Below are 140,799 nucleotides of genomic sequence, written 5' to 3'. Positions count from 1 at the left end.
ACAAGGTGCATGAAGTCATAATTTCAATGACATTTCCCATGTGAGCTTACTACAGTAGTAAGCAACCACCCACAAATTCCCCAAAGGTCAAAACAAATGGCCGCCCAAACGCCAGCACACAATACAGAGAAGAGAAGGAATACGGGATACATTCTCACCTGCGAAGGAGGAAGAGGACGTGAAGGCCAGCGACGCCGAGACCGCCGCCGCGAGCGAGGCGGGGGAGGCGGAGGCGGACGACGTGGAGGAGGACGAGACGAAGGAGCTCCGGAGGAACGGGGAGGCGGAGACGCCCACCGGGGCCGCCCTGCGAGTGCGTACAACGCCTCCGATAGCCGCCGCCGAGATCCTCCCGGAGTGGACGGGGAGAGACGCCATTGGAGAGGCTAGGGCGAGCGCCATGGTTGGAGGACTCGCAAGTGTTGCGGGCTAGCCACTCCCTGCTGCTTTTTTTGTTTTATCTTATCCACGCTTGATGAGGTAGGCCATACGGGCAGCCAGTCTGCGGAGCGCCGGCGCCCGGACGGCCGATCCATGGGACGGCTGACGCATTCCTCAGCACGTGCTCCTACCCAATTCCGCGCCCCCCTTCCCAGTCTGCACGTCCTCAACACATCAAAGACTTCTTTGTACGGCGGTAAATGTTTGAGCATCAAAAAAGTAGAATTTCATCTAACATCTATGTCCAAACCAAACTTCCTAGGTTTAAGACCCTAAGCCTTGCAGTAGTTTTTAAACAATGCAATTCTTTGATTAGAGGAATTTAAAAAACTTATTGCAGTTCTGAAATCTTCAGTATAAGGTTTCAACCTCTTCATGCCAGATTTAACAATAAGATTGATGATATGGCATGCACAACGCTGATGCACAAGCAAATACTGCACCTTGTTAGGATCAGTGGGAGTAGGTGCAGGATAAGAACCCAAATAATCAAAGAACATAGGCTGCAAAATCTCATATGCCCTAGAATTAGCAGAAGCATTGTCTAGAGACACAGAAAATACCTTGTCTATCAAACCAAACTCCTCAACCACACTAGCAATCCTATCAGCAATGTTATCACCAGAATGTGAAACATCAATCAGCCTTAAACCAATTACTTTTTTCTATAACTCCCAATCAGCACTAACATAATGAGCAACCACAGATATATAATCCTCTTTAGCATTACCAGACCAAATATCAGATGTCAAAGAAACAGAAGATGCAGCAGGCAACACAGATTTCATAAGCATATCACGTTGTTCATCAAATAGTTTAGACATATCTCTAGTGGTAGTCTGCCTAGAAACCTTTTGGAACAGATGATTATGAGCACGCTTAATGTAATCCTCCCAAGCATCAGTCTCACCTATCCCTAAAGGAAGGTCTAGCCTAGCAATCAAATGGCACAACTCAGTGTGAGCAATCAAAGGATCATACACCCAATTGTTCAAACCATCAGGATTCAGAGCAAGCTTAGACTGGACAAGACTAGCCTGATCACGTTTTTTCATACAAGAATTCATGTGCCGTCTCAAATGGCTAGTGCCAGCGGCCGATCTAGCAGTGTATCGCGCATGACAATGTTTACAGATGGCACGTACTCGAATTCCCTTCTCCTTAATCTCATGGAAGTAATCCCAAATAGCAGAAACTTTCTTACCAGAGGAGGTACCATGAGTGTCAGTGGATACCTCAACTCCACCATCGTCGTCGTCGCCATCGACATCGATGGGCTGGTTGCCGTCACCGAGGTCGACGCCGAACAGACCGGCTGCATCATCACGTATGTCGTCGTCGTCCTCGACTTCCAGCAGGTCATCCGCGTACAGCGCCTGGTCCTCGCCGTCGCCGAGGGGATGCTGATTCTCCCCCCGCGTTGCGAGGCTGGAACCACCTGTGGACGAGCCGGACAGCCATGCCCGACCTCAACCTCCAGCAGCACGAGCACCGCCCCTCAACGGGCGCTTGGGCGGCCTGGCCATGTCTACTCCAGAGGAGGAAGACGCGGCGTCAGGCACCAACCTACACGCAAGAAGAAGAAGTTAGAAGAAGAAGAAGTGAAGAACTGAAGAAGAAGAAGTGAGAAGAAGACGAAGAAGAAGTGAGAAGAAGAAGAACAGATGACAGATCTAGGGTTAGGGTTAGGGAAGAAGTCCAACCTGTGTACCCGGAGCCCGGTGCCGGTGATGAAGAGGCCAGCCAAGCAGCGGATGAGACAGACACAAATTAGAATCAACGGCGAGAAGAAGAAGAAGTGAAGAACTGAAGAAGAAGAAGTGAGAAGAAGACGAAGAAGAAGTGAGAAGAAGAAGAACAGATGACAGATCTAGGGTTAGGGTTAGGGAAGAAGTCCAACCTGTGTACCCAGAGCCCGATGCCGATGATGAAGAGGCCAGCCAAGCAGCGGATGAGACAGACAGACACGGATTAGAATCAACGGCGAGGTGGTGGAGGAGGGACTGCCATGAACACTCATATGGTTCACCGAGAGAGGAGTGAGGGAGTAAGAGTAGAGGAAAAGGAGGGAGGAGGAGACGGCGGGGAAGTAGGGACCAGGGAGGAGCGCCGACGCGGTCACCGCTCACCGGTGACGGGGAGGACGGACGAACGTCGGCGTCGACGACGGTGGATCTGGATCGAGAATGGGAGAGCAGAGCGAGAGACTGAGAGAGCCGCGGCGGGGGAGAGGAAGAGCCGAAGAGGATTAGGTTAGGGTTTGGGAGGGGGATGCGCCGTGGCCGAACGGGCGGACGGCTTATATACGACGAGGGTGCGTGGGGTGGGCCAGCGGCCTGCCTTCGTGGGCCGTTTCTCTGACCGGGCCGCCTCATGCACCGTGCCGTGCCCGTGCCATGCCACGGGCCAGGCCGGTGGCCTAGGCACGGCCTGGTGTCTCGGGCCAGGCCGGCACAGGCACGACGGTCACCAGGCCGGGCCAAAACAACGGGCCACGGGCCGGGCCGGGGGGCCGCGGGCTGCATGGCCAAATATACGCATGGCCCTAGATCGTCCCGTAGTCTGTCGCGTCCGCCCCACACCTGCGACAAGCATGCTGTATGTCTAGCGTGCCCCATGGCCAAAGCACCCCCTGTCCGCCGGCCCCAGCACCTTCGCCCGCTAGGCCCCCGGTGAACCACGCGTCGCCGCCCTCCTCGGCTCGTCCCTCCCCGGCCAAACAACATAGAAAGCTGAAATAAAACACGTGCAATAACACGGAACAACTACTGCAACATTAGGCAGAAAACAGCTGAAACACCATGAACATATTATTACAACAACACGGAACGACTGCTGCAACATTAGGCTGAAGCAGCTGAAACACCATGAGCATATTATTGCAACAACACGGAACAAACTGTTGCAACAATATGTTAAAGGAGCTGAAACATTTGGAACATATTATTGCAACACTGGTGTCAAGCATGTGAAACAACGCTCGAATAAAAAACACTTGCAACAGCATGGAACAACTACTGCAACATGAGATTGAAGCAACTAAAACATTTCAAAAGTATTATTGCAACATTTGTGCCAAGCATATGAAAACATTCAGATCAGAATGATTGCAACATAGTCTAGAAACAAGTGAAACATTTTTGAAACAGTGCTTTCAACAAACCTTTGAAACAAATGCAACCTGGGCAAAACATCCCCAGATCTACTTGTGCAACATCCTTATGATTCAACTCCAACATACCTTTGAAGCGTCTGAAAGAACTGAAAGATACAATTGCAACATATAGGGGGGAGAGAGGGCCTACACGGGGAACGCCATGGCCGCCAGATCTGAGGGCGTCAGGAGCTCCATGTGGAGGAGGACGCCGGTGTCGGGGAGGGGTGCCACCGGGGTGGGGAGGAGGGAGCTGAGGTGGGGGAGAAGGACGCCAGGGTCGGGGAAGGAGACGTCAGTGTGGGGGAAGGAGCCACCGTGGTGGGAGAGGACGCCGGTGTTGAGGAGAGAGCCAGGGTGGGGAAGGAGGACGCCGACGTTGGGGAAGGAGACGTCGGTGTGGGGGAAGGAACCGCTGTGGTGGGGGAGGAGGACACCGGAGTAGGAGTGGACGCCGCCGCCGCCGGATAGGGAGGGACAAAGCGGAAGGTGGGGAGGAGCGCCACCGCCGGCTCGCGGCACTGTGGAGCGTAGTGGGGGGGGGCAATGCTCCTGGAACCATGGGGGAGGAGAGGGAGAGGAGAGGAGCAGCTGCAGCGAATGTGTGGAGGAGCGGTACCTGGTGAATGAACTGTTGTGCGAGTGGATAAGGCCGTGAGGGACAAATGGAGAAGGACGCACGGCGCTGTATCTAATCCTTATGTTACACGCATCCAGAAACCATTGGACGTCGGAGTCGTAGCATTACCGTGCCAGTTTGGGCTAGTGCACATTGGGCCCAGTTGAGCAACTTGTTTTTCCTACGCGCTTGGCACATCACCGCGCTGTGGCGCGCTCCCGCCGCCGTTGTCACCGGGAAACCAGACCTCGATGAGACAAGCGACTCTGGCCTCCTCAACTCCTCTCCACCTATATCAGCACAGGCTGCCTAGGCATACAAATGAGAGACCTATCTCTGATACTGATTGAAAGGGTCGAGATGGCGACTAGAGGGGGGTGAATAGTCCTTTTTAAAACTTAATCGCGTCGGCTAGCCGAAACAAGTGCGGAATTAAAACTATCGGTCTAGCCAAGACTACACCCCTCTATCTATGTTTTTAGCACCTTTCAAATATACTAATTAAGCAATTAAGGTGCCGAGCTAGCTAGAGCTTACCTAAATAATTCTAGGAGCAAGGTCACACAAACCTATGCCACTAGTACTTTAAGCGACAAGGGAGCTCCTACACATGCTAGTAAGCAAAAGCACAAAGTCACCTAAGCTCACTAGCAATGCTCAATAACAAGGCAACCAATGCCTAATTAGAGAGCGCAATTACTTAGCTACACAAACTAAGCAATGTGACTAACAAGGTTACGCAAACCAAATTAGCCACACAAGGGAGATACTTCTATGCTACACAAGCAAGAAGGTAATTAGCAAGCTACACAAGCTAACTAATTACAAGAGCAACTACACAAGCACAATATATATAAAAGTAATTGCAAGCTTGTATAATGAGGATGCAAACCAACGGGAAGAACAAGGTTGACACGATGATTTTTCTCCTGAGGTTTACATGTTTGCCAACACGCTAGTCCCCGTTGTGTCGACCGCTCACTTGGAGGTTCGGCGGCTAATTAGCATCACCCGCTAAGCCTGCACGTCGGGCGCCGCAAGAACCTACCCCTTGAGTGAGGGTAGCTCAATGACACGCTTTACTAAAGTTGCTCTTCGCGGCTCCCGCGGGGCAAGCACAATGCCCCTCCCAAGCACTTCTTCGGAGCACCGCACAAGCTTCTTGCGGGCTTTGACGGAGACCACCACCAAGCCGTCTAGGAGGTGGCAACCTCCAAGAGTAACAAGCACCACTGGCTTACAACTCGATCACCTAGTGCCACTCGATGCAACCTCATGATACAATCGCACTAGAATCGCTCTCTCACACAATCGAATGATCACTATCAAGTATGTGTGAGATGGAGGACTCCCAAGCACTCACAAGCATGGACACTAAGTCCCCTGAGGTGCTCTTCTCCTGCCATGGCCGAGAGCCACTTCTATTTATAGCCCGAAGGGCTAAGCTAGCCGTTACCCCTTCATGGCATATGTTGCTCACACATATATACCTGTGGACTAATCACCTGTGTATCTCACATAAACACAATTAGTCCACTTAAGTTGTCACTCAATTACCAAAACCAAACAAGGACCTTTCAATCTCCCCCTTTTTGGTAATTGATGACAACTCTACAAAGATATATAAATTAAGCTCTTTTGGATTCATGTTGCTTGCCCAAGCAATTTTACCATGTGTAAATGATTTTGGACAAGTATCACAAACCTGAAATGGTAGTATTAGCTCCCCCTACATATGTGCTAGAGTATTTGATTCTAAGCTTGCACATATGCATAGATTGAAAATGTGGGAGAGTAATTACTACTGAATGATGCTAAGGTGTATAGAATAAACCTTTGAAGCGTGACACCAATCGTAGTTGCACCTTTAAGTTCATCCTTAGCACCATGATTAGCTAGATGTCACTTGGAAATAAAAACACTAGATACCTCATGAGATCAATATTAAAGGCAAGGTACTAGCATTACTTGAAGAACATACCAAGTGTCTAGCTGTCATCCTATACATGCTAGTTATCAAATCATCATTCAAGTTTTACAACTAGTATACACCACACAAGCATGCACATTGAATTTTAAAAGCTTATGCAATGCAAGCAAGCACATGAATATGCACATATCAAATGCAATCAATCAAAGTTCATGAGCTTGCTCCCCCTTCTTGTGTGCTTCTCTTATCTAAGAAATTTTGATCCATCTCTTTTCTTCAATGTTGCTCCCTCTTTGTCCATGTCCATGTCCAACCTCTTTAGCTTTCATATCTTATCTCTCCCCTTACACAATTTATCTCCCCCCCTATAAAAGTTTTCATATCTTTGTACAATCTCTCCCCCTTTGTCATCAATTCCTATAAAAGGTGAGTTTCTCATTGATGCAAAGGTATACGTTTGGGGTAGATGGTTGAGGCTTGAATCTTGCATTTTTTATGGACATTATTTGATTGTTGGAATGACACCACTTGTAGATACCAATTTGGTACCAATTGAAGGTTGTACCACTTAAATCTTGTGTAGGGCTTCTTGAGATACCACACATAGGATCTTTGATCTTGGTATCAATTAGTGTGACACCTCCCCCTATGTGATAGCATGGGTCATCCATTTGATACACTTGAGCTCTTGTAGTTGAGGGATGCATTCTTCATTTGATGATCACTTAAAGTTGAGGATCACTTGTGGAACCATTTGTTGGATTTTTTTAATAAGAACCATTTCTTGAACATTTTCTATCTTTATGAGTACCATTTATAGGATATCACTTATGAGTTGATCTAGACATCATTTGTAGTTTCTTGATGAAATACTTGAGTCTAGATACCATTTGAAATAAACAAACTAGATATCCATTTGCATTGTTGTCTTGTGCTTGTACTCTTATCACTATCATGAGCTTCTTATGTGACTTGAACTAAATTGATTTGCTTAAGCTTTCAAGTCCGGTTTGAACCAATGATAAGCTTCTTCACACCTCTTGTAAGGGTTATCTTGCCAATGTTGTACTTGTTACTTGTTTAGCAATCCAATTTTAAATCAAGTACTTAGGTTCACTAGCTCATGAACAAATTCACATACTAACCACTAGATCAAATAATCATTCAAGCGATAGTGGTAGGTTATGAATTTAAACATTTCATTTGTAATGCATGATCCTATGAAGCATGTACTATATGCACTAACCGCATACTAGTAAGGGATGTAATGATCATGCATATTACAATGATACATTTGCTATGTTGGAGTAGAGGATAGTCACATAGATTCCATTTCATTACTCCAATAGCAATGTGAAGTCTGATTAAAAGCTTGGTGAAGACCAATAGATACCAATTTGAATCTCATTCTTCACCCATATGAAATGAATACCACTTATGATCAAGTGCACTTTCTTATTGTGGTTGGCTTGCTTTATCTTTTGAGTTTTGCTTGCATGAGAGCATCAATGTGAGGATGCCACTTGAAATACCATGACTAGCTCTCTTTTGGGTGTTGCTTGCTTTTCTTGATCAATCCTTTTGATTGCTTCAACTAAGCATCTTAAATATTCTCGGATCACCACTTCCATGTTAGCCTTCCAAGTACCACACTTGGTTTACCTACTCATAGGCGGCAAGCCCCTACACTAGGGAGAAGTGACCTCTTTCCAAAGAACCATTCTTGATACTCACTTGAAATAGTTTGATTGATTGTGTTGACACCGTTTTTTGCACGTGTCAAAATGATCAGAGTGGGCTAATCGACAAGAGGAAAGTTACTGTATATGCTGACAGCCGATGAAAATCAGCTTGTAAAGATGGTTGCCGATAAATGGTGGTGATCGATGGAAAGGTTGATTTAGACTCGGGCGTTGCCGATAAGGTTGGAGATGTTATTGTCGATGCCGATGAAGGAAGGCTTGAAAACTACTGCCGATGAAACAGGAAGTATGCCGATGGAAAGGAGGTCGGTGAGAATTCCATCATAATTGAGGCGGACAGGGAAATAGATAGGAGTTGATTTCCTTTTCTATATTTGTTAGAGTATGATTCATGTAAGAGTCACGTGTTTCCTTAGATATGGACTTGGTGTCCTAGTCGTATTTGGTTATGTCTCTTTAGATCAGGGTATAAATATAGATTGAGGGGCAATGTAATATATATCAATCAATATCAAAACCAATTTTTACTCCTATTTGCATCTACTTACTTTTCGGCGACTTCGTCAATTTGCATATTTTTCCTTTTTACGAGTTCTCATTGATTCGGCGAGTTGCATCGCTTCAGTGCGATCTTCGGCGATTCTCGAGTTCCGCGTGAGTACCTCTTGGCCGTGACTTCCGGGGTATCGCTGTTGTCAGGACCAAAGTGCTCGTATCTTCATCCTTGTCGATTAACAGGTCAAATCGACTGGCATGCTTTGGATATCGATTCGGGTATTAGCCCTTTGTGTTTGCAGATCCACTTTTGCATCAACACATCTTTTGGCACGCTCGGTGGGACAAATCAATCTGATCAATATGTTCAATCCCGAGATCGATTCAGGGAACATTATCGCGGTATCAGAAGATCTTAAGGAAGAGCAGAGGTAGGCTATGGAAAAGGCTATAGAAGAATACAAGTAGCTTTGTCTGAGATCGTTTAGCCTGAACAAGAGTGGACAAGTCATCCAGAAGCAAGATTTGCCGTTGCCTCGGCAGGTTACCTTTGACTCCAATCCTGGTAAACTTCAAGAGATGGTTAATTCTACAGTAAATCATGCTTTGATTAATCATTCCAATGTGCTGTCCAATACTGTTCATAATGATGTGGTTCGAACTCTCAAAGAAGGACAAGCGTCACCGCATTACGTTGGGCCTGCCTATCACCAACCAGAGCCGGCATCTGTCAATACTCCATCGGCTCCCTCGGCCGTTGTGGGTACAGAAGTTACTTCTCCTCCAGTATCGGCAGGCTTACCTAATATTTAATCTACACCGATACGATCAGATCCGGTACTACCAGGAGGACGAGTTCAGCTTAATACAGATCTATCGGCATCAGCTATGTCAGGCCCTGTGTCTCAGAATAGCCAGATTCCTGCTAATTGGTGGAGATATGGTATGCCTCCGGAGTCATCTGCTTTCAATCCTGGGTTACCTCAAGTGTTTGATGCAGTAGGAAAAGCTCCTATACCATCGGCTGTTTCGCCGATGGCTCAAGTGCCTCAATATGCCACAGCAACTACTGTGCAACCAACTCCAGGAGGTTTCCAGATGCCTTTGGTTCAAACACCCAATTCAAGTCCATCGGCAAGCTTACTGCCGATGCAGCAGAAAGCCCCTGCTATGAGTCAAACTGGGGTTCAGTTCATGCCTCAAGCTTGTTATAATTATCCAACAATGTCAGCAAATTACCAGCCATCGATAAGTTTTGTACCGATGAGTTCTAATAATGGTTGGTCAGGACAGTTACCTGTTCAACATACAGTTCAACAAAATTAGCAGGTTGCAGGGATTCAACAAGGTCATATGCAAGCTGGTTTCCAGAATCAAGCATCGGCAGCTCAGCCGATGAATCCTTTCCAGCAGGTTAATGGACCACAAGTAACGGCAAATATGCCGATTGCTGGAGATCGTGGGCCACAAAGATATGTGGAGGGATATCAGCAGGTATCTCCTGTAGAAATTCAGCCAGTTCGTCAGCAGGAGGCTGATGCTTTTTGGGCCGATAAGATAGCAGAAATTATGAAGGATCAGTTTGGGATAAAGCCCAAGGTCAATACTTATTCTTATCGGACTCCATACCCTCTTGCATATGATTTAATTCCTCTCCCAAATCGGTATAAGGTACCAGATTTCACTAAATTCTCTAGGCAAGATGATACATCAACAATGGAACACGTCAATCGCTTCACTATTCAATGTGGAGAGGCAGCTAGCAGAGATGAATTAAGAGTTCGATTATTTTCATCATCTTTGTCTGGATCGGCATTTACATGGTTTATTTCATTACCACCAAATTCTATTATTACTTGGGCTGATCTAGAAAAACAATTTCATAAGTATTTCTTTGCTGGAATCCATGAAAAGAAGCTTACCGATTTAGTAAAATTGAGACAGCGTAATGATGAATCGGTAGAAAGCTTTGTGCAAAGGCTACGAGATGTAAAAAATAAGTGCTACAGCCTGGTGCTGGATGATCGGCAGCTTGCCGATCTGGCTTTTCAAGGGTTATTGCCACATCTTAAAGACAGATATGCTTCTCAGGAGTTTGAAAGCCTCAGTCATCTTGTGCAAAGGATCTCTGATCAAGATACTAGGGTTTTTGAACCTAAAAAGAATTGGAGTAAAAAAGTATCATTTGTTGAAGAAGTAGGAGATTCTGATTCTGATGAAGAACCAGTTATCGGCTTAGCTGAGTGGGTTAAGAATAAAAAGCCGATATCTTGTCCCTTTGGTCAGAAAGAGCCAGAAAAGTTTACCTTTGATATCACCAAGGCCAACAAGATATTTGATCTTCTGCTTCAAGAGGGCCAAATTAAGCTGTCACCTAATCATGTGATCCCATCGGCAGAAGAGTTGAAGAAGATCTTGTACTACAAATGGCACAATGCAACTTCACACAGTACAAATGAGTGCAAGGTGTTCAGGCAATAGTTACAATCGGCTATTGAATTTGGGAGAATTAAGTTTGGTACTTCCAAGGCCCAGAAGCCGATGAAAATTGATCAACACCCTTTTCCAGCAAATATGTTGGAGGCCAAAGGGAAGACCAAGGTATTGACGTCAGAGGCTGTTGAGAAAAACGCATCAGTGGATCCCCAACATCGGATAACTACCGATGATGCAAAAAGTAAGGGTTTGCTGGGAGAAAGCAGTAGTTCCAAAAACCCTCCTCGACCTGGCATTGTGATTACCCATCGAAGGCAGCAGGAGGGTTGGCGTCAACGTAAGGACCGATATCGACAACAGCAAGAAGAGAGACGTCGGGAAGAATGGTATCGGCATAAAGATCATTGGAGGTGCCTGTTTTTCATCCATTGCTGGGAAGAAGGTATTAAATTGCCAACTATTGAAAATTGCCCTGAGTGCAATGGTTATTATGGGGTCAATCGGTCAGAAAGGAGGTTTCAACCTGGCAATCAAGGTTTATTTATCAATGAGTCGATCAGAGGCAGAGCATCAGTGCATGATCGGCTGGGGGGCAGACTTAGTGTACATGAGAGGCTTGGTAAACACGCTGGATATTTTCCAAGGAATCAAGAGGAGCTTGAGGAGATGGCAAACACAAGAGTTCCCGATGAAGAAATATTCTACAGGGACCCTAATATACGCTGTGTAGAATCAACTGGGACCTGTTATCAGCCGGTTTGGAAAACCAAGTTTCCTCGATGGTGCCCGGAGGGTCTGACAAAGACACAGAAAAGGAGGATGCAACGTGAGCATCAGGAGGATTTATACCGAGAGGAAAATTCCTCCAATGAGAGGTCTGGTCATCAGCAGTGGCAGGTAAAACACAAAAATAAGGGTCCATCGGCAGATGTTAATATGGTATTCATGTTGCCGATGGAGTTTTTGGCACTATCTGATAATGAGGAAGAAGTTGTTCTCTCTGATCAAGTAGCTCAGTTGACACTAGATCCAATGATGGCTGTTTTTGAGAAACCTACCGATGACGAGAGACAGCATCTTAAGGCTTTGTTTGTGAAAGGCAGAGTTGATGGGCAGCCTATATCTAAGATACTTATCGACGGAGGGGCTACGATTAATATTATGCCTTATGTGATGTATCGGAAACTTGGTAAGGGAGATCAAGACTTGACCAAAACCGATATGATGCTGAAGGATTTTGAAGGCAATGTGTCACCGGCTAAAGGGGCAGTATGCGTTGAATTGACCATCGGCAGCAAAACCTTGCCGACGATGTTCTTTGTTATTAATGGCAAGGGTGCATATAATCTGCTTCTAGGGAGGGATTGGATTCATGCTAATTGTTGTGTTCCTTCTACAATACATCAATGCCTCGTACAGTGGATTGGGGATAAGATTGAGTTTGTCCCTGGTGATTCTTCTTATATCATTGCATCGGCAAAATCAGATACTTATGAGCGAACTAAATACATATCAGGAGAAGTTTGGGAAAAAGAGTTCCTTAGAGTTGCTGATTATGAAATTCCACCGATCCAAGCAGTCGGTTCTGAAGAAGAGTTTTAATGGATAGGTTTGCCGATGATGGAAAATTAGGTCAAGGGTTCACATCGACAGATGATTTAGTAGAAGTAGATATTGGTGATGGCGATAGGCCAAGACCTACTTTTATTAGTGCTAAGTTAGATTTCAAGTGTAAGCAGCAAATAACTGATTTGTTAAAAGAGTATAAAGATTGTTTTGCTTGGGATTATACTGAAATGCCTGGATTAGACCGATCGATAGTTGAACATCGGTTACCTATCAAATCTGGATTTCGGCCACATTAGCAGCCAGCGCGCCGATGCAACCCTAATATACTTCCTGACATTAAGGCCGAAATAACTAAATTAATTGAGGCAAAGTTTATTCGACAGTGTCGATATGCAGAGTGGATCTCTAATGTGGTTCATGTTTATAAGAAAAATAGAAAACTTCGTGTTTGTATTGATTTCAGGAATCTTAACAAAGCCACACCGATGGATGGCTATCCAATGCCGATTGCTGATTTGTTGATTGATGCTGCAGCCGGACATCAAATTATCAGCTTCATGGATGGTAATGCAGGTTACAATCAAATATTCATGGCTGAAGAAGATATTCCCAAGACTGCTTTCAGATGTCCAGGTCATGTAGGGTTGTTTGAGTGGATAGTCATGACGTTTGGTTTGAAAAATGCCGGTGCTACTTATCAAAGAGCTATGAACTTTATTTTTCATGAATACATCGACACATTAGTGGAGATCTACATTGATGATGTAGTGATTAAGTCTGGAGATATCACAAAACATCTAGCCGATCTATGAAAGATACTGGAGTGCACAAGGAAGCATGGATTGAAGATGAATCCTAATAAATGTGCATTTGGTGTATCGGCAGGTCAATTCTTGGGTTTTATGGTGCATCAGCGGGGCATCGAAATTAGTAGGAAGTCTATTGATGCAATTAACAAGGTGGTTGCTCCTGCCAATAAAACTGAATTGCAATCTTTGATCGGTAAGATTAATTTCATTAGAAGATTCATATCTAATCTGTCGGGTAAGATCAAGGCTTTCAGTCCATTACTTAAATTGAAAGCCGATCAGGAATTTGTATGGGGAGCTGAGCAGCAGTTAGCCCTAGATGAAATTAAGAAATATTTAACAAATCCTCTAGTGCTAGTTCCACCTCAACACGGGAAACCTTTCAGGTTGTATTTGTCAACTGATGATACCGTTATCGGTTCAGCTCTTATTCAAGAATTTGAAGGGAAAGAACGTGTTATTTATTATTTGAGCAGAAGATTAGTGGATGCTGAGACAAAGTATTCGGCCATCGAAAAATTATGTCTGTGTTTATACTTTTCTTGTGTCAAATTAAGACATTATTTATTATCTGCCGAATGTACGGTCATATGCAAAGACGACGTAGTCAAGTATATGCTGTCGATGCCGATATTAAGTGGTAGAATCGGCAAGTGGATTTTAGCATTATCAGAATTTGAACTACGTTACGAATCGACTAAGGCAGTTAAGGGGCAAGTTATGGCTGATTTTGTCACTCAGCATTGTAATACAGTGGACTCTCTGGAGGTTGCTCCTTGGACACTTTTCTTCGATGGGTCCACATGTGGTGAAGGAGCAGGTATCGGCATTGTGTTGATTTCACCTCAAGGAAGGAAGTATGAGTTTTCATTGTCGATTGTTGCTACATCGACAAACAATCAGGCTGAATACCAAGCCTTGATAAAAGGGTTAGAATTGCTGAAGGAGATACGTGCCGATGCTGTTGAAATCTTTGGTGATTCTATGCTAGTTATAAATCAATTGGCTGGGATTTATGAATGCCAAAGTGAAGTTTTAATTTCGTATTATGAAAGATGTTTGCAATTGTTGAAAGGGTTTAGAGATTTTTGTCTTGAACATATTTCTTGACTGCATAATGAGGAGGCTAATCGACTAGCTCAGCATGCTTCAGGGTATCAGCCTATTCAGGAAGTATTAACATCGGCAGTCGATACCGATGACTGGTGAAAGGAGATTGTCGATTATTTAAAGGATCCATATAAAAAGGTTGAAAGACGTATAAGGTTCCAAGCTACCAAGTATGTGCTCCTCGATGATGAATTATATTATCGAACTATAGATGGAGTTTTACTCAGATGTGTTAGCAGTGATGAATCGAAAAGTTTGATGGGTGAAATTCATGAAGGAGTGTGTGGAGCGCATCAATCGGCTATCAAGATGAAGTGGATGATCAGAAGGAATGGATACTATTGGCCGACTATTCTTAAAGATTGTTTTAAATATTTTAAAGGATGTCAGGGGTGTCAAAAGTTTGGTAATATTCAAAGAGCGCATGCATCGGCTATGAACCCTATAATTAAACCTTGGCCATTTCGGGGATGGGCTATCGATCTCATCGGTCAGATTTATCCGCCATCGAGCAAAGGACATAAATTTATTCTGGTTGCTACTGATTATTTCACAAAATGGGCATCGAAGAAAATAAGAAAAGAGTAGCCAGATGGTATGACAAGAAGGTGAAGGTAAAGGAGTTTGCCGATGGAGATCTGGTCTGGAAATTGATTTTACCGATTGGGACTAAAAGTTCAAAGTTTGGAAAGTGGTCTCCTAATTGGGAAGGTCCATATCGGATAAATCAGTCTGTTCCTAGTAACGCATATATTCTAGAAACCCTCGAAGGGGTTGTGTTTCCCAGAGCATTAAATGGAAAATATTTAAAGAAATATTACCCTAGTATCTGGATGGATGCATAAAAGTATAAGTGCCGATAACAGTCCTATCGGCTAAAATTATACAATGATGTCAATGTCTCATAAAGTGCCGATGCAATAGACAAGATTTACAAGTTTAACAAGGATTGGATAGCCAATATCGCACGCAGGCGAATCTGGTCGGCTTCCTTCATTTCTTTGATGTCTTCATCGGCAGCACCCTCCACAGGCTTGAGTTTTTTCTTCATGGCCAAGGCTTTGCGAGCCTGGATGTCTCTTTCTTGCTGAAGGGCCTTGATGGCATCGGGTAGCTGGCTTTCTTCTTGTTGGGCATGAGTTAAGGCTGCCTCGATCTCTTTCAATTTAGCCAATAGAGCCATCCTCTTTGCTGATAAATCTAAGATTTTCTGCTTAAGTTCAGCGCCCGAAGTCTGCAAGTTGCCGATGCCCTTGTGCTTCTCATCGGCAATCTGTTTCAGTTGTAGCATCTCTTCTTTGAGTTGAGCCTGAGCTGCTCTATCGGCAATGCGTTGAGCAGCCCGTTGATATTGCAGTTGGTGGCTTTCTAAATGGGCTACTGGGAAGAGTGCTTCTTCAACATCGGCAGGGACCTGGCCACGGATTGTTTTGAAAATTGCCTTTGCGGGGTCCGAGTCATCTACCAGTTGGGCGGTATCCTGCTGTAACAAGTCCAGGAGAGCTTCCAACTTGGACTTAATTTCTGCCGATATTGTTCCCAGTGCAAGGGAAGAACTTGTTTCCTCTCCATCATCGTCAAAAACATCAATGGCAAAGGAAAATAGGCTGTTTGGGGAGTCTTGTTCCTGAGAAAAAGAAAAAGAGGTCAGTTAAGGATAAGTATGAATATTATAAATCAACTAGGTCAATCGGCTTACCTGTTTTAAGGCAATTTCCTGTACTTGGCTGGAGGAAGCAGCCTAGAGTATGCTGTGTGGAGGATTGGCTGAGCTTGCCGATGGGATATCCTCTGTGGCCTCATTGGTGGTTGGCCCTTGGGGTATGATGACCGATGACGTTGGGGCAGATGTGGGGATCGGCATGGACTTCTGTCGTTTTGGCTGTGCCTCGGCATCTGTTAAGGCTTTGCGCTTTGCTTGGGCCTCAGCAACGGTTGGCTGGGGGGCATCGGCACTTGTTGGTTATGGAGCTTGAACATCTGGTACGCTTGCCGATGTACCCATTTGTTGCTGTAAAACAAGTGTAAGGTATGATATTTAACAGATAAAATGTAAAATCAAAGGAATACCTCTGAAGGTTTGTTAGAGGTAGTGGTGCTTGATGTCGGAGGAATTGCCGATGACGATCCAGCAGCGGCTCTTACACCCTGATGATTAATGTTAATACAGTTTGTGATCGGCATGAGTAGAAATAAACAGGGTTGTTACCTTGAATGCCTTGATCAGGGTTGTAGCAGCAGCCAATGGAGTGGCCCTAGCTTTAGCCAATTTGGACTTGGAGGTGATGGTCTTGGCACGGGTCTTCTGGTGAGTCAAAGCAGCTAAGGTGGAGGCGTTGTAGCTGATAGGTGATATCGGGGAAACAGGCCGAAGATCGAAGGGTTTCCCACTTTTGCTCATAGATGGTGCTGGGTTGTTAACCTGTCACGAGAAAGTTAGTTACCGATATATGAAAGGAAAAAGCAGAAGGGAGTTAAAAGAAACTTACTGCGTCATCGGGAATGGCGTATTCAGGGTCGATCATGTGCCGATATGTGTGAGCAGATGTTGCAAACAGTTGTTCCCTCCACTCTCGCCACCATTGCTTATATGATTCGGTGATGAAAGATGCTGGCGTCTAGATGGATATATCGACATCTGTAGTATCGGCATCGGGGTAGAGTCGCACTACCCTGCTCCAATCTATTCCGCAAGCGATTGTTTCTCTGGGTTTGATCACATCGGCAAAACAAAGTTTGATTGGCAGTTGCCCAAAAGCCAATTGACGGGATACTACCGATGGATTGTAAAATTCATACGTGATATTGGTGTTTTTCCCACTACCGAATGTGTTTACTGGGATTGCCCTGGGAGTAATGATGGCCATCATGAGTTCATTATCCTGATTCAGAGTGTCATCGGCAAAGTTGAAAAGAAGGGGGAATCTGTTTTCTTCGTCAACATAAGGTACCCAGGCCCTATGATCACGAGAAAGACCATTGTAGAAGCTTTGGAAGAATCTGCCGATCTGGTCTTCATTGGCCTCTGTTCCAGGGAGGACAATTATGGCTTCACCAAAATTGAGGGATGAGCGTGTTGCCGATTCCTCATCCCCAAGCACGTGGTCTTCAGCAATTTCTCGTGGGAATTGTTGGGCAAAGAAGTCCCATTGCAAACGTTTGTGCATATGGGCATTCAGCCACATGTTGATAAACCACCACGGGCCTCCTAAGTTGCCGATGGGTTCGCCAAGCAAAAGTTTCTGAGACACTTGATGAAGAAGATGATAAGTGGAGCTCAGAAGGTATCGGCCAAGAGGGAACCTTACACCATTGGCCAAGAGTTCAGCCGCGGGGAGGAAGGCGTTGGTTGGTCCTACTGATCAACCACAGAAGATAAATTTTTCTAACCACATATTCAAGAATGTGACATGTTCCGTCTGGTTAACTGTCCTGGTCCTCTGGCATTCTTAAATGTATCCCGTCCAACCGCCGATGTTGCGGGTATTCACCCTATATTCAGATTTTCTGCCATAGATGGAGCCTTCATCGGCAGTTGAAATGTCCAAGCCAGTGAGCATGTAGACATCGGCAAGTGTGGGAGTAGCTGGGCCATGTCCAAACATAAAAGTGTTTGTTGTGTCTGACCAGAAGTAAGCAGCTGCAATCATCGTTGACTCGTTTTTTTGCATATCGGCAATGGATAGCCTAATGTATTGGTCTAGCTTCCGTTCTGCCCAGTGTACTTGCATCGACCTGTTGACCCTCAAGTACCAATCTTTCCACCCTTTGGTGGTTTTGGGCCAAGATTGGAATGTATCTTTCCATAAATTCAGAGAGAAATTTTGGGCTCTAAAAGGGATTCTGTTAACTTCTGCATTAATCAGATCAGTTGGATCTGGGTTGCCCATTGGTCCTAGGCATTGGAAATGCGGCTGATCGGTTGGAATAACTAATTTGTTGCGAAGTTCCTAAGTTTAGAGGATCCGAAGAACAAAGAAAAAGAGAAAAAATTACCAACTGCATGAACTCGCAAAGACCAGAGGAATCGAGGTAAAAAGTAACGGAAGTGGAACGAACCGCAGGGACGTCGAAGTTGATTGCCATTATCTTAAGGTAGATGGGGGCACAAGCTGGAGACTCGAGGTTGACGCTGGAGAAAAGTTCTTGTTGGTTGAGGTCGCACAGTTGTTCGTCGGAGTCGCTGCCGGAAAGAGAGAATGTCAAATATTGGAGTCGGAGAGTAGAAGACGAGCATTCCGGAGAAATCTATTTATAAGCCGCTTGGAGTAGGGGTATTCTGGACTTATCTCTATGCCGCGCGCATGTGGGTCGAGGTGGTTCAGATGGATATGGTAACTGTTCACACGATAATCAAGGGATTGTACAGATGATTTGATGGCAAGTAATCATGACTTGGAAGAGATCTCGGTACAGGATATTTTAATTCTGAAAATGGCGGCATTATTATGTTAGGATCTTGCCGATGGATTATTGTTTCGGTATCTTAACCATAATCAGGGCAAGAGTGGTTGGAAATTGTGCGATATTTACTGAGATGCGTGAATCAAGACTAGATTTGATTAGATTTGATAACAGATCAAGTTTTGGCTTGGAGGATGAGTTATGGTAATTGGGCGAAGGCAAATGTTATCTGGAGTAAATTTTGGAGCATTAATGGTTTTATACTCCGAAATTGGGGGGCATGTGTTGACACCGTTTTTTGCACGTGTCAAAATGATCAGAGTGGGCTAATCAGCAGGAGAAAAGTTACTGTATACGCTGACAGCCGATGAAAATCAGCTTGTAAAGATGGTTGCCGATGAATGGTGGTGATCGATGGAAAGGTTGATTTAGACTCGGGCGTTGCCGATAAGGTTGGAGATGTTATTGTCGATGCCGATGAAGGAAGGCTTGAAAACTACTGCCAATGAAACAGGAAGTATGCCGATGGAAAGGAGGTCGGTGAGAATTCCATCGTAATTGAGGCGGACAGGGAAATAGATAGGAGTTGATTTCCTTTTCTATATTTGTTAGAGTATGATTCATGTAAGAGTCACGTGTTTCCTTAGATATGGACTTGGTGTCCTAGTCGTATTTGGTTATGTCTCTTTAGATTAGGGTATAAATGTAGATTGAGGGGCAATGTAATATATATCAATCAATATCAAAACCAATTTTTACTCCTATTTGCATCTACTTACTTTTCGGCAACTTCGTCAATTTGCATATTTTTCCTTTTTACGAGTTCTCATTGATTTGGCGAGTTGCATCGCTTCAGTGCGACCTTCGGCGATTCTCGAGTTCCGCGTGAGTACCTCTTGGCCGTGACTTCTGGGTGTATCGCTGTTGTTAGGACCAAAGTGCTCGTATCTTCATCCTTGTCGATTAACAGGTCAAATCGACTGGCACGCTTTGGATATCGATTCGGGTATTAGCCCTTTGTGTTTGTAGATCCACTTTTGCATCAACACATTGATCCAAGTGATGGACTTAACTTGATGAGTAACCTTGATTCCTTCTTTAAGTTCTTTTCTTTCTACTTGTTTAAGTCCTTTTCTTTCTACTTGTTTAAGTCCTTTTCTTTCTACCAAATGATCTCTAATCATATCTAGAACTTAAACTTCATCTTCAACTTGAGTTTGATCTTGATCTTCATCTTGAGTACCAAAAATGTGCAAAGTACACTCCTCAATCAAATGGCCCTGTACTCTTTTCTTATTATGCTTCTAGATTATCTCAAAACCAAACTTAGCAACCTCAATCACTTATAAACATGTTTCCAACTTGAGGATCTTTCAATCAAAGTGACTCTAGATCAATCCAATATTTGTCACTTTTCTGACAGATTTTATACTCTTCAAAGAAATAAGCATATCTCTCAAAGTACAAATCCAAATACCACTAAATTTGGTGGAGGTGTGCAATACTAAGTTATCTAGCAGATGTAAAAATTTGAGCTTCATTTGACTTCTAGATTGCTGCCATATATCAATTCTTCCACCACTGCTACATGCTGAAAACTGCTGCACTATAGCTGACAAGATCTACTCTAAAACCAAAGTATTTCTTATCCAATTCTCATAAAAATTGTACAGAATCTTATACCATAAGTCTAGAGCATGTACACCAATTTTCATGCCAATCCAATAAGTTTTGACCACTCAAACATGGCAAAGATCACAGCTAGCTCAGATTTTACAATATAGGACAGATTTCAACAATTGAGCTATACTTCATCAAATATGAATCAAACTTGAAACTAACTTGTTTGAATACTTCCATAAGACATATATCCATTCAAATCACTCACTAAATGTCATCTCATGAATTTATCCAACACAAATCAATCCAAACTTGATTTCTAATCAATTTACCCATTCAAACATCTCATAGCAAGTAACATTGCATATTTATCCAATTCAATCAACTCATATGCACCTAAATAAAATGATCAACAAGAGATATACCTTGGTTAGCTCATAATCATCCAATTAGCAAGCTTTCAACTCAAATATTTGCAAGCCATCAAATAATCCAATAAATCACCACAACTTGAATATGATACTTGTATGTTGTAGCACTTGGACTTCACTTAATTTGTCATGGCATTGGGATTGGATGTGCACTAGGCTTCATATCTTGATTCAATATATGATGATCAATATGAAATCAATTGAATTAAGCCTCCAATGCCAATGGTACCTACACACATTCATCCACTTTTTGACGGTACCCAAACAATTTTGGGTCATCTCAAGTTAGGAGCAACATACTTAGGCAATGCCTTAGAATGAATAGCGGGATGTTTTGCAATAGCAACCATAGAGGTACCATTATCATCCTTTCTAAGCACATCATGATTATCAATTGAAATGGGCTTAGGAATTTTACCTAGAGGACATGAATGTGCCATGTGTCCCCTTTACCGGCATGAGTAGCACTTTCTCTTTGCTTGAGCATTTTCTTCCTTGCTCATGTAGTGCTTCTCATTACCTTGCATCTCATGGATTACTTGAGCCTTCTTCTCAAGCTTGTTAGGACACTTAGAGGCAAAGTGTCCCATACTTCCATACTTGAAGCACTTGATGTGAGCATAGCTTTTCTTCTCTTCTTCACTCTTGCTCATCATCTTGGCATCTTGGATTTGCATTCGATGCCTTGCCTTTCCACCCCTTCTTGTTTTCTTCTTCTTGACCATCAAATCATCACCATCATCTTAGTTGATCTTGATTTGCTCTTGGGGTGTCTTCTCTTACTCAACTTGTGGCTTTGGTTGAGGCTTCACTTGTTGCTTCACCAATTGCTTGGTTGGGCACATTGAGGTTAGATGACCTTAAGTGTGGCACTTGAAGCACTTGACATGCTTTAGCCTCTCTTCTTCTTTTTTCAACTTGAGCTTCTCAATGTTAGGGCAACCATTTGCAAGGTGTCCCGCTTCATGACACCGGAAGCACATGGTATGAGAGAGCTTTCTTTGTTGTAGCTTCTTCATATTTCTTTCTCTCTTCATTTCGCCCTTTGTTATCTTCTTCTTGAAGTCAAGGCCACACTTGTCACCATAGTTTCTTTGAGTCTTCAACATATGCTCAAAGGTGACTTGAGAGTTGTAGCATCTCTCTAACTTATTGCTCAATTTCTTCACTTTATTTTTGAGCTCATTGTTCTCCTTCAAAATGTTAGTCTCACAAGACATAGAAGTAGAACAAGCATCTATATATGAAGAGCATGGCATATCTAATAAATCATCGCAAGAGGTGGATACATGCTTCTTGTCTACATCACAAGGGTTAGCAACAATTTGTGATTTATCATTTTACCCATATGATGAGCTCTCATTATTTTTAAGTTTCTTTGTAAACCCTTTAATGAGAGAGGCATGCTTTTCTAATAAATCATCATGAGATGCAAGTAGTGTCTCATGATTCACATTTAGCTCATCAAGTGAAGATTTATAAGCATTAAGTAATTTCTTATGTTCTTCACAAGAATCTTTTAGAAGTGAGTTTTCATTTTCTAATTTCATTGTTTTAGCTTTCTCATTTTCTAAAGACATGGTCATGCTAGCAAGTCTACTAACAAGCTCATCATATGAATCAACATTATCAACCACATTACCATTTGATACCTTGGTGTCACCTTGTGACATGAGACAATGTGGTGATGGAGAAGAGCTTGTAGTAGCATCATCATCATGGCTTGAGCATGAACCATCATCACCATCAAATGTGCATGGGGTAGCATCATCACTTGCAACACTTGTGGTATCATCATCAACCTTGTCAAGTGAACTTGTGGTAGATCGATCATCATCATCATCACTTGACCATGAGGTGGAGCAATCTTCCACAATCACCGAATTGTGGTCATGCTCAACACACTCATGCGCCTCCTTCTTGGGCTCATCTTCATCATTGAAGACCGTCCCATACTTCTCATTTAGATAACACCAAATCTCATGAGCGGTCTTCATGTTAATGATCTCTCCAAATATACAATCATGCAAAGATCTATACATGATGTTAGTAGCTTGGATGTCGAGATCTAGGCATTTCTCTTGTGCTTGAGTTAGATTATCTTCATCCAACACATGAGAAAAGCCTACATCTACCATCCACCACATTTGAGGGCTAATAAACTTAAAATTGCATATCATCCAATTTTTCCACCGTGTAAAGTGTGTGCCATCAAAAATGTGTGGGCAATCAACATCTAGCCCATAAGCCACCATCCTCTCGGGTCGGTGAAGACCACAAATGAGAGACCTATCTCTGATACTGATTGAAAGGGTCAAGATGGCGACTAGAGGGGGGGTGAATAGTCCTTTTTAAAACTTAATCGCGTCGGCTAGCCGAAACAAGTGCAAAATTAAAATTATCGGTCTAGCCAAGACTACACCCCTCTATCTATGTTTTTAGCACCTTTCAAATATACTAATTAAGCAATTAAGGTGCCAGGCTAGCTAGAGCTTACCTAAACAATTCTAGGAGCAAGGTCACACAAACCTATGCCACTAGTACTTTAAGCGATAAGGGAGCTCCTACACATGCTAGTAAGCAAAAGCACAAAGTCACCTAAGCTCACTAGCAATGCTCAATAACAAGACAACCAATGCCTAATTAGAGAGCGCAATTACTTAGCTACACAAACTAAGCAATGTGACTAACAAGGTTACGCAAACCAAATTAGCCACGCAAGGGAGATACTTCTATGCTACACAAGCAAGAAGGTAATTAGCAAGCTACACAAGCTAACTAATTACAAGAGCAACTACACAAGCACAATATATATAAAAGTAATTGCAAGCTTGTATAATGAGGATGCAAACCAACGGGAAGAACAAGGTTGACATGATGATTTTTCTCCCGAGGTTCACATGTTCGCCAACACGCTAGTCCCCGTTGTGTCGACCGCTCACTTGGAGGTTCGGCGGCTAATTAGCATCACCCACTAAACCCGCACGTCGGGCGCCGCAAGAACCTACCCCTTGAGTGAGGGTAGCTCAATGACACGCTTTACTAAAGTTGCTCTTCGCGGCTCCCGCGGGGCAAGCACAATGCCCCTCCCAAGCACTTCTTCGGAGCACCGCACAAGCTTCTTGCGGGCTTCGACGGAGACCACCACCAAGCCATCTAGGAGGTGGCAACCTCCAAGAGTAACAAGCACCACTGGCTTGCAACTCGATCACCTAGTGCCACTCGATGCAACCTCATGATGCAATCGCACTAGAATCGCTCTCTCACACAATCGAATGATCACTATCAAGTATGTGTGAGATGGAGGGCTCCCAAGCACTCACAAGCATGGACACTAAGTCCCCTGAGGTGCTCTTCTCCTGCCATGGCCGAGAGCCACTTCTATTTATAGCCCGAAGGGCTAAGCTAGCCGTTACCCCTTCACTGGGCAAAAGTTGGGCTGACCGGACGCTCCGGTCGTGTTGACCGGACGCTGGACCTCAGCGTCCGGTCGCCCGCAGACGGCCACGTGTCCTGATTCCAATGGTCACTTGACCTAACTGGATGCACCAGCTTCAATTGACCGGACGCAGAAACCCCAGCGTCCGGTCGTTTCCAGTAAGGTACCGGTCATGACCGGATGCGTCCGGTTGGACGTGATCGGACGCAGCACCAGCGTCCGGTCACTCTCTAGCTTCTTCGCTCTGCCTGCATGACCATACATCACTCTGACCGGACGCAGGACCCCAGCGTCCGGTCACTACGTGACCAGCGTCCGGTCCACTCTGTGAGACCCGTCTTTTCTGTCTAGGGCGCCGGTGGCACCGTTGGACTGTCCGCACTCTACGGGCGGACACTCCGCCGGTGGAGTTCCTTCACCAAGTTGATCCACATCAACTCCAACTTCATCTCCTTTGTAAATGTGCCAACACCACCAAGTGTACACCACCATGTGTATGTGTGTTAGCTTTTCACAATCATTTTCCAAAGGGTTAGCCACTCAACTTGCCACGCCACTCAATCCTAGTGATGATGCAAAGTTAGATCACTCGAGTGGCACTAGATGATCGATATGCAAACAAGTTTGCTCCTCTTGATAGTACGGCCATCTATCCTAAATCCAATCATAAACTTCTCTACACACCTATGACCGGTAAAATGAAATGCCCTAGGTTATACCTTTGCCTTGCGCATTCCATTCCATCTCCTCCAATGTCGATGCAACACATGCACCAACATGATCATCAATGATATGATTTCACTTCATATCACCATGTGATCTTGTTGGTTCATCGATCTTGACCTCACTTGCTTTTCACCGTTGCCTTCGTCCATCGGCGCCAAGTCTTGCTCAAGCTTCACCACCACGCGGTCCATCGCTCCAAAGCCTTCGACTTGCCCTTCACGCTTGCAACCGGTCCATCAAGCAAAGTCTTGTCTTGATCTTCTCCACCTTGATCACATGACTCAATGTCATGTCTCATGTGCATTTAAGCGCCTTCATCATCATATGTGTGAGCTTTGCAACATCTCCAAGCCATTTTCACCTTTATGGCATATGTTGCTCACACATATGTACCTGTGGACTAATCACATGTGTATCTCACATAAACACAATTAGTCCACCTAAGTTGTCACTCAATTACCAAAACTAAACAAGGACCTTTCATTGACTTAGGGCGAGGAAGGGAGGGCGGGATGGGGGATTTCAGCGCGGCTCCCCTCCGGCGGCGGCCCCCTACGGTGTGGCTCCCCTCCGGTGACGACGCCCCCTCCATCTCCCCTCTACCGGGTGCGTAGCTCATGCCTACAGTTTCCTCCGCCCAGATCTACTCCGTCGCGGGGCAGCTGGCCGCCGTGTCCCTACCCGCTGAGGCGGCCGCCGCTGGATCTCGGCTTCCCCCCTGTAGATCCACTGCTTGCCATGGAGCCTGGGTCCTCTTCACGGTGCTCTTGGGCAGATGAGGTGGAAGAAGAGGGGCCCGCCACCGCGGCCGGCCTCAACCCCAACGCGACGCCCTTCTTTGGCAGCACTGTGCGGTCCGGACCCAACTTCCCCGGTATCAACCCCAACGCTGAGCCCTTCTCCCCTGCCTCTAGGAGCTACGATGCGAGGCTCTCCTTCACCGACTCTGAGGCCTCTTACGGATCTGAGCCGGACTCGCCGCCGTCGGTGGGCAAGGGAAAGGAGCCCACGCCGGCCAGGGGGCGCCGTCGTCGCCCACGCCGCCGACATTGGCATCGAATCGCTGGCGAGTTCATGGCCACCGCCCGCCGCGCCCACCCCCCGATGGAAGGTCCCCCGCTAACCTCTCAGGGCCAACGTGGTGTGGATGATGCCCGTCACCGAACTCGCTCAACGGCCGCCCACCCGCCACGCACCTCCGGGGCTCCGGGCGCTGATGGCTACTTCCAGGTCTAGAGCCGCCGACGATGGTGCCGATGCACACCACCACGCCAACCGAGACCGGTGCCAACCAACCTCAATGGCAAATGCTTCAACTATGGAAGCAGGCATCACCTCAGAGCAGCCTGCTCTTTGCCCACCAGGTGCCTCAATTGCGACAGCGAATGCCACCAGCAGCGTGACTGCCCCTTCCCTCCAATGACGGGCACCAAATCATCCGGAAGACGCTCCACAGAAGAGGCTGCAACTCCCAAATGCCGCAACTGTGGCAACGCGTGCCATGGGTTGTGGGACTGTTCGTTCCCCCCTTGGGTGCCCGGAAGCGACGCTGGTCCTCCGACGGTGCTCCCCGCCGTGGCACGGCGAGGCGCCGGCCGACTAGGCAAGAACGGCCGACGGGCTCCGACGACACGATCTCCGCTCGGTCGGTTTCCACCGGTAGGTCGACATCGGTCCCCCACTGCTGCGCTCCGCCAACTCCGGACACTTTAGTGCCAGAGCCGCCCCCTGCCTAGGAACCCATCACTGATGACAGTATTCCAGGACAATCAGCAAGCGATGGAAGACGCCACTCCGGCCTCGTCGTCGTGCCTCGCTCCACGGAGCTAGAGGCCACAGAGCGTGACCTTGGCCTAGCTCTGGTCGCCGTCATTGCCGACACCAGGCCGCAAGTGTCCCTTGCAATGATGCGCGACTATCTTGCAACTTACCTTGGAATTGTTGACGCCACGGTGCGGATTCATGAACCGAAGGACTTCATCATCAGATTCTCACGTCTCTAGGATTTGGAGGCGGTGTTGTACACCAGGGTGCCCAACCCCCCCCCCCCCCCTTCGCCTCATCTGGCACCGGTGGAGGTGGACCTCGCTCGCGTCTGCCAGCTCCTTTCGCTACAGAGTTCTGGTGGGCATGACGCACGTTCCCCTTCACGCTCGCTCTGCTGCGGTGGCACAGACAATTCTAGCCCGGGGGTGCGCCCAGATTGTGCCCGCACCACCGAAGGTGGCCCCAGTGGACGACGACCACGAGTTCTTTGTTGCTGCCTGGTGCCTACACTCGCGGCTCATCTCAGACGAGGAGTCCATCTTCATCCCGGAGCCTGGGGCTCACGTCCCTGGTGATGTGCTCGACCTCCGCGCGGACGAGTCCGTCCTCCATGGCTTTCTGGGGCTACGCTATCGGGTACGCCTTCGCATCATCAAATGCCAAGATTAGAACACGCTGCCAGCCTCTTCGGAGGGGGGCTCGCTGGCGACGACCCGGACGACGACGACTCGGATGACAACAACTTCAACCGACGGCACCTTGGCATGGACTGAGGCGGTGACTATACGCGCGGACCTCGTTTACGTAGGTTCGCTGACGCCAATGATGATGCTCCACGTCTTGGTGGGCGACACGAGACCACCTTCATGCCGCGACAGTGCATCACCGTCGGCTCCGTCAGATGTCCGCTTGTCTCCTTCGAATGGGTTATGGTCGGACCCCGCTCACTGGTCTAGCCCCCCTCACCACAGACGCAACCGTCCCTATCCGCAGCACACACTGCCGGATACTCGGCCGACCAGGAGCCCGTGCCACTCCTGCTAAACCACGCAGAGCACTCTCGGACACCGGCGGCCAATATCTCCTCCAACCCGTTGCTTCAGGACTTCTGTGATGACGCCCATCTCCTCGGCAGTGGCCCTACGGTTGAGCCACAACACGGCTTCTTGGGCTCCCTTTTGGGCTTAGACCTGTCTCTTCTCGAGGCCCCACGGTCGGTGCAGCTGGTGACGCTAGCTGAGATGACCCCTTCCTCACTGCCAGCGGACCTCTGCTTGCTCCCGAACAGGAGCCCCTCTGTATTTCGACCACCTACTTCACCCTCAGTCGTTGATGAAATCTTCGAATTGCAGCTTCAGCAGAACTGGGTTTGCACAGGTGCTGCTTACTCTCCTACGAGAGCACTGGCTGTGGACATGCTCAACGATGCCCTGCATGCCTAGACTCCCCAGCTAGCGGTATGTGCCTCACCTGGGAACCACCAGGGCGATGACACCACCACCCCGTCGACGCCTATGGCCGATGTGCCTGTTGTGCAGCCTGCCACGGTATGCGCCTCACCTGGGAACCACCAGGGTGGTGACACCTCCGCCCCGCTGCTGCCTCTGGCAGATGTGCCTGTTGTGCAGCCTGCCGCACGCACTGCAGCCTCGGTTGCCTCCTTCATCGACTCGTTGAAGCTGCCACTGGAGGAGCCCCTGGTCTGCACCCCACCACGCACCCGGACAGCCAAGAACGTCGACGATGACTGGATTCCACGTCGCAGTGACCGATTGGCTACCAAGTCGGCCTTCCGTGACCCGCAGCCAGAGAAGCAGGCGCGCCGCGTCCTGCTCAACAAATGGGCCGGGCGTCCAAACAATATGGCGACGGGAACGCCGGATGACTCGATTGCATCCCAATTCCACGAAGCTTTCGGTGGGTCCGTCTCTACCTCAAAAAGGGCGGCCTTGCGCGAGATCTTCCCCATGCGCGGCACACGCTGGGCGAGGACCGTGGCGAGGCTGGAGCAATAGCGTGGTTGGCCGAGCACCGCGGTATACGTCGCAACAGCGTTCTACCATGAGTACGAACCACCTGTTAGTCTGGAATGCATGCGGCCTGAACAACCGCGCGCGCCGCAACGTAGTGCATGACGTCGCCGAGCAACAGCGAGCTTCCATCGTTTGTCTTCAGGAAACCAAAGTCGCCAACTTGTCTGCCTCCATGAACGCTGATCTTACTGGAGCCAGTTTTGATTTTGCTTGTTTGCCTGCGATCGGCGTGGCCGGAGGGGCAGTAACCTCCTAGCGTCGAGACCTCTGGAGTGTCTCCAGCTCATGCGTTCGCCGCTTCTCTGTCACTGTGAAGCTGTCACCTGCTGATGGCCACGCTGAACCTTGGTGGGCGTCCTGCGTTTTCACCCGAGAGATCTGGCACCGCCTACTCGCACGTGTCGGGTTCCAGCATCTTTGCCCGAGCGACGAGTCCGTTCTACTCGACTGGTGGCAGCAGGAACGGATGCGGGTTCCCGAGTCCTTCCGGCGGGGATTCGACTTCTTGGTGCTGCTTGTTTCTTGGGTGGTTTGGAAGGAACGCAATAGAAGTACCTTCAACTCCTCCTGTAAGACGCCGACCGAGCTCGTATCTCTTATCCGTCACGAAGCCAACGACTGGATAGCGGCCGGCTTCCGGAGCTTCGCGCCGCTCTTCACGCCTGCCGCCTAGCGGGCTTCCCTTAGCTCTCTGTCGTACAATTAGTCTAGCCAGCACTACGACCTTGCTGCTCCACCGTTCGAGCCGGTGATCTTTGTATGTGTTCTACCCGTCGCGCCTATGGCAACTCGCCAACCGGGCCTTCGGGTTGTGTACCTTGATTCCCACTTCAAGCACGTGCTAAGCACGCTTTCGAAAAAAAAAACATGGGTACGTTCATCCATTAGTCGACCACATTGTCATTAGGACGCACACCATGTGCTAGATGGTTTGTCTCCATCAGATAATATGCTGATTAAACAAATTAACCAAACAACCATGCTCTCGACTCTTTAGAAAAATGTATCCTAGGCACTTATCATGATGTATGCCTATATTTCCAGCTGACGAGGAGTCTTACTTGCTGAATGAGAGCTATTGTGCTTGCCTAAGGTAACCATGATATCTGAAGACCTAAACATGAATGTTATTTTCTAAAGCAATAAAATTTTTAGGCAAAAATACGGTGCACAAGATACTATGTGTCACCTTTTAATTTTGGGGTGTAGTAGATAACTATAGTGTTAGTGTTCTATTCTTTTCCTAGATATGTTGCATGTTCTATGATAACAGATGCATATATGTTCATAAAAGTGACAGACTCCTCATCTTACCAATGCTGAGAAAAAGAAAATATTATTTCTTTCTTTTTTGAAAGGAAGAAAATATCCTTTGTGATGCATTTAACCACTCAAGAAATCAGTGTATATATCGTTCTTGCACAATGGCAACTCTGGAAAAGGTATTTGTTATTGGGGCTACTGTATTTAAGAGTCTCAAATATATGGTGAAAAAAAATACTTTTGAGCGCCTGTTTGATACAAGTGCTAATCACTAGCTAGCTAAAAATTAGTCCAAATTAGCTCTAGTGTATCCAAACAGAAGGACTAATAGGTGAGCTAATTTTTTAGACAAGTCTTCAACTAGTTGTTAGCCAACTAGCTAGCTAATCTTGACTAATTTGAGCTAATTTTTAGCCCAGTAGTAACTAGCCCTAGCTCATCTAATCAGGCCCTGACCTGATCACAACGCAAGCAAACGAACCAATGGAAGAGCAAACAGACGATGCTGAAGAGTGAAGACCTCCCAAATGGTAGCATTGCGGTAGACATTAACAACAATGATATCTGAGTCTGACACAACGGATATTGGTGCCATGCTGTTGTCTCAACGACAGAAAGTGAATGTTTCATGTATCATGCATGTTTGACAGCACTACTGCACTAGTGGCCTAGCGGGGCGTATTGTACAGAATACAGATCTTAAAAGATCGATGGAGCTAGCTACTGAAGCTACGCTATAAACATGTCGAAGAACGATGTCCATTTGGCAGATAGAATAGAAGGATCATCATTTCTTCTTGAAGGTAATAGCGTTCGGCTCTTCCGGGACCGGCGGCATGCGCTGCTTCTCCTCCTCCACTTGCTCGAGCAAAGCCTGCAGCTCAGCCTCCGACAAGCTCTCCAGCCGTTTCTGCAAGGACACAAAATGCAACAGGCCCATGGCGATCAATCTCTCTCTCTCTCTCTCCAGCCGATAAATTCAGAAGCCGCGACGCGCACCTCCATGACTTGCTTCTCGTAGTCCCTGAGCTGATGCGCGTAGGTCATGTCCTTGTTGGCCACCCGGAACATGTAGGTGGAGATCCAGCCCACCGTCATCCCGAGCACCACCAGCAGCTGCACCACGTTCCCGGCCTGCAAGGGGTCGACGCCCAGGAGCTGCACGCGCGTAGCGTTTCCCGGCGAGTAAGCCAACTGCAGATGGAAAACGAGCGAGATTTCTGCAGTAAAAATGGACGCGGCGGCGGCGGCGGCGGCGGCGGCGGCGGCGCCTCACCTCGAGCCCGTACTTGAGGCCGACGCCGAAGGCGGTGACGCCGAGGCCGATCAGCAGCACGTCTTTCCTCGTGTACCCGAACGGCGCCTGCAACGGAACGCGACCGAACCCCGCTCGGTCAATTCTCGGCGTGTTTTGTGTTGTGCGGCGTGCGCGCGGGTGTTTTCATCAGTTTCAGGAGTGTTTCGGGGATATCAGGGGGGGCGTGGATTACCTTCTCTTGTTTCGGGGATTGGGAGTCATCCGTGCTGCTCTCCGAGATGCTGCTCCGTGCCGCAAAGCGCCGCCTCTGCCTCACCGATCTGAGCAGGCCGTTCGGGGGTGGCAGCAGCACGATTTTGGCTTAGGGGACAGAGCAGAAAGAGCAGGACTGGATTCGAATCAAATCAGCTTAATAAGATGATGAGAAAACTAAAGTGCAGCAGTGGCACGTACTGGAAGAATGGCCAGGATGCAGGGAGGCTATCCTGGCTGAGCGGACGGCGCCGCCAGGGGCGAGCGCAGCTGCCGCAGGGGAGACTGAAGCCACGGGAGCGGCCACCGCTGCCGGAGCCATGCTTGACGCGCGCTACTCCCTCCCGCTCGGCCGCACGCCACTCCCCGTGCCGAGGAGCTTTATCTTATCCTGGACGCGCTGACGAGAGGACGCTGCCGAGCCGCGCGGGCGCACGTCCTCCTGGGCTAGAGTCCAGTGAGCTCCAAAATATCGCGGGCGCTCGCGTCGTGTGGTGTGGATAAGGCGTTCGTGCCGCGGGAACACCAGTTGCTCGGCTCGCCTTTTTGCCCCCAAAATGGCCTCGTCCGTCTTCTCCCCGCTCTTCACCTCGCTCCGGCTGCCCGTACCCACCGTCATATCGCGCTGTACTTCTCCGCTGCAGGGCGCGCCGTCGACGGTCCACGACGCCGTCCCTCGCCCGCCGCCTCTTGTGACGGTCGCTAGCCACAGGAGGGAGTTGGTGCTAGGCTCGGCGCTGAGCGCGGTGCTGTCGAGGGCGCCGCTGCCGCCGGCCCAGGCGCGTGAGGTCGAGGTCGGCACGTACCTGCCGCCGGCGCCGGCCAACCCGGGCTTCGTCTTCTTCCGCGCCACCCCCAAGGACACCCCCGCGCTCCGCGCCGGTGAGGTCTCGGTCCTTGCCATAATTTCTCTATAAGCATGTTGTTGTGGCATCAGTCAGTGCATCATTTCATTCGTGCCAATCTCAGGCAATGTGGAGCCGTACGAGTTCATCCTGCCGCCGACCTGGAAGCAGACGCGCGTGGCCAACATCCTGTCCGGGAACTACTGCCAGCCCAAGTGCGCCGAGCCGTGGGTGGAGGTGAAGTTCGAGGACGAGAAGCAGGGCAAGGTGCAGGTGGTGGCGTCGCCGCTCATCCGCCTCACCAACAAGCCCAACGCCACGATCGAGGACATCGGCAGCCCCGAGAGGCTGATCGCCTCGCTGGGGCCTTTCGTCACCGGCAACACCTTCGACTCCGACGAGCTCGTCGACACCAACGTCGAGAACGTCGACGGCCAGACTGTAATAATTGACCTCGATCGCTCCTCCCCTTGCTTGTTGTAGTGAAATCTTCCTCGGGCTATTTACAAAGCGGCGAGCTGCTCATGCGGATCACGGTTCCTCCTGTCATGCAGTACTACAGCTACGTGCTGGAGACTCCATTGGCGCTGACGGGTTCGCACAACCTGGCCAAGGCCACCGCCAAGGGGAACACGGTGGTGCTGTTCGTCGCGAGCGCCAACGACAAGCAGTGGCCGGCGTCGCAGAAGGTTCTGAAAGCCATAGTGGACTCGTTTCAAGTATGAGTGGTTTGGGTGATGAGTTACGTTGTTGGCAACATCCCTTTTTTGAGTTGAGTTGCTTTATGAAGCTCTAAAGTACGAGGGAGTATATATAAATCTGATAAAGGCAAAACACTGCTTTTTTGAGGCTTGAGTGACGGTTTCTGTTCATAGTTTGTCGAAGACGAGACGTCAGATGTACACAGAGAGGAACTGATCATTTTCAGTAAGAAATGCAGGTTACTATCTTGTAAGTCAGTAAATGCGATTCTTTATCTACACTGCACTTCACTTGTACAAGAAGAAAATGGCTAAATATGTAATCAATTATATCAAACACCACAAAAATTATATCCGGGCGCCTCATTAGAAATGTCCTACCAAGACCATGATTGAAATGTGCAAAGCAACGGCAAGTGTGCAACGCAGGTTTTCTTCCAGAAAAGTTGCTTGCGTTTCAAATTTGGCGACCCTCTCTACCAAGAAAAAATATAGACTCTCAGGCATACTCTTTGACTTGTTCGCGACAAAGCGATCCAATGAAAACTAAAGTCACAGAAGTTGAATTTCTTCTTTAAATTAGAATCTTAAGGTCCCGTTTAGTACAACTTCACTTTACTTCACCGAAGAAGCTGTTTTTTTAGCCTCACGAACAGAAGGCAGAGCTGGAGCTTGCGATGTTAAGGCCCGTTTGGCATAACTTAACTCTAAAGTAAAGCTATGTAAGGACCGTGACGCCTAAGAGAGGGGGTGAATTAGATAACTTAAAATCTATTTCTAAATTATGGCCTCTAATTTTAATCTCAGCAAAACCTATGCAATTAAATAAACTATCTAAATGTGCAACTACGGCTTTACTAATGTGTTGCTATCTCTATGGCAAAATGAGTTATACAACCTAAGTTCCAATACTATCAACTAGCCTATGAACAAAGCTAGAAAAGGTAAAGCACACAACCGAGATTGCAATAAAAATGCGGAAGTTAAAGATGAGAGATGCAAACTCCCGTCGATAACTCCGGTATTTTTACCGAGGTATCGAGAAGCACGTAAGCTTCCCCTAGTCCTTGTTGGAGCCCCTCGCAAGAAAGCCCACACAAGGCCACACCACAAGCGTGGTTAGTGTGGTCTCGCAAGACTTACAAGTCCCGCCGAGTACAACAATAACGCGCAAGCACCGAGTGTCAAGCACATATGAGTGTGGTCTAACTAGCCCAATCACTTCGCAAAGCATCGACACTAATCATCAAGTGATTCATAAGCACTATGCTTGTAGAAAGCACTGGAGTGGAGCCTCAACTCTCTTGCTATGTTTCTCAACTCCCACACACCAAAGAAGCTGTTTTTTCAGCTTCACGAACAGCTCCAAGGTAGAGCTGGAGCTTGCAATGTTAAGGCCCGTTTGGCATAACTTCACTCCACCAGCTTCACTGACAACTCTAAAGTAAAGCTATGGAAGGACCGTGACACCTAAGAGAGGGGGTGAATTAGACAACTTAAAATCTACTTCTAAACTATGGCCTCTAATTTCAATCTCAGCAAAACATATGCAATTAAATAAACTATCTAAATGTGCAACTACGGCTTTACTAATGTGTTGCTATCTCTATGGCAAAATGAGTTATACAACCTAAGTTCCAATACTATCAACTAGCCTCTAAACTAAGCTAGAAAAGGTAAAGCACACAACTGAGATTGCAATTAAAATGCGGAAGTTAAAGATGAGAGATCCAAACTCCCATCAATAACTTCGATATTTTTACCGAGGTATCAAGAAGCACGCAAGCTTTCCCTGGTCCTTGTTGGAGGCCCTTGCAAGGCAGCCCACGCAAGGCCACACCACAAGCGCGGTTAGTGTGGTCTCGCAAGACTTACAAGTCCCGCCGAGTACAACAATGGCGCGCAAGCACGAGTGTCAAGCATATATGAGCGTGGTCTAACTAGCCCAATCACTTTGCCTACACTAATCACCAAGTGATTCATAAGCACTATGCTTGTAGAAGCACTAGAGTGGAGCCTTAACTCTCTTGCTATGTTTCTCAACTCCCACATACCTCATTTGGTTGGTTTGAGGTCCTATTTATAGCCCCAAATGGAGAAGTAGTCGTTGGAGCCTCAAAAGGGTCGCGTCTGATCGTTCCGAAGACGAAGAAGAAGATGGCAGGTTTTGGCGACTGTGGCAGCGCCCTCTCTCTCCGACTCTCCCTCTCTTCTTTTCCAACTCTGCCGGGCTTAGAAGAAAAGGACTTAGGAGAGGAAGGTCGGCCAGGTAGTGGGCACGACGGTGCTAGGGGTTCGCTGTAGCTCTATGGCCATTAAGCTCCGGCAAAACCCTAGCATGTCGTGGCGGGCGGTGGATAGCAAAGGGGGCAAGGACGAGGACGAGAACAAGGATGAGGGCGCGGCTCCCCACACGGGGGTGGGGCATGAGAAAGGTGCGGATGGGATGGGACGTGACAAGGCAGGCGTGGGTGGGGCGGGAAGGTTGATCCTTGGACTAAAGTTTAACCCTTGTCACATCGAATATTCGGATGCTAATTAGAAGGACTAAACATAAACTAATTATAAAACTAATTACAGAAGCCCTGGGATAATTCACGAGACGAATCTATTAAGCCTAATTAATTCATCATTAGCAAATGTTTACTGTAGCATCATGTTGTTAAATCATAAACTAATTAGGCTTAATAAATTCATCTCGTAAATTAGCCTCTATCTGTGCAATTAGTTTTGTAATTAGTCTATGTTAATTTCTAATTAGCATCAAACATACGATGCAACATGGCTAAGCTTGAGCCTAGCAGTATCAAACGGGCTCAGTCACCTACCGCGATAGTACCCTTATTTTATAATTATGCGTTATCGTGATGCACTGCACTACCGGTCAAAACCGCTCGATTTTAATAGAAATGGAGCCGTCGAAGGCGTTTTCTCGAGCTCCTCCCGTCCTCCGCCTCCGCCCTCCGCTAGAAGCGCCGGAGCCGGAAGGACGCCTAGACTCTAGAGGAAAGTCTGAGTGATGAAAATGGCTACTACTCCACGTTCGCTGTTGTACTAGTACTCCACCGATCTCGCTCTGCAGTCTGCGCGTAGAAATATAATGGCCACAGCTGCGGCAGCTCGGCACGTGGTCGCAGTGCCATACCCCGGCCGTGGTCACATCAACCCCATGCTCGTCGTGTGCCACCTGCTCGCCGCCGCGGACGCCGCCATCAGCGTCACCGTCGTCGTCACGGAGGAGTGGCACGCGCTGCTGGCCGCCGCGGGGGTGCCCGACGCGCTCCCCGACCGCGTCCGCCTCGCCACCATCCCCAACGTCATCCCCTTCGAGCGGAACCGCGGCGCCGACTTCGCAGGCTTCGTCGAGGCCGTGCTGGTCAAGATGGGGGAGCCCGTCGAGCGGCTGCTGGACCGCCTGATGCTGGAGCGGAAGCCGGACGCCATCGTGGCCGACACCTTCCTGACTTGGGGCGTGGCGGCCGGAGCGGCGCGGGGCATACCGGTGTGCTCGCTGTGGACGCAGCCGGCCACGTTCTTCTTGGCGCTCTGGCACCTGGACCGATGGCCGGCGGCGGATGGTGATCAAGGGGAAGAAGGTATTGGCTACTTCTCCTTCTTTTTGCATACGACTGAATGGTGGATTAAGATCTGAGCATGGGGAGTTTGATTGTCCAAACGCAGGAAAAATAAGATCTAGTTATAGGGCAGGGTCAGAGGGGACTAGCAGAGAGCCATTTCTGTTTTTATTTGCTTATTTGAGTCATCCAAGGCAATCACTTAAAAGTTCTCTGTAGTCTGATACTGTATGTCTAGTCTGCGTTCATGATCCGAAGATTTTTTTCCCCCTTTATGAAAAAAAAAAACTTGTTCTTTGACCATTAGTCCGAGTCAGAAACTTGAGAAAGATACCTAAAGATTCATGAGTTGCCATGCAATCATGATCTTGAAGGTCCATATATATGAATGTCTATGAGAAAACATCACCCGCTTCCAAGAACTTTGACGCAAAAAATTGTTGAATACTGCTGTGTCTAGGAAAATGTCTAGTTGAATCATTTTCTGTTGAAAGGTTCATAAAACCAAAATTAACCAAAGTTAGAGATCAGTGAAGACAACTACCGCCTTCATGAATGATTGCTGAAAATGGCACGTCTTATTTGATCTGAAAGCCTCAGAATGCTATTAGCAAGCATATCCAAATGTCAGTGTCTGGGCATAATATGCGTACATGCTCAAAAATTCAGTTAGTCATAGAGCTCCTCATTTCAGGGAGGCGTGCAACGATTACTCAATTAGATTGTTTTCCACTGTCATTCAATAAACCATATCCGTTTCGTCACTAACACATTCGATGCATAGGGAAACCAAAGCATTTTCAGTTAACTCTGAAACTTTATTTAGTTTTCCATTTTTATCTCTACAATCTAAGATTCCAAACCCATGAACCATGATTCTAGGACAAAACCATGTCCTTCATTTTCCATCTCCTGAATAAGGTAGTCACGGATGCTGAATTCAGAGTGGCAGAATCACTTGCCAATCAATGAAAAGTATGAACGAGTTAGCCCAGAAAATTCTACTTGTCCCACTAAGCACTAATGAATATCTTTACTCTTTGCTGATAACATAATTTCCAATTTGCATGCATTCAGAGCGCCCAACTTGTTCTGAAGTCTTTTGGTTTAAGTATTCTAGCCACTTCCAGTGGTAATATGTTTGCATATGTACTTTTAGTTACTTGGATCAGTAGTTATAGATACGAGCATCTGACCTCCTATGAACTGCAGGCCTAAGCTGCAAGTCCTTGGATCAATATTTCCCATTCCCAGCCCTCTCGTCAGTAAAATGTTCTGATATCAAGATCTTCCGCTCCATGGTGCTGCCAATGAAACGATGCGCACAAGTGTTCTCCAACGTGCGCAAGGCACAGTGTGTCCTCTTCACCTCCTTCTATGAGCTTGAAACCGGTGCCATCAATGGAACAAGGCAAGTTGTTCCTTGCCCCATATATACAGTTGGTCCTTCAATTCCATATATGCCACTGAAGGGTGATTCAGACAAGCTTCACCATGAGAGCTACTTTGATTGGCTGGATGCCCAACCAAGAAACTCGGTATTGTACGTATCATTTGGCAGCTATGTTTCGATGCCTTCGTCTCAGTTGGAAGAGGTTGCCTTGGGGCTGCATGAAAGCACAGTTAGGTTCTTCTGGGTGGCCCGGGACAGTGCTACCACCACCACCCTCCAGCAGATCTCTGGTGACAAGGGTTTGGTGGTGCCATGGTGTGACCAGCTGAAGGTCCTGTGCCACCCCTCCATCGGTGGCTTCCTGAGCCATTGTGGATGGAACTCAACCCTGGAGGCAGTGTTCGCTGGAGTGCCTATGCTTGCTTTTCCCGTTTTTTGGGATCAGTTGGTGATTGGTCATCTCGTTGCCGATGAATGGAAGATTGGCATCAACTTGAGGGAACAGAGAAGGGAGGATGGTGTTGTCAGAAGGGCCGCAATCTCTGATGCTGTAACAAAGCTTATGGATTTGAGTGATGGTGATAGCCTAGAGATGAGAAGAAGAGCCGCAGAATTGAGAGAGGCTTCACAAGGCGCAATTCAGGAAGGTGGATCTTCACGTTGTTCTTTGAACAATTTCATTAGAGATATCATCGAAGGAAGACTGAATGTTGCAGAAACTTCGTGAAGGTTTTTGCTTAAATTTGTGGAGTCAGGGGACAGAAATGATCTCGTAGGCAAAAACATTGTGCTCCTGCAAGTCAGGTATGGGGCTCCTCTCATGTTCACGCATATTCACCCCACCCGCAACAATTATACAAGGTGCGGTTTGAAATCATGATTGCCACACGCCTATATTCTGGAGCTGAAAACAGAAGACTTGATGATGTCTGTAGCAAAGATGGGGGGCAGCAGTAGTCATGTCACGAGCATTCTGTGCCTGGGAAAACTTGTGCAGTTAGCTCGTGTTTAGTTCCCACCCTAAAATTTTAAAAAAGTGCTACAGTAGCCATCACATCGAATCTTGCGATACATGCATGGAGCATTAGATGTAGACGAAAATAAACTAATTACACAGTTTGGTTGGAAATTACGAGACGAACGTTTTGAGCCTAATTAGTTTATGATTGAACACTATTTACCAAATAAAAACGAAAGTGCTACCGTAGCCAAATTCCCAACTTTCACCCAACTAAACACGCGCTTATGCTTCATAATACTACTACTATTGTGGAATAATGAAGACTTGAGGAGCTTTGTATCGTACCGGCCCCTTTTTTTATATTTATGTAATTGAATCTGTCCCTACTTTAGGTTCAGTCGAATCAGATTCTCAACGTCTTTTTTTTGTTATTATTCCTAATATATAGGAAAGGTCCTCCTAGAAGAAACATTTTATCTTCTCATCAATTTAATTGGGATCCAGCGGTCAAGATGCCTTTTACCTCCAAGATTTTTTTTTTGAAACATCATGATAAAATCCAGAAGAAAAATACGAGCATTAGTTAAGAACTTAGATATATAGTCTAACCGAATGTCTACCCCTAGAGAGATGTTGCACTTGCACAATACACTCAGCGTATCATCTTCGATCAGCCATTAGCATAAACAAGCACGTATAAAAATATGAACTTAATTAGAAATGACATAAACTTTCTTAACTCTTGCGTTAATCGTCTATCACATGAATGAGATCAAAACATTTCTTAACATGCCTCTTGTGGATGCTTTAAGGTTTAACAGAAGGATTTCGTGAGGCTGGACGCCTGGACCTAGGTCACATGTGATTGGTGCTCTCTCTTTCTTTTTTTTAAAAAAAAAAGATTGTTGATCAATGCTCTCTAGATCCATCCCGAGGGCGCGTGTGGCCGGTGCGACTGCAATGCACAATTGTTAAACTTTACTTGGATTTGAAATATTTACAAATTTTATAAAAGCAAAATATTGTCCAAATATTTGGTGTCAAAACATGGGTTAAAATCACATGGTATAAAGAAAATTAGTGACAAATTCATACGAGAAAACTAGTCTTTTTTTAAGCTGAATTGAACCTTTTAACTTATCTAAATGGAACAAGAGTAGACTCTGGCTCCCTTTTGAAAAGGGCATTATGAGCGCTTGGACGTCCAGAGCCGCTCCAAAATATTGGACGCCTCCGGTTCACTGCACACAAAAGAAGCCCACGCCGTCTGTTTTCTCACGCTCCACCGTGTGGACCCCACGCTGCGTACCCGCCTACCATCACGCCCGCACGGCGACCCACAGTGGCGCCCCAGCAAGTGCAGCAGGCGGCCGCGACAGGTGTATTCCATTGCAACATGTGCAACACCCGATCTACTTTTACAACATCCAGATAAAACACTTGCAAAATACGTTCAAAACAACTGAAACATTTGCAACATACGTCTAAAACACTTGCAAAAACATAAAAAAAACCTAAAACACGTGTGTAGCCATTGCAAATATATATAAACATCCATATAAAATATTTGCAACATACATATGAAAACACCTGAAATACTTGCATATGTATGCAACATCCAGATGTACTTTTGCAACATCCAAATAAAACAACATCCGTCTGAAACAGATGAAACATTTTAAACATACACTTTAAATACCGTATATAGCTAGGGGCGGATCCAACGGTGGGGGGGGGGGCTCCAGCCTCCCTACCCATACCGGAGCAGTGGAACCCACCCATGAATTTTTAAGCAAAGTTCTATAGTGTAGGGGGCTGGGACTTAAAATCGGGTATCAGTGTTGTTCAGCCCCCTAAAATATATTCTGGATCCGCCGCTGTATATAGCCATTGCAGAATGTGCAACATCCTAATCTACTTTTACAACATCTATATAAAATACTTGTAACATGCCTATAAAACCACTAAAACACTTAAAATATAAGTTTACAATATGCGTTTTCAGCACAATATCACCTAGCTGCTCGAAGAAACGGAGGCAAAGCTCGATGCCAGCGCGGAGTGGAGGTGCAGCGAGTGGGCGGGTGCAGTACCCGCGACGAGCGACCCTGTACCGGAGAAGGCCGAGCAGGAGGGTGCTATGCCCGCGACGTCGCGCCCCAGCACTGGAGAAAGACCGCAGGGAGAGGAAGGGATTGGGCATCGCCGGGCGCGCGATAAGCGGGAGCCAGCGGTGCGGACTGGAAACGCGGCGTCCGGTTATCGTTTTAAAAAGGGAAAATGGTGTTCTTACCCTTATGCAGGAGTCCAATTGTGATTTTGCCCTTGTTTTTTCAACTTTGTGATTTTGCCCTTGCTATTTTGAATTGAATCGTCCGTTTGCCCCTGGTTTGGATGCCGTCAGATGGTCATAGAATAAATGAATTAAAAAAATTCAAAATCTGAAAAAAAAAAACAAAGGCAAAAAGACCAAATTGCCCCTTATCCATGTATTCAGCCTCCTTAAGGAAACTGTGCTTTCTCACGGGACCGGGGCGTCGGGGCATCCGGCGGCGGCGTTGGCAGCGCACGGCGCACGGTGCGGCAACGGCTCTCGGCGGCGGGTCCCGCGCCGCCGCGGCGGTGCTGCTGAACAAGCTGGTCCTCACGTCGTCCGACTCCGCCTCCGCGCTCGTCACCGCCGCCACGGCCGCTGGGCTCCCGCAACGAGGCCGCGGCGTCCGACTGCCCTGTCGCCGACTGCTGCGCCGCGCCGCTGGCCCGTGTCGCCGACGCCGTCGCCGCGCTGTCGTGCGAGGCCACGCGCGGGGACGCCGCCGCGGCCTTCGACGTGCCGGCCTCCGGCGACGGGCTCTCCTCCAAGGATGAGGCCGACGTCGCCGCCGACATCAAGGTCCTCGTCTTCGGCTCCAAGCTTGTCGGCGCTGCCGCCGGGGGCGCCCCCGCCGCCGCCACGTTCGCCAAGGTGCCCGCCCTGAACGGGATCTTCTGCCAGGCGGTGCGGGCGCTGCACGCCTTAGTACGCATCGAGCTCAACGCGCCCGTGAAATTGGGGAAGAGGGACGCCGGTGAAACCGGTGAGGGAAAGGAGGAGGCACTGGTGATGCTGGCCACGCAGCTCTCTAGAGCTGTGCAGGCACTGTGCAAGCTGAGCGTCGCCCGGGCAAGGCTCTGTGCGGAGAGCATTGCTGATGCCGAGCTTCGAGTGAAGCTTACTGGTGGCGTTAGCGTGGATGATTTGAAGGGGATGCTTGACAAGGTTTTGATTGATTCAGATGTTGTGTCGGTCTTGAAGGGGGTGTACAACCACTTGCTCAAGTTCAGGGACTTTCTTGCCTGGGAAGCAGCTGTGGCCATGGCAGTAATTGGAGCAGACAGTTCAATTGAGAAGCCACAAGCTGCTGCTGAGAATGAAGCAGCCAGTTCAACTGAGAAGCCACAGGCTGGTGGGGACAAAGCAAAGGGTGACAAGAAGAGCAAGAAGAAGAAAACTTTGGGGAAGGAGATTGTTGAGAGCAATGAAGTCAGGAGATTGCCTAAAATTCCAAAGGTGAGAATCATACTATTCGCGGGAAAGAGCAAATGGCGATAAGGGAGCGAGCATTTTCAATTATAACTAGTGTATTCAAGATGCATGGTGCTACTGCACTTGATACACCAGTATTTGAGCTGAGAGAAACCCTTATGGGCAAGTATGGTGAAGACTCAAAGTTGATATATGACCTGGCTGATCTGGTATTGTTTCAGTGTCCTCTCACATTTTAGCTTGGTGAACAGGTGTTACTTGGCAGAAAATTCATATTCGTGCTTTGATTTGTCATGTACTTGTTTTTTATTCTATAGATTATGCAGAAGGCTAATGATATCATTGCCAGTATATGGGGCACTTAGCCTATTCATTTGTTGCAGTGTTTTCCTTAGATGGTGCCCGTTGGAAGTTTTGACGGAGTTGAGAAAGGAGGGCAGCAAGTTTATGAATAATGAAGGGTCTGTTGCTGCACTGAATGAGCTAGAGATATTATTCAAGGCTCTGGATAAAGCAAATGCAATAGACAAGATAGTTTTTGATTTAAGTTTGGCCAGGGGCCTTGATTACTACACCGGTGTCATATATGAAGCCGTTTTCAAGGGTGCGGTTCAGGTTAGAAATAATTACTTATCACTGCACATTGATGTTCAAGTTAATTCTTTAGTACTCTGGATTTTCTTAAAGCATAGTGTTATTATTCATCAACTCAATACATAGTTTAAAAAAAACTATCTATTGGCAATTGATGTATTCAACATTTGATATGTCTTTTTACTATTTGTGATCGCATACGCAGTTACGCACACCCTTTATCTAACTTTCACAGAGCTGAAGACCATTTTAGTTGATTCCTGTACTAATCATATTTGGCAACAGGTTGGCTCCATCGCTGCTGGTGGTCGGTATGACAACCTCGTGGGTATGTTTAGCGGAAAGCAAATCCCTGCTGTTGGTGTGAGCCTTGGAATTGAAAGAGTCTTTGCAATCATGGAGCAACAGGAGAAAGAAAGAAAGCGCTCTATTATTTTAGAGGGAGGCAAGCTAGTTTGTTTGGTCTCTAGGTGGTCCTTGAATAAGATGGATGTAGATCTGTAGCTTTTGTGGACATGTGATATGGTGTAGACCCGTAACTTTTGTGGATATATTTTTTTTCATAACTTTTGTGGACATGCTGTAGGGTAGACTTTAAAATGCTGTGGTTCTTCATGATTTTTCTTATGTGTTTTATATGTGCTTCATATTGTTGTCATGATGCTAGCAAAATATAGCAAAGGTGCTGCTAAAATTTTGAATATTTATCAATATTAAATCAGAGTTCAAATAATTGCAATAAGGCATACAATAAAAAAGTCTAATTCCAAATCAGGGTAAAATCACAATTATGCATAACAAACAGGGGCAAAATCACATGGGCATTTATGTCCTTTTGTACAAAGTTTAACACCGTTAGGGGTGGATGACGGAGCAGGGGCAAACTGGTGTTTCGTGAATGACACAGTAGGGGTAAATTCACAAAGTCAAAAAAATAGGGGCAAAATCACAATTTCTATACAAAACAAGGGTACAAACGCAAGAGCCCCTTTTAAAAAAGCAGGGCAACATAACGAAGCTAAATAAATAAAGATAATATTGCAAATAGACTTTCAATTTGAGATAAGAACACAAGAGTCCTTAAATTAAAAGGACAACTCATAACATTATAATTTCACCATTTTTTTGTATATAAATAATGATATAACTAAATAATAAAAAAATCAGACATGACGTCTAATTTGGAGAAGCCTAAAAATGATTTTTTTTTTTTTTTTGACAACGAAGCCTGAACAATGATTGTTCATCTATCCCGTTGACGACCGGAAAGTAACAGAATATTTCATGAACCGATGGTTGAAAAGTCCGTCTATCCAGAAAAAATTACAATTCTAGGATACCATACTATCAAATCTATATCTATATCTAATAATAAAAAGATAAAATTCTTATCATAACTTTTTTTTTCTGCCTTAACTTACCTTTTTCGGTCTCTTTTTCCACTCCGATTGCTTGTCGGGTTCTATTCCAGTCCGGTTCTATTCGTATTATTTTTTTCTACTAAAGAGAGAAAATTTCAACTTTTTTTTGTCTGGAAAATTTTTCGTGTGTCCATTCTAATCCAATTCGTCTCGCACTCACAATCACAACCTACGGAAAAGACCTCCTTTGATGGACTCATGTGCCGTTCCTTTTCCAAACACATATGAGAGAATTCCTTATTTGACATCAGACAAATGATCTGTTCCCTTCTTAGCCTGTTCGTTTGGCTGTTACTTGTCGTAAACGATCGTAAATTTTCAGCTAGAACAGTATTTTTCTCTCACACAAACCAGCCAGCAGTACTTCTTTACGAACCAGCAATGATATGAACCAGCCAACCGAACAGGCCGTAGTGAGCTCCAGCAACACCCTAGTAGTACTAGTAGCAGTAGCAGCAAGGCCAAGGCGACGATTCCAACAGCCAGGTCGGGAGGCACGCTTGAGAGCCACACACCGAGACGTCACGCGTGGATGGCCGCCGCCTCGGGCGAGACCCGCGGCTGCGGCTGCCACATTGTGGCGGTGTCGTTCCCGGGCCGCGGCCACGTCAACGCCATGATGAACCTGAGCCGCCGCCTCGCCGCCCGTGGCGCGGCGGTCACCTTCGTCGTCACCGAGGAGTGGCTCAACCTCATCCGCTCCTCCTCCGCCACCGCCGCCAAGCCGGCGGGCATCCGCATTCGCACCATCCCCAACGTCATACCTTCCGAGCACGGCAGCGCCGCCAACCACTCGGGCTTCCTCGACGCCGTCGCCACAGAGATGGAGGCGCCCTTCGAGCGCCTTCTTGACGGGCTCGAGGGCCCGCCGCTCGCGGCGCTCGTGGCGGACGCCTACGTTCCCTGGGTCATCGTCGGCGGCAACCGGAGGTGCGTCCCCGTCTGGTCGCTCTTCCCCATGTCCACCGCCTTTTTCTATGCCTACTACCACTTCGACCGCCTCCCGGCCTAACTTACCAACTATGAGCACGCGCCTGACTCCGGTGAGACTATAGGTGAGGGACTTACAGCCTTGGTGTCGTGCTAGGGTTTTAGCTTGTACATAATTTCCTGGATAATTAGTTATCCACAGTTTCGACTTCTACAGAGAATTTGTGTTCCTACGAAAATGAATTGTTGAACTTAGAGATTCTTGTTAGATTGATCTCTAACCTAACTGGACCCAACGGCCCAGTTGGGCCTTTGATTTGCGCCCTGATCGGGGGCGCCCAGCCCACCATGGCTAGAGGGACCCTGTCACCCTGCGCTATATAAAGAGGTAGGGGCCGGCGGCTCTAATCACGAGGTTGACCTGAGCCGACCTCCCCACCGACACTAACCCTAATCCGATCAAGAGGGGCGCAGCCAGTGTCGGGAAGCCACCAGCCGCGCCGCCCTGCTCCGACGACGGCAACTACACCGACATCTTCTCCGACCATCACTGCCCGTGCGCAGACTGCATCGACGAACCTGATGGAGGCCACTGGATCTTCCACCCCTGCGGTCACAGGTTTGAACCCCTATCTCTCTATCTCTCTGTCTCCATCTCTCTGTCTAGATGTACTAGGGCTTGTTTGGATCAACTGGTTACCTAGAAGGTCCTCGGTTCTACCCTAGATCGATCCTATGGTTATTACAATGGTATCAAAGCAGGTTGTTACCCTTGGTGTGGATCTAGATCTTGGGGTAGAAAGAGAAAGAGGTAGAACGATTCGAATTTTGATTTGGATAAAAGAAACTCTAACCCTAACCCTAGATCGGGTTCGGGAAAAGTGAAGAAAAGGAACATCCAAACCCAAGATCGGGTTTTGGGATAGAGATGAAAACATGGTTTCAACTGGAAACCGAACCTCAAACCCATGAAGACATCATGGGAAAAAGAAAACAATGAAACCCCATCCCCAAACCCTAACCCTAATCCCCAAATCGGATGAAATCCGAGCACAAGAACCAAAGAAACGAAAGCGAAAGAGGGAGAAGGGGGTGGCTTACCTCACCGTTGTGCAGTGTTGCTGTCACGCCGACACGCGGGGAAAAGAAAGGGCCGGCCGGGGGCACTGCTCGCCAGGATCCGGCCATAGGGGCGCCGTGGCCAGGCAGCTCGATGGCGGCGCGCTCACCCGCTGGGGAACACGCACGCCGACGAGGGGGGCGGCGACGGCGTCGGGGCTTGCTTCTCCACTGATTCGCCCGCTCGCTCGCTCGATGCATTGCTACGCTGAGGAAAGTGAGAAGAGAGAGCAGAGTGAGGCTAAGAGAGAGAGAGGGCCAGGCCGAATGGCGCTAGGGTTTGCTCGAGGGCACGCCGCGTCTGTGTTTTATCCGAGCGAGATGCGCGCTCGGCCGTCGGATCAGGACGGATGGCCGAGATCGAATGGGCCAACTCGTGGCCCAGGCGGGCGCGCGCGGTTGAATCACTTTGTCGGCCCAGGCCCAGGTTGCGGCCTGGGTGTGGCTGGGCGCCGCTCAGCTGTGTGGGCCGAGCCGGTTTTGCCAGTCTTGGGCCGAAATAGTAAAGAAGGAGCCCGTTTTCGCATTTTTTTTTCTTTTTCCAGAAAATTGAAAAATGGAAATTAGCTCAAAGGAAAATAGAAAAGGTATTTTTCCCTGTGGGTAAAATTCATCAAATTGAATAATTTTCCGCTGCGTATGTAAAGATGTTATTTTCATTATTAAATTCAAACCAACGAGAGACTTTAATTTTGAAAAATAGATATGTTTTAATTGATTATAATATTGTTATTATTCTGACCAACGTTGATTAATGGCAATATTATGATGTTTTGTCTTGCATCAATTCTATTTTCTGTCCAACGGTGATATAGAATTAATGTAGAGAACAATTGTATGTTTTAATTTTAACCAACGTTGAACTAAGGCATGCAATTGTTATTGTTATCATTTATGTTCTCACATTATTTGAATTGTGTTTTCAGGCGGATACAACTTGATGAGTTGTATCAAAGAAATCCCCACTCTAAAAGGTGATAACTATATTGAGTGGAAGAAAAAGATCGACCTAGCTTTCATCCTCGCTGAGGTGGACAGGGTAGTCACCACACCGTGTCCCATAGAGCCTGTGGCACCGGTGCGGGAGACAAACGAGGCTGATGCCGCTTGGGCAACCAGAGAGAGATTTTGCATCCCAAAGAATGTCCTATGACCTTGAGCATAGGAAGTGGGTCACTGTCAATAAGAAGTGTTTGGCAGTGATAAAGAACACGATTTAGCCTGCTATTGTGGGCTCAATCCCAGAGTGTGACACCGTCACTGAGTATCTCGAAAGAATAAAGAGTCAGTTCACTGGCTCTTTAAAGACATATGCTACCCAGCTAATAAAGTAGCTGATCACAGAGAGATACTCAGGTAATGGTGGCATAAGAGAGCACATACTGAGGATGAGCCATTTGACATCCAAGCTAAAACCAATAGATCTGGCTCTCAAGGATGAGTTCCTTATCCATCTGGTTTTTGCTTCCTTGCCAAAAGAGTTTGACACTTCTGTTGTCAACTATAACATACAGCCTGAGAAATGGGGCATGGAGAGGCTCATGGCTATGTGTGTGCAAAAGGAGGAGAGAATAAAAGCTGTCAATGGTGGCACTATTAATTATCTAAAAGATAATAAGAAAAAGAATAATAATGCTAACTCCTCTTTAAAGTCAAAGAGAAAAGGTCCCATGCTGCATCAGCCTTAGCAAAATAAGTTCACAGTGGATAAAGATCAATGTCTCCACTGCAAGAAGACGAGCATTATAAGAAAGATTATCCCGATTACCTAAAGATAATTATGGCAAAGAAAGGTGAGAACATTATTACGTTCATAAATGAATCCCTGTATATATAGTATTCGAAATCTACTTGGTGGATTGACTCAGGTGCAACTGTTCATGTTGCTAATTCTTTATTGGGACTCCGTTCGACGAGGACTACGCAAAGAAGCGAAAGACACGTTAAAGTCGCAAATGGAGTCCAAGCAGAAGTTGAAGCCGTTGGCGATCTTTCTCTAGAGCTAGCTGATAGTTTCAAACTTATACTTAGAGATGTTCTTTATGTTCCCTCCCTACAGAGGAATTTGATTAGTGTTTCATGTTTGGACAACGATGGTTATGATTGCCATTTTAGAAATAGCAAATGTAAGATAACATATAATGATGCATGTGTTGGTCATGCTATCTTACAAAATGAGCTTTATTTGTTATCACTATGTGATGATGTGAATGTTGTATGTGATAATGGGAACGTTGCGTGCGACAATGTGAATGTATCCTCGTCTGCGGATGTAAACATAAAACAAAAAAGAGCTCACGATGCGTTGTCGAAATTATGGCACTATCGTTTAGGCCATATTTCAAAGGGGGAATAGAAAGATTAGTTAAGAATGATATTCTTCCTCCATTAGAGCTCTCAGATTTAGAACAATGCAGAGATTGCATAAAAGGAAAGTATGTAAAGAAAATTAAGAAAGATGCCAAACAAAGCACGGGAATTCTATAGATTATTCACACAAACATATGTGGTCCTTTCCCCGTAAAAAGTATGGATGGTTATGATTCATTCATAACATTCATAGATGATTACTCCTGTTATGGCTATATTTATCCAATCAAAGAAAGAATAGAAGCATTGGATAAATTTAAGATATTTAAGCCAGAAGTTGAAAACCAACACAATTTAAAGATTAAGATAGTCAGGTCCGACCGTGGAGGGGAGTACTACGGTCGGCATACCTCATATGGCCAAATTCTTGGACCTTTTGCAAGGTTCTTACAGGAGAATGGCATAGTAGCCCATTATTCTACACCGGGCGAACCTCAGCAGAATGGAGTAGCTGAAAGACGCAATCGTACCCTGATGGATATGGTGCGCAGTATGATAAGTTACTCCACCTTACCATTGAGCCTATGGATGGAGGCGTTAAAAACCGCCATTCATATTCTCAATAGAGTACCAAGTAAATCGGTGCCCAAAACACCATATGAGTTGTAGACAGGAAGAGTACCCTCACTTAACCACTTGCGTGTGTGGGAGAGCCCTGTTAAGGCTAAAGTATTTAACCCGAACATTGGGAAGCTAGATCCCAAAATAGTGAGTTGCCATTTCATTGGCTACCCAGAAAAGTCAAAAGGTTTTCGTTTCTACTGTCCAGATAGACATACAAAGTTTGTGGAAACGAGACACGCTGTCTTCCTAGAGGATGAAATGATGAGGGGGGAGCATGGTAGCTCAAGAAATTGACCTTGAAGAGAAGCGGGTGTATGCGCCCACTCCGATGATTCATGAGCCATTTTTCTCACTACCTGTTGTTGCTGCACCGACAATGCAAGACATTGTGGTGCCAGCACCTGTTGTTATCCCGCCCGTGGCAACAATGAATGATGATGATGAACCTGTTCTTCAGGATCCTGTAGAACCTATTGCCACAAATGAGGGGGAGCAACAACAGCCTCAAACAGAAGATGTGCCAAATGTGGAGGCCCCTAGAAGGTCTTAAAGAGTTAGAAAATCAGCTATTCCTGCTGATTATGAAGTGTACAATACTGAGGAATTTCAAATGGAGGATGATCCCACCTCATTTGAATAAGCCATGAGAAGTGATCATTCATCAAAGTGGCTTGAGGCCATGGAAGATGAAATGAAATCAATGAATGCCAATAAAGTTTGGGATTTAGAGATAATTCCTAAAGGAGCCAAAACAGTAGGCTGTAAATGGATCTACAAGACAAAGCTTGACTCTCAAGGGAATATAGAGAGATATAAAGCCTGACTTGTGGCAAAAGGCTTTACGCAAAGAGAATGGATTGATTACAATGAGACCTTTTCTCCAGTCTCATGTAAGGATTCCTTCAGAATCATAATGGCATTAGTGGCACATTATGATCTAGAATTACATCAGATGGATGTAAAGATGGCATTTCTCAACGGAGACTTGGAGGAAAATATTTACATGGCACAACCAAAAGGTTTTGTCATAGAAGGAAAAGAACGAACGGGATGTCGCCTAAAGAAATCCATTTATGTATTAAAACAAGCTTCAAGACAGTGGTACTTGAAGTTTGATCAGACAATAAAGAATTTTGGGTTTAAAGAGAATGTAGAGGACAATTGTGTCTATACAAAGTTTAAGAATGGGAAGTTCATCTTTCTTGTCCTGTATGTGGATGATATCTTACTTACTAGTAGTGATGTCAGTCTACTACTGGAGACAAAGAAGTTTTTGTCCTCAAAGTTTGATATGAAAGATCTTGGTGAAGCTTCGTTCGTTCTAGGGATCGAGATTCACCGAGATAGAAGTAAAGGGGTATTAGGACTGTCACAAAAGGCATATATTAAAAAGATCTTAAAGAAATTCAGTATGCACAAATGTAGTCCCTCACATGCTCCTATAGTCAAGGGCGACAGATATGGGAATTTTCAATGCCCTAGGAACCAATATGAGATCGATCAAATAAAAGTGGTTTCATATGCTTCAGCTGTCGAAAGCTTGCAATATGCTCAAGTATGTACGCGCCCTGACTTGGTATTTGTTACTGGGTTACTTGGCAGATTCCAGAGCAATCCTGGAATAGAACACTAGAAATTGGTAAAGAAAGTCTTGTGTTATTTGCAAGAAACGAAAGGCCTCATGATGACGTATAGAAGATCTGATTCACTCCATATAGTGGGATATTCAGATTCTGATTATGCGGGAGATAATAGAAAATCCACATCTGGATATGTATTCACTCTCGCAGGGGGAGCTATTTCATGGAAAAGCTCAAAGCAAACCGTCACTACATCATCCACAATGTATGTCGAGTTTATAGCGTGTTATGAGGCAACGGGGTAGGTGAACTGGTTAAAGAAGTTCATACCCGGTTTGAAGGTGGTTGACGACATCTATAGACCACTAAAGTTATACTGCGATAATAATCCGGTAGTACAGTATGCTCACAACAATAAGTCAAGTGGTGCTGCCAAACACATTGACATAAAGTATTATGTTGTGAAAGATAAAGTCCGGGATCAAGTCATAAGTCTTAAGCATATAAGTACAGTAAAGATGCTCGCGGATCCGCTTACAAAAGGCTTACCACCCAAAGTCTATAATTCCTGGACAAAAGAAGGCCCAAAGATAAGTATCTATTTCAGAACAGAGTAGTGTGTTGTAGCTGTTAAATATATCGGCAATGGACCGTGACGATGAGACATGCTCTATGCGCTAATTTGTAATGGAATGAACAAAAGTAAAGAATATGAAAGTGAAAGATGGAAAGAGATCAAGGGGAAGATTGTTAGATTGATCTCTAACCTAACTGGACCCAACGGCCCAGTTGGGCCTTTGATTTGCGACCTGATCGGGGGCGCCCAGCCCACCATGGCTGGAGGGCCCCTGTCACCCTGCGCTATATAAAGAGGTGGGGGCCGGCGGCTCTAATCACGAGGTTGACCTGAGCCGACCTCCCCACCGACACTAACTCTAATCCGATCAAGAGGGGCGCAGCCAGTGACGGGCAGCCACCAGCCGTGCCGCCCCGCTCCGACGACGACAACTACACCGACATCTTCTCCGACCATCGCTGCCCGTGCGCAGACTACATCGACGAACCTGATGGAGGCCACTGGATCTTCCACCCCTGCGGTCTCAGGTTCGAACCCCTATCTCTCTATCTCTCTGTCTCCATCTCTCTGTCTAGATGTACTAGGGCTTGTTTGAATCAACTGGTTACCTAGAAGGTCCTCGATTCTACCCTAGATCGATCCTATGGTTATTATAATTCTAGGTTCTGTTTTTTTTGTTTACAATGCATAGAGGGACTTACGGCCTTGGTGCCGTGCCAGGGTTTTAGCTTGTACAGAATTTCCCGGATAATTAGTTATCCACAGTTTCGACTTCTACAGAGAATTTGTGTTCCTACGAAAATGAATTGTTGAACTTAGAGATTCTAGGTTCTGTTTTTTTTGTTTACAATGCATAGAGCATACTTAATACAGTAGTTAATACTGCTGCAAGATAAGCATAAGCTGTCCATATGGAACATTTTTCTTACTAGTGCCTCAAATGGCATTGTTTTTGCGCGTATTCCAAAGCTACCATTTTTTTCCTGGTGGTAGTGAGACGAGAATTTATATGAAGACTGTTTGCTAGGATCTCATGTCACTCTGCACAAACTTGTATTTTAGTTTTAATCTCACGTGATTTCTTTCTTAAGCAATGGTCACACGACTAACACAATCTTCAGTAGTCACCATAGCTGGCATTTGCTATTCTAGTCCTCCAAACGAATATAAGATTGCTTGTACAAATGATGCACATTCAGTTTAGTATCCGAATATAAGAATTATTTTTAGAGAACACCTAACCACTTAGATGTGTTCTTTGGTGGAAGGTTTGGGTTGGGTGTCCATACAACCATTTTCGATGCGCTGCTGTGGTGTGACTTGGCAAGTGACCCCACCCCCCACCCCCCACCCCCACCCCATTTCAGAAAAGAGTACATCAAACGAGGATGAATCAAACCTGAAACACTGTCTCCACTCTATTTGTCTTGGCAGAAATAGCCTACTCTATTTCTGATTCATCTTGATTCGTATCCTTCTCTTATTCCTCCGTCAGATTGCCCCCACAGCTTTTTTTATATATATATATGTTTCATTTTCGTATCTCATACTTTTCGTTTCTGGTGCTTTTTATGTGGACCATCGATAAGAAAGCTTGCAACATCAACATTTCTCAGCTGTCTATTTTATGATATGCAGGTAACTCTGATCAGAGACTTGGGCACTATATCGAGGGACATGCTTCAAGCTCAATAAGGTTGTCAGATCTCGAGCCCTTAATTCACGACAAGAGAAAAGTGAAGCATATCCTAGCAACCATCTCTAGCGTTAGAAATGCTCAGTGTCTCCTTTTCACCACCATGTATGAGCTTGAGGCCAGTGTCATCAACTCGCTAAGGTCAGCACTCTCTTGTTCAGTGTACCCAATTGGCCCCTGCATTCCCTACGTGGCGCTTGAAGACCAGCATACCATGTCCAACGGCGAAGTTGCCAGCCAAGGAGACTATTTCACCTGGTTGGATTCTGAACCTGTGAACTCAGTTTTGTACGTCTCCCTTGGCAGCTTTGTCTCAGTCTCAGCATCTCAGCTTGAAGAGATCGCATTGGGCCTAGTAGCCAGTGAGGTCAAGTTCTTGTGGATTCTTCGTGAACAATCCCCTCGAATGCAAGAACTCTTCGCTGGCATCAATAATGGGATGATACTGCCATGGTGTTAGCAGCTTAAGGTTTTGTGCCATCGTTCAGTTGGGGGCTTCTTGACCCATTGCGGGATGAACTCGACACTTGAAGGCATCTTTGCTGGTGTGCCTATGCTTGCCTTACCACTGTTTTTTTGATCAACCGATTGATGGACGATTAATTGTGGAAGATTGGAAGGTTGGCCTGAACTTTAGGGATTGGGCTAGCAAGGATGGTCTGATCGGGAGAGTGGATATTGCACGGGCTGTGAAGAAGCTGATGTCTTCTGATGAAACTGAGACAAAGGCGCTGAGGAAACGTGCTCTCGAGTTGAAGGAGGCTTCTCGCAGAGCAGTCCACAAGGGTGGATCTTCATACTGCATTCTGAGTTCATTGATGGAGACGGTATGCACTCCAAAGTAATTGGAATCGTATTTTGTATGTGCTGAAACCAACCTTGTCACACTGTGGTGGTGGTGTAACTTGTAACCATCAATGCTTCAAATATCAATTGTACAATCAACCCTTGTTTACTCTTTAGAATTTGCGCAGCTTTCACAAAGGTTGATTATGCATAGACCTATCGCAAAGGTTGATTATGCATAGGCCTTTACTTAATTGATGTACGATTTGTTCAATCCATCAGCTAGTAGTTCTTTTGTCCGAGTTGCGTTTGGACAGTAGTTGTAGCAAAATGCCTAGTGTTTTCTTCTCCTTATCGAAGGTTTTCTAGTTTTCATGGCCTTAAAACTTTGTACGATCTTATGCTAAACTGATAAGCTGTGAATTAGCTTGAAGTTTCAAATTTACAGCTTAAGATTTTGATTCTGAAGACTTGCTTGGGTAGTCTGCACTCGCCATTAACCGGCGGCCGTGCCCATGGCCACATCAACCACATGCTCAACCTGTGCCGTGAACACCAGGATAGTGGCTCCTTGTGGAGATGGTGCTGCTGTCGCAGGGTGTGGAAGGCCGCGGCACCGCCGATGGCGTTGAGGTTTGCGTGTGGCCGCGTGCTCCTTTTGCCTTTGCGTGTGGCCACCTACTCGTCTTCTTCTATTTTCAGAGCCTCGCATCCGCACACCGCGGGACAGATCTGTCGCGCCAGAGTTTCAAATGACGAATATCATTTCTCACAAGACCAATATTTATCTCTTGCCAATCATTTCTGTTAAGATCCTACGAAGTTTAGCTTCTACAAAGTTCAGCAGTCAAAGAATTTGATCCTACAAAGTTTAGCATAAACTGCTGAACATGTCTGTATTTCACCTCGACTATGAGCAAGTCTGTTAAGAATTTGGTGAGCGTGCTGACACAGCAAGTGAGGAGAAGAGGCGCAATCAGGCAATTGATTTTTATAATTTGTTTACTCTGACAATTTTTGTTCGGTATTTGCATCAGAATCAGATACAAGTTTCCCCTGCAATTCAGATCATTCACCAAAATTCCAAAACTGTAGGGGGCCACTTCCAATCCAAACGACAACTGAATTAATCAGCAAAACACCATTCACATTTATGAATAAATGTCGTACTAGATAGAATCCTGATGTACACTTAAGGTCAGATAACACAACATCCAAATCCTAATTGCCATCAGAAGTCAGATAACACGACTCTGAGAACAGCCTAGCAAACAATAGGCTGTCTCAAGTATTCAAACTTTCTTGACTCCCAAAACAAGCAAACATAAACACCCTAGCGAATGTCAGACTCGCCTTCCATTACACTTTATAAAGCAATAGCAAACACGGATACTAGCACGAAGTTAATCTTCGTTTACTTGCAAATCTCCACTGCGGGTGGACGAAGCGCGACCCCTCCGAACTGCTCGCTGGAATACTTCTTGTACACAACCCTCAGCTTGCTCTCAGGGGCAGTCAAGTGGGCGCTCACCAGCATCCTCGTGCATTCACTGAAACCATCGCAAATCACAAAGGTCAAGCCGTGTCCAAAGCTTATGAAGAATACACATGGATAGGCAGAGAAAGATGGTGATTGGCAATGGAATCTTACATTAGTTCTGCCCCTGACTCTCTGAAGCCTGTGTGGTGCTTGAGGGTGTCGGTCCAAAGGGGAGCCCTCTTGAGAGTGAGCCTGGCTGCATAGACAGCAGAAGCTGCAACCAGCGAAGGCAGGCGTGTCACCAAGTCGTATTGCATCAGCGCCAATTCAGCAAAGAAGAAGACCATATTCTCCATCTGCATTTCACAAGACCAGAGAAATTGTAAGCTCACAAAAGCACAAGACTGGTGAATTTCTGATTGGCTACAACAACCATAGAAGACGAAATTTATTTACCTCTTTCTCAACTTTGTTACCCAAGGTTGCCGCCTTCAGAAAACGGACAAGGAACATGTATACTGTAGGGACAGTCAAGTTCCACTCCAGCCTATTCAGAATCCCCTTCTCTATAGAAAGAATCTGCTCCCTACTGTATGCACTGTCTGATATATGGATGAAGTCGTTCACCTGAAAAGCACACATGAATGCATTTAGAAAAAACTTGAAAAATAGCACTGGGAACATAGGACAGACAGAGAGACGAAAGCTTTCTGTGTACCTCTGGGGCCCAAATCTCCTCGTACTTGCAGGCGATCAGCATAGCTGAAACGCCGACAAGCTGCAGCTCCCTTCGCAGGACTGGTTGCAGCGAGAGGTACTGATCGATGATGTACATGGTCAAGTAGAGAGTTTCGGGCATCAGTTCAAACTTGTGGTGTACTTCAATTATCCAATCAACCAGGATAGCCCTCATCTTAGCGTTGATCTCGACTTGGGCTTCAATGTAATCACATGGCCGTCTCTCGTGCTGCAACAAAGCCAGAAAGAAACACTTTCAGAGACAGTTGCTAACAGATCACACAATTCACACAGATCTGTTGCAGTTACCTGAGCAATCTTGTAGAACGTGTAGATGTCCTCAATGTATTCCACGACTGCGAGCTCATCGTTGACGTCCAACTTGTCGATGTCTTCGATCACTAGTCTAGGCTTATCAGCGATTCCACAGGCAGCCTGACACATTCAGATTGAAACAATCAGAACAATTCGCAAGTTGTTTGTAACAGGAAATTGCGGCCTGGAATTACTAGAGCAAGCAGAGTCTTTTGACAGATCCACGCACCTTTGAGCGAGCAGAGAGCACAGAAGAAAGGGTGTTGATGGCCTTCCTCCTCGAGCGGACGGAGCTAGCGCTGCTCTCGGACTGCGTCCTGCTCTGTTCAGAGTCGGAGCTGAGCACTATGATATCCTCAGGCGGCGGCAGCTTGGCAGGAGCCTTCCTGTCCTGCCTCGGCGCATGCCTCGCAGGCAGGATTGCGGCATTCTGATCGCACAGAGATATTTCAGTTAGAGTAAAGACAGAGGAGTCAAATGCTTCAAAGTCCAGATTACTATTTCAGGGAGACTGGAAGAGAAGGGAGCATGGTTGCACCTTGATGGCGGCATTCGCCTGCGCGTTCTTCACGAGTTGAGCACCGAAGCTTCTCGTGATGGGGCGACTGACCTGCTGTTCCTGCGGCTGAGGCTTCCTGTAACCAAGAACGAGTCTTTCAGAACAAGAACAGGCAACGAAACAGTGGTGGCAAAAGAAAAGGAGCTTGGATTCGTTCTTACCCTTCGGCTGGGCGGGCGGTGACGAGGTTGCCGATATCGCCGAGGGGGGGTCGCCGGTTCATGGCGTCAGCTGCTCGGCCGGGCACGGCCTTGCTCTTTCCGAGAGCGGGAACAGCACCTGACCATCGCACAAGAGAGACAGGAGAGATCAGGATGGCACGAGATGTTCACCGTAAGAATTTGTACATAAAACAAATCTACTCGAACACCCTTCCTCTAGACTAACTAGAACCAGAATCCAGCCGTTGCGCAGAAACAAGAACAGACATCAGGAAGGACAACGACGAGGCTCAAGATCCAATCTTTTTCGCTAATTGAGCCAAAGAACTTGCTCTAGAGGGTAAGAATCCGCCGCAAGAGCTCCGCCCCCACCCAAACTCGATCAAGACGAACGAGGGAGCACCCAAGAAGAAGCGCTAGGATCCGTGGGCCTTACCTCGGCTGTGATGGCGGAGCTGCGGAGCGGCAGCGGCGGCGGCGTTGTTGTGGTTGCGGGTGGCCATCTCTTCGTCCTCGCTGTCCTCGGCCTGGCCGAAGAGCCCGGAGAGCACGGAGGCGAAGAAAGACTGGAGGCGCGCCGCCCGCGACCCCTCTTCACCGCCGGCGAGCGCAGCCACCGCGGATCCGGCACGGCAATGCAAGAAGAAGCGTTTTTTGCCCCCTTTCCCCTCTCTCTCGCTGGTCGGTCAATCAATGGCGGCGTTTGATGGTACAGTTGTGAGGGGACGAGGAGGCTATGGCTCGGGGAGGGGAGGCGCAGATATAAACGAGCGTGCGGGCGGGCCGCGGGCGCTGTCAGGAGGCAGGGCGGAGCGGGTCGAGGCGGCGAGAGAGGAGAGGAGAGGAGAGGAGGAGCGGCTCCAACGGTCGGGAAGGGTTCGTATCGCAACGGTCGGGAGGAGCCGGTCGGACGGCTGGGATCGATCCCCCCGGGAAACTAGCCGTTGCGGCCGAGTGGGATTCGCCTCCGAGCTGTACTTTCTTTTACGGCGCGTTGTTGAGTTGGGACTTGGGAAGCTGTGGTTCTGCTCTTCCTTCCTTTCTCGGCCCAGGCGCGTTATTAACAGCTTAACATGTGCAGGCGCAGTAATAAATGATTGGGGGATTCGCGTTATTATTTGGAGATCTCGTGTGTTTTCCTCAACGCAAGAAAGGAAGAGTCTTTTGACGGGTTTATGTTTGTGTTTGTGAGCATGAAGTCTCGCAGTCGACGTTTTTTTTTTATATTTATTTTACCCTGTTCGGACGGGGTTTATGTTTGTGTTTGTGAGCACGAAGTCAACTTTTGCTCCAAACTGTGTGTCAAATTAAAATAGGTTCGATATCAATTGTATGTAGGATTAAGTCCACTTTGGACTCTCAATTATTGGATTCGTCTAATTTTGACCCCAACTACAAATCATCTAATGTGGGTATCCCAATTGTCAAAATCATTCACCTTTAGCACCTGGACGCGAGCATGGTTGTTTTGTCCGACGTGGAGCGGGTTTGACCATGCCACGCTAGCCTCTCTCTTTCCTATGCCGCCTCCCTGCGCCGCAGCCGAGTCGTCGGTTCCTAGAAGGACGGCGTCCGACGAGATGGGAGGGGCAGGCGGACACCGCAGGAGGCGGTCGCGAGCCCGACCTCCCGCACGGGAGCTCCATCCAGGCCTCTCCTCGACGCCAGTAGGCATGGCCCGCGGCCGCTCGAAACAACCACGACAGCACGCTGTTCGACCTGTCCGCCATCAACGCCGAGCACCTCTGTGCTTCGCCTCGTCACGAGGCATCGCGCCTTCAATGCCACACGCAAGTGGGCGCCCAAGCCGTGCCTAGAAGCTTGCCGAAGCCCGCCCAAGCCGTTGTCTGCTCCACGCCGGGTGACTATAAAATGTCGCCGCCGCCATCGTTGTTGACTTTCACCCCGCGACCAAATTCGTCCCAACTGCGCCACCCTTTTCCAATTCCTCACACACATGGCTGCGCCCGGTTGTTAGCTAGCCCCTGGACGTGATCTCATCACAAACCATCAAGGGTAAGCCACGAATTTTGAGTTCTCGCCGACGTTGCTGCCATGGTCGCGGGAGCAGCGCTCCTGCTCGCTAGCCCGGGCGCCTGCTGCAGAAGCTCACGAGCCCAGCCTCCCACACCGATGCCATGCCCGCACGCTGTAGCCGCTCGCAGGTGAGCCGCCGCTGCCGCCACGCGGGCGCACGAGCATGCAGCAGCAGCCCCACCGAGCACCAGCGCGCGTGGGTGCGGAGGCAAAACTGTTCGGCAAGGTGGAGGTTGTGCGCAACGACGTTGTGGACGGTGAGATCGAGGTGGGGCTCATGGTGGCGCTGCTGGCTAGTGGAGAACGGTCTCTGACTTGGCGTGCAGCAGAGGGCCGAGGTCGGTGGAGGCAGGGCGACGCGGTTGCTGCTCCTAGTCGTGGCTTGGTGCGAGGTTGACAAGGAGCTCGGAGCGGCTCAGGGTCGGAGCCTGGATGGAGCTCCCGTGCGGGAGGTCGGGCTCGCGACCGCCTCCTGCGGTGTCCGCCTGCCCCTCCCATCTCGCCAGACGCCGTCCTTCCAGGAACCGACAACTCGGCTGCGGCGCTGGGAGGGGGCGCAGGAAAGAGAGAGACTAGCGTGGCATGGTCAATGGCAGTGTGCCGTGGTCAAACCTGCTCCACGTCAGACAAAACAGCCCTGCTCGTGCCCAGGTGCTAAAGGTGAATGGTTTTGATAGTTGGGATACCCACATTAGATGATTTTGTAGCTGGAGGTCAAAATTAGACGAATCCAATAGTTGAGGATACAAAAGTGGACTTAATCCTGCTATGTATGTACGAGAGCATGTCTAACAGTGAAATTCAGCCCATCCAATGAACAAGCTGGGAGGGAGGCATTGGTCACATGACCAAGCGGTCATCAGTCATCACTAGCATATAGAGATAGCCTCATCACGGACAAGAGCTCCGTACTCGCTTAGGCTTGCATGTGAGCCGCCGAGACTGCAGTACATACATGTTCCGCCGCCTCGGTCGGGTGTCTCCTCAAGAAATTATCTTTCCTGGATGTTTTGCGCTTCGTCTACGGCGTATTTCTTCACGGTGAATTTGAAATGGTAATGTGTGGGTCAGCTCGCTTTCGCCCAATTGGCAGCCTGTTCGGTTGGCTGGTTCGTATCGTTGCTGGTTCGTGAAAAAATACTGCTGGCTGATTTTTGTGAGAGAAAAATATTGTTCTGGCTAAAAATTTATGATCGTTTACGATAAGCCACAGCCCGACGAACAGGCTCAGCTTCGAGCTTGACTTGTATTTTATCCGTTAGTGAGAATACTTCCCGCGGCACCATACACCGCCAAAAGGCATCGCCTTGTAAAAACTCGACCTGCAAATAACGCAGCAAAGCCTGTGATTTCTTCTCTTTCTGTCGTGCCACCAGCCACTTGCTAGTTGCAGAGTTTTCCCTTGAGATTTGGGCTCTATTCGGCTGATTCATAAGCCAGTTAATAAGCTGACTGAAGCTATTTTGTTGTGAGAGAAAAATACTGTAGATTCTAATAAACCAGCTGATAGGTTCAAGTGAACAGAGCCTTGGATTTGTGTTTGTTAAAACTGTCCACTTTTATTCAAAATGAAAAAAAAGAAAGGATGCATAAGATTAGCCGAATGTTGTCACGAGATGAAAAGGGATTGGATATGGATTGAGCAAGAGCGTGCATAATTCATTGGGAAACTGAGAACATTATCAGTCGACTTATCAGTTAGCTACAGTATTTTTTTACCATTAACAAAGCAGCAGTAGCCTCATCACGCACTTCTACGGTTTCTGATCTGAGGCGGTTTGTGAGCGAGGCCAGTAAAAAAAAATCTAACAGAAACTGAAGCTGCTTTTTTATAAAATGTCTTGCAGTAGAAGATTTTTAGTCTCAATTGATGACTGTCTGTATGGCATATGGTTGACTTTTGACAGCGTGCGTTGCTGCTGCCCTTACAGGCTTGACCGTCTGACATCCAGTTTGATTATTCAGAATATTTTATTTATACGGTATTCACTAGTGAGAAAATACCGTCATGTAATGCTCCAGTGGTACATTTGAGTTCAGCGGAGCGTGTGGTCGCCCTCCTCTCATGACAATATTCATGCTTTCCAGCGTTCGTCATGCCACCTCATATGCTCTAGCGATGATTAATAAAAACAGAAATCTGAATCATGTTGACCACCGAAGTTATCCACGCATCACAGATTCACTAAATAAATATCAATAGGTGACTCCACGAGACCAGCTCTGTCTGTAGATTTCTTGATAGCTCAAACAGGAAATGTTCCCGACCCGAGAGAAACTATATAATGACCAATCTTTTTTGGTTCAAATATTACAGATGTAAGGCACGAGAACAGTGATCAATTTGTACATCTTCAAGAACGTCACTAGTGCTGCAGGCAGGCAAACAAAAACAATGCCTCCATAAGATATATGGAAAGGGGATAGCCTCGCGCAGTGTACAACCTCTACCCTCACAAGCACAAATACACAAACTAAGACAAGCACCCAATCAACCAATCCAACACCCTAATTATGTACTGTGTCGCTGTCAAAACACGCATGATCACTTCATCAGGTGCCTTGGTCGCCTGGACCAGCGAGAGCGATCTGCAGAGCCATCAAAAGGTGTAAACCATGCCGTTTTCTAGAACAATAGGAAAAAGAATATTATTTGTACAGTAAAACAAAACTCAAGACAACATGGCATACATTGCAGTTCGAAGCAAATTTGCGAGCAATCATAATTGCAGCGTTCCTGTCCCTGTCTGTTTCGAAAGCTAGAGTGTAGGACAAGCCTTTCCGAGCATGCCAGAAAACTGCCCTAGCTGCAGCATTACCACCACCGCGACTCCCACATAACTGTAAATGGAACAAGACAAACAGATTATCAGAAGATTAATCATAAAATAGCCTATAAAAGGCTTAACTGCTTTTGAAAATCAGAAAATCAGATCCTCAGCGCAGTTAATGAAGTAATGCCTATAAGCATGCAACAACAACCATCCCATGAGGAAAAAAACATAATTAAATCCCACAAACTACTACTTCTGAAGGAAAAGCCCAATATTCATCTAAATAACATCATTATAAATATACTTATAAGTATGCCTACCGCTACAACCACAGAACAGGCAACATGCCAAATAATGAAGTAATTTCATCTAAGTTAAGCCCTAATTTACCTTCATCGTAGTGGAATATGACTCTCTTGCTTTTGTAGACCATCCTTTTCGAAGTTTTATTCTCAGCTTTCCAATGTGAAATACATGGACAGAATTGGATGAGTAATCCTTCCCATTCATTTGGGTTACTACTACCTACAAAGCAGCAGTGTGAACCATGGTTCAACTTAGCATTGTACATTAAATCAAAACCTCAATCACTGCTTCTCTACCATAAATAATCATGGCAAAATACAGAGATAAAGTACCCAGTGCCACTTCAACTGATTAAAAATGAGAGGCCCGGTTGAGAGTGGGCAAATGTGATGTTATAAATTTTAGGGGCTAACATCCCCCCCCCCCCCCCCCCCCCCCCCCCCCCAAAAAAAAAAAACAGCACTTAGAGCATCTCCAGCAGCTCGCCTATACCATCCCTCATCCCTATAAACCTGTCATATTGAGCGAGATGAGGCAATTTCATTGCTCCAGCAGCTCCCCAATAGCTCTCCCTTTTCTTGTGATCACCAATATCTCCCCCATCTCCCCTCGAATAAAGGGGAAGTTGCATCTACCCCAACAAAATGGGGCCCACAATAACTGTCACACTTTGTCTTCTTCCCTGCTTACCGCCCACACCAGATCGCCGTGGCCGCCGCCGTGGATCTGATCCAGCGGAACCAGCTGTGGATCTGAACCAGCCATGGTCGCGACTGGTGATGAGGCTGCCTCCACTGTCGCGGAGAGAGAAAATGAAAGAAAAAAGAAAGAAAGAAAATAAAAAACTGTAATATGACAGGTGGGTCCTACATAATGGGGAAGATTATTGGTGATCTACAAAAGCATCTCCCCCAATAATCCAAAAAGTCGTATTGGATCATCCCCATTACCATCTTATTGGGGGAGTTGGATTGGGGGGCTGCTATAAAGAACTGCATAATGATTTATCATTGATTTCGGTGGATTCGTAGATGGTTTTCCAAAAAGTATCGAAGAGACCATACATCATATAATCAAGATGAGAACATACATTGAACTCAATATCCGTCCTTTTCATAAGTGAGTCCACATATCGTTCAAGTCCTGCAGCTGTTCAAAGCATAATAAGTCAGCTATTTAAGTGAAACTTCAGTCATGTCAAGCTTGTATCAAACTACCAGCAGCTTGCTGCTTTTGCATGATTGTTATAAAATATGACAAGATAAATCACAATGCTTGTAAGTACCCTATCTGATATAGGGTAACTGTCATATCAAGCTCTACTTTAATAGTAGGAAATCAGATAGGACACAAATGCCAAAGGGGATGTACGACGAGGAAAAAGTTAGAACAGTAAATGTCTCAGATAACTTAATTCCAGTTATTTTCTGGAAGAATGACATTTAGGATTGCCATTGAATCTTTTAAAAAAATACAGATGGGGAAAATGACTTAAACCTGTTTAAAAAAACCTTGGAAAAGGACTAACCGTTATCTATAGGGCCATCTGTCTGAACTATAATTTTGTCTGCATTCAGAACTATCTCTGCTTGCAATAATCGGCCAACATCAAACGGTTCTGGGGCATACGTAAATTTTGTTGCTCCTGCAGGAAGAGTTCACAACATCTTACCAACAGAATGATTGCATGAGATGCCAAAAGAATAAGATCAATTTAATAATCTTTAGGAATGATTGCAGCAAAAAGAACCAGAAGAAATGATTTACAGATGAGCCTATTTCTTTGAATGACTTATAGAGAAGTCCTACTAGTCTGCATGGCACTTTATTGATAACATACCCGATATGAGTTCTCTAGTGCCTCCAGAAATTACACGATACCACTGAATTGGACAGTTTGCGATGTTTGGAGCACCATCAACTCGAGGGATAATACAAAACTGCGATCCAAGGGTATTAGAACCTTCAAGCTCAAAGAGGTCAGAACTATCCTCTTCTAACCTCTTGATCATGGCAAGCTACAAATAAAAAGCGTTGGGCAGTGATTATCATACAGCTCAACATTACTTAAATTTGAAGACCCTACTAGTACAAACTCTGCCCTATATATCTGACAGCAGATACCTCTTTCTTTAGCTGATTGCATAGCTGAGTCTTCTCTGAGATAAGAGTCCGCAGTGCCTGAAGCTCAAACTCCATGTCCATGACCTATGATTGTTTTTTACATAAACATATCAGAAGACAGTCTATTTTTTACTAGCTCCATCAAATTAATAAACAGCAGAGGATACATAACATGCCAATTAAGACTTTGATAAGATATCAAAAGAAAGCCAGGGTAACCAAAGACAAACCTTGCTTGGCTGGTGTAGCATTTTTATTCTCCTAGCCTCTCGGACCTCTTTCCTAAGTTCCTCTATCTCCTGATTATTAGGGGACAAAAATCAAGATACAAAATAAATATGGGCCAATGGTACAACAACAACAAAGCCTTTAAGTCCCAAACAAGTTGGGGTAGGCTAGAGTTGAAACCCAGCAGAAGCAATCAAGGTTCAGGCACGTGAATAGCTGTTTTCCAAGCACTCCTATCTAAGGCTAAGTCTTTAGGTATATTCCATTCTTTCAAGTCTCCTTTTATTGCCTCTACCCAAGTCAACTTCGGTCTTCCTCTGCCTCTCTTCACGTTATTATCCTGGCTTAGGATTCCACTACGCACCGGTGCCTCTGGAGGTCTCCGTTGGACATGTCCAAACCATCTCAACCGGTGTTGGACAAGCTTTTCTTCAATTGGTGCTACCCCTAATCTATCACGTATATCATCATTCCGAACTCGATCCCTTCCTGTATGACCGCAAATCCAACGCAACATACGCATTTCCGCGACACTTATCTGTTGAACATGTCGTCTTTTCGTAGGCCAACATTCTGCACCATACAACATAGCAAGTCTAATCGTCGTCCTATAAAACTTGTCTTTTAGCTTCTGTGGTACCTTTTGTCACATAGGACACCAGATGTTTGGCGCCACTTCATCCACCCTGCTTTGATTCTATGGCTAACATCTTCATCAATATCCCCATCTCTCTGTAGCATTGATCCTAAATATCGAAAGGTATCCTTCCTAGGCACTACTTGACCTTCCAAACTAATATCTTCCTCCTCCCGAGTAGTAGTGCCAAAGTCACATCTCATATACTCAGTTTTAATTCTACTGAGTCTAAAACCTTTGGACTCCAAAGTCTCCCGCCATAACTCTAGTTTCTGATTCACTCCTCATCAACGAGCACTACATCGTCCACGAAAAGCATACACCAAGGGATGCCAATGGTAACTAGCAATAAATGATACAAGAGACACAAATCAAACGAACATCCAAGTTCAATTTGAAATAAAGAAGTACCTCCTTCTCTTTGCTACTTGACGCAGAATCATGCACGTGCAATGCTTTCTCGACTTTTTCGATCGCAGCTCTAGCCTTTTCAATTTCAGCAAGCGCAAGAGCCCTTTCCTCTTCAGCTACTTTGCGTGCATCTTCAGTAGCCTAAAATACAAATGTGACACTGTGACAGTCTGGTAAATGTAAATCTAAAGGTTCAACTAGGCTAGCCTACCAAGTCTCAAAAAAAAAGGGTGCTCCTAGGCTGCTACTGGTGCATACCACAATCAAAGGAACTAAAAGAAAGTTATAAAATCATGAGAAACTGAAACTTTCTTGGTGTTCTAAAAAATAAGAACATTACGTTCCACTGGAAACATGGGCATGGTACCTAGCTGTCCTGTCATGTTTATATCATAACATATTGACAGATAGAAAGCAGTCTTCTTTGAAGCCTCAACTCAGCTTCTCAGGTAGCACATTAAAAAGTCTGCAAAGCTAATTGGATACTAACAAAAAACTGCAGCAGACCTGCTTAAGGAAGTTAGCCAATTTTTTTACTTCAGCCTTCTCATAAATTAATTCCCCTTCTCGTTGTGTCAGCTGGACAGCTAGAGCCTCCACCTGATAGCAAATGATTGCATAATCACATAAGCATTTCTCCAGCTAAAGGTAGCATAAAGGGGGAAGGGGGGGGGGGGGGGGACATTTACAATCTGAATGTAATATGGACAGGGCACTATGGCAGGCATAATTGAAAAGTAAATTGGATACAAAAGAGGAATGACGTGTGAGAACATAGTCCTTGACTCCCTGTCTATACAGAATGAGAAAATAGAGAAATACTCCAAAAAAATCTCAAGAACAGGTCCAAAGAAACTACAGATGCATGCCAAAAGGATCTCAAGACTAATATATTCATCTTGCAAACTGTTTCGCAGGTTGCTATTTATAATTACAAGTTTATAACAACACAATAAAATTGTCGACAAAAGATGCTCGGCAGTCCACCGAGGGGTATCCCACAATGGTAGATTTGTCGTAGAGGTGCGCGTGATTAGAAACTAGACGGTGACACAAGGCGCAAAGACAGCGATTTAGACAAGTTCGGGCCGTCTGATCGACATAATACCCTACGTCCTGTGTCTTTGTTGGATTGTATTGAATATAAGATGTATGTAGATGTCGACTAGGAGACCCCTGCCTCTCCTTATATACTCTGGAGGGGTAGGATTACAAGGAAAGTATCCTATTTGGTACTATACAATATCTTGTGGTGCACGTCGACCAGTGCCGTGCACGCCTTGATCTTGTGGGCTGGGCCATCTCTGATGGTGCGGTCCATGTCTTGTCTTATGGATACCGGGGGTCATATCCCCCACAGCTAGTCCCCGAGCGCCTTGTATCCTTTGAGCAACACTGTCTTGAACAAGTCCGAGCACTTTGACGTGAAGCCGATCAATTTAACTGATGATCCGAGCAGTGGAAGTCGAAATCGACCAGTTTAACTGGTGACATGGGCGGTGAAGGTCGAAGCCGACCAGTTTAACTGGTGACCTGGGCGGTGAAAGTTAATGCCGACCAGTTTAACTGGTTTGGAGACCTCAGACTTAGCCAAGTAAGGCTTGCTAGAAGGATGTAAGGGGCTCAAGATAAAATTTAAAATTTCTTCTACTTAGGAGAAGTGTAGCCAATTAGACTCCGTCAATAAGGAGGGTAAATCAAGAAATAAGCACCACATTCACCGTCAGGTGAAGTGTAGCCACTTAGTCCCCGAGCCTGCTGAAAGATGAAGAATGAATCTTGTAGCAGGGTCAAAGAAAAGAAGTCCGAAAGGTTGCCGACGTCATCTGACATGCGCGTATCAAGACCCCAGACGTGTTGCCCAAGATCATCACCCTGATCCGAACAGCATGGAACAGCTTGATAGCACACAATAAGACGTAGCAAGATCCGACCACTAAGGGAGTCTCCGGCGTAGCTGGCGATGTCCGAGCACCGAGCAGTCCCCGGTGTAGCTAGTAATGTCCGAACACCGAGGAGTCCCAGGCGTAGCTGGCAATGTCCGAACACTGAGGAGTCCACGGCGTAGCTGGCGATGAAGCACGAGCGACGAACAGTCCGGTCAACTAGTCGGCGGCGAAGTGAGCATTGAGTAGAAGCGACCGGCGAACAGTCCGATCAACTGATCGACGACGAAGTCCATGAACCTAGCGGTTCGACCAGTTGATCGGTGAAGTCCGAGCACCAGGTGGTCCGATCACCTGGACGATGATCCTGCAATACAAATATGTAGAACCGGTAGTACATGATGTAAAAATATATGAACTCCAGAGAAGAATCAGCAATGGTGATGAAATAACGTATGCAGCTCGGCCATCAGTTGGTGTGAACACTTAGTGTTATTCTGAAGATGTATTTATATTTAATACAAACCGTCCGACCAGTTTGTGTGTAGCTGAGTCTCCAGCCCTAGCTAGCCCGTTAACCATAACGCGGAGCGCGGAGCCCGTGTGCATGTAGAAAGAACAAAGCGTCACTAAGGAGCCGCTACCGACCACCCATAACGCAGAGGGCAGACGCTCGTGCACGTGTAGGGAGGAGCCGGAGACAGGAGCGTCTCTAGGGACATCCGAGCATCAACATGACTGTTCGGGGATTTGCCTTAGACTTAGCTGTATGTCATCTTGAAGATGGTATACATGAAACAAAATCGTTTGGAGAGCAAACATGGAGAAAACAGCTCGAAGAAAACATTATAGCGATATACGAATATTGGAGAATATTTAGAAGAATATTAAAGCGCGACTTAGCTTTAGACAGAACGTCTGGTCAGTGGCGTATGGCGTTATCTGGTCGGCGTTGACGAAATTGCCCGGCCCTCGAGCTTTCCGAACTGTCGTCATGGCAGCGGTCGCGGTTGTCACCGCGTCGTTCTTTGCGGTGATCATCATTGCGACGCGGCAGGTGGTCAAAGTAAGTAGCCTGGGCGACGTCATCCTTATATAAGTGGCTCGTTTGGTGGCTCAGGCGGCTTGCTTGTTCGACTCCAAGACTGTAGTTCTTGGCTTGGTTGCGGCGACATGATGCATGCACACGTACGTGTACATGTGCACATGCGTGTGCCCTTGTCGATCTGTATTTGCATATTTGCATGCATGTAGATCGTATACGCACACGCAAGCTGCCTATCTTGATTACTTCAACTAGCTTTGCATGGCATCTGTAGATCGTAGGTGTATGCAATGGCCGACCGGAGCCATGATGTAAATCTGCTGTCGTAGACCTTCAGGCGGGCGCCGCGTTTTGTGGCTGCCATGGAGACCGATAACCCATCCCTTGAGCCGAATGAAGCGGGACCAACTACGCCACCGAGTCTGATTGACCGGATCGATTCTTGCGGAACGCAGTACTAGATGTCTCGGTGCACGTCACGTCGTGTTGCGCCGATCTGAAGAAATCAGCATCATGCTGCTGTCGTATTGTGGCGGCGACGATCACCACAATAAGACGACGAGTCGACGACGCCGTTGATCTTGAGGTAAGCCATCTGGTTCGCCATGGATCAACACGCACACCCCTACCTGGCGCGCCAACTGTCGACAAAAGATGCTCGGCAGTCCACCAAAGGGTATCCCACGATGGTAGATTTGTTGTAGAGGCGAGCGTGATCAGGAACTAGATGGTGACACAACGCGCAGAAACAGTGATTTAGACAGGTTCGGACCGTGTGATCGACGTAATACCCTATGTCCTGTGTCTTTGTTGAGTTGTATTGAATATGAGATGTATGTAGATGTCGACTAGGGGACCCCTGCCTCTCCTTATATACTCTGTAGGGGTAGGGTTACAAGGAAAGTATCCTATTTGATACTATACAATATCTTGCGGTGCACGTCGACCAATGCCGTGCACGCCTTGATCTTGTGGGCTGGGCCACCTCTGATGGTACGGCCCATGTCCTGTCTTATGAATACCGGCCTACAAAAACCTAGCATTTAGGCCATTTAGACGGTCACCCTTTGTTTAGCATTTAGGCCATTTAGACGGTGTTCAAACGGATTTAAACAGCCCAAACAGTTTTGTATAGTAACACTAAAATATACATATTTATGTATGTAAAAATCAAATATGCTAGAAAGTATACATATCTACACATGTAAAAAATAAGTATTCTACCAAATATTTTTTTGGAAGAAAATTAAATCCCACTGCACCTCATATACTTAAGATGTTAATTAGTTGGGTGCTAAATATTGTAGTCATAATCCTCCTATTGACTAAATATTGAATTAAATGGTCGTCTAGCTCATTTAATCATGTTTAACTCGATTCTGTTTATACCATTTATACGGTTTGAACGGTCCAACCGTTTAATTCACCGTTTAGGGCCTAAACGAAACGGGTGGCCTTCGTTGTTTAAATGGGCCGTTTAGGCAAACATAGATTAAGGAATAGCAAGGATGAAAGGAACAGCTACAATTTGGATAGCTTATAAGGTCCTTGCCTTTATCTGGAACACTAATGACTAACCTCAAGCAAGGGATATTTACAAAAATAAAAGGGGTCCACTTTGAACAAAAAATGGATCTACAAGAAGCTTATAACAGCAGGCAGTTATTGGTAAGTCCAGAAATTTGTAAGAGAAGAGGTTAACCAGTGAGATAGCTTCCTCAGCATCGTCTCTATTTCGACCAGCCACACGGCCTTTCAGTGTGTCTAGAACATCTCTGAGCTTCTTCAGAAGAACCTGCCTGTCTAATGAAGCGGCTTCTCGCCGCTTAGCCTGAAACATGAGGCAACAACTTCAGAATGGAATTCCATTTTAATGGGAGTACAATAACAGTAGAAACTGATATTCATTAACAAACTTCTAAGTTATCAACTATCAAAGTAAGATGCAGAACATCGCTGCAGCTCATAGAACTTTGCATTTCACTTCCCATGTGTTTATACATTTTCTTCTTAACAATATGCTGTTGCAGAGCAGTTTCAGGAAAGAAAGCCAAAGCGGCAAGTACTTCTGAAGGTGGTCTAAACAAGAAATAAAGATTGAGAAAAAAGAAGTAATAAACTGAGCTCTGGAGCATGCCACAGATACTATATGAGGATGAGGGCCAACTTAATACGGTTACTGGTAGATAACTTGAACACGATCTGAATCTTTATCCTGTTATCATTTCACTAAATGGCAATGCTTTAACCATGACTAACATCATTAGATGAGAGGTACTACTGCAGAATCTCCAATAACAATATAGTTGCTGATAACAACAGCTTTCATCTTTGCTTTAGATTTCCTATGAGATACCATTGACAAAAGTAAGTAGAGGCAAACTGAGGAAAACACCTCTTCAGAAAGCTTGGAAGCGCCAGATAGACCCTTCTCAAACTTCTCTTTGAGATCACGCACAGAAAGGCGCTTGTGCTGCTCTAGCAACTGCGCTGTTTCCTTTGCAACAATCTCCTTGAGAGGTACAGCCTCATGTGTCTCCTCTGGATCAATGATTTGGTTGTTTGGTCCAATCCTGTAGTCTGGGAAATGTCCCTTGGGAAAGTTAACATCAGATGAGACCAAATCAAGTGCCTCCTTCTGCATGTCATCTCCGGAGTCATGGATGACCCTTGTCATGTGTGGTGATCTGATGACAAATTGACCAGGAACATATATATCCTCAGTGCTTTATACATACCAAAAACTTGAAAAACAAGGCACAGCTAAAGCTGGTGAAGATTTCAAACGTGAAGCAATTCCAATTCATTTTTCTTATGTCACGGTAGTTCAGATGCCAAAAGAGCATATGAACAGTTACATCAGGAAGTTAATTCCACTCATCCTAGCAACTAGTAGCATCTATCCCATTAAACCTTACGAAATTGGCATCCTAGGGACTAGGGAGTAGGGACAGGAGTGAGCCTCACAACTGCAAACACTAAGGCTACATTAAATTTTAGAAGATAAAGCAACAACCTTTATAGACTATAAAATATAAATAGCTGTTATCTAGCACAAGGACAACTAAGATTGGTTAGAGCATGGCAAAAGCTAGACTCAAAATACCCAGGCCAGACTTAAGAGTAGAGCATACAGATTCAGTCGAATTATGGACACCAAATATGTTTGGTGGAAAAACAGCACCAGCACGTTTGCTAGATCCATGTTCAAGGCTTAAGAACATGATAGATTGGCAGGAAAACACTCAGCGCACAAATCCACAACTAAGCGAACGGGCAGAACGGGAGAAATTTTTTATTTGATTGCTCTCAGTCACAGCAAACAAAAGGTCGCCCGGACAACAGCAACCTTTAGAACAGGGAATCCACCCAATGGAAGCAAGCTGTGAAGCGTGAGCACTTACCAGCAAAAGAGCAGTACCAATCCAACCCGCGTGTGGTTAAATCCCCGCTCAAATCCAGCAGACGAGCAGAGGAGCGGCCGCCGGAGGAACCGTGGCAGAGTGAGCGAAGCGCCGGCGCCGGGCGCTGGGGGCCCTTCTAGGTTCTGCGCCCCCTCTCGAGCACGCAACTGCGCCTGGAATCGGAGAAGAGGAGACGAATTTCCTTTCCGCCAATTTACTACTAGGGTTGTAGTAGCCCTTGCGGCTTTTGAAAAAGCGGGGCTTTAATAATCGGCTGCTGTTGCTTTCGATCTCGTGGATGGGATTCCCTTTGACAAGTGGGTTCGAATTCTTGATGCGCCACGAGGAGACGACGACGGGACGGCAAAGGAGAGAAGCAAGCGAAGCGAAAGGAAGGGAGGCGAAGGAAGGGCGAGGGAAGGAACACTACGGATGCTGTAGCAGTAAGCTCGGTCCATCTCGAGCCGGCTAACTAGCCTAACGAGCCAGATGGGCTTAGTCGGATCGGTTCGTTATCGAGTTCGAGCTACATCATTTAGCTTGCCGGCTATAAAAAATAATATGACATACGGAGTATATGTTTATAATATTTATGCTATATTAATTACAGAAGGTGACGTCTATCATTATATAATTATACATAATTAATACATATCAGGTTTATCAAAAGTATCAATTATGCAACATAGCTGGTCTATCCATGATTATGCAGTTCCTGCATATTAACTAGTTGCTTGCCACTACAAACTTAGTAAAGTCCAGATTCAATGTCAACATTATCATCTTCTCCCCGTAAATAATCCATAAAATCAACATTTAAGTACCACAATAATTAAAAATTAAAATTCATATAAACAACTGAAAATAAGGATTACATACCAATAGAACATATGTACACTTCTAGGTCAGCATCATCATCTTCTGAATTTATAGTCGTGGGTTGATAGGTCTCAGCTTATTTTACCTCGTGAGCAGGCTACGAGCTAGCTCGTTAAAATAGCGAGCTAGATTTTCAGCTTAACTCGTAAAAAAAGTTAAAACGAGTTGAGTCGAGCCGACCAGAGCCGGCCACGAGCGATGACAAGGGGGCGTGAGTATTTTGTTCAGCCCTGGCTACTGCTGCGGTGACTAACGAACGATTAAAAAAACAGGGGGTTTTGTTTAGGTTTTTACTACAAAAATGTTGATGAGGTGGACAGTCACTGAAACGTGGGACCACCTTTGGTTTGGTGATTGCCGGACCAGGTCCAGACTCCAGAGCTGACCGGCTGGGATTTTTTTTCTACCAACAAATGGTAAGCCTGGTAGGAGTATCACGGGTTGTCAACATAAAAATACCTCCGTCTCTACTCTCAAGAAGCGATTCTAAATTTGAACTAACGACTGTCGTTCGAGATGTTCTCTGCCTGCCCGTCTTCTAAATGAGCAATCAGTGTCATGATAACAGAATTACTCATTGGTTCTGTTCGCTTCGCTGAAAAAATAAACCAAAATACTATTCTGGTTGATTTATTATAAAAGAAAAACACGGTTCCGACTAAAAAACAAGCTGAAAAATACGGATTATAAGACAAACGAACAAGGCCATCGTGTTATCAAAAAGGGAATAAGTGATTGATAATATATCATGTTGTTCATATACGTGCGCACTCAGGCGCTATTTTTTATAGTGTATGAACGAGTTCGGCGTTAGAAGGTGTTTGGTTTGAGCTATTAAACTTTAGTAGCTACTAAACGGTTTAGTCACTTTTAGTAACTCTAGAGTTACTAGAGAGGAGTAAAGCCTTTTTACTAGCTTTTAGTCATAGCGTTTGGTTAAAAAGTTACTAAAATAATTAAAAACTACTAAATTTAGTAGCTATTAGACGAACCAAAAGTAGAGTTGTGCTGGGATTTTTTTCAACCAAAGGGAGACAGAGACACCTTCAGCGTATTTGTACTTGGGACCGCGACACGACACGCAGCACGAACTTGACAGCTGCACGAAACGACCAGCACCAACCCTTTCGGCAGCGCACCGTTTGGCTCGGCTCGAGCACGCAAGGGAGGCAGCGACGCGTACGTGGCCGGGCGGTGCGGGAGTCGGCCTCGCCGAGGCCCTAGAGATTTCGCGGTGGAATCAACTGTTGACCGAGGCTGAGTCGGCTGACAAAATTTTGATTGAAATTGGCTAAAAAATACTGTTTTAGCTGAATTGTTGTGAGAGAGAAACATTATTTTAACTAAAAAACAAAGTCGAATAAATTGAATATGGGATAAGTCGAACGGGAATATCGTCGGGATGGATGGTCCAGCGTCTGTTATCAAACTTTGTTTTTTAGTCTCAGTCATGAATGAACTATTAAATATTAATAAGACATTTTAGATTTTAAATTTGCGGTTTAACTTCGTCGTACTCGTTTCATATGGAACAACATGACGCACCTTGTCAGCTTCACCACAAACTGCGATAGAAAATGGATGGTCATTGTTAGGTACCAGTATTCCTATCTAATTATGGCCCGGCCATTGAAATAGCACACTTTTTCAGCGGGGAATATATAGGCCAATATCTGATTACGGCCTGGCATCAACCAAACACAAGAATTGCTTTCTATGCTCCTCCATGATCAAATAGTGTGTTACATTTTCACGAACCAAACAAAAATCTCAGCTATTTTGTTTATGTTAGAGAGGAGGACAGAGAAATTTAACTTTTTATGGTGCAGACAGTAGTGAGTTAAGCACAGAAAAGGTTGTTTGTCGTTGCTGCCGAAGAGAATAGCATGATGCATTTGAAGTTTAAGATAGGTATAGGTAGGGATGAAAACGGATCGGATACGAATGGATATCACTCATATTATATTTGTTTTCATATTTCTGTTCGGATTCGGATTCGGACACGGATAGCGTTCGGATACATATACGAATACGGATTGACTCGGTTACGGATACGAATAATGAGTATCGAATACGGTATGAATCGGATTCGAAGAAGGTCGGATACAAATATCTATTCGGATATTGAGTAAAAGCAGCATATATATATATATATCATACGTGCGCAAACCATTACACCACTCTATGAGTCCATAATCCATCTAGATTAAGCCGAAAGACTAAAGAGTAAAGCAACAAATAAGATAAAGATACAGATACATCATACATCAAACATCATACAAGCACCAATCTTCGCGGCATGAGTAGAAATAGCCAAGCTCATGGCTTCATGGGTCTCATGGAGTCATGGTCATGGATTCAAGATCTACAATCCTTATATAGGCCATTTTTTTCATTTGAGAAAGTTTGAACAAAATGTAGTTCAAATTTCACAAGTGTGTGACATAGTTTTAGAAAGTCTGTATGAGATTCAAGAATTTGTGACTAGTGTTTGATAAAACTTTCTCAAATGGGAAAATGAGCTATGTAACAATTGTAGATCTTGCTGAGATGATCAAACTTGGTATTCAGAGTTTTTTCATCTGAGGTCATTTAGTGTCTCATTTGAGCAAGTTTGACCAAGTCAAATTTGGTCAAATGAAAAAACAACACTTTGACTCTAGTATTATGAACTCTAAATGTGTCGGTGCTTTGGAACCAGGGGTCCCTCAACCAACGAGTGAATTTATGCTGCGTGCCCCTAATCCCGGATGGTGATGCAAAGAGACACAAGGTTTATACTGGTTCAGGCAATCGAGGCTCTACGTCCAGTCCGAGAGATCGATCTTGTATTCCTTGCACCGGAGTGCTCGTAGTAGGGGGTTACAAGCTAGGTGAGAGAGGGAGCTAGCCCCAGGTCTCGGCGTGGGTGGTGCGGGCTGCTTGAGGCGTTGTTCCCAAGCAGCGTAGGAGTGCGTAGTTCTATCGGTGTGTTCGTCTTTCTGCCTTCCTCCCTAGAAATGGCCCCGGTCCCTCCCTTTTATACTCTAAGGGAGAACTGGGACCGTACATAGGTTGCTACATAGCGCTTCTGTAAATGGGGTGGCGTGTCCGAGCCCTGTAGCCGGCCACTGTTGTGGTATGGTCGATGGAGTGGCCCCGTCCTTGTCGTGCAGAAGTGACGCGCCGGTCATACTCGATTTTGTGCGTCGTGGGGCTCCAGTACAGCTTGATGCAGGACATGGCGGGCGACGTGCTGGTCACCGTGCAATGACGTCGTAGGGAGCAGCGGCTCTGCAGATGCCGAGACCGAGCCATCGTGGGGGGCTTCGGCGGACATGGGTCCTCAGGCTGCCGAGCCCCTGAAGAAAACTGCCGAGGCCTTGGAGGGAATTATTGGTCCTGGGTACTGATTCCGAGGCCACAGTAGCCCAGACGTGGCTCCCCACGCTGCGTTGTCCTCGGAGCAGGAGTTGGCAGCACAGTGAGGCATGGGCGTCAACCATGTGCATGGTGGTTAGTATAGTGGTGGGTAACCCCTGCCCAGTCCTGCCTCCTGTCCCGTCGGCCATTCCGCTGTACTGTGCCGAGCATGCGGCCGATGTCAGGGGCAGCAGTTGGCTGAGTTAATGCGACACGACGTTTTGTCAGAGGGACGGGAGAAGGAAGAGGCAGCGGAGTGCTGCCGAGCCCGCCTCGCGCGAGACGGAGGGTCGGTGGCCCGGCCGAGGCCTTTGGCGGGGAATTGCTCGAGGTCAGTGGTGAGGGGGCCTCGGGCGAGTCGGAGAATCGGCCGAGGCCAGCGGCGATGGGGCCTCGGGCGAGCCAGCGGTGATGGGGCCTCGGGCGAGTCGGAGAATCGACCGAGGCCAGCGGTGTTTAGCTGGTTTCGATCTTTACGAAGTCTAAGCAGTCGTTTTTTGGGTCTTGCTTAGGGTACCCCTTCTCACGGTATCCGACAGTAGCCTCCGAGCCTTGGGGGGAGTGGAGGCACTCCCCCTGAGGTTCTGACGAGAATTGGCTCTTGATAGTTCCTGTTGGGATGGTGTTCTGTATTCGAGGTTTTGGTGGGTGCGCGCGAGCGCACCCGCCGGGTGTAGCCCCCGAGGCCCTGGAGGAGTGATTTCACTTCTTCAGAGGCTTTTTTCTCTTTCGAGTGAGGCGTTTTCATTGTGTTTGCCGGGCCCGTGGGTGCGAGTTCGGATCGCGGGGCCTCGACGATGTTGCGGAAAGAGCCCCTTAGCCTCCGCCTGGAGCGAGAGGGCCGTCAGGGGTTCCCCCGGCTTTTTGTACGACCCTCGTGCTTCCTTTTCGCTCGGAAGGAGGGGTGGAAGATGCCATGCTACCCTCGGTGGGCGCGAGCGATGGCATTTCCGGTGAGCTGTTATCGGGTAAGTCCGAGTGGAGGCCCGTACCCCGTTCGCTGGGGGTCGGCTAGCGGTCCGAAGACGCGCTCCAAGAATACCGGCGGGTTTCTCTAGTGGGTGCCGAGGCCGTTCGCTGGGCCTCGGTGGCTCGGTGCCTCCCTACGGTGGGATCCCATTCGGAGACCTCCCTGCCGGTCTCGGACACGACACAGGGCGCGCCTGTACAGGCTCGCCCGTAGTCGTCCCTGACTCCTTTGCCTTGGGGCAGCTGTCGAAACCCCTGGGGGCCCAGCCTTCGAACCCCTGGACCGTAACGGGCTTGGGTCGCTTTGTCTTTATCTTGGGTGCAGGAAGAGCCCCCGAGCCTCTGCACGGAGCGAGAGGGCGGTCAGGGGTCCTCCCGACTTTTTTGTTCGTCCCCCGCACGTCCTTTTCGTTCGGACGGGGGGGCTATTTGCCGAGCCCACTCGTGTGCGAGCTTGAGCCGCTGGGTCTCGGCAAAGTTGCAGGAGGAGCCCCCGAGTCTCTCGCACGGAGTGAGAGAGCGGTCAGAGGTCCCCCTGGCTTTTGGTTCGCCCCTCGCGCGTGAGGGTCTGTCTGCTGAGCCCCCCTTGGGTGCGAGCCTAGGTCGCGGGGTCTCGGCGTCTTTTGCAGAAGGAGCTCCCTAGCCTCTGCACGGAGCAAGAGGGCCGTCAGGAGTTCTTCTGGCTTTTTGAACGACCCTCGCGCTTCCTTTTCGCTCGGAAGGAGGGTTTGTTTTGCCGAGCCCCCTCGTGTGCGAGCCTAAGTCGCTGGGCCTCGGCAATGTTTTGCAGGAAGAGTCCCTTAGCCTCTGCGCGGGGCAAGAGGGCCGTCAGGGATTCTTCTGACTTTTTATTCGACCCTCGCGCTTCCTTTTCGCTCGGAAGGAGGGGTGGAAGATGCCGTGCTACCCTCGGTGGGCGCGAGCGACGGCATTTCTGGTGAGCTGTTATCGGGTAAGTCCGAGTGGAGGCCCGTACCCCGTTCGTTGGGGGTCGGCTAGCGGTCCAGAGACGCGCTCCAAGATTACCGGAGGGTTTCTCTAGTGGGTGCCGAGGCCGTTCGCTGGGCCTCGGTGGCTCGGTGCCTCCCTACGGTGGGATCCCATTCGGAGACCTCCCTATCGGTCTCGGACACGACACAGGGCGTCCCAAGCGTTTCGCTTGCTTGGGCCTCGGCCTCGTATAGGCTCGCCCGTAGTCGCCCCTGACTCTGTCGCCCTGGGGCGGCTGTCGAAACCCCTAAGGGCCCAGCCTTCGAACCCCTGGACCGTAGCGGGCTCGGTGCCCAGTTCCTTTGCCTGAAAGGAATCGGGGGGGTTATTTCTCTCCCTACGGCTTAATAACGGCAGGCGCGTCTTTTGAGGCGGCTTTTTCGGGGAGGCGAAACGGCGCCCGCTGCTACTGCGGTTGGACGCGACGTGGCGTCAGCCGACGGGACGTATCTGCACGCGCGATTTAATGAGGAGGGAGTGGGCGCGTGGGCGGTAAGACCGGATCTGGATAACCGCGCCGGATTTTTTGGGGGAAACTTCCCCGATTTCGTCGCCCGGTGGTTTCGTCTTGTCTCTGCATAAATACGCAAAGAACCTCGCCCTTCCCCTTCTTACCTTTTCCGCATTCGCTTTTGCTGTCTCCGTGCCGTTGCTGAGAGCATAGAGCGCCGGGGAGGAGAAGGGCGAGGGCGAGAGACTGAAAGAGAGAGGGAGAGAGATTACCGCCGTAGCAGCGTCCTCCGCCGCGCAATGGCTGGTGGTCCCGTCATCCTCCCGGCGGATCCCTGGGAGCGGTCCGACGTCACCGAGGAGAAGCTGCAGTCGCTCGTGGAGGCCGGTCTTCTTCGCCCGATCACCGACCCCGACGAGCCGGAGTGGATTGCTCCGGGGAACGAGTCGGAGCCGAGGTCGCGCGACGGCTACGTGGTGAGCTTCGTTGTCTTCCACGAGCGAGGCTTCGGGTCGCCGGTGGATAACTTCATGCGGGCGCTCCCGCACTACTATGGCGTGGAGCTTCACAATTTCAGCCCCAACTCCATCGCGCAGGCGGCCATCTTCGTCGCCGTCTGTGAGGGGTACTTGGGGATCGCTCCCCACTGGGAGTTGTGGCTCCACTTGTTCCGAGCGACGTTCACCACCAAGCCGGGGGGAACGAGGGGGGCTTGGAAGGTGCAGAGGGCCGGCGGCTGCACCCTTCACGTGCGCCAAGACCGGCAGTCCCTCTACATCCCGGCCCAGCTGTCATCGTCCAACCGTCGTTGGTATGACGGCTGGTTCTACCTCCGCAACGACGGCGGAGGACTTCCCCCTTATACCGGGCGGGTTGTAGAGAGTCAACCAGAGAAATGGGGGTACGACGTCATCAAGGTCGATCAGCCTAGGCTGGAACCGCTCTTGAGGGCCTTGGGGAAGCTGCGTGACCACGGCCTTTCGGCGGCCGTGGTCGTGGTGGCTTTTCACCGCCGGAGGGTGTTGCCGCTGATGGCCCGGCGGCGGCGGCTGTTCGAGATGACCCCGGGCGATCCGATCGCTGGTGTCAAGATGTCCGCCTTCGCCCTTACCGACGACGAGACCCTGCGTCGGGTGAGAGAGGCGGTGGACGGGAAGCCGAAGATTGACGATTTGATGCCGTTCCCGATGCGCCCGTCGTGGGGGTATGTCTCGCTGGTAAGTTGGATGTTGCCGAGGCTTTCGCGGCCTTCTTGTTTTTCGCCTTTTTTGTCTGTTGTCTTACTTCGTCGTTCTCACAGGGGATAAGAGACGTGCGAGGCTCCCCGCCGCCCGTTCCCGAGGACGCCCGGTGGCGATCCGTGAACAGGGCGCGTGCCGAGGAGGAGAAGAAGAAGAAAGATGCTAAGGAGGCGAAGCGCACGAAGAAGCTCCTCGCGCGCGAAAAGCTGGACGCCCGTCGCCGGCGTCAGAAGCTCGACGGTCTCCCGTTGGAGCCATCTCCCTCGTCGTCGGTGTCGGATTCTTCGAGCGACGGCGGCGGGCGCGAGGTGGGGACGGCCTGCCTGGAACACCTCCCCGACATTAGGGAGATGGTACCCGGGGCGCCGGTAAGGAGCCTGACGCTCCTAGGAGGAGGAGGTGTCCCGGGGCCAGTGGTGGCCCGTCCCGGGGCCGAGGCCGACACACCCGAGGCGTGGGTGTCGGAGGAGCGTGCCGTCAGCCCGATGGGTTCGACGGTGGAGGTCGAGCGGGTGACGGTGGGGGCGACCCCATTGTCTCCGCGAAGGGTCGAGGAGGTGCCGGGGTCCGACGGAGGCCAGCTGGCACTGGTGGACACCGAGGCCGCGCTGCTGCCACCACCGCCGCCGTTGCAGAGGAGGCTGGCGGTGTCGAAGCGGCTGCATCCCCGTTCGCGGTAAGCGTCTTTTCTGGTGGAGTCCGTAGTACTTCTTGTTTGCCCCTTGGTCGCATGCTGACCTTAGGAGTGTCTTTGCTTCCAGCCAGACGCATCCGGTGGAAGATCCTCCCTTGGCACCCCGTAAGGCGCTCATGGTGAACGTTAGCTCCTCCGCCCATCAGGCAGCGGAGGCGCAGGCTGGCGTGCAGCGTGGCGCGGCGTCAGGCGGGGCCGTTTCGGAGGAGGCGGCTGCCCAGGAAAAGGGTGCTGAGGCGGCCGCGGAGCGAGTAGAGGAGGAGGAGCCCACGCCTCATGATGTCGTGGGTCTTGGGGCGAAGGAGGCTGGGGCGTCTACCATTGCCGAGGCCATTGAGGGTGTGGCCGGAGCCCCCAAGACCTCCGAAGTCAGGGCGGTGGACGTCGGGGCCATCGAGGTAGAGATGGCGGAGGCCAGAGCCCCCGGGTCCGTCGAGACCGAGGCGATGGAGGTGGAGACAGAGCAAATTTTGGCGCCGCCCCTGGTTCAGACAATCTCGTCTGATGATTCTTCCCGAGGGAAGGAGGCAGCGAACGTCGAGGCGGCCAGTACCGCGGAGCAGCCAGTCCTAGATCCCGCCGAGGGGAGTTCGGCCCTTGCCCGGCTACGGCCCGAGCCCCATGGGTGGAACTTCCCGCGTGTTTTCTGGCGGAACCAGGCTGATCCCGAGGGGGAGCCTGTGTTCGCCCTTGAAGATATCGCAGAGGGGGGGCGGTGGGATACCCTCGAGGAGTACCGCCAACTGGCAGTGCGGTCGCTGCAGACAGCGATGACTATTATGGAAGGGGACTTGCCTGGTGTCACTTGGGTAAGTACTTTCGTGTCTCGTGCCGAGTTGTCCTCGCAGTGTTTGACGTGCGTTTTTTACCTCTTTAGGAGCTCGAGACCCGGTCCCTTGGGAAATCGGTGTTCCTACGAAGGGAGAGGGATATCTGGGACCAGCTCGGGCGGCAGAAGGGCCTGCTTGCCGATGCCTAGGGGCTTTTGTCGGCGCGGAGTGCGGAAGTGGAGGACCTCCGCCTTCGTTGTGCTGACCTTCAGGCTAAGCTGGTCACGGCTAAGGGGCAGGCTGCCCCTCTGGTGGCGAAGATCAAGGAACTGGAGGAGGAGCGAGACTCCTTCAGGTCTCGGGCCCAAGAAGCGACGACCTCTGCGAAGGCCACAGCCGGGCAGCTGGGTGCGGAGCAGAGCGAGCATCAGGCGACGAAAGTCGCCTTGGCAGAGGCTACCAAGGCGGCCGAGGCCTCTCGGGTCGAGGTCTTAGCCTGGAAGAACAAGGCCAAGGGTAAGTTCCGCTGAACCGTGTTCCTTGTTCCATTTGTTCCGGTTCGCGTTTGACTCCTGACCCTTCGTTGCGACGTAGATCTAGAGAAAGAGGCTTCCCAGGCGGCTGAGGCCTCCGTCGTAGCGCAAGCGGCGCTGGATGTTGAGGTCTGGGAGCACGAGGCGCTGTGCAGCGCTGTCCGTACCGCCTGCGAGGCCCTGGACGTTGAGGAGGTCCAATCAGCCAGCTCCCTTGGGAGCCGCCTGATTGCGTTGAGCGGCCGCGTCCACGAGAGGCTCCGGGGGGCGTTGCACACGGGCGTCAAGCGCGCCCTGGCTGTCGTTTCCTCGCACTATGCCATCAACCTCGAGGCTGTCAGCGACGGCTACGTGTTGCCAGAAGATGACGAGGAGGCTGATGCGGAGGTAATGAGGCTGTTGGAGGCGGCCGAGGCACCTGGCACAGCGCTGGCTGGTCTATTTGAAGAAGAGGTGGTCCCTCCCGCGCCGGCCGCCGATCCTTGAGCTTTGATCTAGGCCAAAAGGGGCCATGTAACCGGATTGGGTTAGTTGTCATACCGTGACGTCTTTGTGGCCGTCGAGGCCTTTAAAGTATTTGCGTATGTGCGTCTTTTAACCGTTTTCTGTTCTACTTCCGAGCCTGTGCCCTCTGTCTCGATCTTGGGAACCCGCAAAGAAATCCCTCGGGACCTAAGCTGTCCTTCGGCGAAGGATGGTAAGGGAGCTGCCGTAGCCCAGAGGCGTAGGTTGTTCTCACGACTCGATCGGCCCTTTGGCCTCCAGACAAACTTTTGGTCTTTGGGTTTCTTGTGAAGGTCCCGTCGGAGCGCGAGAGAGTTTGGCGTAGAAATTTTTTGAAAGACCATTAACAAACGGTGTTCGAGACTTAGGGGGTTTCAGGACTTAGGGGGTTTCCCCTTTTTAGCCCCCAAGGGAGGCTCGGCTTTGCAGAGGCAGAGCCGAGTCTCCCTTATAGCGCTATTGTGACGTCGAGCCCCTATTGATAGACAAGCTCTCTGCATAGAACTTCCTCGGAGCCTACGCTGTCCTTTGGGTGAAAAGTGGTGAGGGAGCTGCCGTAGCCCGGAGGCGTAGGCCGTTCTCACGGCTCGGCCGGCCTTTTCGCCTTTGAGACGATCGTACGGTCCTTAGGTTCTATACAATCGACTTGTCTATAAGGGGGGTTCCTCGAAAGATTATAACAACTAAGGACGCTTCTTTATTGTATTTCGAGAAACAATGTAAACAACGTTTGGAAATTTAAGGGTAGAAACGACGTAGCTGTTCTATGTTCCAAGCGTTTGTGAAGATTTCGCCCTTCTCATTGGCCAACTTGTAGGTCCCGGGCTTCAGCACTTGAGCGACGATGTACGGCCCTTCCCAGGGTGGGGTCAGCTTGTGGCGGCCCTTGTTGCTCTGCCTCCGTCTTAGCACCAGGTCGCCTACCTTCAGGTCTCGTCTTTGGACGCGCCGGGCTTGGTAGCGTCGTAGGGCTTGCTGGTATCTGGCTGAGTGTAGCAGCGCGATGTCTCGGGCTTCCTCCAGTTGGTCGAGGGCGTCTTCGCGGGCAGTGCGGTTGCTTTGCTCGTTGTACGCCTGTAGCCTCGGGGAACCGTATTCTAAGTCAGTGGGGAGGATGGCCTCGGCTCCATAGACCAGGAAGAACGGTGTGAATCCCGTGGCTCGGCTCGGGGTATTCCTTAGGCTCCAGATGACTGACGGGAGTTCGGCAAGCCATTTCTTATCAAACTTCTTCAATCGATTGAATATTCTTGGCTTAAGGCCTTGTAGGATCATGCCGTTGGCACGCTCTACTTGGCCATTCGTCCTTGGGTGCCCTACGGCTGACCAGGCCACCCAGATGTGGTGGTCGTCGCAGAACGTTAGGAATTTGCGACCGGTGAATTGTGTCCCATTGTCAGTGATGATGGTGTTAGGAACCCCGAACCTGTGGATGATATCCGTAAAGAACAGCACCGCTTGCTCGGATTTGATCTGAGCGATCGGACGAGCCTCGATCCATTTGGAGAATTTGTCGATAGCTACCAGCAGATGGGTATAGCCCCCGGGTGCCTTCTGCAGAGGCCCGACCATGTCCAGCCCCCATACAGCGAATGGCCATGTGATGGGGATGGTTTGGAGGGCTTGGGCCGGGAGGTGCGTCTGTCGAGCATAGTACTGGCATCCCTCGTAGGAGCGTACTAGCATCGTGGCGTCGGCCACCGCCGTCGACCAATAGAAACCTTGGCGGAAGGCGTTACCCACGAGCGCCCGAGGCGCCGCGTGGTGCCCGCAGACTCCCGCGTGCAAGTCCCAAAGTAAGGATTGGCCAGCCTCGGTGGTGATGCATCGTTGGAGAATACCAGATGGGCTACGCCTATACAACTCGCCGTCGCAGAGGACGTAAGTCTTGGCGCGTCGCGCAAGCCGTCGGGCTTTGGTTCTGTCGGCAGGAAGCTCTCCTCGAACGAGGCGATCAAGGAAAGGGACTCGCCAGTCCGTTCCTTGATCGGCCTTGGGAGGCTCTGCGTCAATCGCCATGGCCTCGGGCTCGGCGGGCGAGGTCTCGGTGGCAGAGGGGGCCTCGGGCCCTGCGGTGGGCTCGGCCGATGGGCCCTCTTCCGTCGCCGAGGCGTAGTCGACGGATGGCTTGTGGAGGTCTCTGGCGAAGACGTTCGGGGGAACCGGGGTCCGTGCCGACGCCATCTTCGCTAGTTCGTCCGTGGCCTCGTTGAACTTTCGTGCAACGTGGTTGAGTTCGAGACCGTCGAACTTGTTCTCCAGGCGACGTACTATCGCGTAGTACGCCTTCATTTTGGGGTCATGGCAGCTTGACTCTTTCATCACCTGATCGACGACGAGCTGCGAATCACCCCGTACGTCGAGACGTCGTACTCCAAGTTCGATGGCGATTTGCAGGCCGTTGACGAGGGCCTCGTATTCGGCGACATTGTTGGAGGCAGCGAAGTGAAGCCGGATCATGTAGCGCATGTGTACTCCGAGGGGCGAGACCAGGAGCAGGCCCGCGCCAGCCCCAGTTTTCATCAGAGACCCGTCGAAGTACATGGTCCAGCATTCTGATTGGATCTGAACGGGTGGCAGCTGTGTGTCGGTCCATTCGGCTACAAAGTCGGACAGGACCTGTGATTTGATCGCTTTCCGAGGCGCGAAAGACAAGGTTTCCCCCATGAGTTCGACAGCCCACTTGGCTATTCTACCCGAGGCCTCCCGGTTTTGGATTATCTCTCCCAGAGGAAAAGACGACACCACAGTCACCGGGTGGGACTCGAAGTAGTGACGCAGCTTGCGTCGAGCCAAGACTACGGTGTAAACCAGCTTCTGGACGTGGGGGTAACGCATCTTAGTTTCGGAGAGCACTTCGCTGACGAAGTAAACAGGTCGTTGGACGGGTAGAGCATGTCCCTTCTCCTGCCTCTCGACTACTACGGCCGCGCTAACCACTTGGGTCGTCGCGGTGACGTAGAGCAAGAGGTGCTCGCCCTCGGTGGGCGGTACCAGGACGGGGGGGTTGGTGAGCAGTGCTTTGAGCCTGGCGAGGGCTTCCTCGGCCTCGGCGGTCCAAGAAAAGCGCTCGGACTTTCTCAAGAGGCGGTACAGGGACAGGCCTTTTTCGCCGAGGCGCGAGATGAAGCGACTTAGGGCTGCAAGGCATCCCATGACCCTCTGTACGCCCTTGAGGTCTCTGATTGGTCCCATGCTGGTTATAGCTGAGACCTTCTCTGGGTTGGCCTCAATGCCGCGTTCCGAGACTATGAATCCCAAGAGCATGCCTCGGGGGACCCCGAACACGCACTTCTTGGGGTTGAGCTTGATGCCCTTCTCTCTAAGGCATTTGAAGGTCACCCTCAAGTCATTCACGAGATTTTCAGCCTTTCTAGTTTTGACCACGATGTCGTCTACGTAGGCCTCGACGGTCTGCCCAATGTTGTCGCCAAAGACCTGGGTCATGCACCGCTGGTACGTGGCACCTGCGTTTCTGAGGCCGAAGGGCATCATCACGTAGCAGTACATGCCAAACGGGGTGATGAAAGAAGTCGCGAGCTGGTCAGACTCTTTCATCTTGATCTGATGGTATCCGGAGTACGCATCGAGGAAAGACAGGGTCTCGCACCCTGCGGTGGAATCAACGATTTGATCGATTCGAGGTAATGGGAAGGGGACCTTTGGACAGGCTTTATTCAGACCGGTGTAGTCTACACACATCCTCCATTTCCCATTTTTCTTCTTGACTAAAACAGGGTTAGCCAACCACTCTGGGTGGGATACTTCCTTGATGAACCCGGCTGCCAAAAGCTTCTATACCTCCTCCCCGATGGCCCTGCGCTTTTCTTCGTCGAAGCGGCGCAGGCGTTGCCTTGCCGGTCTAGATCCAGCCCGGATGTCCAGGGCGTGCTCGGCGACTTCCCTTGGTATGCCCGGCATGTCCGAGGGACTCCATGCGAAAATGTCGGCGTTCGCACGGAGAAAGTCGACGAGCACGGCTTCCTATTTGATGTTGAGGGTGGCGCTGATCCTCAGCGCCCGGTCGTCGGGGCATGCGGGGTCGACCGGGATGAGTTTGATGGTTTCAGCGGGCTCGAACGCCCCCGCGTGACGCTTGGAGTCAGGTACCTCGCCACTGAGCTGGTCGAGGTGGGCGATGAGGGTCTCGGCCTCCGCAAGAGCCTCGGCGTACTCGATGCACTCGACGTCGCAGTCGTATGCATGTTCGTACATGGATTCGATTGTGATGACACCATTAGGGCCTGTCATCTTGAGCTTGAGATAGGTATAGTTGGGCACTGCCATGAACTTGGCGTAGCATGGTCGCCCCAGGATGGCGTGGTAGGCTCCCCCGAACCCGACTACTTCGAAGGTGAGGACTTCCTTGCGGTAGTTGGAAGGGGTGCCGAAGCAGACGGGAAGGTCGATGCGCCCGAGGGGTTGCGTGCGCCTCCTCGGCACGATGCCATGGAAGGGTGCAACGTCGCCTCGTAGCCTCGACCGGTTGATCTCCAAGAGCTCCAGGGTGTTGGCGTAGAGGATGTTGAGGCCGCTGCCTCCGTCCATCAACACCTTGGAGAGTCGGGTGTTGCCGATGATCGGGTCGATGACCAGCGGGTACTGCCCGGGATTCGGAATACGGTCGGGGTGGTCACCTCGATCGAAGGTGATCGCCTCTTGGGACTAGTCGAGGTACTGGGGGGTGGCCACTTTGACCGAGAAGACTTCTCGGCGTTCCCTCTTGCGCTGCCGCGCCGTAAGGCATGCCGAGGGCCCACCGAAGATCATGAAAGCGTTGCGTACCTCGGGGAACCCGTTGTCCTTGTCCTCGTTCCGACCGCCGGCGCCCTTCTGCTTGGTGTCGTCGTCGGGGAGCCCGAGCCTGGCGTAGTAGCGCCGCAGCATGGTGCAATCCTCGAGAGCATGCTTCACCAGACCTTGATGGTAAGGGCAGGGCTTCTTCAGCATGTCGTCGAATAGCCCGGGGCCGCGGGGGCCGCGGGGATTCCTGCGATCCGTTGTGGCGACATGGACGGCCTCGAGGACTTCCTGCTTCCCTGGGCGACCCTTCTTCTTTTTCTTAGGGAGGTGGGAGGCTGAGGCCTCAGGGGCCTCTTCCCTCCGCTTACCCTTGGAATCGGCGTCGGGGAAGATGGCTCCAACAGCCTCTTCCCCTGAGGCGAAGCTGGTGGCGATGTCGAGGAGCACGGCAGCAGAGCGCGGGACGTTGCGTCCTAACTCTCGGACCAAGTCCCGACAAGTGGTGCCGGAGAGGAAAGCCTGGACGATCTCCGAGTCGCCGACGCTGGGTAGCTCGGTGCACTGTTTGGAGAAGCGCCGGATGAAGTCTCGGAGAGACTCGTCCGGCTTCTGGCGGCAGCTCTTAAGATCCCAGGAATTCCCAGGGCGCACGTATGTGCCCTGGAAGTTCTCGACGAAGATCCTAACCAAGTCGCGCCAGTCGTGGATTTGCGAGGGAGGGAGATGCTCGAGCCAGGCTCGCGCCGAGTCCGATAAGAGCAAAGGGAGATTGCGGATGATGAGCAGATCATCGTCCGCGCCACCTAGTTGGCAGGCCAGGCGGTAATCGGCGAGCCAGAGTTCCGGGTTGGTCTCGCCGCTGTACTTCGCAAGGTTGGCCGGCTGTCGGAACTGGGCGGGGAAAAGAGCAACGCGGATGGCCCTGCTGAAGACCCGAGGTCCTGGCGGCTCAGGGGAAGGACTGCGGTCCTCACCGCTGTCGTAGCGACCGCCTCGGTGTGGGTGGTAGCCCCGGGCGGCTCCGTCGTCGTGGCGCCGTTGCCTGCCAACTACTTCGTGGTCGCCCTATGCCTCGCGTTGGTCCCTAGGTCGATCGCGCCCCGAGGGGGCCCTGTTGACCGAGGCGCGAGCGGCCTCGGGACGGACCGAGGCATCCTGGCCCCAGCGAGGTTGCGCTGTGGGTTGCTCCGAGGTGCCTCCGCGTCGGCGGGAGGCGGAACTTTCGGCCTGCTGCACCGCTGCGGTCTCGAGGAGGTCGCGGAGCTCTCCGTGGACCCGTCGCCCCTCGGTGGTGGAGGGCTCGGGCATTGCTCGGACCAGCATCGTAGCCGCTGCGACATTCTGGCTAGCGCGATTAAAGATTGGGGGTGGCTCTCCCCCCTCGTTGTCGTTGATGCGGTGATGGACGTCGCGGGCCCTCCCTCGGGCTCCTCCGCCCTCACCGCGCCCTTGCTGCTCCTGCTCGAGAGTGTCCCGAAGCTATTGCAGAAGGAGTCGGTCTTGTTCGACCTTGGCTCGAAGCTCGCGGAGCTGCTCCAGGTCTGGGCGTTGATGCCCCCGCGAACAGGATTCTCGTTCCGTGCTGCCGGGGCCTCGAGACGTGGAGGTGTGGCGTCGCCCGCCCCTGCCCTGGGCGGGGAATGGTTGCCTGTCCTCTCGTCCTCTTCGCCCGCCCTTGGCATCCCGAGCCCGACGTGGAAGCACTCACGAGATGGATCGTAAGTCCCTTCGTCGTCGGAGTCGGAGTAGCCGAGGCAGTAGTCGCTCGCGGCCAAGAATTGGCGCAAAGCCCTAGGGTTGTGGAGTTCGGAGAAATCCACCCTGGGCCATGCCTCATCCTCGTCCGAGGAGTCGGAGCGGGTGCTCAGGTCTAGAGCGAAGCGCTGGCGGCGTTCCGAGGGGTGCTCGTGAGTGGCAGCGTAAGCGTAGGCGTAAGAGGCGGCGGCATTTCTCAACCCAAAGGGGTATGGGGACGGTGCCGTCTCCATATTCTGCCCCGTCGGGGTCGGCTCTTCAGGGAGTGGTGGAGCAGAGCTAGACGACTGGGCATCGCCGCGAGCCACCGGCGATTTTCCTTCGTCCATGCTCAGGCCAGACAGGTCCCCAGCCAGGGACCCCGTACCAACAGCTGGTCGTAGGGTATCGGCGGGGAGTGGCGTGCCGCCCCGGGCTCGCGTAGCGTCGGGGTGGCCTTGCTCGCGTCGCGCCTGGCGAGCGTGGCGAGAGCGGCCGCCCGGGCGCCGCCTGCGCCTGGGCTGCCGAGGCGCGACTTCATCGTCGGACGGTGGGGCTCGAGGGGTGAGGAGCACCATGTCGTACTCATGCCCTAGAGACATGAACTCTAGGCTCCCGAACCAAACTACGGTGCCGAGACGCAATGGTCGTACGGGGTCTGCCATCCGGAACTTGCTAGGATGACGAAGCTGACACGCAGACGGCCCCTACCTGGCGCGCCAACTGTCGGTGCTTTGGAACCAGGAGTCCCTCAACCAACGAGTGAATTTGTGCTGCGTGCCCCTAATCCCGGATGGTGATGCAAAGAGACACAAGGTTTATACTGGTTCAGGCAATCGAGGCCCTACGTCCAGTCCGAGAGATCGATCTTGTATTCCTTGCACCGGAGTGCTCGTAGTAGGGGGTTACAAGCTAGGTGAGAGAGGGAGCTAGCCCCAGGTCTCGGCGTGGGTGGTGCGGGCTGCTTGAGGCGTTGTTCCCAAGCAGCGTAGGAGTGCGTAGTTCTATCGGTGTGTTCGTCTTTCTGCCTTCCTCCCTAGAAATGGCCCCGGTCCCTCCCTTTTATACTCTAAGGGAGAACTGGGACCGTACATAGGTTGCTACATAGCGCTTCTGTAAATGGGGTGGCGTGTCCGAGCCCTGTAGCCGGCCACTGTTGTGGTATGGTCGATGGAGTGGCCCCGTCCTTGTCGTGCAGAAGTGACGCGCCGGTCATACTCGATTTTGTGCGTCGTGGGGCTCCAGTACAGCTTGATGCAGGACATGGCGGGCGACGTGCTGGTCACCGTGCAATGACATCGTAGGGAGCAGCGGCTCTGCAGATGCCGAGGCCGAGCCATCGTGGGGGGCTTCGGCGGACATGGGTCCTCAGGCTGCCGAGCCCCTGAAGAAAACTGCCGAGGCCTTGGAGGGAATTATTGGTCCTGGGTATTGATTCCGAGGCCACAGTAGCCCAGACGTGGCTCCCCACGCTGCGTTGTCCTCGGAGCAGGAGTTGGCAGCACAGTGAGGCATGGGCGTCAACCATGTGCATGGTGGTTAGTACAGTGGCGGGTAACCCCTGCCCAGTCCTGCCTCCTGTCCCGTCGGCCATTCCGTTGTACTGTGCCGAGCATGCGGCCGATGTCAGGGGCAGCAGTTGGCTGAGTTAATGCGACACGACGTTTTGTCAGAGGGACGGGAGAAGGAAGAGGCAGCGGAGTGCTGCCGAGCCCGCCTCGCGCGAGACGGAGGGTCGGTGGCCCGGCCGAGGCCTTTGGCGGGGAATCGCTCGAGGTCAGTGGTGAGGGGGCCTCGGGCGAGTCGGAGAATCGGCCGAGGCCAGCGGCGATGGGGCCTCGGGCGAGCCAGCGGTGATGGGGCCTCGGGCGAGTCGGAGAATCGACCGAGGCCAGCGGTGTTTAGCTGGTTTCGATCTTTACGAAGTCTAAGCAGTCGTTTTTTGGGTCTTGCTTAGGGTACCCCTTCTCACGGTATCTGACAAAATGACTTCAAATTGAAAAGTTTTGAATACCAAGTTTGTTCAACTCATCAAGATCTACAATTCTTGTTTTGGTCAACTTTCCATTTGAGATAGTTTGGACGGTTCAAATTTGTGATTTTTAAATTTTGATGCTTACAAACTAGTTTTCGGAACCCTAGATTGTCTCAAATTGAAAAGTTTTGAATACCAAGTTTGTTCAGATCATCAAGATCTACAATCCTTATATAGGCTATTTTTTCATTTGAGAAAGTTTGAACAAAATGTAGTTTAAATTTTACAAGTGTGTGACATAGTTTCAGAAAGTCTATATGAGATTCAAGAATTTGTGACTAGTGTTTGATAAAACTTTCTCAAATGGGAAAATGAGCTATGTAACAATTGTATATCTTGCTGAGACGATCAAACTTGGTATTCAGAGTTTTTTCATCTGAGGTCATTTAGTGTCTCATTTGAGCAAGTTTGACCAAGTCAAATTTGGTCAAATGAAAAAACAACACTTTGACTCTAGTATTATGAACTCTAAATGACTTCAAATTGAAAAGTTTTGAATACCAAGTTTGTTCAACTCATCAAGATCTACAATTGTTGTTTTGGTCAACTTTCCATTTGAGATAGTTTGGACGGTTCAAATTTGTGATTTTTAAATTTTGACGTTTACAAACTAGTTTTCGGAACCCTAGATTGTCTCAAATTGAAAAGTTTTGAATACCAAGTTTGTTCAGATCATCAAGATCTACAATCCTTATATAGGCTATTTTTTCATTTGAGAAAGTTTGAACAAAATGTAGTTCAAATTTCACAAGTGTGTGACATAGTTTCAGAAAGTCTATATGAGATTCAAGAATTTATGACTAGTGTTTGATAAAACTTTCTCAAATGGGAAAATGAGCTATGTAACAATTGTATATCTTGCTGAGACGATCAAACTTGGTATTCAGAGTTTTTTCATCTGAGGTCATTTAGTGTCTCATTTGAGCAAGTTTGACCAAGTCAAATTTGGTCAAATGAAAAAACAACACTTTGACTCTAGTATTATGAACTCTAAATGAATTTAAATTGAAAAGTTTTGAATACCAAGTTTGTTCAACTCATCAAGATCTACAATTGTTGTTTTGGTCAACTTTCCATTTGAGATAGTTTGGATGGTTCAAATTTGTGATTTTTAAATTTCGACATTTACAAACTAATTTTCGGAACCCTAGATTGTCTCAAATTGAAATGTTTTGAATACCAAATTTGTTCATCTCATTAAGATCTACAATCCTTATATAGGCCATTTTTTCATTTGAGAAAGTTTGAACAAAATATAGTTCAAATTTCACAAGTGTGTGACATAGTTTCAGAAAGTCTATATGAGATTTAAGAATTTGTGACTAGTGTTTGATAAAACTTTCTCAAATGGGAAAATGAGCCATGTAACAATTGTAGATCTTGCTGAGATGATCAAACTTGGTATTCAGAGTTTTTTCATCTGAGGTCATTTAGTGTCTCATTTGAGCAAGTTTGACCAAGTCAAATTTGGTCAAATGAAAAAACAACACGTTGACTCTAGTATTATGAACTCTAAATGACTTTAAATTGAAAAGTTTTGAATACCAAGTTTGTTCAACTCATCAATATCTACAATTGTTGTTTTGGTCAACTTTCCATTTGAGATAGTTTGGATGGTTCAAATTTATGATTTTTAAATTTTGACGCCTATAAATTAGTTTTCCATTTGAGAAAGTTTGGACGGTTTAAATTTTGAAGCACTAAATGATTTCAAACGAAAAAGTTGTAAACAACAAAGTTTCATAACTTTTTGAGATCTACAATTTTTATTTTGATCATTTCTCCATCCAAGGTCGTTTGAATAATATCCGGATAATATCCGTTTTTAAATATCCGGATATATCCGATACTTAACCGGATTATCCGATATCCGCCGGATATCGATGATATTACATCCGTATTTGATATCCGCCTAAGATATCCGTTTTAGTATCCGTATCCGAAAAAAATTACGGATATCCGAGTAACTATCCAGATAAGTGTTCATATTTGTTCGGTCGAACGGACGGTCGAATAAATATCCGTACCGTTTTCATCCATAGGTATAGGTAGAGAAACGTTGTGACGGTGATATCGTGCACTTGTGCTCCTTGAATGGTCGGTTGGTTTCTGGACTGATAAGTCCGGCTGGTGCTGAGTCGACAGATTAAGCTTGAGGTGGCTTTCATATCCGGTTATCCACGCAGGTCAAGGTAACTGTGTTGTTGCCTCCGTTGACTTGATAGTCCGGTGGTTAGCGGGGTTTGATCATGAGATAGGTGTTTTTATCTGAACACATTTTGGATTTTTTTTTTAGATGATACGTTTTGGATTTGTGATGGAGCTGAGTATTGTTATTGCTAAACCGGAGCCCCATTGTGTGTGCCGGACTTAAAAAAAAAACTGTACTTGACTCGGTTCGCGCACGCAAGCGAGGCAGCGACGCGTCCGTGGCCGCTGGCCGGGCGGTGCGGGAGTCGGCCTCACCACACGCTGGCCTAGTAGAAATAAGAAATTTTCCCATGGTTAGCCGTCCGCCCGTCCGGCCGCCGCTAACCGTTTTTCTATATTTAGTGGATGCTACAAATGGTGTCATCTGGAGAATCAATCGTGGAGCAAGAGGAGCACAAATTGTGATCCGCCGGAGACTGCCAAGTGCCAACGATGAGACGTCACGACAACAGGGACGGGTCGTAGAAGAAGAGGCACGGTAATGTAGGGCTAGCTGTTCAGTTCAGCTACAGGCCTACATCCTACAGCAGCAGCAGATGGAGATCAATCTGAGTTTACGCACGCATGTCACGGGACTTAACACACATGGCCTAGGGGCAGATCGTAGTTTGAGCTAATCAGCCGCGCATATCCTAGTGCCATCTAACTAACGACGGCGGCCAACACGTATGCCTTGCCGCCTTGCTTTTGTTCTCGTGCACATCATCGATCTGGACTCTGGCCAGGTACATATGTTCTCGTTTTTAGACCAAAGGGAGAAAAGGTTGCCGATTGGCGTGTAGCTACATGGCCTGCTCTATTTTGCTCGGCAAAAAGACGAACGGGTGAATGATTGCGCGCACTAATTTAGCGGGGTGGGGCGCCGAGGAAGCAGATTAATTAGCACCACGAACTCAAAGCACCGGCCGTTCGCTGTGTCGCTTTGCGAATATATATATATTTCTCTTTTCTTTTTCTGATGATGAAACCTTAGTCGCTTCGCCAACCATTTGGCAATCTCTCATCGCCGTCCCGGCCCTCTCAACCGGACAAAGGAGTGTTCGTGCTCGTCTTTGTTTGTTTATGCTACTGCTTTGCCTTTCCCTTTTCTATCCCGGCCGGTCCTGTGGTTGGTACTGTCTGGTTGGTGGAAGCTGGCTAATGATGCCACCTAAAATGCGCCACATCTTTATTAAGCATTGCTGCAAGCCTGTAATTGCCAGTGCAAATTTAATGTGTGGTGCCCGAGAGGCTGGGTTGTTCGATCCGGGGACTAAAGTTTAGTATGGGTTACATCGGATATTCGGATACTAATTAGAAGGACTAAACATAAGTCTAATTAGGCTTAATAGATTCATCTCGTAAATCTCGATCTGTGCAATTAGTTTTATAATTAGTCTATGTTTAATACTCTAAATTAGTGTCTAAACATTTGATGTGACAAGAACTAAAATTTAGCAGAGGGAACCAAACACTAGTAGTGGTCCTTTCGTCCCTCTCTGCTAGAATTCCTTCGCTTGTTTGCCTGTTTGGAGTTGTGCCAATCAAGCCTAAAAATCCCATTCTAGTGCTAGTCAAAATGGTCGGTATATCTGTGGCTAGACTGGTCATTGTAAGGAAAATAGAGGTAAACTCTATGTTGAGTACCTAACCGCAGGATTACTTAAATCCCCATATTAATATCATAATAGCATAATTACCCCTTGACAGACTCTCTAATCGGCCAAGGAGCTCGGGGCTACACGCCGCGGGTGCACTCGGCGCGTCCCGTTGGATAATGAGAAAGGCCCGCTGGGTCCAAGATAACTCGAGCGATGGATAGCCTCGTCGGTCGGGGCCGCCTCGAGTCAGGGCCACGGTCAAATCCCTCACTTAGAGGAACTATAGGATTCCTAAGCGACGTAACCTGGCTTCGTCCGTCGACCCCTACCCGAACCGACAGGGTAGTTTCGGTGGCAATGGCCCCATGCCTAGTCGTCCTGACCGACATTCCATGACGACTCTGCCGTCTTAGTCCTAACCATCCAAAAGTGTACAATACCACACATCGATCTTGCGACGTGCATGACGACAAAAACTATGGCACATGTTGGTTGGGAAATTACGAGACGAACGTTTTGAGCCTAAATTAGTCCATTGATTGAACACTAATTGTCAAATAAACACGAAAAGTGGCTGTCAGTATCCCAAATTCCAAACTTCCACCAACTAAACACGCGCTCTATGAATCTTTCGGTGAGCTCTGACGGGAGGAGCTTGACATACTAGCAAAGCCGCAGCACCCATTGGTCCTAGTGGAGCTCTGTCCCTTTGTCCCCGTGAGGCCTTGTCGGCCACACCTGGCGAGCAATCATTCTCGGGGCGTGACACAACATGACAGAGGGAACACGCAACCTCTTCGCACCGAGGAAGAGATGAAGTCGTGGGACCCCACGCCAGTATCTCCTGCGAAGGCTTCTCCCTCATTGGCTTGCGACGGACGCCAAGGGAAGGGCGGGCCTGGGAATGACAACTCCAGGCTCTGACGACCGGCTCCAGACCCTTGTATGCGATGTCAGGGACTGTTCCAACGTTGTCGGCGCGATCACGAAAGAAGAGACGTTGGACGCCTTTAACGACTCCAAGATTAGAAATACAAAACGAACCCCTAGAACTCCCTAAGCCGCCAAGGAAGCTACAAAGAACCATACTCTGTGTATTCCCCTCGCCCTTTGAGATATAAGGCTACAAGAACCATAATCCCAAGACCCTAGATCATAACTATCTTAGCGCTCTCGTATCATCTTTCTTTCTCTCTCATTGTAAGAACTTGAGCATTCTAACACAAAGAAAACGCTATTGGACGTAGGGCTTCGAGGCCCGAATAAGGATAAGCTCCTTTTGTGTCTTAAGTGCTAACCACCGAAGTTCTACACATCGACTCACCAATCTATCCACTGGTCACTAGCCGTGGTTACGAACCTACGGCACTCCACATTATATTTCAAAATATGATCATCAACATTTGAACTTGGTGGCAACATGCTTGTTAGTTCTATTTTCTCTCGTGACCTTGATCTCACTATAAGGAGCTTCAGTGAAGAATTAGCTCCACCGCTAAGGCCGCTTGCCCACGAAAACACTTTCAAACAAACCAATCCAATTTTTTACTCCCTCCGTTTCTTAATATAAGCCATATAGTTTTTAGCACCAATATTAACACACGGCTTGGGGAAGGATGTGAGACTGAGGAAAAAAGAAAAATCAGGCCATCTTTTCTCTCCCAATCAGATTGCTTACTAAATCTAAAGGATTGGTTGGGGCATGTGCTATGTATGGTGGGAAGGTTTCCAAACTAATCGGCGTGGGAGCTGATACGTACCTATATTTTAGAATTTTCTTTAAAAATATATATGGCTTATATTAAGGAACGGAGGGAGTATTAGAAAACACTTCAGTAGCACTAATATGGTTATTAATCTACGAAGTAATGTTATATTATAACGGACTATGCAAATGTTTCTATTATGAGAGAATTATTACCTTGGCCTTAAAAAAAGTTTTGCTTTCTTCCTTAGCCCTTTTATTTTGAAGTTGCCGGTTTGGCTCAAAAGTTATCTTCAGTACCTTATATGACCCATACATTAGTTTTGGGACTTAACGGTGTTAATTCAAAGACAAAATGACGATTTTACCCTGCGTGAAAAATAAATCAGTACATAGTTTAGTTTGCCTATGTTTAACTTTGATCAATATTTCGCATGGTCACAGACAAACTAAACTCTGCACTGATTTATTTTCGTCCAAAGGTAAAATTTTCATTTTGCCTATGACTTAACATCGTTATGTCCCAAAGCTAACGGAAGGGCCGTATAAAGAACTAAAGATAACTTTTGAGGCAAATAGGTAACTTCAAAAATAAAAGGATCAGGGAAGAAAGCAAAACCTTTTTTATGGCCAAAGAAATAAGGTCCCATTTGGTAGAGCTTCCACAGGCTCCAGCTTCTCTGACGTATTCACTGTTGATGCATTATTCACATGAGCTCTTTTTCTCTTTGAGAGGAGAAGAGAGGAGAGAGAAAAAGAGCTCAAACAGTGAATGCGTGAGAGAAGCTGGAGCTGTTGGGAGGGGGGCCTAATTCTCTCTTCTATTAGCAAGTACTAAGTACTGACACATGCTGATAGAGATATGCCGAGGGCTGCGGCCTGTTTAGGGTTTAGGGTAAGAAAGCCCGCCACATCTCTGTAGTCTGAAATTAGGGGAAGAAAGGCCCATTCAAAGATAAGCTAGCCCTGCCAAGGCTTTGGCACTTCCAAACACGCCAGTGGTTTACTGGTTTCGGACTTTCGGTCTAGACCGATTAAAAAAAGTCGATACTGGAATCTGATTTTTTTTACCTTTTTATTTTTTATAAAAATGTTTGTCCAAATCCAAAAATTGCAAAACTATACCATTGCCGCCTATTGAACTGGCGTAACGTACTTACCGTCGATTGAACTGGGTGAAATTTTCTCTTTTTTGTTTCACATCATCTTAAAAAAGGCATAACTTTCATATATGAACTGAGATAATAAATTTTATTTTGGCACCAAGATGGTTTCAAACAAAAATGTATTGAACTACAAGATTGTATATTTCATCGCTAAATACAATTCTTATGTAAATTTTATATTCATATGTGACTATATGACAAAGCTATAATTTTTTAGAAGATGTGCTACGTAAGGGTGTGAATAAATTGCCTCAATTTATCCACTAGCTAGTGCAGCATATTTAAAATTAATAATAACTTTTCATATAATATCATATAGAAACAACAATTATACAAATTTTGTAGTTCGCAATACTTTTGTTTAAAGCCATCTTATACCTAAATAATCAAATTAATTTTCAGATATACAAATAGACATGTGAACATTATATTATTTTTTAGGTATCTAAATAACCTCAGATGAAAAATACATAAACTGCAAAGTTGTAGATCTCTTTTTTCTCTATAACTTTCGTATAAACTTTATTCTTAACCGAGTACAAATATAAAAGTTATGATTTTCTTAAGATGAGCTGACAGAGAAAAGAAAATTCTGCCAATTCAACTGTTAAGTACTTCCCGCCGGTTCAATCGGCTGCAGTAGTAAGCTTTGCATTTTTTTTTTTGAGTTGGAGACAAGTATTTTAGCAAAAAAAATATTTAAATTAAATAATATAAAAATAAAAAAACTCAGGTTTTTTTTCTGTCTTCTTTGAACCGAATTAGTTGTTGGCATAGTTTATTTTTATACTAGCAAACTTGTCTGTAGGTTACAACGGAATGTACATCTCGTAGCATGATCACATTGATGATTTACGGGTCAAAAGAATTATTCAACAATCGTATTATCTGTTTCAATACATCTTGGACTTTGTCCATACCAACGCTAGACACGGTCACGCGCTGCTCTAACTTGTATGTTGTATGAGCACCGAATAGGAAAGGCGCGTGGAGGGCATTATGATCGATAAAGTAAAAAAATAAGTGAAAATCACTTCTCTTTAATATATATCGTCATAAATAAAGATAGGGTGTTTCAGGGGTTCACACTTGTTGCATGGATACACATAACCATAAAAGTATTTACACAGATTTAAAATAAAACATCACTATATCGTGGAAAAGCTCTATTAAGCATCGCCAAAAATTTGACCTCATTTTGTGAATTTTGGTGTTTTCGACTAGGATTGATAAAAGAACATGATGCTGAAATCCGAAATCCTGATCGCAGGAGCTTCTGTCGCTCCGAAAACAGGTTTCTTTTATTATTTGAGTGTTTATACAGTTCATAAAACAAAGTGTACAACATGAGAATTCACGTATGGTACATATACTTGGCTTATTCACTTCACTTACACAACAGCCACTGATCGTTAACAGTGGCTACTACAAAGCGATACTGATGTCTCCAAGCACATGGGATATGTGTAGCTTCAAAAAATTACCATATCTATGGTTCTCTTCTTCAGTTTACCAGCGTTCTGACGTTTTGTCTCATACAACATAGCGGTATGTAACGTATCTGCCAGCCGTCTCGCTGGGTCTGATGATCTTCACAACCTGACCTCGTCTGAGGCCATAGTACCTAGCAATAGGATCCGAAATCTGTATTCTTGGAAGCTGTTTGAACCGATGCATTCAGAAAAGGGAAGGGTTACAAACTTGAAGGGATGCTAATTGCCTGGAATGTACGGCGAAATGCATATGCTATCTTAAAAACTTATCCTTTCTGTTGTTAATCTGGAATGCTAGTAAAATACTGAAAAATGCAGGAAAACGTGGTTTTCGACAAAGAGTGCAGAGAATGATGCCAGAGAATTCTCTGGCAGCCTGACCCACCTACACCTGTCACCGCTTTGCTGTCTTGTGAACACGTGATACTCTCCTAAACTCTGCTCTTGCGCGATACTACCTCCATCCCAAGAAAGATGCAATTTTAGACTTAGTTAGAGTTAAACTAACTTAAATTTAACCAAAGTTGATGCTTATTTATTTGACATTGTTACTAAAGTGGAGGACTTATTTAACCAAAGTGGAGGACTTATCTATCATGCACTTATTTTGACATTGTTACTAAAGTTGACGCTTATTTATTTGAACGTGGCTCGAAACTATATGTTGCTAAGCCAAGTTAAAATTTATTTGTCTTGATTTCGACCCACTTTTTTTTATTCTCTTACTGCGTTGAAAATTTGAGGCTCCTAATCTACTATTTTTTTTCTTACTTTTACTGTGTTGAATTGCATTAAAATTTTAAGGTTCCCGTAGCAACGCATGGGCATATGCTAGTAGGTATATTATGATAATGTATTTAACGACAAATCTAGTTATACTTATTTAGTATAACAAAACATTAATGTCTTTTTATATAAATTTAGTTGAACTTAAGATAGTTTGATTGAGCACTATTGTAGAATTGCATCCTTTTTGAGTTAGAGGGAGAACATAGCGTGTTCCATGCATGCTCAATTGCTCATGGAACAGACGACCTCTGTATGTTTGTCTAATTAGGCAATTTCTACCAGAAAATATTTAGCCACGAACTAGACTTATGTTGGAACTAAAAATGACCGAAGATGCTTGAAAGTCGAAACTGACTACTTAAAATGGCTGAGGCTATAGAAAGTTGAAACTTTACGTTTTGTCTGATGCCCCACTGGCTGAGCAGTAGTAATAAGTCTGCAAGTGTGAATAAGTGGCAATACCTGAGTTTCCTTTAAGGTGTACCGCTCCAATAGCGTCTTTTTCTCCTCATTTGTGAGCACCTGATGCTCAGGAACAAGAACATGCTCCTTGATGTTTATAAGCAACTCGGCCTCCTGTTCATTGCTTCAGTTATCAGAAATAACAAAATAGAAGATCATTGCACAATAGCATTCGGAGCAAGAAATGCTGCGAGTCAAATTGGAGTAGCTTCTTCTTGGTTTGCAAACTAACCTGGAAAACTTCCAAATGGATCTTTGTCTCCAATTCTATGAGAAACGACTTTGCAAATGGAGTTAGGTTCTGCTGAAGAACCAACACAGCTCTGGAGACATTCTCATGCGTCATCATTTCAACGTACTTCTTGACGTGCTTCACCCCTACCTTGTCATCATTGGGGAAGAAAACATATATCTGATCAACGAATAAAAACCAATTACACTATTAGGAGGACTACCAACTGCAGCTTCAAATACTGAACTTTGCTATTAAGGAGTGAATTATTTGCTGACAAAATTGCGTTATTGCTTTCTGGTCTCGGTCAAATTAGCAGGCACCGCAGACAGTGTTGGGGATGTTCATTCTTACAAGTTAACATAAACCTATGTCGAACTATATGAAAGCATACTGATCAGGCAACGGATTGCTGCGGTAGCCGGTACGCACTTCAACAAGCCAGTACTACTTGCAGCGGTTGAGTCTGAACTTGCTGGTTCGGAATGATCTAATTCGTTAGCTGCGATCAGGAAGAAGATAGGCTCGATCCGTGCTCAGTGATTTGAAGCTTGTGTTCTTCACAGGAAGCAGTTAGTTTGCCGCAGCTTCGAAAACCCATGGCGATCCGGACATCGAACCGATCGATCAAGCAAGAGCAGAGGTACGGATTCAAGGAGAGAAGCACCGATCCCCATGAAATTAAAGGCCCGTCAAAGGTGAAGGGAGCTGGATCGAGCAGCTATCCACAGACGTCCGCACCGTCTGATCCGATCAGGAGCGGCATGAAGCAGGGGAGGCGGGCAGTTGACCCGCGGCGGAGTGAATTCGGATTGGATCGGGAGCTAAGCACTAAGCAGAGCTGAGCTTGGAGCCTTGGACTGACCTGGTCGGAGGGGTCGTTCTTCTTGGACTTGTTGATTTGGAGGTCCTCGCGGTGGAAGGACTCGCCGAACTTGCGGAGGAAGTTGAAGCGGCTGGTGGCGAGCTCGTGCTCCACCACCAGGTAGCCACGGTCCCGCAGCATCTGCATCACCGTGCGCCGGATCCGGTACATCCGCCCCACGGTGGCCTCGTCGGTCACCAGCCCCGCCGACATCTCCGCCCTCCGCCGCCTCGCTTGCTCTGCTTCGCTTTCTGGTTCGACTTCGAGCGAGGCGGCTGACCCGAGCTGAGAGGCCTACGCGGCTACGCCTACCCCGGGGCGGGGCGGGGCCTGAAGAAGGTGACGTCGTCCTCGCTCCGCGACCGCGCCGCACCTGTGCAGCACTAGAGTCGCTCAGCTTGTTCGCTAGGTGGCAAACGGTCGTAAATTTACCGAAAAAGTATTTTTCTTTCACACCAAATCAGCCAGTAATAATTCACGATCATATACGATTGTATCAGCACCAGCTGACGACTATCTTTTGACAAAATCACCCAAAATAGACCTATTTCATATTTGTCTATAGCTATAGACAAAAGTTTCGATGTTCTATTTTTAGTCTTCTTCAACAACACGATAAAAGAATTATTTTTACAAATAAGTCTTCAAAAGAAAAGATATTCATATTTTAGTTGTGCCTGCGTTGCAACTCAAAATAGGTCTCATATATAAGTATTCTATTAGAGGCTAATGCAGTACCATCTAAGATCCATTTTGGATTTAAGTGTCTATATCGGTCACTCGTTAGAGACTCTCTCAGACTGTCTCCAACAACCGCGACCCAAAATACAAAACTCATTTGTCTTTTGGGTAGCGTTATAGCCAAATGATTCAATACCTATTTTTGGTCTTCTCCAACAATAAGATTCAAAAGACAATCCTTTCTGTAAATGGATCTTCAGGAGAGAGGATAGTCAGATTTGACTTATGCCTTTCCTAACATCTAAAATGAGTTTTTCTATATAAAGCCTGTTCGGTTGGCTGGTTCATATCGTTGCTGCTTTATGAAGAAGTACTACTGGCTGGTTTGTGTAAGAGAAAAATACCGTTCTATCTGAAAATTTACGATCGTTTGTGTTGGAGACCCTAGGTTTAGCCTCAGTGAAGTGGGTATGGGTCGGGTGCGGGTGGGCCCGTTATCCGGATGCGCGCGAAGAGGCGAGCGAGCCTTCCCATTGATGCATGCATGTTGCTGCCACTGTGGGTGTGGTCGTTTGGAACTGTGGATGACGTGTGGTCCTGCGGCACGACGACAGCACGCAGGAAGCAGCTGTGGCCTCCGCCTCGGTCATCGAACGGTAAACAGATTTTTAATTCTGAATGTTTTTTATTCTTTCTTTCCTTTTTTTTTCTTTAGGGCTGTGTCACTTTTATGTTTACACTTGCTTGGCAGGTGAAAAACAAAGAAACTACGTGCTAGAAAGAGACACTCTGATTGTTCAGTGCCCATGCTCGATCAGATCCAGGTTTGCAACTTGCAAGTGTACTGTGCTGTGTACTAGAGCAAACGGGTCGAGCTTTGGGCCCTATTTGCTTATAATTCGTCTTTTCAACTTGTTTTTTTAATATTTTTCTCTCACAATAAATCAATCAAAATAGTGTTTTAACTTATTTTTTCAGCGAAGCGAACGGAGCCTTCGAGTTGTATTGGACTCGTTTCTTAGAAGCAGCAACTGGGCCTGAGCAAGCTGTTTCCTTTTCCTCCACCTGCCATCTGAAACCTTGGTCATTGAAGATGGCTTGTCATCGAGACGGCTTCATTCCTCGAACGCTCACAGCAACATGAAAGGGAACCAGATGCAAAAACACGAATAATTGGAAACACCACCCGAACGAACGATCCTCCTTTTCTTTTGATGGGAAATGAAACAAGTTGGGAGGACATGTAAGTATGAGCATTGAGCTGAGCTTGTCCCCAGGCCCCAGCTGGTCGCTTCCAGCAAAGCAACTTATTCACTGACCTCACACCTAAGCCGCGCTGGCCAAAGAAAGATTCTTCAGAATGGCATCCTGCCCATGAGGGCATGAGGCCACGGCCTACACCACACAGGACCAAAGTACTCCACACTGAAGAACAGAACGCTGTGCCAGAGTCCTCTGCTCCTGCGAGATCCAATCGTGGAACAGCTCGCGACAGGAAGGCAACAGAGCACTGTTACGACCGCGGCGCACGTGGCCCACACGTGAGTCCCCCCGGAAAAGCTGAGCGGTCACTCACATGCCAGCGGGCCCGCCGCCCGGTCGAGCCATGGCGCGGACGTTGGACCTGGACGTCGCACCAACCGGCACCCACCTCCAATCCTACCAATAAGCGTACCCCCACGACAGTGCCCCGCACCGCACATGGGCCCAGCCGCTGCCCTGTCCCACCTCGGTGGCATATAACCTCTCACCGGCCCGAGGGACCAAAAGGTTGTTGGTTTCGCTGATAAGCTATCGCTAATTGTTGGTGGGAGAAAAAAAATACTGTTTATAGGCTAAAAAAATATAGCTTATAAGTTAAACAAGTTCCAGCGAAAACAAACGCAAAGCTAGAGAAACCCACCTGTCAGTGAAGTTAACCTGTGGTGGCGTTCACCCGGCCCAGCGTTTGCCAGCTGCGCGGACAGGCGCGGGCAAGCGGGGGCGAAAACGTTACCCCGGGGCAGCTTGGGACGGGTCACGCTGCCTGCGGGCCCTCGACGGAACGGCGATATTTGCAGGGGGCAGTTCGGGTACTTCGCCGCCGCAGGGTGGGAAATTTGAAAATCACGCAAGGGGAAGAGATCTGGGCCGTGCGTCGCGAGAAGGGCTCGGAACGGGAGGGTGCGGGCCGTCGGATGCTCGCAGCGGCCACCGCTGCCTACGGCTATTTAACCCCGCGCTGCCGACGCCGCACTCGCCCCCGGCCTCCTCCTCCGCCTCCCCGATCTCCCTCGTTCTCTCGCCGCCAGTTGCCTCGCAGTTTGGATATCTCATACCTCGTAAGAATTTCTGAACTACCCTCGTAATCGAGTTTTCAATCTGTGCTGTGGTGCAGCATTGTTTCTGATCTGATGTGGCACCGTAGCTAGGATTTTTGCCGAATTCTGGGTTGTTTTCGCGATGTAACCGGTAATGGGATTGGATCTGCGGGCGATCTGCTCATTTCCCACCTAGGAATGCCCTGGCCCAGCGCTTGTTTATCTCTGTTTTTCTACGAAGATTATTTGATTAGTTTGGTGATTCTGCGTAGTTGAGTGGGATCTCTACCGTTGGATTTGGGGGGAATTTCGTGGTCCTTTTTTGTGACTAATCACTCGATCTAGGAAATGTAACTGTTAGAACTTAGATGTAGAGAGCTTTGTGGGTTTATTATCAGAACTTAGTACAGTTTTGACTACAAATTTCAGGACTGAAACTAGATCTGGAACTGACGTCACTGTTTGAACGGTTGAGCTCAAGAAATTATTTATTATCACGAGGAAATAACGACTAGATCCGCTGTAAATATTGATGCATTTAGTACTTATTAGTAGGGGATTCAGGTGATTGATGTGTATAAGATGGTTTTGAAACCCCAGATCTTGTTAGGGTTCTCTATGTGATCCTAGCACGAGTTTAGTGACATTTCAGATCTGAAACTGCAGTGACAATATGAACTCGCTTTCTGGTTCAGTGGTAAATGGCTAGACATACATGATATAATCAACTTAAGGAGGGTGACATCTAGCAAATGTTTTTTTTCCTTTGGCACGGTATTTTAGGTTGGTGTGCTTGTTGCAGTATCTGAAACTAATTCCTATGCGCTTCCCTTGTTTCTAGGGCGAAGATGAGAGAGATCTTGCACATCCAGGGAGGGCAATGTGGCAATCAGATCGGTGCCAAGTTCTGGGAGGTGGTGTGTGATGAACACGGCATTGACCCTACCGGGCGGTACACTGGCAATTCTGACCTTCAGTTGGAGCGTGTCAATGTCTACTACAATGAGGCCTCCTGCGGCCGCTTTGTGCCCCGTGCTGTTCTCATGGACCTTGAGCCTGGGACAATGGACAGTGTCCGCACTGGACCCTATGGTCAGATCTTCCGCCCTGACAACTTTGTGTTTGGGCAATCTGGTGCTGGTAACAACTGGGCTAAGGGTCATTACACCGAGGGTGCTGAGCTCATTGACTCTGTTATGGATGTTGTGAGGAAGGAAGCTGAGAACTGTGACTGCTTGCAAGGTACTTGAGCTTATTGTTGATAAAGCTGATTGCTTATAGTTGTTAGATTAGATCAGTTTTTGAAGCAATTTAGAGTGAGATGCACATGTCCAAATATCTCCTACTGTTTTTTACCATGCTTGTGATTTTTTTCACTATAATGCGATACATTATATCCATCTGACTGATGCTATCCATGGGAACTAGAACTGCAATATCTTGTTATTATGAAGATGCTATTGCTCTTGAACCTGAGTCATTTAGCTCGTTTTAGTTCTTGTACTGTATTTCTATATCATCTTAAATGGCATTGATACCTTGTTATTGCTGATGTGCTTAGTAATTTCACACTTCATCTAGACATTGATACTTGTGGCTTATTGCTGATGTGCTTAGTAATTTCACATTTCTGTATCTATCTTGTGTGCTGTTGGCATGTTTTGACACATGTTCAGAAACAAAAATTTATATTCTTCAATTTATATGGAAGTGTAGTATTATCTTGCACTTGTTGCTTGAACAATTGACATTCAAAAGTACATAACAAGCTGTTTTGACTGTGATTACTGTCACCTCCGTGTGTAATGTATCTTGGCTGCCATGTGTACTTTATTAAGTTTTTTTTTTCAATCGCCCATGCAACTATACTTGATTACCTTGCTACATTGAACATTAACTCAATCTATTTGTTTGTTCAGGATTCCAAGTATGCCACTCCCTTGGTGGTGGTACTGGATCTGGTATGGGTACGCTGTTGATCTCAAAGATCAGGGAGGAGTACCCTGACCGCATGATGCTGACATTCTCAGTTTTCCCCTCACCGAAAGTATCTGATACCGTGGTTGAGCCATACAATGCTACTCTTTCTGTTCACCAGTTGGTTGAGAATGCTGATGAGTGTATGGTTCTTGACAACGAGGCCCTCTACGACATTTGCTTCAGGACTCTTAAGCTCACCACTCCTAGCTGTAAGCAGCCTCGTTCTTTCTCAGTTTTATCTCTTCAGGTTGCAGATGCTTGTACTGGTGTATTTACTCTGTATGATAACACTCTGTATTTGTTAATTTCTGCAGTTGGGGATTTGAACCATTTGATCTCTGCAACCATGAGTGGAGTCACCTGCTGCCTAAGGTTCCCTGGTCAGCTGAACTCTGACCTCAGGAAGCTGGCAGTGAACCTGATCCCCTTCCCTCGTCTACACTTCTTCATGGTTGGCTTCGCGCCGCTGACGTCCCGTGGCTCCCAGCAGTACCGGGCCCTCACTGTCCCTGAGCTCACACAGCAGATGTGGGACGCCAAGAACATGATGTGCGCTGCTGACCCTCGCCATGGGCGTTACCTCACCGCCTCGGCCATGTTCCGTGGGAAGATGAGCACCAAGGAGGTTGACGAGCAGATGATCAATGTCCAGAACAAGAACTCGTCCTACTTCGTGGAGTGGATCCCCAACAACGTGAAGTCCAGTGTGTGTGACATCCCGCCGACAGGCCTGTCCATGGCGTCTACCTTCATCGGCAACTCGACCTCCATCCAGGAGATGTTCCGGAGGGTGAGCGAGCAGTTCACTGCCATGTTCAGGAGGAAGGCTTTCTTGCACTGGTACACGGGCGAGGGCATGGACGAGATGGAGTTCACCGAAGCCGAGAGCAACATGAATGACCTCGTGTCGGAGTACCAGCAGTACCAGGACGCGACTGCCGATGACGAGGGCGAGTACGAGGATGAGGAGGAGGTGCAAGCCGACGACATGTGAGGAGGCTGTGATCGTGTGAAGCCTGGTGGGTTAAGGGCAGGCAGACCTCGATAAGTTTGGTGTCCCCTTTCGTACTGTTGCTGTGTTACTACTGTTAGCGTACTACCCTCGTGGCCCATTCCGTCGCTGTTGATGCTTGTATTTTCCTTGTGCTATGGAACCTTGCTCTTGTTACGATGCTATACTTATGCTGCCAGTATGCTTGGCGTTTGAGGTTCCTGGTGTGAATTTGAGCCTTGCGTGTCGCTTCTTATTATGCAGCAATATGCCAATATTAATTTCGTGCATTGCCCTCTGACATGGCTCGGAGACCGGCTGCTCCCTGTTGGCGAAGCAACTGACAGCATGTTAATAGCTACTGCTTTATACAGTCAGTTGATGCCAAATGCGGTTTTCCCCAACCGCTATTGGAACCAGAATATGCTGCATGGATGAAAGAGTCAATTGTTATAACTGTAGGATAGCGGGTGAAACATTTTTATTTGAGATAGAGCATATAGATCCGTCCTAGAACATGAACTAGAGAGGGGAGATGATGAGAGAGGGCCATCGAACATCAGTGGGCTTGGTGGAGGAGCTGGTCATAGCGTCGGTGAAGAAGACGTTGTCGAGTTGGGGTCGATGGAGAGGGGCGACGTAGTCCAGTGACGACGGCGTCCAGGCGTCGACGAGTCGAAGAGAATTAGTGTTCTGTCGGTGAGGTACTCTAGCAACCGGTGAACGTCGTACCGTGAGCCGCCAAAACCCATCTCTTTATATAGTAAAGTGCGATGGAGGCCCACCAACCATGTAGGGTTCGACGCCTCCGATCAGGGCACGGGATCAAGGTCCAAATTGACCGTTGGACCAATCTTGGTAGAGAGATCAACCTAACATCAAGTGCTCGCTCTGCCACAGGGTGGAACTGGGAGAATCAGTGTTGACATCAACCTTTAGATTTCTCGATTCTACCGACTTGGCTTCAGAAGCCCTCGAGTTAGTGATTTCATCCCTGGCATCAGTTAGCTACCAGCATAATCTGCTGGCAATCTTTCAAGCACTTTTGTCAGTATATAGAGTGCCGACTATCCACAAGCTACAGCCACCATTCAGAAATAGAGTATCGCTGCAAGCAAATAGAGAAAGCTCCTGTATTAATTGTCTGATAGTCCCCGTTCATATACAATGCCACAACGGCTTGTTTCAACAAGGAATCCTGTGATAAAATCTAGAACAGAACAATGAATCCAAGTATTAAACACTTCACGCTCATTATGTACAGAGCATCCATCCATCTTTTGACTCGATGCCAGGGTATCATGGCTGCGGAGCTTGTGCTTCAAGCAGAATGTTCGAGGCCAAATTGACATCGTAGTTGGTCAATGCAAGTGCCTGAATTGCTGCACTGCGATCAAAGCCCATAGACACCAGTGCAGCAATAGAAGATTCCGTGGGATCTTGGGTAGCTGTGCGTGCATCCTGAATAAGGATCAGAAGCAAAGCTCAGTGACAAAAAATTAGTATCGGAAGAGAAGCAGAAAAATCTCCTGTGTTCAAACTTTATGGTTGAGTCGAACATGATGAACAACGGACATCAGGCATATCCACATATGTATACTATCATATCAAGTTAAAAAGCACTAAAAATGAGATCAATTAAAGATTAAGATTAATATCTTTAGCTACAGTGCTCACATTCTAGTATTCTACCGATCAAACTTAATTCTAATTATTCATTTTCAAAATCGAAGTATGACAAACATAGTATGGTATGCATATTCGAGAATTTCCCCGAAAATTGTTAATCATGTGGTGCTCAAGTGTTGAAGTATTGGCAGGCCTCCTGATTTGGTACCTAGAGTGTACTATCTCCTCCAAAAAAAATATTGATATAAGGGGTTTATTACAAGGGCCTTGGTAATGGATGAGGTTACCAGGAACATACAAGGGAATATCCCTGGGTGTATGTTGTTCGCTGATGATGTAGTGTTAGTGGACGAAAGCCAGACGGGAGTAAATAGGAAACTAGAGTTATGGCGGCAGACCCCTGAGTCTAAAGGTTTTAGATTGAGCAGAACTAAAACCGAATACATGAGATGCGACTTTGGTGGAGTTGTACAGGAGGAGGGACATGTGAGTTTGGAAGGTCAAGTAGTGCCTAAAGATACCTTTCGGTATCTGGGATCGATACTACAGAGGGATGGAGATATTGATGCGGACGTTAGCCATAGAATCAAAGTAGGGTGGATCAAGTGGCGATAAGCTTCTGGCATTCTCTGTGACAAGAGGGTAGCACAAAAGCTAAATGGCAAGTTCTATAAAACAACGATTAGACCGGCTATGTTGTATGGAGCAGAATATTGGCCTACAAAGACTTACATGTTCAACAACTGAGTGTTGCAGAAATGCGTATGTTACGATGGATTTGCGGTCATACAAGAATGGACCGAGTTCGGAACGATGATATACGTGATCGCTTAGAGGTAGCACCAATTGAAGAAAAAGCTTGTCCAACATCGGCTGAGGTGGTTTGGCCATGTCCAAAGAAGACCTCCAGAGGCACCAGTGCATTGTGGAGTTCTAAGCCAAGCTAATAATATGAGGAGAGGTAGAGAAAGACCGAAATTGACATGGGGGAAGGTAATAAAAAGAGATTTGAAAGCTTGGGATATACCTAGAGATCTATATTTGAATAGAAGTACTTGGAAAGCAGCTATTGAAGTGCCTGAACCGTGACTTGAGGCTCTTGGTGGGTTTCAACTCTAGCCTACCCCAACTTGCTTGGGATTGAAAGACTGTTGTTGTTGTTGTTGTTGAAAGGGTTATTACAACAGTACTTGCCTCAATTTGATCTGTCTGATGAGAAGGGATGCTTCCATCATTTTCTGTGGTTGGTAACCCTTGATATGGATTGTTCGAAAAGGGCCATGAAAAATGCGAGAAGAGCGACGTTGCAAACTCTGGGAACTATTAGAGAAAATGTAGTCACATTTTGAATGCACGGCTACGACTCATCACGTTTCTCGAACGGGCTAGAAAGTGTTACCTTCAACGTGTTAAGAATATCCAATAGGATCACATGACCGTAATATCTGGTTGATTGATATCTCCTGAAGATTGGTTGTGCGCTTAGGCTTGGATTGCTGGTGAAGGCAAGTATCATGGCTTCGGTTAGATAGGATAGGTACCTCCTGATTGATGTAATCTTGTGATGTAATCTAGAGTTACCAAAGTAGTTAGCTTCTTCTTGTTGTACAAGTTGTACTGCCACGCCAGAGGCTCTTCCTGGCTATATTAACACGAAGTCGTGAGTCTGAGAGGGCATCACATTCCAACCATTTTCACATGGTAATCAGAGCTAGGTTAATCCACAATATTCTCGATGGCTTCCTCTTCCGCGCTTCAACAATCGTTCTCTCTGATCGGTTGTCCCGTCACCGAGAAGCTGGGCAAAGGGAATTTTCCCCTATGGAGCGCCCAGGTGCTGTCTGCTCTTCGCGGTTCGCAGATAGCGCACTATCTCGAGCCCGACATTGTGGTGCCGGCGAAGCAGATCCCCAAGGCGGCCGACAAGCCGACTGAGCTCATCCCCAACCCTGAGTATGAAACTTGGATTGCGAAGGACCAGCACATCGTTAACTATCTGCTCTCCAATATATCCAAGGAGATCTAGGTGCAAGTCTCCAATTGCGCCACAACGGTCGAGATCTGGAAAGTGATCTCAGAGATGACGGCTTCCCAGTCTCGGGGCCGTATCATCAACACGCGCATGGCGTTGGCCACAGCGCAGAAGGGCTCGTCTACAATCGCCGACTACTTCAACAAGATGAAATCTCTTGCTGACGACATGGCGGCCGCCGACAAACGTCTTTAAGATGAAGAGATCATCTCCTATGTACTAGTCGGACTTGACATGGATTTTAATCCGATTGTCTCGGTTGTCGCGGCGCGCACGGAGTCGCTATCTTTGGGCGAGCTCTACACCTAGCTAGTGAGTTGGGAACAGCGGATGGATCTCCTGCACGGTGGATCCGGTTCATCTGCTAACACGGCTACACGTGGAGGCCGTGGCGGTTTCAACCGCGACGGTGGTGGCCGAGGACGCGAGCGCAGCCGCAACCGTGGCAACAACAACAACAGCGGGCGCCCCCGGCAGAACTACAACGGCGATAAACCCATCTGCCAGCTCTGCGGCAAGGAGGGCCACACCGGACTCCGCTGCTTCAAGCGTTTTGACGCTTCCTTCACCGGCCCACCAGAGCAATCCCCATCTGCCTCCTCTGCGTCATATGGGATCGACGCCAACTGGTACACCGACACTGGTGCTACCGACGACCACATCACGGGAGAGCTGGAGAAGCTCACCGTGAGGGACAAGTACCATGGAAACTACAAGGTTCATGCTGCTAATGGCGCAGGTATGAGAATCAATCAAATTGGTCGAAGTTTTGTTCGTACCCCAAATTAAAATCTCGTCCTAAACAATGTTCTTTATGTTCCTGAAGCTAACAAAAGCCTTGCATCTGTTCATCGTCTTACATCCGATAACCATGCTTTTATTGAATATCATCCCAACTATTTTTTGATTAAGGACCAAGCAACGAAAAAAACCATACTTAGAGGGGAATGTGAAGGCGGCCTCTACCCGTTGAAGTTTAGGCCGTCATCGAATAAAGGGGCGTTTGGTGCTGTCAAGTCTCCTTTGTTCAGGTGGCATAGTCGTCTCGGCCACCCTTCTTTTGCAGTCATTCAGCAAGTCCTTAGCAAAAATAGTATTCCCTTTGTTGCCGATTTGAATAAAGAAACTGTTTGCGATGCTTGCCAAAAGGGCAAAAGTCATCAGCCACCCTATCCTAGATCCACGAGTATCTCATTGAGTCCCTTAGAACTTGTGTTTTCTGATGTATGGGGTCCTGCGCCCACTTCTATTGACAAAAATAGTTATTACGTTAGCTTCATTGATGATTTCAGCAAGTTTACATGGATTTATTTGCTTCGTCATAAATCTGAAGTTTTTCAAAAATTTCATGAATTCCAAGCTATGGTTGAACGCCAATTTGATAGAAAAATTCTCGCTATGCAAACTGACTGAGGAGGGGAATATCAAAAGCTGAATGACTTCTTTCAGCGCATTGGCATCTTGCATCATGTCTCATGCCCTTATGCACATCAATAAAATGGCTCCGCTGAACGTAAACATTGTCATATTGTTGAAGTAGGTCTCTCGCTTTTAGCCCATGCTTCTATGCCCTTAAAATTTTGGGATGAAGCTTTCATCACCGCCACCTATCTTATTAATCGCCTCCCTAGTAAAATTATCAATAACCAAACTCCTCTTGAACGCCTATTTCATCAAACACCAGACTACTCTCTTCGTACTTTTGGCTGTGCATGCTGGCCAAATCTACGGCCTTATAATGCTCGCAAGTTGCAATTTCGCTCCAAACGTTGTGTCTTCATAGGATACAGTAACATACACAAGGGATTCAAGTGTCTGGATGTCAATGAAGGGCGTGTCTATATTTCCCGAGACGTGGTCTTCGATGAACACGTCTTCCCCTTCGCCGAACTCCACCCAAACGTCGGTGCTCGATTACGATCTGAAATTCTCCTCCTTCCTCCAACTTTAACAAATCCTTCACATGATTTTGGGGACGACAATTGTTCAGATCATTTTGATAATGATTCCCTGCATACTAACCCTATGTCTAAGCATGCAGCACATGAAAAAAATTCGGCGTCAAACGAACTAAATCTGGCTGGAAACGAGCGTCATTTCATGCTCCCCGAGCAATTTCCCGTTTTGGCAGGAACAGGCGGCGATCCCCAGGCTGATTAACATGCACCTTCCACTGCGGAGCCGACAGGATCGGTCTTGGATCCAGCGGCGTCAGCTCCTGCGCTCGTGACGAATGCGTCTGCTCCATCGGCATCCTCTCCGCGTGCGCCACCTGTCTCGAACTCGCCTCGCCTGGCTCCGCGGACGGGGGGACAGGATATTTCGACCGGTGGTGGAGAATCTCCCTTGGGTCCGCCTCTCGCCGGATCTTCTGCACCAGCCACAGATCAACCCACCGGATCTTCTACGCCAGCCACAGATCAACACACCGGATCTTCTACCTCGCCTGCAGCACCGGCTCTCCAGCGACCCACCACACGTCTACAACAAGGTATACGCAAACCAAAATTTACACTGATGGAACTATTCGATATGGTCAGTTAGCAGCCACCACTGAAGGTCCTATTGATTTGCAACATGCCTTAGTCGATAATAATTAGAAGCGTGCCATGGCTGTTGAATTTGATGCATTGATCAGGAATAAAACTTGGCATCTAGTTCCACCTCAAAAAGGTAAAAATGTGATAGATTGCAAGTGGATCTATAAAATCAAAAGAAGATCAGATGGGAAAATTGACAGATATAAGGCACGCCTAGTAGCAAAGGGGTTCAAACAACGATATGGCATTGATTATGAGGATACTTTTAGTCCTGTTGTGAAAGCAGCCACAATTCATCTTGTGCTCTCTCTAGCTATGTCTAAGGATTGGTGTTTGAGGCAACTCGATGTTCAGAACGCTTTCTTGCATGGTTTCCTTGAAGAAGAGGTATACATGAAACAACCGTCAGGTTATGAAGATAAGACCAAACCACATCACTTATGCAAACTTGACAAATCCTTGTATGGTTTAAAACAAGCACCACGGGCCTGGTATTCTAGGTTGTGTGGTAAACTTCCGAGTCTAGGCTTTATTCCCTCCAAAGCTGACACATCATTATTCTTTTATCGGAAAAAAAATCATGTCATCTTTATGCTTGTATATGTTGATGATATAATTATGACCAGTTCATCACAGGAAGCAGTGGATGCTCTTCTCCGAGATTTAGAAAAGGACTTTGCAATCAAAGATCTTGGGAACCTTCACTATTTTCTTGGCATACAGGTTCAAAGAAAGAAAGGTGAATTGCTTATGCTTCTGATATCCTCAAGAGAGTTAATATGCAGCTGTGTAAACCCGTCAAAACACCCCTTAATACCACCGAAAAGCTTTCAGTCACTAGTGGCACTCGGTTAGGAATGGAGGACTCAACCAGATACAGGAGCATTGTTGGAGCTCTCCAGTATCTCACCCTCACACGACCAGATCTGTCTTTTTCGGTCAACAAAGTTTGTCAATTGCTTCACTCGCCGACGACCGTTCATAGGGAAGCCGTGAAGAGAATATTGAGATATGTACAAGGAACAATCGGCCTAGGGTTAAAAATTAGAAAATCTAACTCTATGCTTGTAAGTGCTTTTTCAGATGCTGATTGGGCCGGTTGCCCTGATGACAGACGATCTACAGGCGGCTTTGCTGTATTCCTAGGTTGCAACCTAGTGTCATGGTGCGCAAGAAAACAGCATACGGTTTCAAGATCAAGTACAGAAGCTGAATACAAGTCTTTGGCCAACGCTACTGCAGAGGTAATGTGGGTACAAAAATTACTTGATGAGTTAGGTATTCCACATTCTTTGGCAGCATGTTTATGGTGTGATAATCTTGGCGCAAAGTACCTATCGGCTAACCCTGTATTTCATGCACGCACCAAGCATATAGAGATCGATTTTCATTTTGTACGCGAACAAGTTGCCGCAAAGCGCCTGGACATCAAATTCATCAGCACTACGGATCAGATCGCCGATGGCTTCACTAAGCCTCTTCCAGAGAAGCAAATGGTCATGTTCAGAGACAATCTCAACCTCGCTGATAAGTTGTGATTGAGGGGGGATGTTAAGAATATCCAATAGGATCACATGACCGTAATATCTTGTTGATTGATGGTTGATTGATATCTCCTGAAGATTGGTTGTGCGCTCAGGCTTGGATTGCGGGTGAAGGCAAGTATCACGGCTTCGGTTAGATGGGATAGGTATCTCCTGATTGATGTAATCTTGTGATGTAATCTAGAGTTACCAAAGTAGTTAGCTTCTTCTTGTTGTACAAGTTGTACCGCCACGCCAGGGGCTCTTCCTGGCTATATTAACACGAAGCCGTGAGCTTGAGAGGGCATCACGTTCCAACCATTTTCACACAACCTACGGATGCCAAATGTATTCAGGCGATACAGAAGCCCAGCCAGTATGCCAGAAAGTCCAGGTACAACAGAACGTCTTCCAGATGAGAAAAGAAGCTGATGACAGAGATCAAATATGTAAAGCTGTGACAGAGGGAGATTTGAAAAAAAAGGAAGGCAAGTTATCTTAGAACTGAACCTGGAGTCCTGCCAAATATACAAATGACTTATCACTTAAGCTCAGTCCAAATATGCGGAACTTCATTGACACAGGAATGTCAAAGAAGAATGGCACATAAGATGCAAAGATGAGGCCATATGGTCCTGACGTCAATGGATTTAGAGAAGGATCTGCAATTCTGACATTAACTTGTCAGACAAGAACCATATACACTAACTTGTTGCTTTGTGAAACAAGTAAATAAAAAAAGAATAAGCACAATTAACACCGGTATTTTTCCTAACTATCTTGTTCTCCTACAGCCTGTTAGCTGCAGCTTAAAGCTGCAGCAGGTATTCACCGGCTGTAATTGTACTTTCGCCTAAAAAGGTTGCAGCTGCTGCAGCGAGCAGGCCCTTATTTTAAATAGTTGTTCCAGAGAATGTGGTTCTGATGAATTTTGTTTTTGAACGAATGGTTTAGTTGGCCTAGAATATGCATAAGCATTTTAAGTGGTGGGACTAAGGATGTTACTGTAATTTTTTTTTTAATTTCATGTTACTGTAATTCTATAGATGCACCTTCTATTTTGGGGTCCTGGAGTTGACACCTTAAGGATACAGTTTGAAATCAATATGATAAGCTGATACAAAGCAATATATCATACAAAAAACAAACCAAATGAATTGCAAAAATAGTTTAAGCAGGATTTAAAAGAAAGTATGCACTGACAAGTACTGACAAAAGGCATACCTTTCATGTAACCCAAAGCAAGGATCTGAAGCAGTACAGACACCATAGTCGAGAAGATGATGAAGACCTATATTTCAAATACTTACATCAGCATAGGCAAATGTTGCTATAATAACTGCATGTCAAACACCTTGAGCACAAAACTACTTACAGCATACTTGTTAGAACCTATTTGTCATTCGAACACCCTAAAGTAGTATAGCAGGGCCGCTCCAAAGATCAGCTCGGGGGTTGACGAGAAAGCAACCAATGAGGTGATCAGCCTCCAGATACTCAGCTTTTCATAAACACTCTGCATAGAAAAAGGATGACGAACCCAATTAGCTGCCTATTATACTACTACGGCAGTCAGATTTCCCTGTAATCATCTACCCAATTGCAGCTCAAACAAGGAGAAGGGCATGGAAATTTCAGCTACGGCTGCATTTTCAGAAATAAAAAAGTAGCGGACACTTATATACAACAAACAAGGAGTTTACGTGTAATTCCAAGGTACAAATACCGCAATAAACCAAACAAGTGTCACCCTCAGTGAAAATGTTCTCTAGAACAGTTAGGATCTCATTACACATGCATTGGGGAGGACAAACACTCTGCATAGACAAAGGATGATGGACCCAATTAGCGGCCTGTTATAGCATGGCAGTCAGATTTCCCTGTAATCATCAACCCAATTGCAGCTCAAACAAGGACAAGGGCATGGAAAATTTAGCTACGACTGCATTTTCAGAAATAAAAAGTAGCGGACACTTATATACAACGAACGAGGAGTTTATATGTAATTCCAAGCTACTAATTCCGCAATAAAGCAAACAAGTGTCACCCTCAGTGAAAATGTCCTCTAAAACAGTTAGGATCACAGTAGTCAGTACACATGCATTGGGGAGGGCAAGGGCGCCTTGCCTGGTAGGACAGGCCGAGGTCGAGGGAGCGGCCGCGGAAGCCGAAGGGGATGGAGAAGAGAGCTGCGGCGACGACCACGGCCCTCGACGCCGGCGCATTGTCTGCGCAGAACCAGGTCGAATCGCGCTAAGATCGATGACGTAACAGAGGAGCAGAGATAAGGGAAGTCGAAGAGGATTTTTTTTAAAGAAAAAATAGGAGAAGGGAGGTTCGAGAGGTGAGGTGGCGTACGGAATCCAGGGAGCCCGCCGTTCATCGCCGGTCCCGGCGCGGCGGAGGAGGCGAGCAGCTCCACGCCTGAGCTGGCCCGGTCTGGTCGGTGGAAGCGTGCGAGCCACAGCCCCCAGTTGTCAGGGGGCAGAAACTTTTCTCGAAGCACAGAAGAGATCCCTAGCCCGAGTCTGACTCGTGAGTTGTGAGTTGTGACAGTGATAGAGACGAATGTGCTTGACACAACGGCGAAGGGCAAATGTTTATCTTGCACTGTGGCGTTGTTTTCTTTATAAGACTCATGTATTAGAATATTATTATGAGAGTAATTTTACAATGGTTGAAAAAAATCATGAGTCATTCATTCGACGAGATCGGATGGTGTAAACATAGGAGGTACCAACATAAAAGTACCTAGAGATATGTGGGACAGGAACAAAATTAGGTGGGACAATACTAAAATATGTGGATCCAGATTTATTGTTTATTTTTTTGTTATTTTTTCGGTTATGGACAAATGGTAATTTTAGCACCTTCGCTGAAGAGTAAAGATGGTAATTTGTTTCGCTTATGAGGAGCTGGGCCGCCTGGTGCTTGGCGGCGGCCGCGGGCACGATGAAGAGGAGGAGGCGTGGTTCGGGCCGGCGGAGTCCAAGACGGAGGAGGACGACGCGTACAGGGAGCCAACAACGTTCTACATCCTCTGCTTCTCCCCCGGGTCTGACCTGTCGGCGCTGTTCGTCGGCGCCGGGCGAGGGGGCAAGGAGCGGGGGTTAGTGAGCGAGCCCGCCGCGGCCGTGTTGGCCCGCGTGGACCGAGCAGGGTCGTGTGACATGTCCGCCGCGAGCGACCTGTGCAGCAGGCTCCCGTGCCGGCGAGGCTCGACTCCATGGCCTGCGCGCAGCTCACCAGCAGCGTGCGCATGTCCACCTGCTGCTGGAGAAGTCAAGAAGAGGCACGACAGCTTCTTGCATGGCGACGTGGACAAGGCAATTGATCATTATACCGAAGCTGTGCCCACCTGAGCAGGAGGAGTGAGCGGCTGGTGCTGCACAGCAGCTGCAAGCAGTGCCGGCTCGCGCGGCGCGAGGCCGACGCGGCGGTGAGCGACGCGACACGCGGGCTCGTCCTGGCGTGGCCGGAGAACGTTCATGCCAGGAGCCTGTGGCGCCGCGTGCAGGCATACGACATGAAGGGTACCGGGAGAGCCTCCTGGACTGTGTGGACTTCACTGGAGCATGGCTCGACGGCCGGAAACATTCCTCGGCGCGCGGCGCGCGGCGCGAACCCGAAGCTGCCGTACTGCGTCGCTCGGATGATCAGCAAGCAGACTCGGTTACGAAACTACCCTCAATATTACAAATTATATTTAATAAATAATGTTTTTCAATTGGTTAGCTAAAAAATAGAAAAAATGAAAATACCTCGTGGTACCATGATACTTTTCCAATCATTGTAAAACATCTCTTATTAAGGATAGAGTACAGAATCTTGAGAAGTGCATCCAAACAGGCTGGTTACTTATTTTGTAGAAGTAACAATCTGCTGAAAATGTAAGGTGGGTCACAAAATCGTCCTTGTCTCCTAGATCTTTGGAACTTGGCTAGTTTGTAGGATCGTGTATAGGTTGCGACATCCTCTATGAGTTTGGATAAGTGGAGAGAATTAGATGAATATATGTGCTTATTTTGCTACTTGGCTGTTTTAGTTTATCCAATGAAAATTAAGTAGAATCGTAAGTTAAGTTTTAGCAGTCTAAGCCTGTTCGCTTGCTCGTAAATGATCGTAAATTTCCAGCCGGGAACAGTGTTTTTCTCTCACACCAAACCAGCCAGCAGTAAATAATCCACGATACGATACGGCCTCCCGAACAGGCTGCTAATTCATTCATTTTTATTCCCCACTTGAGTCAGTCTAGCAAGTTCCTTTCAAATAAAGACTATACACTGTAGAGGCGTGAAAAGCAATTGTCAAATGATTTTGTGGTGGCTTGCCATGGAGATTCTATGCTTGCACTTGACGTGAGCAGAAGGGCATTGAGGGATGGTGGCGTGGTGGAGAATAAGGCTAGGGACAACAAAGTCAATTCCAATGACAATTCCACATTGGCAATTTGAGATGTCACTCCACATCGGTAAATGTCGTAAAAAATAGTTAACCTTCTCTCTCAACTAGCAAATATGTAAGATTTTTTTTTAAATGGCAATCTTCTACATTTGTCTTCTTTGTCTCTTCGATATGTGTGTATCCAACCTGTATCTCCGGTCCCTTCTCTTCCTCTCTCTCTTCTTCTCTCATCCTCCTCTCTTTCTCCCTTCCTTCCTCTGAGCGGTTAGAGCCCACATTTAAAGAGAAAGCCATGGATTTATGGTTTTGGATTCAGGATTTCATATTTTGGGAGTCCAGCTAACTTAGAGGGGACAAACAATGGTGATAATGGGAGATGGGTGACATTGTGTCCAAAAACGAGAGTTGGGGGGATAATCGGTAGGAAGTGTTGGCCATGGACAACAACAATTGCTTTAGTTAGTGAGGGACACATCAGTAAGATGGTGGCATTCCGGATAGGGCAAGGTAGAGGTAGGAGTTGGTCAAAAGATTATTTAATGGAAGTTATTTTTTGACTTGCCTTTTTACGTGTTGTGTGTAGGAGCATTAACATAAGTGCAGATGATCGTGTGTTTGTTGGATTCAGAGACAAACATTAAGGATAAAATTCCTTTGTACTCTAGTCCATGTCACCGATCCACCTGTTACCCATATACACATCGAGGCATGTTTGGTTGGTGGCTACAAAAAAAAACTGCCTAGATTAGACATGCATCCCATGCGTCCGTTTTTGGGCGCTCGGGGCAAAGGATCTGTTGGCCTCCAACCAAAAGGGCTCGGGTCTCGACTGTAGCGAAGACCCAACCAGGAATTGTGGTGTCTTGGAGTGCAATGTCACACCTTCAGCCATGGCAATACATGAGACTACCCATAGTATTATCAGTGTCGAAAACAAATCTCACTACGCCACCTCATACCTATGCTAGGAATCATATATGGTCACAATGGCTCCATCGATGCTTTATTACCGTACATGGGACCCGAATCCTCAGCCATTTCCTTGCTTCTCGGTTCCTTCGTGAGAGGACTGTGATGGGCTGCCTGAAATATAGGGTGTGATTGGTAGACCGGCTCCGGCCGAAGGCGTTTGGTTTCTTGGAGAGACCTTGGGGCCTGGCTGGATGCATGCAAGATTCCTTCTGTGACCAGGCTGAGGAGAAACGTGGGAGAGCTTCATTTTCGCCGCGCCAGGCTCGCGCAGGAAAACCGATGCTTCAATACTCTCTCCTGTTTTAGTAGCGGAAAAAATAACGCTGTGGGCAGTCTAAGTCTACAGGAGGTTGGGTGTAATTTGCCACACCCATCAGTCCTCCACTTTAGGCATGTCATTTTCATCCGGTTCCTCTCAAACACGTCAATTTTCACTTTGTAATCGGTCCGATTTCCATGTGCGAGTAAAATCGCCTATTCATTGAACATACTGTCGTCAGGATCGAGTTAGGCACAGCTCTGCCCAACCCATTCGCACGCAAAGACTGAAGACTTGGCAAATCCGCTCACTTGCTGAACATTTTAGGGACCTGATCAGATCACATTGATCCAAGGAGAAGATTCAGCACGCGCACGCTATCTACGCAGCTGACATCGCAGCGGACACTCCATTGAGGTCATTGGCTATCACAAAGGAAATAGCAGCATCGGACAAAACTTAAAGTTGGACGGATTGCGATGCATTCCCAAAATTATGATGCATATAAACCAGGACACCGCGGCAACTTTAAGTCATATCGAAAACTGGATAGATCTGTACATCATTCGTAGCAGCCTGTTCTTCTTCTAATAAACTTGGACAGAGCAATCTTCTGCGCCATGAATCCCTAGCAAAAAAGGATCCTTCAGACCCGAGAAGGGTTTCAGAGTTATTCCAGACAAGTGCTGAAAGCTCTCCAAAACTGTACATGGGGAATTTGGAATGAAGACTGCGGACCGACTGCAAATATGATCTTCAGTTGAGGACATCAACGGGCCAGAATCGTCGCCATGTCGATATCTCGTCTTTGGTCTGCAGCTTCCTGATGCCACCGTAGAAGCCGTCCGTCTCGCCCCCCTTCTCCCTGTGATCCTTCCTGCTCACAGTGGTCTGCCTCCATCGGGAGCTAGGGGCGTAGTGCTGGAACTCCAGGACAACCATGTCTGTAACAGATGGTAAACTAAACTGAGAAAACCTATGCAGATGCTGAAAAATACCACAGTACCACTACTTGTGAGGCATGCAGAGTATTTCACTGACGAAAAACTGTTTGGTAAGTTCAGAGACTTCTACGTGAAAATGCAATACTCCATGATATTGAATCGACAGAGAAAATGGCCCTAGACACTGGGAAGAAATAAAATGAACAAATTATGGCCCAGGATGTCAAGGCACGAGATCCACGTGAGAAATAAGTTGTCAAAATCGTATACTCCAAATTAAATCGAAGGACTAAGGGTGCGTTTAGATCCAAAAAATTTTGGATTTTGGCTCACTGTAGCATTTCGTTTGTATTTGGTAATTAGTGTCTAATTATGGACTAATTAGGTTCAAAAGTTTCGTCTCGCGATTTCTCGACCAACTGTGTAATTAGTTTTTTTTTCGTCTACATTTAGTACTGCATGCATGTGCCGCAAGATTCGATGTGACAGTTACTATGCAAAATTTTTTGGCAACTGAACAGGGCCTAAGGTAATATCATAATCATAAGATTGTAAACATGAAAATTGTCATAGACTTGACTGGTTCAAACCTATCAATTAAGATTTTAAAGATATAAAACCGTATAGCAAAATCTAGATTTTAACAACTAGTCCTATGCGATAGAATATGGAAGAAATGAAGAATACCGCTGCCAAAGTGTATCTGGCAAGTCGTCCTTTGGGTGACAAAACAACGAATATTAATCCTCGAGAAGAGGAAAGGTGACAAGAACATTCATTGCCCCCTTTATGTCCAAGATTATTTGTTTTCCATTTTTTTTACTGCTCTATCCGTTCAAAAAGAATGTAATTCTCGTTTTTGAGAAGTCATTTTTTTTTAAATTTAACAAAATTTATAAAAACTACTAGCATTTATGATAACGAATTAGTATCATTAAATTAACATGAAATATGTTTTCATAGTATATTTATATGGATTCATAAATATTAATAATATTTTCTATAATTTAAGTCTAATTAATAAATTTTGGCTGAATTTAAATTTATAATTATATCCTTTTTTTAAGAAAAGGAGCAGAGTCTGAGGGCAGTCTATGCAGAAGAATACTTCTAGGGCCATGTTTAGATTGCAAAAAAATTCAAACCGATGAATAGTAGCACTTTCGTTTTATTTGGTAAATATTGTCCAATCGTGGACCAACTAAGCTTAAAAGATTCATCTCGTGATTTCGAACTAAACTGTGCAATTAGTTATTTTTTTTACCTACATTTAATGCTCCATGCAAGCGGCTAAAAATTGATGTGATGGAGAGAGAGTGAAAAAACTTGGAATTTGAAGGTGATCTAAACCAGGCCTAGCTTGCACTCCTTTGTACGGTAACTGTAACTACTAGTACTTTCCTCTTTTCTACTAATAGTAATGTTTATCCTGTCCGCACGTGCTATGGCCGCCATATCCAAAGATGAAAAAGAGAGCGCCCCGGGAGAGAGAATCTTTACCTTCTTTGTGGCAGCGACACATATGCTCGTTCCCATTGCACGACTCCTGGTGACCCACGACGCCATACCACCAGCCTGTTGTAGTGCATCACAAAGGCATCGTACGTGAACCAAACCAACCGAGATACTAGTAGAAAAATGAACTGTGCAGCGGCACCTTAATTCTGCCAAGCATTGCAATTTGTAGATGATCTGATTCGAGCAATATAGGAGCATACCATAAGGGAAGTCCTTGTTCTTGCGCCACTGGATCTCGAAATGGTCGCCCGGGCGCAGCTCCTCCAGGCAGTCCGACGCATGCAGGTCCGGCGCCGGCGTGCTCACCGGCGGCGCGCGGACCCTGTTCCACTGCACGCCGTCCTCCTCCTTACCCGGCTTCCAGCCGAGGGGTGGGTACCTGTCAAGGAGACCAATCGCGCATCGAGCATCGTCACCAATTTAACCCACTCGCAATCACAGCAAAACAGCAGCCCAAAATATCTCATTCATTCCATTATCAGCAGACATTTCACGGTCAGTGGTTTAAATGCACATGCTAATGTTGCACACCCTATAATTCTCAGCACATCCTTTTTACTCATGTGAGCTCGACGGCTATACAGATTAATGGATGCCGTCAATTTCAGTCGGCCTCGTATGAGGATCACAACAGTAAACTGCTACCGACAAAAGGAGATTAAAAACATAAGCTGGGGGGTTACCTCGCGGTGAAGGTGTCAGTTCGCCGGTGGTAGCGGAGGTGCGCGTCGTAGCACGAGAGCACGAACCCGACATGCCCGTCCTGCTAAAAGAGCAAGCACATTCTCCCAGTATTATTAACCAAACAATTCGACTGTGTGCTTAACCTAATGTTAATTACAGTTAGTGGTGGTGGATTGGTACTACCTCGCGGTTGTACACCTGCGCGGGGAACCAGAACTCGCCGCACTCGAGCGCCCGGTACCACGCGGCCACCGTGTCCGCAGGCGGCGCGGCGGGGGCGGGGGTGGGCTCGGCGGCGACGGCGGCTGGCGAGGGGGTGTGATCCCCCTTGAGGAGCCAGCGGCAGCCGATCCAGGAGGTGGAGAAGGGCCACGCGCAGGCCAGCGAGTCGACCCAGCTCCTGCGGCGGGTCGGCCGCGGCGCGCCCGCTCGAGCGGCCCTCCCGCCCAGCTCCGCCTCCCACTGCTTGCGCGCCGCGGCGCCGAGCACGTGGCCCCACTTGAGCCGCAGGTGGCGCTCCCACAGCGCGTCCGCGGAGCACCGGTCCCTGAGCACGGCGCACACGCACGCCATCGCGGCGAGCGACGCGGGCGAGAGCTCCTCCAGGACGCGGTCCAGCGCGAGCTCCGGCAGGTCGAGCAGCGGGAACCCCGCCGCGGCGGCGGGCGTCTCCGCCGGCGGCGCCACCAATGCGGCCGCCGCGGACTTCGGCTTGGACGAAGCGGACGACATCCTCGCGCCCCGCTCCCGGTCCCGCTCCTTGCTCCCCGAGGCGGTGGCGTGGCGCAGTAGCTCCGTCGCCAGCAGCAGCGCGAGGAGGGCGAGCTCGCGCGCGAGCTTGCAGCAGGCCTTGGTGGCGGGTGCGACGAGCAGCAGCGTGAAGGCCGGGAGGGTGGATATAAGCAGCAGCGGAAGCATCTCTCTCTCAGGATCAGCGATCAGGGGGGAGGGGGAAAATAGTTAGCGCGCTGCCGTACCAATCAGCAAAGGCGGCAGGGCTCCCCGGCCCTGGCGGTGGTGGTGGTGGACTGGTGGTGCGGTGCGCGCGACGACAGCGCCACCCAAACGCGCCCGCGCACGACGCGGACACGGGCAGAGGGGCTGGACGTACTGGAGAGGAGAGGATAGCGCGCGCGCGGGTCCGCCCGGCCCCGGAAAGCGGAGGCAGCAGCGCGGACGGCAGCCTTGCAGCGGAATGATTCCTGCTCGGCTGCTCCCTCCTCCTCGGCTCCTCGCCGTGCCGCGCTGGTGTAGTGCGAGATGCTGCTGCTGCCCTCGCTCGCTTCGTCTTTTGAGGCGCCAGGCCCAGGCAGACCCACCCAAAAGGCACGCACTTTGGAAGCACAAGCGCCCTACTCCTACAGTCCTAAACGCCCAGGTGCCGTGCGCACAAGAAAGTACTCGCAGGGCGCTCGCTGGACTTGATGGATGCGCATGTGTGTCACTGGTCAGTGCCATTGCGGGGAGGAGCTCCGATCCGGGTTTGCCCCATGCCTACGTGCCGGCGGCATGTCCGATCAGACCCTGCCTTTTTGTTTACTCTCACGATTCGGTTGGTGCGGTGTAGATTTGCCTTTGGTGGACGGGAAATGGGATGGATGCTAAGGTAAGCGCTGGTGGTGGGTTAACGTAAACCACCAGCACCAAAAAGGCATACACCGGAGATAGTAGCTTTCCCAGGCAGGAGTCACCGAGGACCGGGAGGAAGAAGGCGTTGCCTCAGGCCTCAGCTTTTGTAGGGTTGGCGGGACGGTGGTTGGCTGCCAACTCCCACGAATAAGATCTCTTGTCCACGTTCCGGCCCTCATTTCTCCCTGCTCTCCGATCAAACTCTCATTTCAGACTTTTTATTTTCTCTCACCTATATTTTATATATAACTTATAACTACGAAGTCTATTATTTTATATCTAAACCATGTTAGTATTATTGAAATGGATATTTGTTAATGACAATTTTGTATGGCTAAATATTAGAGGAATTATTTTTTCAAATAATTTACAACTATATTTTTTTATTTGTCAGTCTTAGAACGGCTATATATTTGAACTGATACTCTTTCGACGGCTATAAATCAAATGGCCACTCTTTCAATGGCTATAAATCAAATAGTCGCTCTTCCAACAGATATAAATCAAGCGGTCGCTCTATCTGCAACGGTTATATTTTTCCGTCTATATATATATATGTATGGCCATTCCCTTTCCTGAACCAATTCCGACATTGCGCTACTTCTTGTCCACTGAAAATGAGTCATCTCTCCCGACTAGATTCATCTTTTTCATCCGATGATGGTGATGATGCTCTTGAGGAAACCCTTAATGCGTTACACCAAGCACTTCTTCAGCTATTAAATAAATCCAAAAAAGGCCTAATTGACACCTGCAACACATCAAGGGGCAAGATGCAGCGGATCGTTCTTCACCTATTAAACAAATCCAAATCCAGGGGCAAGCTGCAGCTGGCCGCGCAGCAAGGGCGACCTACAGCCGGCCACGTACCAAGGGGCCAGCAGCACGTGCGAACTCCGGGAGGCCGGCAAACAGGGAGCGAGCAGACGGCGGCTCCGGCAGGCTACGCAGCAAGTCGCGAGCTCTAGCAAGTCGCGAAGCATGGGCGAGCAGGAGGCAGATTTGGCAGGCGCAACAACAGGGGCGAGATCCGCAGGCCTTGGCACAAGTGCACAGCGGCAACAGAAGGGATCTACGCAGGCACGTGAGCAGCGGCGGCCATGGGCGATGCTAAAACGAGTAGAGGTGGATGGGGACGTACCGTCTCGGAGAACTTGGGGAGGGGGGGGGGGGGGGGGTTGACAGCCGTTGGTCCGTCGGCTCTCCGACGGATGAGGCTCCGGATCGGAGTCCCTCAGTTGTGGGGGACGAGGAGAGAGAAATGAGGCGTCCTCATCCTTCAAGGATCCTATAGGAGGCCGGTTGAAGAGTTGTTTTTGCGTTTTGGACCCTTAAAATGAGATGAGGGCAGGGATAGGATATTGGTCGAAGTTGCCCTTAAGTGGTGGGTGTGTGAACAACGAAGATAATATGCTCGCCCGCTAACCCCCAACACCACCATCGCACTAGCACCAAATTACTAGCGTACGTGACCAACCCCCTTTTTTTACTCGCGTGCAAGCCAAAAAAAGCCCCCAAAATTTGCTTTCAACGCGACAATGTTTGTTTGTCCTGCACCTTTCACGCTTAAAATATTGAAATCTTTCGTGCTCGTCGCATACAAGAAACCGGCGGGGATTGGTGAGGATAGCTAAGCAGCCAAACAGCAGAGGCAGCCGGGACTGTTGTGTCCAAAAGGCCGGTGTGGAGAAAACGAGGTGGCGAGAGCACGCCCGGAGTTCTCCTGCCTTGGTTGCTCAGACAGACAGAGAGATGAGCCCAACCGCAACCGCAACCACTTCGGCGACAACAGAAGTGGCACGGCCCTTGGACACTGCTGCGGTCAAAACTCAAAAGGAAGTAGCTATTGCCACTCACCTACTATCAGCCTGTTCGTTTAGCCGTGGCTTATCGTAAACGATCGTAAATTTTTAGTCGGAACAATATTTTTCTCTCACACAAACTAGCCAGTAGTACTTCTTCACGAACCAACAACGATATGAACCAGCCAACCGAACAAGCTGTATATCTCGGTGCCATGCCGAATTGCCGACGAGTCGATGTGCAGCATAGCAACAGCATGATCCAGTTCGAGTGCTCTCCTCAGCGGCGGATCTAGAATTTTATCGCAGGGTATGCCGTACAAAAAAAATTCTTATATAATTCGATAATACTATTTATGAAATCTGTAAACAATTGCAAATCCGCAAAATAATTATACATACATCTACTAAACAATATGACAAGTCTTAAATTCAAAGATTAAATCAGAAATCAGAAACTATTTCACAAATTGTGATGACATAAATAGTTCAAACACTATAAAGATATAGTTATAAATTATAGGCATAAAAGAGAGTAAAATACTTACAATGCTAGTTATTTGACTTTTTTAGGTGATTTACAATTATTTGAAGCGGTAGTAGTAGCCGTCGCTGCCTTCTTGGCTGCGTGTTTCTGGAAAAGAGATAATATCTCCGTTTCTTTTCTTGAACAATTCTAAAAAAATAATGTAACTAATTATGTATGTTTAGAGATAATAAATTATAAAATAATTAAATTTAGTAAACTTGTGCAAGTCGTCTGTTGAATTCTCGAAGTCTTTGCGAGTCTGTGTACTTTACAAATTACAAGTACAGCGGTGGCAACAGTAGTCCAGGTAGCTGCTGAATGCTTTCACGGCCACAAGCCCAGAACGCCGGCAGCAGCAGTTGGCCAGCCGGCCAGAACTGTAGAGCGTAGGCACCGCTGTCCGCGCTGGCTTCTTTTCCAGGAACGAAATGGGCAGAATCATAGCCAGGACGAGATCGCCAGATCACGCCTCGCGAGTTCGTGAGGCAGACCATAAACGAAGCGAGAGCGGCGCGGCGGTGGTTGTTGAGGATTGGGATCGTGACTTCGCAACGCACCCAGCGGACTTAGCGGGAGGCAGGCAAAGCATCATGTGTTTTTTTCTTTTTCTTTTTACATTATATACACAAATGTATTACTCGTGTTGGCTGGACCGCAGAATATGTCGGTGCATACCCGACATATCCTGTAGATCCGCCACTGTGAAAGGTCCTAATGGCTAGAGGGGGTGAATAGCCTATTAAAAATTTCTACAACAACACTTAACAAACCGGTTAAACAATTATAGGGCGAAGCAAATGTTGCGCTAGCCTACTAAAATAGCAAGCCACCTACCATAATTCTAGTTTATATAGTTTCTATCCACACAATAGCTATAACAATATACTAAGTTATTGTGCTCTCAAAAGCTAACTAAAGAGCCACACTAACCAAACTAACAAGCTCTCACAACTAGCTATCCTAAAGAGCTTGACAACTAGTTCGCGGTAATATAATGAGAGTGAGCAAGAAGTTTATACCGCCGTGTCGAAGAAGGAACCAATCGATCACAAGAATGAATACCAATGAAGACCAATTACATCGGAATCAAATGATGAACACAATGATTTTTTTACCAAAGTTCACTTGCTTGCCGGCAAGCTACTCCTCGTTGTGGCGATTCACTCACTTGGAGGTTCACGCGCTAATTGGCATCACACGCCAAACCCTCAAAATGGTGCCGCACAACTCACACAAGATGAGGATCACACAAGCCACGAGCAATCCACTAGAGTATCTTTTGACTCTTCGTCGGGGAAAGGTCAAGAACCCCTCACAATCACCACGATCGAAACCGGAGACAATCACCAACCTCCGCTCGACGATCCTCGCTGCTCCAAGCCGTCTAGGTGGCGGCAACCACCAAGAGTAACAAGCGAATCCCATAGCGAAACACGAACACCAAGTGTCTCTAGATGCAAACACTCAAGCAATGTACTTGGATTCACTCCTAATCTCACAAAGATGATGAATCAATGATGAAGATGAGTGGGAGGGCTTTGGCTAAGCTCACAAGGTTGCTATGTCAATGCAAATGGCCAAGAGAGTGAGCTTGAGCCAGCCATGGGCTTAAATAGAAGCCCCCATAAAATAGAGCCGTTGCACCCCTTCACTGGGCACAACACAGGGTGACCGGACGCTCCGGTCATATTGACCGGACGCTGGATGTAACACCTCGGGTGTTAGCCTTGCATAACTTGACTTGCATAGCATGAGCATGATCATAAAGCATTCATATATAAGCTTTGACACTTGAAACATTTGATTGAAACATATGCAACATTCTTATTATTTCATGTTCCCATGTGTATGTGCATATGATCATGAGTGTAAACATGTAGATGATTGTGTGACCTTGCAAATAGTTTAAACATGTTTAGAATATCATCATGAACAACTTTGGTATTTATGGCTAGGGCTAATTGGGTAATTATGTCATAGTTTAAGTATGTACCATCTTTTGAATGTAGCTTGTTTGACCAAGTTTGAACTAGGTGTTAGAGACCTTGCATGGAGGAGATCACTAAAGTAAACTTGTAGTATTTGGTATAAGGAACAACTTTTATGTTTGGGGCATAGACTGGTTTAGCTCCTAACATGCTTGAATTGGGCTCACAAGAATCATCAATTCCCTGTTTTCAACACTTAGCAAAATTTGTCTAAGTCATGTGCATTGACAGTTTGGCCGCGTCGACTTTGGGATGATAGAACTTGAATTTGGTTGAGATTCAAGGCATGAGTTCTAAACAACAATTGGAGCTGGTACTTCGGGCTTCAACTTTGGTTTAGGAAGTTTTGGCTAGCAGTCCACAGATTTGGAGAATTATTCGCTGCAAATCACGCTGTCAGGCTGCTCCTCACGCGACTAAACCAACTGAATCGCCCAGCTCGATGGCCGACCGGCTTCAGGCATCGCGCGCCGCGTGGAGGCTGCGACGGCCGCGCGTCACCGGCGCCTCGCCGCGTGTGGCTCGACCAGGCCAGAGCGCGCCTTAACATCGCCCGCACCCACCCGCACTCAGCCCAGCTCTCCAGTCGCCTCACCTCGGCCTCATTTCCTCACCGCGGCAGCAGCCAAGCTCTTCCCCGCCTCCGCCGTCGCCATAGCCGCGCCAAGCCTCGCTGAGCCGCCCATTCGTCACCACAGCGGCACCACCGTCACCCCAGCGACTCCCGGCGTCCCCCATTGCCCGCTGTTCCAGCTTGGTAAGCCACCGCAGCGCGCAACACCTCGCCGGAGCTCCACCGCTAGCCCCGTTACCGTGGCCACGTCGCCTCCGTCCACCATTGGCCGTGATAGCTTGTGGTATAGGATCGCCGTGGTCTAGAGATACTCATCCAAGCCTTAGTTGGAGCCATCGTAGCTTCCACCGGCACCTCGCCGTCGTTTAGCGCCACCGCTCTGCCATGGCCGCCGCCGTCGTCACTAGCGTCGATGATAGGGCCGGGCAAGTAGTGCAAACGATGCGCCTCGTCGAGTAGATCATACCATGAAGACCTCACCGCCGGTGAACCCGCCATCGACGAGCCGTGGCCGCGCAAGCTTGCGCAAGCGCCGCTGCTCTGTTTCGTGTCGCTGACGCGTGGGTCCCTGCTGTCAGCGACCCTTTATTCTAAAGCTAGTTCAAATATTCCAGATTTTGATTTATTTTGTGATTTTTATATCTTCAGTTTGGTAGCTTCAAAAATTGTGCAATAAATTGTGTAGTGTTCGTTAGGAAGTGTAGTATTTAGGAAAAATATGTTCTTGACATTTATAGTAGAAATTTTTGGAGATTTAAATAGAGATTTGAAATGTGCTTTTGAATGCATTCAAATTTGTTTATTTTATATCTAGAGTTCCTGTGCTTCAAAAATTATGAAATTTTTTTGGTAAGCTAGTCTTAGCATATATGAGCTCTGATAAAAATTTGAAGATGAGTGCATCTGTAGATTTGTAGTTATAGATTTTTATTTTATAATTAGGAGATCCTTGTGTAAATTTTTATAAATTATTTAGGAATCCAATACACATGAAATTTGTTGGAGGTTATCCTAGTACCATAAGGATGCTAAGAAAAATAGGAAATCTGTTGCTTGACACTTTTCAATAGGGTTTTCTATTTATGCTATTTCAAGCCTTGCTGCCTTGTCATTTTTGTATAGGATGTTCTACTTGGCAAACTGGCATGAAACTTTTACAGTAGTCCTTTGATAGCATTAGTAAGGCACTGTAAATTTTTGAGAATTTATGAAGTACATCTGGTATATGTTTATTATTTAACCTAAATATCTCAGTAAAATAATAAAGGCATTTAAATAAATAGTTTGGGCTTCACCATTATATTATCTTAAAAGTATTTGGTATGCTTAAACTGTTGGTAGGCTTTATGTTGTCAAATTTTGAGTGATTACATGAAGTAGAAGTATTGTTATTTTGTATTGCATATTGAATAGTTTCCGGACAGATTCTGGAGTTTGCTGAGTTGCATGTTGAAAATGATGTGTACTGTAAAAATGGTTAATAACCAAGTTGTAGAGAAATTGATAAGCTTTCTAGAAAGTCCAGGATCACTGTATTTGGATTAGTAGAACTCCTGTTATGAGTGAAACAAGTAGCTGCTGTTTTGTGGTATAATCGATGCATTGTGGAATGAGATAATTAAATAATCGAGAAGAGATATGCACCTACTCAATAAACATGATGCACTTGTTAACATATATGCATTCGTAATACTTATGCCATATTCATGCATCTAGGATCGGAGGAAGAGATAACGTTGCTGGAATTCGAAGAAGCAGAGGAAGGGGACCAGCAGGAGAATCCGCAAGCCGCAGCTCCCGAAGGCGTGGAGCAGAATCCTGAAGAGCTTCCGGAGTGTCCTGACCATCGCCCCACTTCCTTTCTGCGAGGCAAGCCCCGGAGCATTCTAAGTCTCCTAGTATTTTACAAATGTTTACTTAAGTACTTATGATTATTGCATTAGGTTATAAGAGTTAAATGGAACCACTTGGTGCATATACATTCCTTGTCCAGATATTACACCTTTAACCGGTATAGGTCCAGGATCGAATATATGCTTAGCCATGCTTAGACCGGTAGAAGTCGGGTGATGTCCTGTCACCTACGAGATATAGGTGGATACCGGAGCACGGTTGGCTATATTTGCTATCGTGGAACAGAACCATGGAGTAAAAGAAAATCGAGACCGGGCGGGATGTCGATAGAGAAGCAACAAGACATGGAGGTCTTGGGTGTGGAACTATCCCCATCTGTGTCGATTAAGGACCGTACCATTGTTGGCGCTTCTGACAAGATTGAACGCATGCCTCTCACTTAGCTGGCCGGATAACTCGTTCCGACCGCGAAGCCGAGTAATTCAACTCAGGCCGGGACCCGTTCTGTTGTGCGCTCCTTCCGGGGAACGATCAGACTGAGCCCAAGGGCAGGCTAGGCCAGAACGTCCTGGCATCTGGTGTTCCAGATTGTGCAGCGCGGTACGGACCCACGAAATATGTACCTAAATTGTACCAAAGGTGACCTAAGGCTATCGTGGCTGGTAGACCTGGGTTTGTGTTAGGAATAAATTCCCAACTGTTTGAAATCGATTCGAATCGCCGTCTCTCCCGGATAGTGAGAAACTTGGCTAGTCCCAACATCGTAGTAACTATGTTATAGAACATGATGGTTCGGATGAATATGGAATTACAATACCTGCTATGGCTACTATTGTTGAAAGGTCCTTGTTTGGTTTTGGTAATTGAGTGACAACTTAGGTGGACTAATTGTGTTTATGTGAGATATACAGGTGATTAGTCCACAGGTACATGTGTGTGAGCAACATATGCCATGGAGGTAAAAATGGCTTGGAGATGTTGCAAAGCTCACACATGTGATGATGAAGGAGCTTATTGCACATGAGACATGACATTGAGTCATGTGATCAAGGTGGAGAAGATCAAGACAAGACTTGGCTTGATGGACCGGTTGCAAGCGTGAAGGGCAAGTCAAAGGCTTTGGAGTGATGGACCGTGTGGCGGTGAAGCTTGAGCAAGACTTGGCGCCGATGGACGATAGCAATGGTGAAGAGCAAGTAGAGTCAAGATCGATGAACCAATATGATCATGTGATGATATGAAGTGGATCATATCATTATTGATCGTGTTGGTGCATGTGTTGCATCGACATTGAAGGAGATGGAATGGACTGCGCAAGGCAAAGGTATAACCTAGGGCATTTCATTTCACCGGTCATAGGTGTGTAGAGAAGTTTATGACCGGGTTAGGATAGATGGCCGTACTATCAAGAGGGGCAAACTTGTTTATATATCGGTCATCTAGTGCCACTTAAGTGATCTAACTTTGCATTGTCGCTAGGATCGAGTGGCGTGGCTAGTTGAGTGGCTAACATCCTTTGGAAAATGATTGTGAAAATGCTAACACACATACACATGGTGGTATACACTTGGTGGTGTTGGCACATTTACAAAGGAGGTGGTGTTTGCAGGGGTGAGATGGGTTTGGGTCCCTCTCTGATTCGGTGCTTTCGGGAAAATGGAATGCCTATTTTCTATTGCGCCGGATGCAAATTCTTGGTGGTTAGCACATTGGAGCAAGGGTGAAGAAGTTAGAAGTGAAAACGAGTTGATCGCGAAGATGTTGGCGTCGGTCCATTGACCGGACGTTGGATCTGAATGCACCGGATGCTGGCAAGCTGCGTCCGGTCAGGCTGACGTACGGTGACGCAGAAGCTGGAGTGTGACCAGACGCTGGCTGCGTCCAATCAAGTGTGACCGGACACGTCCGGTCGAGGTCGGTACCTTACTGGAAACGACTGGACGCTAGTGGTTCAGCGTCCGGTCAGTTGAAAGCTGCTGCGTCCGGTCAAGTCAAGTGACCGTTGGAATCAGGACATGTGGCCGTCTGTGGGCGACCGGACGCTGAGGTCCAGCGTCCGGTCAACACGACCGGAGCGTCCGGTCGGCCCGACCGTTGCCCAGTGAAGGGGTAACGGCTAGTTTAGCCCTTGGGGCTATAAATAGAAGTGGCCCTCGGCCATGGCTGGGGGGAGCACCTCAAGGGACTTAGTGTCCATGCTTGTGAGTGCTTGGGAGCCCTCCATCACATATATACTTGATAGTGATCATTCGATTATGTGAGTGAGCGATTCTAGTACGATTGCATCATGAGGTTGCATCGAGTGGCACTAGGTGATCGAGTTGCAAGCCGGTGGTGCTTGTTACTCTTGGAGGTTGCCACCTCCTCGACGGCGTAGTGGTGGTCTCCGTCGAAGCGCGCAAGAAGCTTGTGCGGCGCTCCGGAGAAGTGCTTGTGAGGGGCATTGTGCTCGCCCCGCGGGAGCCGCGAAGAGCAACTCTAGTAAAGCGTGTCATTGAGCTACCCTCACTCAAGGGGTAGGTTCTTGCGGCGCCCGACGTGCGGGCTTAGCGGGTGATGCTAATTAGCCGTCGAACCACCAAGTGAGCGGTCGACACAACGGGGACTAGCGTGTTGGCAAACATGTGAACCTCGGGAGAAAAATCATCATGTCAACCTTGTTCTTCCCGTTGGTTTGCATCCCCATTACACAAGCTTGCAATTACTTTTATACATATTAAGCTTGTGTAGTTGCTCTTGTAATTAAATAGCTTGTGTAGCTTGCTAGTTATCTTCTTGCTTGTGTAGCATAGAAGTAGCTCCCTTGTGTGGCTAATTTGGTTTTAGTAACCTTGTTAGTCACATTGCTTAGTTTGTGTAGCTAAGTATTTACGCTCTCTAATTAGGCATTGGTTGCCTTGTTATTGAGCTTTGCTAATGAGCTTAGTTGACTTTGTGCTTTTGCTTACTAGCATGTGTAGGAGCTTCCTTGTTGCTTAAAGTACCAGTGTCATAGGTTTGTGTGACCTTGCTCCTAGAATTGTTTAGGAGAGCTCTAGCTAGCCCGGCACCTTAGTTGCATAATTAGTATCTTTGCAAGGTGCTAGTGAACATATATAGAGGGGTGTAGTCTTGGCTAGACCAATTGTTTTTATTCCGCATTTATATCGGTTAGCCGACACGATTAATTTTAGAAAAGACTATTCACCCCCCTCTAGTCCGCCATCTCGACCCTTCAATTGGTATCAGAGCCCGGTCTCTCATTTGTGGTCTTCACCGACCCGAGAGGATGGCGAACTTTGGGCTAGAGGTTGTTTGTGACACACACATTTTTGATGGCACAAACTATGCACGGTGGAAACGTCATATGCTTGATCATTTCCGTGATTTGGGTCCCAAGGCATGGTGGATTATTGTTGTTGGTTTTTCTCGTGATGCTTTGGATAAGGACAACCTAACCCAAGCACAAGAGGATTGCTTACAACTTGATCATCGTGCTCTTTATTATCTAATATGTGCTTTATATGATGATATTTTTAGACGTGTGTGGGACTTAGAGAATGCACATGATATGTGGCTAGCACTCCAAGCCTTCTACGGTGATTCCTCCACATGGGATTGCTCCACCTCATGGTCAAGTGATGATGATGATCAATCAACTACAAGTTCACTTGACAAGGTTGATGATGGTGCCACAAGTGTTGCAAGTGATGATGCTACCCCATGCACACTTGATGGTGATAATGGTTCATGCTCAAGCCATGGTGATGCTACTACAAGCTCATCCACTACACCACATTGTCTCATGTCACAAGGTGACACCAAGGTATCAAATGATAATGTGGTTGATTATGTTGATTCATATGATGAGCTTGTTAGTAGACTTGCTAGCATGACCATGTCTTTAGAAAATGAGAAAGCTAAAACATTAAAATTAGAAAATGAGAACTCATTTCTAAAGAACTCTTGTGAAGATCATAAGAAATTACTTGATGCATATAAATCTTCACTTGATGAGCTTAAATTGAATCGTGAGACACTACTTGCATCTCATGATGAATTATTAGATAAACAAGCTTCTCTCATTAAAATATTTACAAAGAAACTTAAAAATAATGAGAGCTCATCACATGAGGCAAATGATCAATCATATGTTGTTGCTAACCCTTGTGATGTAGGCAAGAAGCATGTATCCACCTTTTGTGATGATTTATTAGATATGCCATGCTCTTCACAAATAGATGCTTGTTCTACTTCTACGTCTTGTGAGACTAACCTTTTGAAGGAGAACAATGAGCTCAAAAATGAAGTGAAGAAATTGAGCAATAAGTTAGAGAGGTGCTACAACTCTCAAGTCACCTTTGAGCATATATTGAAGACTCAAAGAAACTTTGGTGACAAGAGTGGAGTCGGCTTCAAGACTAGCAAAGTCAATCATCAAGAAAGTCGCAATGACATAAGTGGCATTGGCTTCAACAAGAGCAAGATCAAGGGTAAAAGATGGGGCAAGAGAAGATATGAAAGAGAGATGAAGAAGCAAGAACAAGAAAAGCTCTCTCATTTCATGTGCTTCAAGTGCCATGAAATAGGACATCTTGCAAATGGTTGCCCTAATGAAGAAAAGCTCAAGTTGAAGAAAGAAGAAGAGAGGCTAAGGCATGTCAAGTGCTTCAAGTGCCGCACTTGGGGTCATCTTACCTCAATGTGCCCAACCAAGAAATTGGTGAAGCAACAAGTGAAGCCTCAACCAAAGCCACAAGTTGAGCAAGAGAAGACACCCCAAGAGCAAATCAAGATCAACCAACATGACGGTGATGATTTGATGATCAAAAAGAAGAAAACAAGAAGAGGTGGGAAGGCAAGGCATCCAATGCAAATTCAAGATGCCAAGATGATGAGCAAGAATGAAAATGAGAAGAAAGCCTATGCTCACATCAAGTGCTTCAAGTGTGGAAGTACGGGACACTTTGTCTCTAAGTGTCCTAACAAGCTTGAGAAGAAGGCTCAAGCAATCCATGAGAGGCAAGGCAATGAGAAGCACCACATGAGCAAAGAAGAGAAGACTCAAGCAAAGAGAAAGTGCTACTCATGCCAGGAAAGGGGACACATGGCACATTCATGTCCCCTAAGTAAAATTTCTAAGCATACTTCAATTGTTGATAATAATATGCTTAGAAAGGATGGCAATGGTACCTCATTGGTTGCAATTGTAAAACATCCCGCTACTCATACTAAGGCGTTGCCTAAGTATGTTGCTTCTAACTTGAGAGGACCCAAACTTGTTTGGGTACCATCAAAAAGTGGATGAATGTGTGTAGGTACCATTGGCATTGGAGGCTTGATTCAATTGTCTTCATAGTGATCATCATATGTTGAATCAAGATATGAAGCTTAGTGCACATCCAATCCCAATGCCATGACAAATTAAGTGAAGTCCAAATGTGCTACAACATACAAGTGAAAATTTCAAGTTGTTGGTGATTCATTGGATATATTTGATGACTTGCAAATAATTGAGTTGAAGCTTGCCTAGTTGGATGATCATGAGCTAACCAAGGTATATCTCTTGTTGATCATTTCATTTGGGTGCATATGAGTTGATTGAATTGGATAAATATGCAATGTTGCTTGCTATGAGGTGTTTGAATGGATAAGTTGATTAGTAATCAAGTTTGGATTGATTTGTGTTGGATAAATTCATGAGATGACATTTATTAAGTGATTTGAATGGATATATGTCTTATGGAAGTATTCAAACAAGTTAGTATCAAGTTTGATTCATATTTGATGAAGTATAGCTCAATTGCTTGAAATCTGTCCTATATTCAAAATCTGAGCTAGCTGTGATCATAGCCATGTTTGAGTAATCAAATCTTATTGGATTGGCATAAAAATTTGTGTACATGCTCTAGACTTATGGTATGAGATGCTGTAGAAATTTCATAGAAATTGGATAAGAAATGCTTCGGTTTTGGAGTGGTTCTTGTCAGCTATAGTGCAGCAGTTTTCAGCATGTAGCAGTGGTGGAAGAATTAAAATTTAGCAGTTCATATGAGATCAAATGAAGCTAAAATTTTTATGGATGCTAGATAACTTAGTGAAGCTGATCTCCACCAAATTTCATGGTATTTAGATTTGTACTTTGGGATATATGCTTATTTCTTTGAAGGGTACAAAATCTGCCAGAAAAGTGACAAGTATTGGATTGATCTAGAGTCACTTTGATTGAAAGGTCCTCAAGTTGGAAACATGTTTACAAGTGATTGAGGTACCTAAGTTTGGTTTTGAGATAATCTAGTAACATGTTAAACAAAGAGTACAAGGCCATTTAATTGAGGAGTGTACTTTGCACACTTTTGGTACTCAAATTAGAAGATCCAAATCAAACTCAAGATAAAGTTGAAGTTTAAGTTCTAGTGACTATTGGAAATCATTTGGTAGAAAGAAAAGAACTTAAACAAGAAGAAAGAAAATGACTTAAAGAAGGAATCAAGGTTACTCATCAAATTAAGTCCATCACTTGGATCAATCAATCAAGTTATTTTAAGTGAGTATCAAGAATGGTTCTTGGAGAGAGGTCACTTCTCCCTAGTGTAGGGGCTTGCCGCCTATGTGTAGGTGAACCAAGTGTGGTACTTGGAAGGCTAACATGGAAGTGGTGATCCGAGGAACATTTGAGATACTTAGTTGAAGCAATCAAAATGATTGATCAAGAAAAGCAAGCAACACCCAAAAGAGAGCTAGTCATGTATTTCAAGTGGTATTCTCATATTGATGCTCTCATGCAAGCTAAGATCAAAAGATGAAGTAAGTCAACCACAACAAGAAAGTGCACTTGATCATAAGTGGTATTCATTTCATATGGGTGAAGAATGAGATTCAAATTGGTATCTATCAGTCTTCACCAAGCTTATAATTGGACTTCGTATTGCTATTGGAGTAATGAATTGGAATCTATGTGACTATCCTCTACTCCAACATAGCAAAGGTATCATTGTAATGTGCATGATCATTTCATCCCTTACTAGTATGCGGTTAGTGCATATAGTACATGCTTCATAGGATCATGCATAACAAATGAAATGTTTAAATTCATAACCTACCACTATTGTTTGAATAATTACTTGATCTAGTGGTTAGTACATGAATTTGTTCATGAGCTAGTGAACCCAAGTACTTGACTTAATTTGGATTGCTAATAAGTGACAAGTACAACATTAGCAAGATAACCCTTGCAAGAGGTGTGAAGAAGCTTGTCATTGGTTCAAACCGGACTTGGAAGCTTAGGCAAAACAATTTAGTTCAAGTCAATCATAGAAGCTCATGATAGTGATAAGAGTACAAGCACAAGACAACAATGCAAATGGATATCTAGTTTGTTTCAAATAGTATCTAGACTCAAGTATCAACTACAAGTGATGTCTAGATCAACTCACAAGTGATATCCTATAAGTGGTACTCATGAAGATAGTAAATGTTCAAGAAATGATCTTTATTGAAAAATCAAACAAGTGGTTCCATACTAGAAGATTCTTTCAAATGATATTTACTTCCTACAAGTAGTATCTATACATAGTATCAATCATGCAAGATGATGGTTCCACAAGTGATCCTCAACTTTAAGTGATCATCAAATAAAGAATGCATCCCTCACCTATAAGAGATTAAGTGAAATAAAATGGATGACCCATACATAGAATGATAAGATACAAGTAGTACAAGTTGCAAATTCTAAATGGTATCTACATATGATGTCATTCCAATATTCAAGTAATGTCCATAAAAAATGCAAGTCTCAACCATCTACCCCAAAGTGCACACCTTTGCATCAATAAGAAGCACACTTTTTATGGAAATTGATGATAAAGGAGGAGAGATTGTACAAAGATATGAAAGCTTGATTGAATGGGGGAGAAATTGGACATGGAGAGATGAGATATAAAAGAAATAGAGGTTGGACATGGATAAAGAGGGAGCAACATTGAAGAAAAGAGATGGATCAAAATTCTTGGACAAGAGAAGCACATAAGTAGGGGAAGCAAGCTCATAAACTTTGATTGATTGCATTTGATATGTGCATAATCATGTGCTTGCTTGCATTGCATAAGTTTTCAAATTCAATATGCATGCTTGTGTGGTGTATGCTAGTTATAGAACTTGAATGATGATTTGATAACTAGCATGCATAGGATGATAGCTAGACACTTGGTATATTCTTTAAGTAATGCTAGTACATTGATTTTAATGTTGATCTCATGAGGTATCTAGTGCTTTTATTTCCAAGTGATATCTAGCTAACCATGGTGCTAAGGATGAACTCAAAGGTGCAACTCCGAT

General features: G+C 47.2%; 10 protein-coding genes, 1 non-coding gene and 2 pseudogenes across 13 annotated transcripts in view; 6 read left to right on the top strand and 7 right to left on the bottom strand.

Annotated features, from left to right (window-relative positions):
- The window catches only part of LOC136453145 (large ribosomal subunit protein bL34c-like), a 1,996-nt gene extending 1,539 nt beyond the window's left edge, over positions 1–457 (bottom strand). Inside the window, exon 1 of the mRNA XM_066453719.1 lies at positions 159–457. Coding sequence (XP_066309816.1) covers positions 159–402 — 244 coding nt within the window. The 5' untranslated portion in view covers positions 403–457. The remainder of the gene's footprint in view (positions 1–158) is intronic.
- Positions 458–30,529: 30,072 nt separating this feature from the next.
- On the bottom strand, positions 30,530–31,914 carry LOC136453143 (uncharacterized). Its single transcript, XM_066453717.1, has 5 exons — positions 31,661–31,914; positions 31,440–31,567; positions 31,226–31,312; positions 30,949–31,107; positions 30,530–30,859 (listed from the first exon to the last, which is right to left on the bottom strand). The coding sequence occupies exons 1-5, from the start codon at positions 31,779–31,781 to the stop codon at positions 30,737–30,739; spliced, it is 618 nt and encodes a 205-aa protein (XP_066309814.1). The 5' UTR covers positions 31,782–31,914; the 3' UTR covers positions 30,530–30,736.
- Positions 31,882–33,251, top strand: LOC136453142 (psbP domain-containing protein 6, chloroplastic-like). Its single transcript, XM_066453716.1, has 3 exons — positions 31,882–32,341; positions 32,429–32,745; positions 32,859–33,251. Exons 1-3 carry the CDS (start codon positions 32,017–32,019, stop codon positions 33,027–33,029), a joined length of 813 nt encoding a protein of 270 aa, XP_066309813.1. The 5' UTR covers positions 31,882–32,016; the 3' UTR covers positions 33,030–33,251.
- Positions 33,252–35,965: 2,714 nt separating this feature from the next.
- LOC136453141 (UDP-glycosyltransferase 87A1-like) lies at positions 35,966–39,261 on the top strand. Its single transcript, XM_066453715.1, has 2 exons — positions 35,966–36,601; positions 37,793–39,261. Exons 1-2 carry the CDS (start codon positions 36,106–36,108, stop codon positions 38,698–38,700), a joined length of 1,404 nt encoding a protein of 467 aa, XP_066309812.1. The 5' UTR covers positions 35,966–36,105; the 3' UTR covers positions 38,701–39,261.
- Positions 39,262–41,421: 2,160 nt separating this feature from the next.
- Positions 41,422–42,969, top strand: LOC136455160 (histidine--tRNA ligase, cytoplasmic-like; annotated as a pseudogene).
- A 1,997-nt stretch (positions 42,970–44,966) lies between these two features.
- On the top strand, positions 44,967–54,396 carry LOC136453140 (UDP-glycosyltransferase 87A2-like; annotated as a pseudogene).
- Positions 54,397–55,298: 902 nt separating this feature from the next.
- On the bottom strand, positions 55,299–58,093 carry LOC136453139 (cyclin-B1-1-like). Its single transcript, XM_066453714.1, has 9 exons — positions 57,787–58,093; positions 57,351–57,468; positions 57,169–57,265; positions 56,860–57,060; positions 56,625–56,750; positions 56,296–56,544; positions 56,034–56,204; positions 55,749–55,933; positions 55,299–55,647 (listed from the first exon to the last, which is right to left on the bottom strand). The coding sequence occupies exons 1-9, from the start codon at positions 57,851–57,853 to the stop codon at positions 55,512–55,514; spliced, it is 1,350 nt and encodes a 449-aa protein (XP_066309811.1). The 5' UTR covers positions 57,854–58,093; the 3' UTR covers positions 55,299–55,511.
- A 3,457-nt stretch (positions 58,094–61,550) lies between these two features.
- On the bottom strand, positions 61,551–72,626 carry LOC136450521 (stomatal closure-related actin-binding protein 1-like). The gene is made up of 13 exons (XM_066450997.1): positions 72,203–72,626; positions 71,194–71,485; positions 70,501–70,629; positions 66,375–66,467; positions 65,868–66,008; positions 64,822–64,890; positions 64,592–64,675; positions 64,308–64,485; positions 63,996–64,112; positions 63,558–63,616; positions 62,552–62,686; positions 62,079–62,228; positions 61,551–61,976 (listed from the first exon to the last, which is right to left on the bottom strand). Exons 2-13 carry the CDS (start codon positions 71,473–71,475, stop codon positions 61,941–61,943), a joined length of 1,473 nt encoding a protein of 490 aa, XP_066307094.1. The 5' UTR covers positions 71,476–71,485; positions 72,203–72,626; the 3' UTR covers positions 61,551–61,940.
- A 26,429-nt stretch (positions 72,627–99,055) lies between these two features.
- Positions 99,056–102,025, bottom strand: LOC136453138 (DNA-directed RNA polymerases II and IV subunit 5A-like). Its single transcript, XM_066453713.1, has 4 exons — positions 101,651–102,025; positions 100,786–100,965; positions 100,554–100,667; positions 99,056–99,468 (listed from the first exon to the last, which is right to left on the bottom strand). Exons 1-4 carry the CDS (start codon positions 101,861–101,863, stop codon positions 99,343–99,345), a joined length of 633 nt encoding a protein of 210 aa, XP_066309810.1. The 5' UTR covers positions 101,864–102,025; the 3' UTR covers positions 99,056–99,342.
- Positions 102,026–104,508: 2,483 nt separating this feature from the next.
- On the top strand, positions 104,509–107,822 carry LOC136450520 (tubulin beta-6 chain-like). Its single transcript, XM_066450996.1, is given in 6 exon segments — positions 104,509–104,539; positions 104,542–104,637; positions 104,640–104,652; positions 105,473–105,873; positions 106,551–106,820; positions 106,926–107,822. Coding segments are annotated over 6 exon segments (1,491 nt in total). The 3' UTR covers positions 107,606–107,822.
- A 790-nt stretch (positions 107,823–108,612) lies between these two features.
- Positions 108,613–117,819, bottom strand: LOC136453137 (rhomboid-like protein 20). The gene is made up of 5 exons (XM_066453712.1): positions 117,685–117,819; positions 117,454–117,554; positions 116,702–116,842; positions 116,551–116,617; positions 108,613–109,063 (listed from the first exon to the last, which is right to left on the bottom strand). The coding sequence occupies exons 1-3, from the start codon at positions 117,707–117,709 to the stop codon at positions 116,726–116,728; spliced, it is 243 nt and encodes an 80-aa protein (XP_066309809.1). The 5' UTR covers positions 117,710–117,819; the 3' UTR covers positions 108,613–109,063; positions 116,551–116,617; positions 116,702–116,725.
- Positions 111,450–111,586, top strand: LOC136455755 (small nucleolar RNA Z247). The gene has a single exon (XR_010759227.1). It is a non-coding gene; the product is annotated as a small nucleolar RNA Z247 (small nucleolar RNA).
- A 3,069-nt stretch (positions 117,820–120,888) lies between the features above and the next one.
- Positions 120,889–126,370, bottom strand: LOC136450519 (F-box protein At2g26850-like). 3 transcript variants are annotated; one of them, XM_066450993.1, is made up of 6 exons: positions 124,291–126,370; positions 124,107–124,189; positions 123,624–123,802; positions 123,406–123,480; positions 121,671–121,905; positions 120,889–121,589 (listed from the first exon to the last, which is right to left on the bottom strand). In XM_066450993.1, the coding sequence occupies exons 1-5, from the start codon at positions 125,023–125,025 to the stop codon at positions 121,718–121,720; spliced, it is 1,260 nt and encodes a 419-aa protein (XP_066307090.1). In that variant the 5' UTR covers positions 125,026–126,370; the 3' UTR covers positions 120,889–121,589; positions 121,671–121,717. The 3 variants fall into 3 exon arrangements, with proteins under 3 accessions (XP_066307090.1, XP_066307089.1, XP_066307091.1); XM_066450992.1 differs by having other exon boundaries at positions 120,891–121,905; positions 124,291–125,986; XM_066450994.1 differs by having other exon boundaries at positions 120,891–121,905; positions 124,107–124,186; positions 124,291–125,985.
- Between the last annotated feature and the right edge of the window lie 14,429 nt (positions 126,371–140,799).

Source organism: Miscanthus floridulus, chromosome 5, assembly GCF_019320115.1.
Source record: "Miscanthus floridulus cultivar M001 chromosome 5, ASM1932011v1, whole genome shotgun sequence".
In the NCBI taxonomy this organism is placed as follows: Eukaryota; Viridiplantae; Streptophyta; class Magnoliopsida; order Poales; family Poaceae; genus Miscanthus; species Miscanthus floridulus.
The sequence above is the reverse complement of the archived record's forward strand: the minus strand, read 5'-3'. Positions and strand labels throughout refer to the sequence as shown.

Coding starts and splice junctions, on each gene's coding strand:
- LOC136453143 (XM_066453717.1), bottom strand. CDS start 31,781: ATGGCTCCGGCAGCGGTGGCCGCTCCCGTGGCTTCAGTCTCCCCTGCG. Junction 31,108..31,225: donor GCCTCAAGTACGGGCTCGAG/GTGAGGCGCCGC, acceptor ACGCGCGTGCAG/CTCCTGGGCGTCGACCCCTT. Junction 30,860..30,948: donor ACGAGAAGCAAGTCATGGAG/GTGCGCGTCGCG, acceptor GTGTCCTTGCAG/AAACGGCTGGAGAGCTTGTC.
- LOC136450521 (XM_066450997.1), bottom strand. CDS start 71,475: ATGACAAGGGTCATCCATGACTCCGGAGATGACATGCAGAAGGAGGCA. Junction 70,630..71,193: donor CTTCCAAGCTTTCTGAAGAG/GTGTTTTCCTCA, acceptor CTCATGTTTCAG/GCTAAGCGGCGAGAAGCCGC. Junction 64,676..64,821: donor TGCTACACCAGCCAAGCAAG/GTTTGTCTTTGG, acceptor AAACAATCATAG/GTCATGGACATGGAGTTTGA.
- LOC136453138 (XM_066453713.1), bottom strand. CDS start 101,863: ATGTCGGCGGGGCTGGTGACCGACGAGGCCACCGTGGGGCGGATGTAC. Junction 100,668..100,785: donor TCCATTTGGAAGTTTTCCAG/GTTAGTTTGCAA, acceptor AGCAATGAACAG/GAGGCCGAGTTGCTTATAAA. Junction 99,469..100,553: donor ACACCTTAAAGGAAACTCAG/GTATTGCCACTT, acceptor CGGTTCAAACAG/CTTCCAAGAATACAGATTTC.
- LOC136453137 (XM_066453712.1), bottom strand. CDS start 117,709: ATGAACGGCGGGCTCCCTGGATTCC. Junction 117,555..117,684: donor CGGCGGGCTCCCTGGATTCC/GTACGCCACCTC, acceptor GGTTCTGCGCAG/ACAATGCGCCGGCGTCGAGG. Junction 116,843..117,453: donor ACCTCGGCCTGTCCTACCAG/GCAAGGCGCCCT, acceptor TTTTCTATGCAG/AGTGTTTATGAAAAGCTGAG.
- LOC136453142 (XM_066453716.1), top strand. CDS start 32,017: ATGGCCTCGTCCGTCTTCTCCCCGCTCTTCACCTCGCTCCGGCTGCCC. Junction 32,342..32,428: donor CACCCCCGCGCTCCGCGCCG/GTGAGGTCTCGG, acceptor TGCCAATCTCAG/GCAATGTGGAGCCGTACGAG. Junction 32,746..32,858: donor AGAACGTCGACGGCCAGACT/GTAATAATTGAC, acceptor CCTGTCATGCAG/TACTACAGCTACGTGCTGGA.
- LOC136453139 (XM_066453714.1), bottom strand. CDS start 57,853: ATGGCCACCCGCAACCACAACAACGCCGCCGCCGCTGCCGCTCCGCAG. Junction 57,266..57,350: donor ACCGCCCGCCCAGCCGAAGG/GTAAGAACGAAT, acceptor TCTTGGTTACAG/GAAGCCTCAGCCGCAGGAAC. Junction 56,545..56,624: donor CGTTCTACAAGATTGCTCAG/GTAACTGCAACA, acceptor GCTTTGTTGCAG/CACGAGAGACGGCCATGTGA.
- LOC136450519 (XM_066450993.1), bottom strand. CDS start 125,025: ATGCTTCCGCTGCTGCTTATATCCACCCTCCCGGCCTTCACGCTGCTG. Junction 124,190..124,290: donor CGCAGGTGTACAACCGCGAG/GTAGTACCAATC, acceptor TTGCTCTTTTAG/CAGGACGGGCATGTCGGGTT. Junction 123,481..123,623: donor GAACAAGGACTTCCCTTATG/GTATGCTCCTAT, acceptor GCACTACAACAG/GCTGGTGGTATGGCGTCGTG.
- LOC136453141 (XM_066453715.1), top strand. CDS start 36,106: ATGGCCACAGCTGCGGCAGCTCGGCACGTGGTCGCAGTGCCATACCCC. Junction 36,602..37,792: donor TGGTGATCAAGGGGAAGAAG/GTATTGGCTACT, acceptor TATGAACTGCAG/GCCTAAGCTGCAAGTCCTTG.